Source organism: Heptranchias perlo, chromosome 3 (assembly GCF_035084215.1).
Source record: "Heptranchias perlo isolate sHepPer1 chromosome 3, sHepPer1.hap1, whole genome shotgun sequence".
Taxonomy (NCBI): Eukaryota; Metazoa; Chordata; class Chondrichthyes; order Hexanchiformes; family Hexanchidae; genus Heptranchias; species Heptranchias perlo.
The window spans coordinates 83,624,675-83,744,114 of NC_090327.1; the positions used below are offsets into that span (position 1 = coordinate 83,624,675).

Genomic DNA, 119,440 nt, shown 5'->3' on the forward strand with positions numbered 1-119,440 from the left:
GAACAATGGCCGATTTTAAAGAGGAGATAGTTCGTACAGTCTAGATACATTCCCACAATGGGGAAAGGTAGGGCAACCAAAGCCAGAGCTTCCTGGATGACAAAATAAATAGAGAGTAAGATGAAGCAGAAAAAGGGGGCATATGACAAATATCAGGTTGATAATACAAGTGAGAACTAGGCTGAATATAGAAAGTACAGAGGAGAAGTGAAAAAGGAAGTAAAAGGGGCAAAGTGAGATTAAGAGAACAGACTGGCGGCTAACATAAAAGGGAATCCAAAAGTCTTCTATAGACATATAAATAGTAAACGGGTAGTAAGAGGAGGGGTGGGGCTGATTAGGGAACAAAAAGGAGATCTACGCATGGAGGCAGAGGGCATGGCTGAGATACTAAATGAGTACTTTGCATCTGTCTTTACCAATGAAGAAGATGCTGCTGAAATCACAGTAAAAGAGGAGGTAGTTGAGACCCTGGATAGGCTAAAAATTGATAAAGAGGAGGTACTAGAAAGGCTGGCTGTACTTAAAGTAGATAAGTCACCTGGTCTGGATGGGGTGCATCCTAGGTTGCTGAGGGAAGTAAGAGTCGAAATTGCAGAGGTGCTGGCCATAATCTTCCAATCCTCCTTCGATATGGGGCTGTGCCAAAGGACTGGAGAATTGCAAATGTTACAACCTTGTTCAAAGAAAGGGTGAAAGGATAAACCCAGCAACTTTAGGCCAGTCAGTTTAACCTCAGTGGTGGGGAAGTTTCTAGAAATGATAATCCAGGACAAAATTAATAGTCAATTGGACAATTGTGGATTAATAAAGGAAAGCCAGCACAAATTTGTTAAAGGCAAATCGTGTTTAACTAACTTGATAGAGTTTTTTGATGAGGTAACATAGAGGGTTGATGAGGGTAGTACTGTTGATGTTGTGTATATGGACTTTCAAAAGGTGTTTGTTAAAGTGCCACATAATAGGCTTGTCTGCAAAATTGAAGCCCATGGAATGAAAGGAGCAGTGGCAGCATGGATACAAAATTGGCTAAGTGACAGGAAACAGAGTAGTGTTGAACAGTTGTTTTTCGGACTGGAGGAAGGTATACAGTGGTGATCCCCGGGGGTCAGTACCAGGACCACTGCTTTTTCTGATATACATTAATGAGTTGGACTTGGGTGTACAGGGCACAATTTCAAAATTTGCAGATGACACAAAACTTGGAAGTGTAGTAAACAGTGAGGAGGATAGTAATAGACTTCAAGAGGACATAGACAAGCTGGTGGCATGGGCGGACACATGGTAGATGAAATGTAACGCAGAGTAGTGCAAAGTGATACATTTTGGCAAGAAGAATGAGGAGAGGCAATATAAACAAAATGGTACAATTCTAACGGGGGTGAAGGAACAGAGAGACCTGGAGGTATATAAGCACAAATCTTTGAAGGTGGCAGGACAGGTTGAGAAAGTGGTTAAAAAAGCATATGGGATCCTGGGCTTTATAGAGGCATAGAGTACAAAAGCAAGGACGTTATGTTGAACCTTTATAAAACATTGGTTCGGCCATAAGTGGAGTATTGTGTCCAATTCTAGGCTCCGACTTTAAGAAGGATGTGAAGGTCCTTAGAGAGGATGCAGAAAAGATTTACTAGAATGGTTCCAGAGATGAGGGACTTCAGTTATATGAATAGACTGGAGAAGTTGGGGTTGGTCTCCTTACAGCAGAGAAGGTTAAGAGGAGATTTGATAGAAGTGTTCAAAATCATGAAGGGTTTAGATAAAGTAAATAAAGAGAAACTGTTTCCGTTGGCGGAAGGGTCGAGAACCAGAGGACACAGATTTAAGGTGATTGGCAAAAGAACCAAAGGCAACCTGAGGAAAAACTTTTTTACGCAGCGAATAATTATGACCTGGAATGCGCTGCCTGAAAGGGTGGTGGATACAGATCCAATCATAGCTTTCAAAAAGGAATTGGATAAATACTTGAAGGGAAAAAATTTGCAGGGCTACAGGGAAAGAACTTGGGAATGGGACTAACTGGATTGCTCTTACAAAGAGCCGGCATGGGCTCGATGGGCTGACTGGCCTCCTTTTGTGCTGTAACCATTCTATGATTCTACATCCACCTGCACAGGCAGGCAGCACCTCAGTTTAACGTTTCATTCAAAAGTATGCTCTGGGAGTATTGCATTGTTGGAGGTGTTGTCCTTCAGATGAGAAGTTGAACTGAGGTTCTGTCTGCCTGTTCAAGTGGCTGTGAAAGATCCTACGGCACTTTTTTAAGACGAGCAGGGGAGTCCGTCTGGTATCCTGGTCAATATTTATTCCCTTAGCCATCATCACCAATAATAGATTAACTATCTCGTTGCCATTTGTGGGACCTGGTAGAGTGAAAATTGGCATCTGTATTTGCACAAGCAGCAGGAAACAGCTCAGTTAAATTTTAGCTTGTTAAACTCCAGCGGTCCCTACACCTTGGCACAGCCACCCAGCACCTAAGCTCCCTGGACTTAGTTAAGTGGGATGTGACTTTTGGGGAGAGTGTGTGCACTCCATATTTCTTAGTAGTCCAATTTGGAGATTCTTAAAATGGTGATCATCAGAAGCTTAAAAATTTCAGTATGAAAAGTAAAGTAATTTTTTAATCGCAGTGCATCAGAAACCCAGCTGACCAAAAAACCCCATCAAAACAATATAATTATCTCTACAGCTTGGCTAGACTATACCCAATAAAACATTTAATGGTTACTTTTAAGATACCAAGATATGTCATCTAACAAAGGATTTACATGGGGACGGCACTGAGCAACAAAGTTGTAAAACAATATTGTATGGTTGAAAAGAAAATCTGAGCCCATTTTATTTTGATCCAGTTTTTTGAAATTGTCGAGTTCGCACAAAAGAACGGCCACGCAGAGAGGAAAGGTGTTAATTCGTTAAGCTGTATTTAATAAAGTGAAACATTCCCCAACAATTAACAGTCCAAGAACCCTTTGGTTGATTTTATCCCACACATTCTATTCCTGCTTGAAACCAATCCCTATCCTTCCAACAAAGTGTAACAGATTTCACAAGGCAGATCTCATTAGCAAAAGAGAGCAATCATTTCGATGTGCAAAAACATTACATCACTCTAAATACGTGATTACAAAACTGAAAAAAAGGCAGTGACAATTAATACTGTGATTCTATCACGAACCCGTGGCGACTTTTGCAGATCTGCACCGGTAAAGAGTTTAATTCTGTTCTGTAAGATGAGGGAACCCCACTGTCTGGGAGGAGTGGTTGAATCCCACATGATGTCACGCAGAAAGCCAGTTTGCAGCTGCTCAGCACAGGTTTCGTGTATTACCATAGAGGGGAAAAGCAGCTCGAGATGGAATAGTAGAGCATGGAAGCAGCTGACTTTTAGGTCAACAAAATATCCGGAATGGTTTAATCCATATGTCTATTTAACCTTTTCAAAGAGGGGTAAGTGAGATTGTATTTTTAAACAAACATTTTTTTTTTCTTTCACAAACTGAATGCAAATACTTTAAACGGTAATTAAACTGTGATAATTCAGTGTTTGCCTTACATTTTGTAATTATTTCCTGTTTTGAAAAGGACAACGTTAGACAATGATATTGGAATTTGGGGGAAAATAAAAGGCGTGGTTTTGCAGCAAAACATCTGGTGGGCAGGCTATTGTTTCAGAGCACAAAGAGCGGACTAGGATAATGTATTTTAGCATCCTCTACAGAAAAGGTTTTTTGCCGTGGGGGAGCTGGGGAGCTTGCGTTTCACAAGCTTACAGTCTGTCCCTTCGATGTATCACCTTTTTATTGTAATGCCAGCTTCTATGAGTATAAACTTACCAAAATGGATAGAACACATTTGATGTTGCCATGTTTTTGTCATTCTTGAACAGAAATATTGAGCCACACAAAGCGCAACATTATGCTAAGTGAGCCAGTCAGTAAATCCTAATTGAAAGTGTTACAGGGTTTTATACCATGTATATTATGGCTTGGAGCAATGGTATAACACCAGTGATATAACATCCCTATGTATTGCTTTTAATTGTCAAATTGGTGGGAACTACTCTGCCTTATGTTGCTATGAGGTTTACTGTATTTTAACATTTTCAATTTTTTTTCAATAAGGTGTGAAAGATCCCTACTGGCAGTTTAGAATATTTATATATCAGTAAAATGTGCTTTCTGTTGTAGCAATAATAAATTAGTGCTACTGTACAAGACTCAATAGGATTGTTCTGGAAATAACTTGTGATTTAATTGACTTCCATAACTGGTGAGTGATAAAATCCTTGGTTAGTTATGCTGCAGAGTTAAGCCACCAATAGATGTCACAGATCTTCTACAAATGTTTGAACCAGCGATTAGTTTCCTGCAAGCCTAACTGGTCTCCTTTATCTTTATGGTAAAGTAGATGTACACAACAGTTCTAAATGAAAATGATTATTACTAAACACGGAAGTATCCCTCAGCTGACCACCCAGATAAAATCACTGTTATTTCTAGAACGATCTAATTGAGGGTCATGTACAGTAGTGCTAATTATATTGTTACAAAAGACAGAAGCTGTTTGTCTGTAAGAATAAAGAACTGGCACAGACACAATGGGCTGAATGGCCTCATCTTGTACTGTGCCTATGAACATATGAGAAAGCAGAGCCTCACTTGTTTTAGTTAATATCTTTAGAAGCACTGTGAATATAGGGGCTCTACCTGAGGACGGGAAGATTATTAAATGTTACTCCAGTATTTCAAAAAGAAATGAGATGGGAATTATAGGAACAGGAGTAGGCCATTCAGCCCCTCGAGCCTGCTCCACCATTCAATTAGATCATGGTTGATCTGCACCTCAACTCCATTAACCTGCCTTAGCTCAATGTTCCTTATTCCCTAATCTAACAAAAATCCATCGATCTCAGTCTTGACAGCTTCAATTGACCCAGCATCCACAGCCTTTTGGGACAGAGAATTCCAGATTTCTACTATCCTTTGTGTGAAAAAGTGCTTCCTGATTTTTTTTTCCCCCCCCTAAATAGCCTAGCTCTAATCCCCTCATTCTTGATGCCCCCATCAGAGGAAATGGTTCCTCTAATCTACGCTATTGAATCCTTTTAACATTTTAAATTCCTTGATCAGATCACCCTTCAATCTTCCATACTCAAGGGAATACAAGCCAAGTTTATGCAACCTGTTCTCTTAATTTAACCCTCTAACCCTGGTATCATTATGGACCAGTTTTTCTCATTACTGGGGAAAATGCTTGAGTTTTTATTGGATGTTATTAATATTTATGTTAAGAGCATGGAAGCCATAGAGAATAGTTAATGTAATTTCAGAAGCAAAAGGACAAGCCTCACATTTACTGGAATTCTTTGAGGAGGCAATTAAATTAGTATAGGCAGATGTCTAATAAATTAATTTACTTGCATTTTCAGAACATGTTTGATAATTTAAAGATTAAGCAAAAATCTTGCATTTGTATAATGAATCATAGAATGTTTACAGCACAGAAGGAGGCCATTTGGCCCATCGAGCCCGTGCCAAAGTAGTTTATGTACATTGAATTACGTTTTGAAGTGCAGTTACTCTTATGTAGGTAGATGCAAACTGCAAGATCCTAGCAACCTGATACAAGACCAGTTGATCAGTTTTTGCTGGTAATTGTTGAGGGAGGCATGTTGACCAGAACACAACAAGAAAGCCTCGTTTAAATAGTGACAAGGGATTTTGATGTTTGCCTGAACCATTAGAACAAATAAGCTAGGCCACAGTTTGATATCTCCTCCAAAGGACATTTGAAAGAAGTTTAGGGCTAAAGAAATTAAAGGTAAATTAACTCTTGGATTGAAAACTGGTTTGTCAACGGAAGGTAATGACAAATAAAAAGGCTGTTCTTGGGTGGTGACTAGTAGAGTTTCATAGTGAACTATTCTAGATCCCCAGCTATTAGTGATATGGAGAAGACTGCATTTACTAATGTTATGCTTAGTGTCAGTTTTTTTGAAGATGATTAAGTGAAAGGTATTTCTAGTATAAATGTATTTGCTGATGAGACCAAACTATGTGAGGGAGGTTAATACATTCAAAAATGGGGCCTTGACCAGTTTAAATGAAAATGGTAAATAGATTTCAACATGCATATATTAAAAGTAATCTATGTTTAAACAGGGAATATGAAACTTAGGTACATATTAGCAAAAGTGGAAAAAGAAATTTTGTATTATTTACATGGTATTCAATTAATATGAAGCAGTTGACAACAAGATTGATCAAGTGTTGGTTGATAACATTTGATTATAATTTGATACAGGTTATTTTAACCTTCTGCAACTTATTAGTTAGACCATATTTAGAATAGTGTGTGCAATTTTGGGCACCTTCCTTACCATGTATTGTATAGGGTTCAGACTCAATATTTAATGTTATGCAGTGGTGAGACTTACGGCCTGACTTTTCATTGGAGAAGAGAAGACTGAGAGGAGACATGATCCAGATTTTTGTCTTATTGATAGACATGAATAATTTAGATGCAAGCAAACTGTTTAGCTTGGACTACAGAACTCATAGGATTCGAGTACAAAGTTAACAAGCCTCAAGTGAGACTGGAGGTTAGAAGAAATTCCTCCTAAGCAGGCACACGCACACATGACTACTAATAAAAGGAGTCATTTCTTTGTTTAAATATTGATTTATTTTAAATTAAACAATTAGGTAAGTATCTAGCTAAGAATGGAACAGAAGATTATAGGATAGAATGAAATGTTAAATAGCAGCACAGATATCAATGTTTCTTGTGCTGCTGGGATGATAGATGAGTCATCCATAATATGCAACTGGCCGGAGTTGAATAGCGTGGGCAGGAAGATTGGAATGCAATCTCAGAATTTTGCTTGACTACCTTTGAAGGTCAGGAAGAAATTTTGCAAAACTTTATAACTTTTTAAATGTTGGTCGCCTCCCTCAGGATGTCGAGTAAGTTGAATAAATGTCATGACTGGGCAAATTATACATAGTCTGTGGACAAATGGCTTTTTCTGTTTCAGTACTTTTTGTGTCCTTAACAATATTTAATAATTATACATCAGCTTTTCCTAGTGACCTAGATGACATGGAGTTAGAAATATTACATTTAAAGCACAAACATATTGATGCACTTATTTTTCAGATGTTGTATGTCTATATGTATATGTGTGTATATGTATATATAAAATTTATTTATTTAGTGATTTGGATTGGCAGATGCTAGAAATTCATTTTGCAGCTCCATGAAGTGGTGTTAACTACATAGCAAATACTTTTCCTGAAACCCACCAGTATATGGAACATTATATTAAAAATTATTTTCTTAATCAAATGGCTTGAGAACTGTGTTCCATAAGCATGCCATATCCCTTACAACATGAAATCTGTACCTTTCACTTTCTGCCTTGTAGGGATAATATAATTCAGATCTAACATTTAACTCTGTGATAAATTTATGCTCTGAAATTATGAAGGATTTCCACTACATCTTCAACCTATCAAATATTAGCAAGTTATGTACACTTAACCAGATTCATGCAGGATAAAGCAAGTAATCAAATTTGTTTACAACTTGAATAATATACAAAAACAAAGATATGAAGCCAACACAAAAGTACAGTGCAATATCTTTTAAGTGGACATTCTAAATATTTTATATTTTAAAGAGCCAATTGCCTCAGATGCTTACTTAGTTTCTTGGCATAAAGGCATCTCCCACAATATCCCTCAAGTGAAATATTGAACAACCATCAGGAATCCAAACAGAATTAAGGAACCACAGAAATGTCCTGACTTTCATCCCCTTTAATTCCTTTGAAAAATAAAGCAATTTCATTGATGTAGATACCCAGAGTTGCTATAACAATATTACCATCAATTATGCAATTGAGAAATATTTTTAACAGAATCAGAACCCATCATATGCAACTTTCGCACATAGCAGCTAGCCATTTTAATACATGAAATAAATGGAAATCACATTTCTGTCGCACTTGAAATCATGACACATGAATGAAAATTCCCAAACACATTTAATAGCTAAATGTTGCAGGGTGCATATTTTCATACTGCTGAAATACCATGCTTTCTCACTTAAATCATGCAGTTAGGTCCCTTTTGAAATATAGGTCACAGGCTCAATCTGTCTACTACAGCAATTTAAAAGCTATTGTCCCATTCAAAAAAAATGAAAAGTTGCTATTGTCACTTTCAGAATAGCTATCTCATTTCTTTTAGAAGATCATTTTGAAATGAGAAGGAAATGGTCAACTTTTTAACCTTTGTTTAGACAAAATTACTGCTGGTGTTTTTTAATGTACCTTTAAAATAAAAGGCACAAATTTCACATTTTGAAAATCTGGTGACTTCACATTTGGCAATTATTCCCACATCATTGAATGCATTTATAAACGTCAATCAATTTATTGTACAAAAATAGCAACTTGTTTTGAATTGTAATATGTTCTGTTCTGATGTATGGAAAATAAATCCACATTTAAAGCTGAAAATAGCTAGAAGTTGTGCTTTGAACAAGATTCTGACTCATTTTAAATGAACAATACCTAGGTGATGTTGACTAAAATGGCTAGTGATTTGTATATCTAAAATGTACTTTAAATAATTTTCTTTAGTAACTGATGGCTAGAATTACTGTTAGTGAGATTAGCGATGAATGCTTAAAAAGTTTGTCTGACATTCCTCTGTCCATATTTTAATGGTAGTGTTAAACCATTTATTTTAAAATAGCAGACGGAGAATAACCTACAAACGTATTAAATATTCATCCACCAATATTGCAAAGAGCAATTTTTACTCTTAAAATGAAAACTTGAGGCTGACCTATACCAATGTGAGATTCTTATGTAGGATTAATATGACTAACACTCTATCTTGCTCCCTCAATGGCTTAGTTAGCAGAAGCCACATGCAACTAAAAAGAAAAAAATAAACCAGTAGGGGGTGTTCATTATCCTTAATGGCTATCACAGGATTAGCTAACGCAATCGCTTATCAGGTCAAATTAATTTGACCAAGTGCATTATGAGACAAGAATTCTGAATTCAGAATAAATTTCATTAACCCACCCCGCCACCAGGCTATTCTGAAATGTTACAAGTAGGGGAAAGGCAAAAAGTTTGCAAACTTAATTCTAGGCAGTATTATATTGGAAAGTAATCAGTAGCCTGAAAAATGCTGTAATTAAAGCAAGTTCAAAAGTTGCAAAATTAATTGGCTACACAACTGGAGTATTTGACAACGAAGAGAAGCAGCACAGTCGAAAATCTTCTGCAGAGCTTAATGTGGGAGACATTAGATAAAATAGGAATAGATCTTTTGCAAAAATGCATTTGACTTAATTTAATTTTTTTGTTAGTTATTTGTGATATTTTAAGTTGTCTCAGCATGGGGTGAATTTCCTCAATGTACTCCTGTGTTAAATTAATTAGTCTCCCCTTTTTTGCAAACTCTCAGACGTGCAGTACTGTACCCAATGTATTGATTACAATTAATGTACAACTGAGGAACCAATCAAAATGCACTTGTAATAATGTTGCTGAATCACTTGTTAATCTTCCAAATGAACATGTAACTGGTATAAGCAACATGATTGGCTGATATACAGTGTCAAAATAGAACTGCTTTTGCAGCTTCCAGTACAGCAGGGAGGTTGCTACAGAGCTGTGGCATCTGTTATAAACAGACAACTTCAACCACAGAGATGGCGATGCTGAGACTCCACTGATGTTAACTTTTATGTCTTTGACTTTATCTAGAGAACTATGGGGCACAGCTGCGATGTAAGCTAATATGCAGTTCACAAGTGTATCAAACTGGCCATTGTTGTATTATTCAACAGGGCCAACTCATTCATTACTTCTCCCACTGAACGAGAACAGCAGCATAACAGGACTGCCCAATTTCATTGCATTGCTGGATTTCCCCAAGTGCTGAGCATTCATGGCATCCATGTGGCCATCCAGATCCCTAGACACAATCCGTTTGCTGGATCGTGCAGGTCAATGCCTGTTTCACAGGCAGCAGTTGACAATGTTTTCATTTTCTATGCCACACTTACTTGAAAAAGAAGGCAGTCTGCCAGCATAGCTGTTCAAGGACCACAGCTGCCTTTGCAAGAAATGATTAATGACCCCGTTGCGCTGTTGTATGACCTTATTGACAGAGTGCCAAGATCAGCTATGATCTAGTTGAATGGCGGAACAGGCTTCAGGGGCTGAATGGCCTACTCTTGTTCCTATGTCCCTGTGAGAAGGAGTTATTAGGAAATCTCAACATGGCTTCTGGAAAAGAATCTCCGGTCTTACCAACCTGCTTGAATTGTTTTGAGGAAGTTACGAAGTTGGTGGATGTCAGAACCCTGGTTGATATTGTATATTTTGATTTTCAAAAAAGCCTTTGATCAGCTGCTGCACAAAAGCCAATAAATGAGGTTGGTGGGCAGATTTTGGGTTGGATAAGGAACTGGTTGCATTCTGCAGTGTGTACCATCCACAGGGATGCACTGCAGCAATTCGCCAAGGCTTCTTCGACAGCACCTCCCAAACCAGTGACCTCTACCACCTAGAAGGACAAGGGCAGCAGGCACATGGGAACAACACCACCTGCACGTTGCCCTCCAAGTCACACACAATCCCGACCTGGAAATATATCGCCGTTCCTTCATCGTCACTGGGTCAAAATCCTGGAACTCCCTTCCTAACAACACTGTGGGAGAACCTTCACCACACGGACGGCAGCGGTTCAAGAAGGCGGCTCAACACCACCTTCTCAAGGGCAATTAGGGATGGGCAATAAATGCTAGCCTCGCTAGCGACGCCCACATCCCATGAACGAATAAATTTTAAAAAATTCTTGTGGACAGAAGGTAGCTATTAAAGGTTGATTACCTGTGCCATGAGACTATTATAGGAACATAAGAACAGGAGTAGGCCATTCAGCCCCTCGTGCCTGCTCCGCCATTTGATAAGATCATGGCTGATCTGTGATCTAGCTCCATATACCTGCCTTTGGCCCATATCCCTTAATACCTTTGGTTGCCAAAAAGCTATCTATCTCATTTAAATTTAGCAATTGAGCTAGTATCAATTGCCGTTTGCGGAAGAGAGTTCCAAACATCTACCACCCTTTGTGTGTAGAAATGTTTTCTAATCTCGCTCCTGAAAGGTCTGGCTCTAATTTTTAGACTGTGCCCCCTACTCCTAGAATCCCCAACCAGCGGAAATAGTTTCTCTCTATCCACTCTATCCATTCCCCTTAATATCTTATAAACTTCGATCAGATCACCCCTTAACCTTCTAAACTCTGGAGAATACAACCCCAATTTGTGTAATCTCTCCTCGTAACTTAACCCTCGAAGTCCGGGTATCATTCTAGTAAACCTACGCTGCACTCCCTCCAAGGCCAATATGTCCTTGCGAAGGTGCGGTGCCCAGAACTGCTCACCGTACTCCAGGTGCGGTCTAACCAGGGTTTTGTATAGCTGCAGCATAACTTCTGCCCCCTTGTACTCCAGTCCTCGAGATATAAAGGCCAGCATTCCATTAGCCTTCTTGATTATTTTCTGCACCTGTTCATGACATTTCAATGATTTATGTACCTGAACCCCTAAGTCCCTTTGGACATTCACTGTTTTTAACTTTTTACCATTTAGAAAGTACCCAGTTCTATCCTTTTTTGATCCAAAGTGGATGACCTCACATTTGTCTGCATTGAATTCCATTTGCCACAGTTTTGCCCATTCACCGAATCTATCAATATCGCTTTGTAATTTTATGTTTTCATCTACACTGCTTACAATGCCACCAATCTTGTGTCATCGGCAAACTTTGATATGAGACTTTCTATGCCTTCATCTAAGTCGTTAATAAATATTGTGAATAATTGAGGCCCCTGCAGGACTCCACTAGTCACATCCTGCCAATGTGAATACTTGCCCATTATCCCTACTCTCTGTCGCCTTTCGTTCAGACAATTTCCTAACCAAGTCCGTACTTTTCCCTCGATTCCATGGGCTTCTAACTTAGCTAACAGTCTCTTATGTGGGACCTTATCAAATGCCTTCTGGAAGTCCATATAAATAACATCCAGTGACATTCCCATTTCCACTACTTTAGTCACCTCTTCAAAAAATTCAATCAGGTTTGTCAGGCACGACCTACCTTTCACAAATCCATGCTGGCTCTCCCTGATTAACTGAAAATTCTCAAGGTGTTCAGTCACCCTATCCTTAATTATAGACTCCAGCAATTTCCCCACAACAGATGTTAGGCTAACTGGTCTATAATTCCCTGGTTTCCTCTCTCTCCTTTCTTAAAAAGCAGAGTGATATGTGCAATTTTCCAATCTAGAGGGACAGTTCCTGAATCTAGAGAACTTTGAAAGATTATAGTTAGGGCATCTGCAATGTGCTCACCTACTTCCTTTAAAACCCTGGGATGGAAACAATCTGGTCCTGGGGATTTGTCACTCTTTAGTGCTATTATTTTCTTCATTACTGTTGCTTTACTTATGTTAATTTTATCGAGTCCCTGTCCCCGATTCAATATTAGTTTTCTTGGGATTTCCGGCATGCTATCCTCTTTTTCTACTGTAAATACTGATGCAAAGTAATCATTCAACATGTCTGCCATTTCCCCATTGTCAATGACAGTATCCCCACTTTCAGTTTTTAAGGGGCCAACACTGCTCCTGACCACCCTCTTTTTCCTAATATAACTATAAAAGTTCTTCGTATTGGTTTTGATATCCCTTGCAAGTTTCTTTTCATACTCTCTTTTTGTAGCTCTTACTTTTGTGACCCTTTGTTGATCTTTGTATCTTTCCCATTCACCAGGATCTGTGCTATTTTTTGCCTTTTTGTATGCCCTTTCGTTATGTCTTATACTGTCCCTTACCTCTTTAGTTGTCCATGGCTGTTTTTTTTGGCAAGTAGAGTTCTTGCCCCTCAGGGGTATAAACCAGTTCTGTATCTCGTTAAATGTTTCTTTAAACATTTCCCACTGATCATCAGTCGTTTTACCCATTAACAGATTTGCCCAGTTTACTGTGGACAGTCTCTGTCTCATCCCATTGAAGTTGGACTGACCCAAGTCTAGAATCTTAGCAGCTGATTCACTTTTTTCCCTTTCAAGCACTACATTGAACTCGATCATGTTATGATCGCTATTGGATAGATGTTCACGCACAGTTAAGCTGTTAACTAAATCTGGTTCATTACTCATTACTAAATCTAGTATGGCTTGCCCCCTTGTTGCCTCTAGTACATACTGCTGTAGAAAACTATCCCGGACACACTCAAGAAATTCACTATCTTTCTGACAGTTGCTAGTCTGCTTTCCCCAATCTATGTGAAGGTTAAAGTCCCCCATTAAGACCACTATGCCTTTCTTACACGCTTGTCTAATCTCTGCATTTATGCAATCTAGCACTTCAAAGCTGCTGCCAGGCCTCCTATACACAACTCCCACTATAGTCTTAGATCCTTTCCTATTTCTCAATTCAACCCATAAGGTCTCTGTTGGCTGATTACCCCTCGTTATATCCTCCTTTTATCATTGAAGTGATTTCATCTCTAATCACTCAGGCTACTCCTCCCCCTCTTCCATTTTCCGTATCTCTCCTGTAGACCTTATAACCCGGTATAATTAGTTCCCAATCCTGACCATCCTGCAGCCATGTCTCAGTAATAGCTATCATGTCATTCCCTCCAATTTGAATTTGAACCTGTAGTTCATTTAATTTATTCCTTATACTCCGTGCATTTGTATATAGAACTTTTAGTTGGGCCACACACCCTAGTCTGACCTTCAGCTTTGATGCTGGGATAATCGCCTTACGCCTTCTAGTTTTCACTTGATCTGTAGTGTCTAAAGTACACTTTCTTTCCGCTGCTCTACTCTTTTCCCTTTCACTTGTTGTTGAACAACTGTTTGTACTATTTGCATTGTAAATTTCCCCTGGGCCTTCCCCTCTCTTGCTGCTCTCAACTTTACTCCCTTCTGACTCCCCGCTCAGATTCCCATCCCCCTGCCACTCTAGTTTAAACCTTCCCCAACAGCACTAGCAAACACCCCCGCGAGGACATTGGTCCCGGTCCTGCTCGGGTGTAACCCATCTCTCTTGTACAGGTCCCACCTTCCCCAGAACCGGTCTCAATGCCCCAGGAATCTAAATCCCTCCCTCCTACACCATCCCTGCAGCCACGCATTCATCCTGTCTATTCTCCTGTTCCTATACTCACCAGCACGTGGCACTGGTAGTAATCCTGAGATCACTACCTTTGAGGTCCTGCTTTTTAATTTATCTCCTAACTCCTTGAATTCTCCTTGCAGGAACTCATCCCTTTTTTTACCTATGTCGGTACCGATATGGACCACGACTACTGGCTGTTCACCCTCCCCCTCCAGAATGCCCTGCAGCCGTTCCGTGACATCCTTGACCCTAGCACCAGGGAGGCAACATACCATCCCGCAGAAACGCCTATCTGTTCCCCTTACAATTGAATCCCCTATCACTATAGCCCTGCCACTCTTCTTCCTCCCCTCCTGTGCAGCAGAGCCACCCATGGTGCCACGAACTTGGCTCTTGCTGCTTTCCCCTGATAAGCCATCTCCCCCAACAGTATGCAAAGCAGAATATCTGTTTGAGAGGGAGATGGCCCCGGGGGACTCCTGCTTTACCTGCCTGGTCTTTTTACTCTGCCTGGCGGTCACCCATTTCCTTTCTGCCTGCGTAATCTTTACCTGCGGTGTGACCACCTCACTGAACGTGCTATCCACGATAGTCTCAGCATCGCGGATGCTCCACGGTGAATCCACCCGCAGCTCCAGCTCTGAAATGCGGCTTGCCAGTAGCTGCAGCTGGACACACTTCCTGCACACATGGTCACCAGGGACACTGGTAGTGTCCATGACTTCCCACATAGTGCAGGAGGAGCATATCACAGGTGCGAGCTCTGCTGCCATGACTTGCCTTAGATTTACCCTGCGTTCACCTCTCAGACTCTCCTCCCGCTCTCGGTCTCTCCTTTTATACTGTCCTCACCTCTCGGACTCTCCTGCCTCACCTGCGACGTCGCACAGTAGTTGTCTCTTGTTGCAGGTCTGCTGCTGCTTCTATCCCCACTCTCAGTCTTCTGCTGTTCAGGTCCGCCGCCACTCTGCGGAAAAAGTTAGGAAAAGCAAGGCAAAGCAGCACCTCCTTCCCCCACTTCACCGAACTCCCACACTTACCAAACTCTGAAGTGTTCACTCTGTGTTCCGCTGCACTCTGTGCTCCGTTAGCACTAACAGGCCCCTGTTTTTCTGTACAAAAGTAAATAGTGTTGAGAAGTATTGCCGGGATAATTAAATACAAAATGTGAAATCTCTATATAACACCTTGGTCAGGCATCACCTAAAATACTGTGTTCAGTTTTGCCACCACCTCATATAGAGGCCCTGGAAAGGGTTCAGAATAGGGCCATCAGATTGGTACCTAACTTAAAGCCCAGCATTACCACTGTAGGCTTAGAGAGCTGGGGCTTTTTACTCTTTTTTAAAAAAAAAACTCCTTAATTTGTCCTGCAATAAGTATCATTCTTAGTCTGAGTGTGGGCAGGCAACCAATTGCAAAGCAATTGACAATGCTGCTCTTAAATATAATTTTCTGAGGTGCTCCAGAATGATGTGCATTGGCTTTCCGTCGCATTTTTCTTGCCTCACCCTTTCATTTTGGGATGGCTGAAACTGGCAACTTTCCTCGTGGAGAATCCCCAAAGAACTTGTGTAACACAATCACAAATCTTTCATCACAAAACAATACCACATTGTATTATGCTTCTGTTACAGGTTATTTTTATTCAGACACACTATCATATGCCTTTGTTGTACTGCTAACTGAAGTTTTGTGAGAAAAACATGTTTTTCTTGCTTTTGGTTAAAGATTGTTAAAAGCATCAACAAAACTGTGTCTGTGTAATTGTCAATCTTCAGCTAAAGATTGCTTATGAGATACCATGGGGGTAATTTTAACCCCCAAGAACAGGTGGTTTGGGGGCGGGTGGGCAGTAAAAATAGTTTTTGGAGTGGGACTGCATCCCGGCTCCAACACACCCACTTCCAGGTTTGACCCAGGTGTATTAGGATGCGCGCATGGGCAACAGACATCTGGAAGTCCTGCTGACACTTAAAGCTGGCAGGCCAATACTTAAAGGGGCAATATACCTCATTGTGATAGTTGAGGTACTTAACTTTTTCTGTATTACAAATGTAAAATAAATTTCACCTAACCTGTTCAGGTTTCCCATCGCTTCTGATTCATGTCAGGGTGAAAGCAGGTGGGAAGGGCCAGATCCATGAGGTGAGTGCCTTTATTGCATTGCTTGTGGACCAGGTGGAGCAAGAGTGCTTCATCCAGGCCCAACAAGCTCACCTTTCTGATCGGACCCCGCAATTGATCTCCCCCCTTCTCTTTTTTTTTTCCCCCTCCGATGGTGAAACTCTTCCTCCTCCCCCCTCAATGGTGGACCTCTCTCTTCCACCACCACCCCCCCCCCACCCCGAGACTTCCCCAGTCTTTTCTTCTCATATTTTTCTTTAATTTTGCTGTTTAAACTTTAGTCTTGTTATTTCTAAATGATATACTCTATTTTAACTATTCTGTTTTTCTTTTGAATCATTAAAAAGGATTTACAGCCCATTCACGCATGCTCCTTCCTTCCCTTCCACTCCCCCCTCCCTCCCAACAAGCAGTCAATCTGGCTGCCTGATGTATGGGAAACCTGGAAGCACAAATACTTACCTTCCATTGAGTTGCAATCACAGATTGCGACGCACTCAATTCACTTCTGGGTTTCCCACACGAATATCCATCCACCTGCTCAATTCTCGGCTCCATGCTAAAACCATGCCCATGAGTCCTGAATGATCTTTGCTTTTGAGGTGCCAGGGTAAAGGAAATAATGGAGCAAGTGGAGAAGATTCAGGATATACAGAGTGAGCAGCCTGAAGCTTTAGTTTGGTTTGATTGGGAACTTTGGCATAGGGAATATAGGAAAATAGGAACAAGAGTAGACCATTCAGCCCCTAGAACCTGTTCCACCATTCTATTAGATCATGGCTGATCTGTATTGGGATGGAATTTTAAAAAGAGAACTTTAAGGGTTAGGTGTTAGATGAAAAAGCAAGACAACCAGGATAGTAATTTCAGTATTACTTCCAGTGTCACATGCTGAGCCAGATAAGGAGAAACAGATTAGATACATCAACATGTGGTATCAAAGGGAGGGTTTCAGATTTCTACGGCATTGAGATAAGTTCTGGGGCAGGAGGAAGCTCCATAGAATGGGCTGGGCTTCACCTAATCTCAGAGTGTGTGTGTGTGTGTGTGCGTATAAAAGCATTACAAATAAGTTGAGGGAATTAGAGACACTAATTATAATGGAGGGACATGATGTTGATATATTTTGCTCCCTGTCTTACCACAGTTGAAGTCAAAAATTTTGGCTTTAACCTGGGCAAAACTGAGAACTAAATATTTCCTGCTACAAAATTTTGAGGAGTCATGAAGAAGGAAAGAAAGGAGGGTAGGTGGTTGTGTTAATTAGGTTCAGTTACAGCCATAGAATTGAAAGTTCTTAATGATGGTGATGCTAAAAGTCTACTCAGGTTGACTTAAAAAATATTAAGGAATATGTTACCATATTGGGAGTACAATTGTAGACCACCAAAAAGTAGGGACGAATTTGAGGCTGAGACTTGTAGACATTTGAGAGAGTTTACCCAGTAGTAACAGAGTTGTAATAATGGGGTACTTCTATCCTAGGGTAAGACAAAAGTTAGTGGTCAGAATGAGGAAGGGTTCTTAGAATGTATCCAAGCCTGTTTCCTTAATCAGTATGTTGCATGTCCAACAAGGAAAGATGCAGTGCTAGATCTGGTCTGGGTAACAAAGCAGGACAAGTAACTTGAAGATAGGAGAAGACTTGGAAAATAATAACCATAACCTAATTACATTCACATTGAAAATCAATGAAGAAAAAGAGCATCTTAAGATAAACATGTTGCCCTGGAAATTGGTAAATTTCAGTGAAAGAGCACTTGGCCCTGATTAATTGATTGGAAGAAATGGCAGATCGAACAGCAGGCCAGCATATGTAAATATGGGATGGATAAGGTACAGATCAATTACATTCCCACTGGGAGTAAAAGGGTTCCATCAAAGGCAGGAGTTACATGGATAAATAGAGAAGCTAGAACAAAATTATTTCTTTTTAAAAAAAGGCTTATGATAAATACAGAAAACTGAGAAACATAAAAAATGCAGATGGGAAGGAAAAATGGAGATTGGGAAGGCTAAGAGAGAATATGAAAGAAGGCTGGCAATCAGTATGTAGGAAATTGCAAAGGCTTTTATACGTATGTAAGAAGTAAGTGGATAGTCAAAGAAGCAGGGGGACCACTTCCAGATGACTGAATTTTCTTTTACTTGGCCATGAGGACATGCCAGTGTTACAAATTTTGGGTCTGCCTTAACTATTCTCTTGGGTACAGCGTGTTAGTCACTCCCATAAATGGTATGAGCACCTTATTTTCAGGTGTGCCCATACTGTCCATATCTAAATATATGATAGCATGTCCCAAAACACTTTAAGCCAACAAAGTGTAGTCACTGTTGTCGTGTAGGGAAATGCGGCAGCCAGTTTGCGCACAGCAAGGCCCCGCAAACAGCAATGAGATAATGACCAGATAATCTGATTGTGATGTTGATGCAGGGATAAATTTTGGCCAGAACACCGAGGAGAACTCCCATGCTCATCTTTGAATAGTGTCACGGGATCGTCTACATCCAATGAGAGAATAGATTAACCTCTCATCCGAAAGACGGCACCTCCGATAGTGCAGCTCCCCCTCATGACTACCATGAAATATCAGCCCAGATTTTGTGCTCAAGTCTCTGGGGAGGAACTTGAACCAATAACCTTCTATGAGGCGAGATGCTACCACTGAGCCAATGCTGACACATGTGAAATGAGAGCAGATTCAAATTTTTTTTTTTATTTGTTCATGGGATGTGGGCGTCGCTGGCGAGGCCAGCATTTATTGCCCATCCCTAATTGCCCTTGAGAAGGTGGTGGTGCACCACCTTCTTGAACCGCTGCAGTCCGTGTGGTGAAGGTTCTCCCACAGTGCTGTTAGGAAGGGAGTTCCAGGATTTTGACCCAGCGACGATGAAGGAACGGCGATACATTTCCAAGTCGGGATGGTGTGTGACTTGGAGGGGAACGTGCAGGTGGTGTTGTTCCCCCCCCATGTGCCTGCTACTCTTGTCCTTCTAGGTGGTAGAGGTTGCGGGTTTGGGAGGTGCTGTCGAAGAAGCCTTGGCGAGTTGCTGCAGTGCTTCCTGTGGATGGTACACACTGCAGCCACTGTGCGCCGGTGGTGAAGGGCGTGAATGTTTAGGGTGGTGGATGCGGTGCCAATCAAGCGTCTGTTTGTCCTGGATGGTGTCGAGCTTCTTGAGTGTTGTTGGAGCTGCACTCATCCAGGCAAGTGGAGAGTATTCCATCACACTCCTGACTTGTGCCTTGCAGTTGGTAGAAAGGCTTTGGAGAGTCAAGAGGTGTGTCACTCGCTGCAGAATACCCAGCCTCTGACCTGCTCTTGTAGCCACAGTATTTATATAGCTGGTCCAGTTAAGTTTCTGGTCAATGGTGACCCCAGGATTGACCCCAGGATGTAGACTCTCTGTTGTTGGAGATGGTCATTGCCCGGCACTTGTCTGGCACAAATGTTACTTGCCACTTATGAGCCCAAGCCTGGATGTTGTCCAGGTCTTGCTGCATGCGGGCTCGGACTGCTTCATTATTTGAGGGGTTGCGAATGGAACTGAACACTGTGCAATCTTCAGCAAACGTCCCCATTTCTGACCTTATGATGGAGGGAAGGTCATTGATGAAGCAGCTGAAGATGGTTGGGCCTAGGACACTGCCCTGAGGAACTCCTGCAGCAATGTCCTGGGGTTGAGATGATTGACCTCCAACAACCACTACCATCTTCCTTTGTGCTAGGTATGACTCCAGCCTGATTCCCATTGACTTCAATTTTACTAGGGCTCCTTGGTGCCACACTCTGTCAAATGCTGCCTTGATGTCAAGGCCAGTCACTCTCACCTCACCTCTGGAATTCAGCTCTTTTGTCCATGTTTGGACCAAGGCTGTACTGAGGTCTGGAGCCGAGTGGTCCTGGCGGAACCCAAACTGAGCATCGGTGAGCAGGTTATTGGTGAGTAAGTGCTGCTTGATAGCACTGTCGACGACCCCTTCCATCGCTTTGCTGATGATTGAGAGTAGACTGATGGGGCGGTAATTGGCCGGATTGGATTTGTCCTGCTTTTTGTGGACAGGACGTACCTGGGCAATTGTAAACTGCTTTATTTTACAGACACAAAATTCATGTACAGAGTATCAGATGTAATCAAATTTTACATTGATTCAGCTAACTATTGAATCCTCATTTGAGAAGAAGAAAAATAATAAAAATATGCCACACTATCCCTATTAGCAAGCTTGCTTATCATTTTCTGGTCAGCCTTCTCTTTCTGACTGGTTCTGGGCTTGAAATGAATGAGTCTCCCCTCCCTAGGTCAGGTTTCCTCCCCAGACCTTGCTGGCTGACTGACCATGTGTCCCTTTTGTCCCTTTCGCACTCTGTCCCAGACAGTGTGAGGGCAGTTTCTCTGACTTCTATTCAGTGGTTTGCCAGTAGGCCATCAATAAAACCAGCTCCCTCTTCCCCCTGCTCCTTGAGGTACAGGTTCAAAGAAAATATCTGCTATTCTCAAAATGAACAGGGATCATCCTAGTTTAATGGGCCTGTATGAGATAGTTGACCCTCATTGTGTCAGTTTGAAGTAGACAATAAGCCATAACATTCCACAAACTGGCCTACCCAGCTTTGATGCACAATTTCAATGCTTGTAGCTTCTTTTTAAACCTATGTGAATTCACTTTGTTTTAAAACACAACAGTTAAACATAACTCATTCGTATATCCTTATTGTGAAGAGAAAAATAATCAAAAATCCTGAAAAGTAACAGCTAAACAAATAAGTTTGTGCTTCATCTTTTTACAGAGGAAGGTGAAAGTAGCACTGTAGAAGTACCTGAGGAGAATGTGGAAAAAGACTACTAGACTTAAACTTTCGAAACAGCAGTGCATTTAAAAAGTCAAAGGGGCTAAAGTAGAAAAGGGTCAGCTGGTATGCCTCCCAGAATACTTGAGTTTGGGGAGGGCATAATATAGGCACTAACCATAAATGTCCTGTCATCTTTGGAAATGGACTGGAGGGTGTCAAATGCTACACCTCTCTTCAAAAAAAGGATAAACTAGGAAATTATAGAATAATTCATTACTATTCCCTTTTATTGTGTAAAAAAACCTTGTACCTATAATAAATTGAATTAATAAACACATAAGCTAATCAAGAGCAGAACATGGATTTGGAAAGGGCAGGTCATGCTGGACTAATTTAGAAATGTATTTTTGAAGAAACATTGAAGTACACTGTGTATAGATAGACCGAATGTGATGTATGACTTTTCAGAAGGCACATAGCATTAAAGTGAATGTAGATGCATTGGTATAATATTGTAGTCCTTGTGACACTGGAATAGCAAGCAAGGTGCCATGAAATCCAACTGTGGCAAGTTGTGAAATTGAATTCAATAAATCTGGTAATTTGTCGACTAGCACCAGAAAATGACTAGGAAAGCTGCTGCCTTTTAAAAAGCAAACTGGTTCACTGTTGTCCTTCAGGGAAGGGAATCTGCCACCGTACCTGGTCTGGCCTACATGTGACTCCATTCCCACACTATGTGGTTGATTCTTAATGCCCTTGGGGATGGCAATAAATGTTGCTTTGCCAGTGCCATCTACATCCCAAGATCAAATTTTTAAAAATGGATGGAGATTAGGTTAGAGGAAAGAAAACAAAGAACAGGTTAATGTGTTTTGATTGGCAGGTGTGGCTAATGGTGTGGTCTTTTGTTTTCAGTTTATATAAATGATTTGGACAGTGGCACAAGAGGAATGATATATCAAAGTATGCTGATAATACCAAATTAGGGTGTGCTGGCAATCTGTGGGGAAGAATGCAGGAAAGTGCAGCAGGACATGGACAGTTTAACAGAATAGGCAGATAGTGCAGTTCACAGCAGAGAAATATGAAGCAGTATGTTTTGGCAAAAAGAATAGTGAATGGAATATATCCTAACTGTTAGAATTCAGAACAGAATGGATGAGCAGAGAGATATAGGAGTGTAGATACATGGATCTTTTAAGATGGGAATGCAGCTAGAAAAGATGACTATAAAAGGTAAATGGGTTCTGGGTTTTATATATAGGGCATTGAACATAAATGCAAGAAAGTGATGTTGAATTTGTACAAGACATTGGTTAGACCACAGTTGGAGTTTTGCACGCAGTTCTGATCAATCCATTGTGGGATGGATATTTGAGTATGATAAAGAGTCTTCGGAATCATACCAAGAATGAAAGATTATTGTTAGGAAGAAGGGCTAGAAAAATTGAACATTTTTTCCATTGGAACAGAAAAGGCTATGGGGGCATCTAATAGAGGTTGCAAAGCTATGAAATTTAATAGTGAAGGATTTTCACTGGTTGATGAATCAGTGAATAGGGGACATAGACTGAGGGTTTCCATTAGAAGAATGAAGGAGGAAGTTGGAAGAATTTTTTTCAGTTGTTGGAATATGGAATACTTTATCATAAGGCAGGGATTATGGGCATGATTTTAACATTGAACAATGGGTGGGTCACACCTATTTCAGACCCGCCCCCAACCTGCCCATTTCCGGTTGTCACCAGGGCGGGATGTGGGGTGGGCAACCAGCCCGCTCCCAGGAGGCTGCGGGCCTCCATTTCTTTTTACAGATTTTGCAATTTTAACCTCTGGGGGCTGGGATTCCTAAGCATTCTCCTTTTCTGGCACAGTTTGTGTGCAGAGGAGCAGGAGTGCTGCCCCCAGTCCCATCAGGCTTACCTGCAGTGACCCACCCCACCGTGATTGTGGACCCGCGATGACCCCCAATCCCAATTACCAACCCCCCCCCCCGTGACTGACCCCAATCCCTCCCCCCATGACTGACTCCACCCCCTCATGCCCAACGGTGCCCCCATGCCCCCAGTGCTTCTTCCCCCCCCCCCCATCCCCATCCATACAATCAAAGACTTACCTGAAGTCTTACCTTTTCACCTCCTCTCCCTGGCTGCTGTCCCGTCTGACTGAGGCCAGCCTGTCAATCAAGCTGGCCAGTCGGAGGGCAAATTGACAAAAAAAAATAAAAGACGTCCTTAAATCAAAATCGTAAGGACGTCGGTCCTCAACTTGACCGCCCTGCCCCCTTCCCAGCTTGGGGTCAAAATCATGCCCTGTAACATCATTTGGAAGGGTTTTGAATAAGTATTTGGAAAGGAAGAATATAAATGGGTAAGGGGAAAGGGCAAGAAAATGTAATTAAAGGAGATAGGTTCATTTTAAAAACTAGAACTGGCATAGGTGTGGTGGGTCAAACGGCTTCGTTCTGTGCTGCTATTCCTATGATTCCATGAAGAATAGCCATTTGGGTGAGGCTGTGAAACCATATCCCACCGTGTTTGTGTTTTCAAAAGAGGAGGAGAAAAAGGTATAATTTTTTCTTGTAAATGTATCACCAATTTATTACAGCTTTACAGCACTTAGCATCATTAGTATTTTGTTTACCAGCCTAGGCTTTTATATTAGTGCCAGCTGAGTTCAGACTTTTCAATTAGTAAAAAGGATCCTTCCAGGGCCTAATCAATATATATTTCGGTGTTACCTAATACTTGTGTGAAGATTGTTTCATTTAGGTGTTTTCCTTTTTTCTGACTGCTGTAATGTGAAGGAGTTAGTTCATTGGTCTATCTATTTATCTATAAAGATGGTAACATATATGATCCCAGAATCCATACATAACTCTCAAAGAGAACTTGTGCCTTATTAAATTAATGAAGCGCATCCTGATATTGAAAAATTAGACAATCAAATTGAGTTCTGGAGGCATTAATGACTTTTTCCTGCAGTCTTCAGTTTGGATGTTCTTACATTCTATTTCAGATTACTCTAGCTTTTCTGGCACACTAAGCAAAATAAGAAAGCAAAATGTTAGTGTACTGCAAGTGAATTGTGGTGCATTGTATTTTATGATGGTGAAATTTTGAGGTTAGCGTTGGGCAACAAAACCGTCAAGTTAATAATTGTCATTATCAGAATTATTTACTTCTAGTTTTAATTTATAATTATTTAAGAACAAGGGGGGAAAGTTGAAAGACCTTTTTTCATGTAGAGGGTTATGAGAACATGGAATGTCTTATGACAAGTGGCTGTTGTGGCAGAGACAATAACATGATTTAAAAGATAATTAGATAAGTATTTGAAAAGGAAGAATATAAGAGTATTCGAGAAAGGGCAGGGAAATGGAATTAGATGGCTCCAGTTGAACAGGCACGATGAACGGAATGACCATCCTTCCTGCTGTAATTTCTGTGATTTTTAATTTCAACAGAAATAGTACCAAGGAATCCCACAATTTTTGATAAATTACTCAAACCTAATTATTCAAAATGTAAATACATGTATTGTCCAAATTCTTAGTTATTTTACTTTACATCACTGATTTGTGAAGTAATGGTACCACGCATTGACTGGGGCTATTTTTGAAAGATCCTGGCATGAGGCACGTACAGCTACAGTGTGTGATAAATGAGTCATCAAATGCACCCACCACTTTAGCTCATCTCAATCCTATTGCACCAAAGTTTCAACAATTACTAAAGCTGCAACTAAAAAAAAATTACACAGGGAAAGTAAACCAAAGTAAAATCTTACATTTAAGCACTTAGGCGACACATGCTCATCAATGCCAGATAGAAAGTCTAAAACACTAGATTCCATCCATGGTGGATAAAACTCCACAAGCTTCAAAACCAGTATATTAAGATTTTTTTTTGAAAACAAAATGAATACATGGTTGACTCCTGAGTATAGTGTCAAGCATTTGAGATTGTCATCTGCATAATTAATTTATCAATTTGTTGGTTTTGTGATATTTGCTACTGATTTAAAATTTGTAAATTGTGGAGTGTGCTGTAGATCTTGAGGTAAATTTTAACCCCCAAGAATTGGTGGGTTGGGGTGAGTGGGCAGTGAAGATACTCAGTTTTTGGAGCTTAAAGCATTTAAGCTGGCGGGTTGATGTTTAAAGGGCCAATTTAGGCATTTGAACCACTGAAGACGATTAACGTTTTGTTTATTGAGTTACACAAACCATTTTAACTTCTCCTGAAAGTGTCTCGTGTGGCCTCTGAAAAGCGCCATGGAAATGGAGGCGAGTTGCAGCCGACCCTCATTTGGACCTTTTAAGCTAGTGATTGACACGTGAATAAAAGGTGAGTTTTTGCTGCAGGGCACTCAGTTCTGTCAGACAAACCTTTGGCTGGGAGTTCTTTTGTGTTTAGACTGAGATTTCTTTGTTCACACTCAGAATTCTTGTGCTCAGACATATTTATCTACATTTTGGAGCCCCTCAAACTGACAACATCAGGATAGGGGACGCAATGGATCTATTCAACATTGCATCTGAGGAGGAGGCGCCACATCACCATCCGCAGCAGTTATGGCATGTAGATCTGGGAGTTGCAGGTGCAGAAGAGCAGAGAGTGGACCAAGGGAGGGGCCAACATCGCTGGAGACACTACCCACATGAGAGGGTATACAGGCAGAGGCTAAGCTTCCTAGACCTCTCTCTGAGGAACGGTGCCTATGCAGGCTCAAATTGAGTTGCCAGGTGGTCGCAGACATCTGCAGGCTTCTTCATGCCGAGTCCAACATCCCAGCCCTCTTCCACGCACAAGACAGACTTAAGGGCTGGCTCCTTGGAGACAAGGGATATCTCCTGCAGACGTGGCTCATGACACTTGTTAGAAACCCCACCAATGAGGCAGAGCAGTACAACTACAGTCCCATCACCACCAGGTCTGTTATTGAACAAGCCATAGGAATGCTGAAGATGCGCTTCAGGTGCCTGGATCAATCTGGGGAGCCCTTCAGTACTCACCAGTGAGGGTGTGCAGAATAATAGTTATGTGTTGCGTCCTGCATGACATCACTCAGCAGAGAGGGTTACAGGTGGAGGAGCTCAAATGCGCTCATGAAGCATCCTCATCTGGCAGTAACATTGAAGAAGATGAGAAGGAAAATGAAGATGGGGAACCCATCGCCAGAAAAGCGGTGCACATTGCTGCCCTTGATGCTGGGGATTCCCTCATCTCTAACAGAAAAGGGCTGAAATGGAGCTCCTACTGAAGAATCTCCTTCTTCCATGTCACATGCATCCTCATCAATCCTTGAAGGCCCTGGAAGAGAACATAAAGCAATATTAAGAATCATCGCAGAAGTTTCGAATGAGCATATTGAGGTGTGCAACAGTTCAATCATTGATAACATCATTTTATGATGTGTGTGAAGGATGTTAAAGTTTTGTCACCAGCCGTTTGCAGGTTGCCGGTCTCTCATCTCCAATGACTAGGCCGCCTCCTCTGCATCTATCAGGGGCGCTATTTGTGGTGGCCCCCCTCCAGACCTACTCTCCTGCATTTTGCGCTCTCTTCTCCTACAAGGGGAGAAAGAACAGACATGTGAGGGTGACGGGTCACCTGATGGATGCATTGCTTTGGGTGAGGTTGCCAATGAAGCAGATGCATCAGACAGTGAGTATGAAATGGATTCATCACATTGCATCAGGATTGGGGTGAGTGGGAGTGGTAGGTTCACAAATGGGGGGGCGGGGGGTGTGATGAAGTGCATAGAAAGTGAAGGTAAGTTGATAATGAGACTTAGGTGGGTGTGAAGAGTGATGTGATGGAGTAGGCTTGCCAAGACACAGTGGGGGATGGGAGGGCAGGCAATGTACACCACAGGATGTATGTGAATCAGTAACTACTCACTTTTTCTGACCTGGTTATGTCATTAAAGTGCTTCCTGCACTATACCCACGAATTTGCCACTGTGCTCCTGCTGCTCCTCTCCTCTACCACCTCCAGTCACGCCTTATTAGTTACAGAGGGAGGGCCCTTCCTCCGATCAGCCAGGTACAGTATCTCCCTCCTTCTCATACCAGCCAGTAGCAACACGAGAAGAGTTGTTAAAGCAGGTGCTGCCGTACTCAAATGCCGCATGTTCCCCTCTCAAAATCCATAGTTGTAATGGCCCTTTAAATACTCCAGTTCACGCTACATCATTCGGGTGCGCAATATGCCCGCTGTGCAGCTTGGAGACGCAAAACCCAGAATTTTTTTAAGGGTCTTCAATTTAGCCGCGATTGCTTGAGCCGACACACAGAAATTTTTTCTGGGTTTCCCACATGACTATTCACCCCTCTTTTCCACCCCCCCCCCCCACCCTACTGAGTTCCTGCCACCATGTTAAAATTAGGCCCCTTCTGTTCACTCTGCCTTTACATTTTGTTGCCATGGTACATTGGAGCTTTTAATATTGTTAAGACAACTACCTAAGCTTATAAATATATAATTTATAAAGACTTAACAATATTACACACATGACTTAAAATGAATATGCCAGATATTATCAGAATCAGAGGATGATATATGAAACTTGATCAACAACGGCAATAGATTCATATTTGACACTTTCTGAATTAAAAAATGTACTTGATATCTACTGAATCTCATTTGTTGAATTTTCTATTCCACACAGGTTGCATGATTTAAGTTTGTGAGGTAAATTGGATGTGTGACCTTTTCCAGTCTCTGAGGGGGTAATTTTAACCCCCAAGAGCAGGTGGGTTGGGGGTGGATGGGAGGTTAAAGTACCAGTTTTTTGGAGAGGGACCGCATCCCGGCTCCAACGCACCCACTTCCGGGTTTAACCCAGGCGCGTTAAGATGTGTGCGCACAACTGAAACCCAAAAGTCCCCACTTAAAGCCAGTCAGCCGATATTTAAAGGGCCAATTCAGGTAGTTGACACACTAGCTATTTATCTTTTTTGTGGATTCTGCAACAGAAATGGATTTAACTGCTCTTGAAGCTGCCTCCCGTGGCATCTGAAAGATGCCATTGAAATGGAGGCGAGTTGCAGCTGAAGCTCATTTGGCCCTTTAAACCAGTGATTGGCACATGATGAAGCACGTGAAAGGGCAAATTCACAAAAGGGACTCAATAATGGCCAAGACATGGCAGTGGCGGTGATAACTATTAAATTTAATGTGCCATAACAAAAATAAATAAATTAACAATGTGGCAACTCGTCAAACACCCATGGTGAAATACAATTGCTTAGCCTTTCTCTTCCTACCGCTTCTACATGGTGCATCCCCTGTGGCTTCATCAGAGATTGTGGCAGTTTGGTCAAATTCCTGCCGTGACTATTGAGATGCTCTTGGCCTCGATCTCTGGGTTTTGGAGCCTGTGAGGGCCTGCTAAAGACTGATTCACCTGCACCTCTGCAGGGGCAGACTGTACCATTGGGAGAGGAGGTAGCGTTGAGGGTGCTGGTTGAGGGGGGAGGGCAACAGGTGAGACGTGGGAGCACTTTGAGTGGAGTCCCCACTTCCATGTCACCTTTTGCCATCATCCTTCTCCTGGGCCAGGGCCACATCACTCCTACCACTCTGCTGGCCAGCAGCTTGGAGCAGATCTGTGAAGTGTTGTTAGGCCACGGCTAAAGTATCTGTCTGCCTGTTTAAGGCGGCAGACATGTTGGCATTAAGAGTCCGCACGGCCATTGTCATGGCCTGAATGGACTCATTGAGAGCCGTGCTTGAAGCTCAATGGAGGCTGCCATTCTTTCCATCGCAGACATTCCTGCAATCATCTGCGCCACCAATCCACTAGCAGTGGAGTTGGACTCCACCATCCTCTCTGCTATTGTGGAGTGATTGCATGGCACTTTTTCCATTACCTCACAAAGTTGCTGCTGCACTTCTATCATTCTCGTTCTCAATGATGTCCAGCTGAGCAGAGCTTGGAGAGGAGTGCGCACTTGCTGACGCAGACTCCACAGCTGTCCCTGCCACCAGTGTCTGCTCGTGTACATTGCGGCACATTCCTCTTGAAGGCGTGAAGGTACTAGAAGACAACAGAAGTCGATATTAATTATTCATCGGAAAATTGACAATCTTTCCACTGACCGTACTGAGGTTCGGTACTGTTCAATCATTGATAAAATCAATTCATCATGTGTGTGAAAGATGTTGCACAATGTCAGATTCCACATGTACGCTGACGACACCCAGCTCTACCTCACAACCACCTTCCTCGACCCACTGTGTCTCATTTGTCACGTTGCTTGTCCAAACAAAAATTTCCTCTAACTAAATATTGGGAAGACCAAAGCCATTACCTTTGGTCCCCGCCGCAAACTCTGTTCCCTAGCCACTGACTCTATCCCTCTCCCCGGCCATTGTCTGAGGCTGAACCAGACCATTCGCAAACTTGGCATCCTATTTGACCCTGAGATGAGCTTCTGATCACATATCCATCCATCACCTAGACCATCTACTTCCACCTAAGAACATAACAATTAGGAGCAGGAGTAGGCCATACGACCCCTTGAGCCTCCGTAACATTGCCCGTCTCCACCGCTGCCTCAGCTCATCTGCTGCTGAAACAGTCATCCATGCCTTTATTACCTCCAGACTGGACTATTCCAATACTCTCCCGGCTGGCCTCCCATCTTCCACCCTCCATAAACCTGAGCTCATCCAAAACTCTGCTGCCCGTATCCTAACTCGCACCAAGTACCACTGTCCCATCAGCCCTGTGCTCGGTGACCTACATTGGCTCTCGGTCCGGGAACACCTCGACTTTAAAATTCTCAACCTTGTTTTCAAATCCCTCCATGACCTCTCCCCTTCCTATCTCTGTAACCTCCTCTAGCCCTACAATCCTCCGAGGTCTCTGAGCTCCTCCAATTCTTGCCTCTTGCGCAGCCCCGATTTTCATCGCTCCACCGTGGGCGGCCGTGCCTTCAGCTGCCTAGGCCCTAAGCTCTGGAATTCCCTCTTAAACCTCTGTTTCTGTACCTCTCTCGCCACTTTTTAAGACGCTCCTTAAAACCTAACTCTTTGACCGAACTATTGGTCACCTGTCCTAATACCTCCTTATGTGGCACGGTGTCAAATTTTGTTTGATAACGCTCCTGTGAAGCACCTTGGGACATTTTACTATGTTAAAAGTGCTATATAAATGTAGGTGGTTGTTAAAGTTCTGTCACCAGCTGTCTGCAGGTTGCCAGTTTCTGCATCTCCAGATAGACATGCAACGATGTGACCGATGTCAGTTGCCTCCTCCTTTGCATCTGTCAGCTGGACTATATGTGGTGGACCAGTTCTGGTTCGCTCCCTTGCATTTTGTGCTCTCTCCAAGGGTAGAAAGAACAGACCTGTGAGTGACTTATTCACCCGATGGATGCATTGGTTTGGGTGAGGCTGACAATGAAACAGATGCATCAGAGGGTGACTATCAGACAGATGCATCACATTGCATCAAGATTGGGATGAGTGGCAGTGGTGGGTTCATAAATGGGGAGGTGAGGAAGTGCATAGAAAGTGAAGGTTAGTTGATGCTGAAACTTAAGTGGGTGTGAGGAGAGATGTGATGGAGTAGGCTGGCCAATACAGAGCGAGAGGGGTGGTGTTGCATTTCACAGGATATGGGTGAATCAGCAAATGAACTCCCTTTTCCTGACCTGGTCAGGTCATTAAACTGCTTCCTGCACTAAACCCAAGATCTGGGCACCATGGTCCTGCTGCTCAGCTCTTCTGCCACTTCCAGCCACGCCTTCTTGGTGACCGAACCAGGCTTCTTGCTCCCATCGTTGGGATAAATTACCTCCCTCCTGGCTTCTCACTGCAGCCAATAGTACATCTAGGGATGCATCAGTAAATCTAGGCGCTGCCTTTGCTCTCCTGGACTCCATTTGTGCTTTCTCCTTCAAAATCCATTCTCGGACTGGCCCCTTAAATAGTGGGCTTTAAATCGCCTCATTCCGGTGCGCAGTAGGCCCATTGCGCAGCTTGGAGACATGAAACACAGAAGCAAAGATAATTGCCTGCATTCGAGTTGCGACTGCATATTTAAACGTACGTACTTGACTTCTGGGTTCCCCATCCGCTGAATTCCTTGCTCCAAGTTATAATCATAACGTGAGTGTTGATCGTAGGTCAATGATGCTTGGGCTTAGAAAAGAAGAGGGCAAGTTGACATTGGGGTGAATTGACCACAATGCTAATCCAACAGCCAAGGGCCAATTTTAACCCTCCATTCCCAGTAAGAACAGGGTGTCTGATGTCATTAAGACCCTGACGAGATTTTAATGCACAGTTGTACATTCAGCACCTGGTACCAGCCTCGCTAGGGAAACCTGGTGCCATGCAGGAGCAGGCCCAGAAAAGGGCTGAGAAGGTAAGTTAATTTAATCTTTTCAGGTTTCCATGCTGGGCCAGGAGGAGCAGGAGTGCTCCTCCAGGGCTCACAAGGAAACCCTGACCCTCTCATGCCCTTAGGCCCCACTTAAGGGTCTCTGGTGGATCATGGAAACAGGTGGGTAATCAAGATCCCCCCCCCCCCCCCGCCACAGCAACCGCAATTACATCCGACGACTTCTGACTGTACTTACCTGACTGATGGGGACTGATCCTGCGGGTCCCCAGCAGTGGCCTCATGGCGTGCTTGCCCCTTCCCTGCCCGCTGGCCTCCATGTCATTCCCGCCAGATGCGGGCAGAAGTTGAAGTGTGACAAAGAGGCCCTGGACTTTAAATAGCCCAGGTCTCTCACTAGTGAGTTGGAGCAAACCTGCCACTCGCGCTGTGCTTGCATCTTGCCCCAGGTTAATTTTGGTGCTCCAATTTTCCAGTTTTTTTTTTATGGCAATGCTACCAACAGTTGGATACATTCAGCAGAACCTGCTCTGGCCTTACTCAAGGTGGCAAGGTATAAATTTAGTTCCCAGCACTACCAGAAGCTTGAATATGGTATCCAATCTTTTCTTGAGCTGGACAACTAATTACTGTGAGTGGTCCAATCAACATGGACATTAGAATTTTTTTTATTCATTCATGGGATATAGGCGTCGCTGGCAAGGCCAGCATGTATTGCCCATCCCTAATTGCCCTCGAGAAGGTGGTGGTGAGCCGCCTTCTTGAACCGCTGCAGTCCGTGTGGTGAAGGTTCTCCCACAGTGCTGTTAGGTAGGGAGTTCCAGGATTTTGACCCAGCGACGATGAATATGAAGAGTTTGAAATACTCCTTCAAGGTAAAAAAATTCAAGATTTGGATAGTAACAAATGTTCAGCTAGTAACAGCAATTGGGGAGATTATCTTAAATGAAAACTGTGTGTGGGAGTGCCAAACACAGCCAAGGTGCTTTCTAGAAAGAAAGTGGGGAAATTAGTGCACCAGTTATTTCACACACCTCTTACTGGCTAGCATTAGAGGTTAACTGCTTGCTTGTTTCATTGAGTTACAGTGCATAGCAGTGGAGTAACCTTAAGGTGCAAGAAAACAACTTTCAAGATGGATAGGAGGAGATAAAGTTTAGAAAAGTTACATTTATGGTGCATCTAGTGATGCATGGTAAAGTTGGTCTATTGAATATTGTTAACCCAACGTATAATGTGGCATTTGGAGCAGTAGTTTGATTGCCCTGAGGCACTGCAGGAAGTACCTGTGAAAGCTGTCAGGAGCTTAGCTTGTTCCTGACTGCTGGAAACATTCACCGCAGGAGACAAGGACATTGAATCCCTGCCCTTCACACACTTCATAATTTAATCTGTTTGTTCAACGCTTTCTATTAACTTGCTATTTATTGTCTTGAATTGATAAAAGCAGCACTTCATTCAAAATTGCACAATAGTATCATATACAAGTGCAAATTCTTTTAACACTACTGTATATAGATTATAGGTTTCAAACTGGAGTTCCTGAACCCTCTGGGGGATTCTCAGTGGTTGATCAACTTAGCACTTTTTTTTTGTTATTGTTCACTAATGCAAAACACTTTTTGAAGACCCTGGGAGTGAGTCAGTATTTGCAGGGGGTTCCCTATGCAAACTTCAAAAACCTCTGGTGTAGCAATTCAATGGTTCCATATTAAAAATGCTTTATGGTGGACCCACTTGAGGGTCCCTGGTGGATCATGAAAATAGATGGGTAATCAAGAGTCCCCAAATTTTGTTTTACAATTTGGTACCGGAATGATGATGATTACAATACAGGAATAATGATTACAAAACAAACAGTAAAAGAAAATGAGGTAATTTTAACTTCTCGCACAAGACTTTATCCTGTGAAAACTTTGGCGGATAATTAAGATAGATAATTAGAGTATGGATAATGGAAGTTCTACTGTAGTCACTTTAATGTATTACAGCAAATCTTTCCAAGATATGTGAATAACTTGTCTCACTGAAAAGAATAATCTTGTAATTTGCCTCGTACTTGTGTAGACGAGTCACTTAGCCATAAACTTGAATGTATTTGTAGAATCGCAGAATGTTAAGAGCACAGAAACGGTCTATTTAGCTGGTGTTTTTCTCCACATATAATGTCTCGTCTAACCCCGCTCTCTTACCCATTCCTCCTACCCATTTCTCTTTTAATATTCCTGTTTTTCAATGATTTAATACTGTTTTAAAAGTAATTATGGACTCTGCTTCTATAAAGGATGTGGCAAAAAATTCCACATTCTAATCATTCTCTGCGTAAAGACATTGGAACAAATTTTTTGCCTTCACTGTCTGGCAGTAATCTGGCGGAGTGGATTGCCTGCCCATTATAGAACCCATCCAATTTGCATTCCATTGATTTCTGCCCCTGCTCAATGCTGTATTGCCAGAAAGCCTGTGGTAAAATACAGGAAATTGGTGCCTTCACTGGCCTCACATGAAGAATGGAACCATATTCAAGCAGGAGAAGAAAGCAGAAAAGAAACTGCAGAGGGGAAAAAAAAATCTGAAAATACATTTCAGAGGGATAGTGCCTCTTTATAACAAAGGTGGGTGAGCTGTAGATTACGAGAAACAGACACAACTGTTTTGCTGAAATAGACAAAACAAAAAACAAATTGAAAATCATTTCGGAAATGTCAGTATTATGCAGTGAAAGCATAAATTTACATCTACCATAGATTAGTCATATTGATATCACAATATTAAGAATAGGAAAAAAGAGTGTTGTCACCATGATTGAAAAGTCTTTCACAACATTTTACCACATTAGTATAAAGAGGATTGTGTATGATACTGGAGGTGGTGCAACAGTGTCCTAAATTATTCCTTTCAGGATATATTATTTGAGAACTACATTGATCAAGTTTGTGTTGCAACTGAGTAAATATCGTGCAGTATGAATGTGCCAGATAATTCATTAGAGTTTTTTGAGAAGCTGCTCTAGATCGAATAGAAACTGCCAAACCAGTGGTACTACCTGTTTAGAGTTCCATTCAGTATAATCTCACTGAAACTGACCATCAAAAATGTTTCCACCTAGAATATTTGTGTACTAAATATAAATTATAAAACCTTTGGATAATCACAAGGCAGAAAGAAAGGGAACCTAGGCTAGGATTGCCAATGGAATGGAAGAAAAGCATTTTTGATTATTTGTTAATTAATTATAAGTTTGTGCATTGTTAGTTCATTGGCTTAATTCCTGATTCATAGTAATGTCAAATAGTTGTCAGTCTTTATAGATAATTGCAGATACCCAACAGTGGATATGTGTTTTTTTTTAATAGAGACACGTGTATCTGCATTTCTTCTTTGAAGGCTACAGATGTTCTTTAGCTCGACTGTCCACTCTCCGAAGCATTAAGTATGTGGATTGACATAACTCTTTACCACCTGTGTGCTGTGGTGCAATACTCCAGTGTTTTTTGAAAACCCATTATTTAAGAGCGAGCCTTAACCGAAAAACTACATAATGTAAATTATCAATATGTATCCTAATATAAATTTCAAAGTCATTATCATCATTAATCAGATATGTCAACAAGAATCGGTTTACAAAGACATCTAGAGTCCATATAGACACACATTAGCAATTCTATTAATGGATATAGATTACATGGGCTCATTAAAAGTAGGCCTATTGTTGGACCTTATAATTGGGCTCCTTGCCAGGGATGATAGAGACTACAAGTAAATGAGAGAGTCTGTAATGACCGCGCCTTCACATGTGAATCAGATAGTGAGTAGATGTCACAACACCGGGACACCAAAGCAGTAATTTTTATCTGCCTACTGCCCTGTTCATGCTGAAAAGGGGGCCTTATAAAAATATTTTAAATCGGGCACACATGCCGGTTGTCGGACCCCAATACAATTTTCAGGAAAGAATGGGCAAAGTGTGCCTTAAAGGGACCACTGCAGGATGTTCCAAAAATGCTTCCAAAAGACCTTTAGCACCGATTTTTTTTTTTGGGATGCAGAGGAGCAAATAACCTTCTGTACCTCCATTACTCCATTATCATTTTGCCAGCTGCCTTTGAGGCATAATGTTGTGCCCTGGTTTTGACACAAACATCAGCACTGTGGTTTCAACAAACCATATCTGCTCTGAGCCATCCTGCCTCTTGCATGTGCTTCATTGTTTTCTGGGAGCAGTTTAATCATCTATTCAATCTGTTGTCATAGTGGAATATATCTGGTATCTTTTATTCCCAAGATAAGGACATTCATGAAAATAATGTGTTGACCTGTAGAATTCTTTGGTAGTCCCACACCATTTGGGCATTTGTAGAGTGACATTCTTTTCTGCTGATGAACACTGGATGTTGTATAGTTTTTCAGTGGCCACATTGTGCACATTGTTCAAAAATCCCTGTGTGCCCCTTCTGCTCCTGCGATATCTCCTATTTAATGTGGTCACCAGCATGTCAAAAAGGACACCTGTGACCTATTAAGCCATTGCCTACAGAGTGGCCACAGCAAAAAAATTTGAATGCTATTGTCATGTTTACCACCACTAGCAGTACTTTGCTGATGTTGCTTCTTGGTTGCAGGTCTGGCTCCAATTTATATTTCATCTATTGCTTCCTTGTGAGACCAAACCTTCTCCAGCAGTAGTCCTTAGTGAGGTTGAGCTTTCATCTGCAGTAAAGACACTGACTGTTTAGTAGCAAGACCTGGTGGTTCTCCTATGGCCTTGGATCTTTCTGGCCCTGCCGGCTGCTGCTTTCCTCTCCTAACATATGTAGTATTGGTAATTCATCCGTGCCACTGTGTGCACTGAAGCAGTTGAGTTTCTTCTTTTAATGTAACATGCTGTGCTCTGTGTTGGACCTCTGCCAACACTCTCCACTGCTTTAACACCACCATTTTATAAAGGCCATCAGTAATGTGATGTGAGCTAGAAGGCAAGCATGAGCACATATCCGCATTTGCCTTTTAATTAGTATTTAACAAGCCAATACCATTAACACTGGGTCTGTGTATTAACCTGGATTACTCTCTGGAGAAATGTTAGGAACATAGACAAAAATTAGCAAATGGTGTTTTACTGCTAATACACAAAATTACTACATATGAGTGCAGCCTTACCATATGTATTTCCCTTGGAAAGTTGGAGACTGATCTCTTAACAATAACCTGAAAAGGGCTAGATTTTAGAAATGAAGAAGCTTACAGGGATAGTTATTTGGACAGATGTGTTTGTACAGTTGTAGTGGAAGCTCCAACTTTGACTAGGAGTGATTTTAATTGATCGAATTGCCGCAGCAAAGCTTTAATCTTGAGAAGCTAATGTACTTAAAGTGAAAGTTTTACCTTAGTTGTCAGAAGGAAGCAGTTAAGTTTTGTAAATAGGAGCAATCTTAAGAGCTCTGTAGATAGTATTTAGAGTGTTAAACTCTTTTGAAGCTCAATTCAGAGAGAACAGTTATGACCTGCATGTAACAGTGTAATCCAACAGTTAATTTAATAATAAGTTAAGAGAAACTTAAGTATAGTTCAGTAGTAAAAGTACATGTGTTAGCTGAAAGTTAAGAATAGAAGGCTGCCAATGAACTGAGAAAGAAGATTATAGGTAACTTACTGAAGATGCACTCCACACATTAGAACTGGCTCCCTGTAAAGGAAGCTAAAATTGTTCTAATATAATAGTTAAACTGCTGGTTGATCAGAAGCTTTTTATATTTATGTCATCCAAGATATATAGTACTAATGCTGCTTATTTAGCTATCTATTACTTTGCTAAATAAACTGCAGAGGACTAACTTTGCTAAGCATGTTCTGCAATCTTCAAAATTGAATGTTATTGCGATGCCGAATTAAATTGAACATAGTTGCAACAGCACAGCCTTGACTCTAACAGACTATTGTTGTGTTTGTGATTGATTTAAGTGACAATTGTAGTTTTGGAAAAGGTTCAGAGGAGAGCTACAAGAATGATTCATGTGGCTATTTTCGCTTGTCTGTTAATTGAAGAGCCAAATTAAGTAGCACACATAAAAACCTTAGACACATACCTGAATCCCGATCCATTAATCCTACATATAGGAGTCAAAATTCCTTCACTGGGTGAAGGTGAAAAAGCCAATATCTGCCCAGGCAAGCCAGAAATTTGGGCCCGAGCCTGCTTCTGCTGGGGTTCTATCTCCAACAGAGTGCCTACCTAAGTTCCAGTGGTTGGGGGGGGGGGAGGAAAGAGGGCAAATTTACTGCCTGCATCCCCCCCCCCACCCCCCGCCTCATCAAAGAGGTATGTCTGAGGGAGTTCCAGACTACTCCGGGAACTCTGTACAGCACGACCTGGGCAGACTTCAACGGAACTCTCACCAGCTGAGAGCTGGTGTGAGTCACATTAAGGGTCCAAACCTTCAGGAACCAAAGGGGATTGATTACCTTCAAATAAAGCCCCACTGGAGCCATTGGGAGCTGAAGATTGTAAAAACATCCTAGGCCTCCTTTCCTCCATAGGCTGGCATGGCGCCACTCTGACTTTGCTACTGGTTGAACAAGGTGGGCGCTGCTGATGCATTCCTACACACCAGGCCGCCTATCCTGAGTATATGGATGATCACATCCCTGAGATTTGGGACAGAGTCTGTGTATGAGTGGCTGGGAGTCCTGCTCCACTACACTTCTGCTGGTGGAGCAGGACTCCCAGAATTTCAGGACCATAGTATTTATTACATAAGTAAGATTTGTCATCAGATGAAATACCAGCTTCGCAAGTGTAAAAAACCCCACCATCATGTCAGTTCATATTACATATTCTGATTATATTTTTAAATAATTACTAGCAAATTGACCATGGCGTTGCTTACAGTGAATCGAAGGTGTGTTATACTATGTAATACACAATCTCTTGTGGCATTGTTCAAGGGCAAAAATAATCTTTCTTTCTGTAACTGAGCGTCTCTCTGCTTCTTTACCACTGAAATTCTTTTTGTGTTGCTTTATATCTTTGTGTTCTTCCCTCTCCCTCCTTTTCTTTCTCTGTCTCTCCTCATTACAGCACAGAAACAGGCTATTTGTCCCATTAGGTCTGTGCCAATGTTTTTGTTCACCTGAGCCACTTAGCCTGATCCCACTCTCCTGTTCTATCTTTTAATAGTTGTCTTTTTCAAGTAACTATCAAATTCTCTAGAATTTTTAGACTCTGCTTTAACAGCAGTTTGTGATGGTGAATGCTACATTCTAACCAACACCTGTGTAAAGGGGAAAAATAAGATAAAATACTGTAGATGCTGGAAATCTGAAATAAAAACATAAAAACACTCAGCAGGACAGGCAGCATCTGTGGAGAGAGGAAGGTAGGGTTAACCTTTTATGTCAGTGCCCTTTGTATAAAGATATGTTTTTTTTCCAGCCTCCCCATTAATTCTTTTATGTCATTATCTTAACTTTGTGCCCTTTTGTTAATGACTACCTATAAGCTAAAACAATCCATCCCCATTTACCTTATACCCTTTTGTAATCTTGAAGACCTCTATTGGCTCACCAAGGTCTCTTTTTGTTATTCTACTCCATTTAAAGTCTTGCAGTTTAAGGTCTATTTTCTTTTCTTACTTCCAAAATGTATTACTTAGTGCAGAGTTGGAGGAAAATATCTCAAGGAAAGGCAGCAACCTGGTATAGTAATAGAATGCTGCTGCTTAAGGGAACAGCACTGAGGTAAGCAGGCAACAAGTGAACAGCAAACTTCACAGGGTCAGTTGTGCATGTCCTTGTAATGGAGATATGGAGCAGGAGGGATGGTTCATTTGGGGTCAGATGCTGCAGAGGGAAGTAGCTGTGACAGTGAGTGTCACCTCTTTGAATCCCAGGAGTTCTTCTGTGACATCATTGAGGGAAGAGCGTGGGATTTAGATTCTGCTGAAAGGGTACCTCCTAGTTCGTGGTCTTATGTTTTAGTGTAGCTTTATCCTGAGCCTCTGTCATTTCCTCTTCCTCCTGCTGTGTACTGCCTCCTTTTATAAGGGCTCTATGATAGATGGGTGCACTGCAAAAAATTCCCCTCATGAAACCCCTGAAAGGCAGCTTGCAGAATCCTTTCTTGGTCGCACAACTGAGAAAAGATTTTTCTGATTGCTTCAGTCAAAGATGATGTTTCAAAGTGTGTGGATATTAAAGCCTGTGAACTCAATCATAGGAACAGGAATAGACCATTCATCCCCTCGAGCCTGTTCCACCATTCAATTAGATCATGGCTGACCTGTACCTCAACTCCATTTATCCGCCTTTAATCCATATGCCTTGATACCCTCACCTAATAAAAGTTTGTCAATATCAGTCTTGAAAATTTTAATTGACTTAGCATCCACAGCCTTTTGGGGGAGAGAATTCCACATTTCCACTACCCTTTGTGTGAAAAAGTGCATCCTAATTTCACTCCTGAATGGTCTAGCTCTAATTTTAAGATTGTGCCCCCTTGTTCTGGATTCCCTCACCAGAGGAAATAGTTTCTATCTGTCTACTCCTATTGAATCCATTTATCATTTTAAACACCTCGATTAGCTCACACCTCAACCATCTAAACTCAAGGGAATAGATTCGAAGTTTATGCAACCTGTCCTCATAATTTAACACTTTAAGCCATCAACTTGGCCCCATCTAACTTCCGACTTGGAAATATATCGCCGTTCTTTCATCGTTGCTGGGTCAAAATCCTGGAACTCCCTACCTAACAGCACTGTGGGAGAACATTCACCACACAGACTGCAGCGGTTCAAGAAGGCGGCTCACCGCCACCTTTTCAAGGGCAATTAGGGATGGGCAATAAATGCTGGCCTTGCCAGCGATGCCCACATCCCATGAACGAATTTTTAAAAAAATCTAATATGGGTTCACAAGTAAGGGGCGCATGAAGGTTCCATCTCTTGAACATATGGGTCTCTGCCATTTTCCAGTACTTTCTGCTGGTCTCCTGCCAGAATTATAATGGAAGACCGGCAAAACCCTGAGGAATTTTTGCCCCATGATGTTTTAGGCATAAAATACCATCTGTACATTCATAGAATTGAAGCCTTTCCTCCTAAGTAAACATGTGTTCTAGACAGGCATGTAGTTAGTTAGTTCCCAAGCATTGAGCTAGATGCAATAATGAAAGATGTCTGGCTCACTCCCACTACTGCAGAGACATTAAAATGGTGATGTGTACATCTAAAGTAAAGCAGTGACTTGAGAAATTACATGTCATTGAGTGACTGATACCCACGGATACTCCGATGGGTGCCAGTGAGTACAGTGACCACCCTCACTGGGCCTGGTGGGGCATAATTGATGCTGGTACTCAGACCACATGGCGTTTACTCGTTAAGTGTAAATCCCTGTGAGCACTGTATGTCAGACTAATCAGTAAAACTAATGTGATGTCTGTAAAACCTTCGGTGACATTTCCTTCCCAAATTCCCGTACTACTGATAGCAAACATCCATTCTAAAAACAGGAGAAATTAACATTGGTAACCATTTTACATCGAAACTGCAGCACACAAACAGGCCATTCGGCCCAATGTCGGCGTTTATGCTCCACGTGAGCCTACTTCATCTAACCCTATCAGGATATCCTTCTATTCCTTTCTCCCTCATGTACTTATCTAGCTTTCCCTTAAATGCATCTATGCTATTTGCCTCAACTACCCCTTGTGGTAGTGCGTTCCACATTCTTACCACTCTTTGGGTAAAGAAGTTTCTCCTGAATTCCCTATTGGATTATTAATGACCATTTTATATTTGTGACCTCTAGTTTTGGACTCAAGTGGAAACATTTTCTCCATGTCGACCCTATCATTCTCTTAAAGACCTTATTTTACACACTGTCTCATCACTTATTCCACTGCAGAGTACAGACTTGCATGCAAAGCAGAGGTTTCTTCAGCTTCAAAAAGAGATGTCTTAGAGGGTACCTTTTATGGAGGTTAATGGGCTAGAGAAAGTAACCTAAAACAATACTTGATACGTCAGGAGAAGAGGATATAGGTTCAGGTTTATAAAGGGCAAATTTAGGGCACACATCAAGAGTATTTCTTCACACAAAGAGTGATCAACAGCTGGAACATGTTGACAGCAAAATTGGTTGAAGCTAGGATGCAGGACTCATTTAGGCAACAGCTAGATGGGAAGACAGTAGAGTTTTTAATCTGGAAGGATGAGGTCAGATGGGATAAAAGGCGTTGTTCATCTCAACGTATCTTTTGATCTTGCAGGCGAATTTTCTCAGGGCTTCTACCGCACCACCGGTGTAACATTGGAGGAAACTGTTTATGCACGTAAACAGAGGTTCTGCTGATGTTACAGAGGTGGAGCGGGATAAGCTCCGAGGAGATTCACCCCAATGTATCTTTGAAGCATTTTTTTTGATATTGGTATTGAAATCTGTGTCAAACTGCATTGATGCATAACGCAAAATATTTCACAATATGTTGCACAAAGTCAATTGGAGTTGATTTTGGCATTTGGGCAGCAAACTGGCTAGCCGCCCATTTGGCGGCGAAGAATCTGCTTCGATTTTCAGGCCTCTGCCTCATTTGAATTTGGTAGGCAAGCTGTGGATGGCAAACAGACAACCTGATGCAGCTCACCGCTCTTCGGCCTCAGGAATGTTAGCAGGCTGGCAGAGGCCCGCAGGTGGATGCTCAGAGGGGAGGGATGCAATGGCGAGGCCAGTTTTCAGCGGCCTGTAGTATTTTTGTGGAACCAGGAGGAGCTCTCCTACTCCTTCTGGCTCCACAAAAATAAAACGATTTTTCATATTTTTCTGCCGTTTCTTGATCAGAATGCCAGTACACATGGGCGGAGTGTTTGTGTTGCAAGCTCCTCCCATGTGTCCCTTAAAATTACAATTAGGGTCCTAACTACGTCATAGGCCCCAATTTGCATGGGAATGAGGCCTATCGCTTGTTTCAGGCCGGCACTTCAACCGCCCAGCAGTATGTCTCTGTGAAAGTTAAAGCGGGCCAATCGTCGAGGTTAATGAGGCGGTAAGGCTACCAACCCCGTTTTTAGGCCCTTACCATCCCATCAACACTGATTTTCCCAAGTGAAAATCAGCTGCATCAGGGAATCTTGGTATAGAACATGGACCAAGATTTTCAATTAACCTCAGATTTTCAAATGTTGAATTCATTGTTGGCTCAGAACTCTAGCATTTAGCCTTTGATTCTAGGAGGTCATTACTTCAAGTTCCATTTATCCATTTGTCGCAGCACGGTACAGTTTGTCAGTTCTCAGCTGGGCAACTGGAAGAATAGCCATGTGATAGCTTTCTGTCTCAAGGGAAGGGGAAAATCATGCATAATCTGGCTCGTCCTATTTGAATTCTGCCTGCAGCTGTTGGATAATATAGATGATGTGGAGATGCCGATGATGGACTGGGGTTGACAATTGTAAACAATTTTACAACACCAAGTTATAGTCCAACAATTTTATTTGAAATTCACAAGCTTTCGGAGGCTTCCTCCTTCCTCAAGTGAATGTTGTTTCCACAACATTCACCTGAGGAAGGAGGAAGCCTCCGAAAGCTTGTGAATTTCAAATAAAATTGTTGGACTATAACTTGGGATAATATAGAGACATTGACAGTTACAGAGAAGGTAGCAGCCAAAGCACTTAACAGGAGGGAAGGATGTGAAAGTGATCTTTTGCAAAGGTAGAGCAATTATTTTTTTTTAAATCCTGTATTAACTTATCATTTATGCCACTAAACAATGTTAATTTCTTGATGTATTTTACACTTTATTATTTGTATTCTAAATTTACAATTTAAGTTGAATTTTTATGCTCACAAACGCTCCCAATCATGTACAGTACAGCAAATGCTGGGTAATTAATTTATATCTTTTTCTTCACACCATTTTATACAAAGGTAAGCTTATGCAGTGCTGGTCTTCAACCAGCTGTTCACGAGAGCAGTCTGTGACTCATCAAACTTTCCCTTTCTTCCTGTGGGAAGCACCTCATGTAGCCATCCGGCTGACATCAGGAACTCATCCAGTTAGGAAAATGTGGACACAAACCCATGTTCTACCCCGTATGGTGCAACACATCAGGACACTGGAATACGAGCACAGTGTGTTCTACTGATCCATGTCTAGAACATATTCAATTTGTGCCTTCAGTCCCTTGTGAATCTCCCTTTTTTTTATTTTCTCTTGACCACTTTGGGCCCTCCTCTTCTGTCTCCTCCCCTTCCCATCATCCAGTCACGCCACCATTCATTTCTCCTCTCTTGGGCATTTGCCCCTCCAATCTCTATCCCAAACCTCCACTATTCCTTTGTTTTTGTACTTTCCAGTCACCGTCTCAGGCTTTAATCACCCTTGGATGAGCCCACAACTACCTTCTGTGCCCCTCTTGGCATTCTCTGAAGGGCCCTTGGAGTCACCCATCGTTGTCTCCTTATGAGCAGCAAACCAAACTGCCCCATGCTCCTCTTGGTTGTTCCCCCTGGTATGAACCCTATGTTGCCTCAAGCCCAAGTTGTGCAGACTTGAATGTATCTTGCACGCAACTGGCCTAGCCATTCATCGCAAGATTTGACTGGACCACATCAAGCACTGTCGAGCAGTCCTCTATCAAAACCACTCGCTACTCCAGGATCATTCTGGAATGCAAAGATAACCCCCGGCTTCTTTGCTCCACTACAAACAGTCTTCTTAAATCCCTGCGCCCTCCACCCTCGTCTCCATCAAGAAGTTCAAGGAGCCTTAGGACTTCTTTGTCACTTGTCACAAGATTGAGACCATCCATTCAGCTGCCTCTGCTGCTTCACCCCGTGCCCTTGTCCACCAAGCCAAACTCCCCTCAAGGTTCCCACACACCCTAGCCCTGAATCTGTCTTTCTCCAACTTATCACCTACCTTCCCTCATGCCCTCTCCGAGCTCATCTTGTCTGAGACCCAACTCCTCTCTCAAACCCATTCCCACCAACCTGCTGACCACGCAACTTCCCTTCCTGGCCTCCATGCTAGCCGACGTTATAAATGTTCTGTTCTGACAAAAGGTTAACTCTTTCTTTCTCCACAGGTGCTATCTGACTTGCTGAGTATTTCCAGCATTTTCTGTTTTTATTTCAGATTTCCAGCATCTGCAGTATTTTGCTTTTGATTTATAATTGTTTCCCTTTCCTCTGGAACTGTCCCCCTCCCTTTTCAAAACCACCATCATCACCACACCTTCTTTTAAAAAAAACCTTCATCCCTCTGTCCTTGCAAACTACCGCCCAATCTCCCTTTCCCCTCAAGTCCTTCAGTGTGTTGTCACCTCTGAAATTCATGCTATCTTTCCTGCAACTCAGTGGAAAATCTCTCCAATCAGGTTTCCACCCCTGCCACAATATCTCTTCCTGCCCCTGCACTGTTACCTTGAGTCGCCCAAGGAACTATCCTTGGGGCTCCTCCTTTTCCTTATCTGCATGCTGGCCCTCAGCAACGTCATCCGATGGCATCCAGCTCTACTTCTCCACCAATTCTCTCGACCCCCTCCACTGCCTCTGTGTTGTAAGCCTGCTTGTTCGACATCCAGTCCTGGATGAGCCACTATTTCCTCCCGTTAAACTTTGGGAAGACAGAAGCCATCGTCTTTGCTCCCCAGCCACAAACTCTGTGTTCTCGCCGTTGATTACAGCCCCCTCCTCAGGTATTGTCTCTAATTGAACGAGACTGTTCACAACCTTGGCATCTTATTTGATCCTGAGCTGAGCTATTGGGCTCGATATTGCCAGGGCTGCGGGTTCGCGGCGGGGGAGGCTATTGCGCGCGTGGGTAACGCGCCCGGCAAAATCAGTGCCCTGCGCGCGATCGCAGCCTAATTGGATCCACTTACCTGTTCTTCCGGGTTCCCCACGGCTGATCTGCGCGTCGGGCGGACTGCGCATCCACAGTAAGGTCTGTTAGCTGGAGGAGCTCTATTTAAAGGGGCAGTTCTCCACTGACTGACGCTGCAACAAATAGGAAAAAATACAGCATGGAGCAGCCCAGGGGGAAGGCTGCTCCCAGGTTTAATGATGCCTCACTCCAGGTATCATTAGATGGGGTGAGGAGGAGGGGGAGGACAGAGATCTTCCCCCCGGCGGGCGGGAGGAAGCGGCCTGCCTCTGCCACCAGGCAGGCCTGGCTCGAGGTGGCAGAGGAGGTCACCTGCACCACCAACATATCGCCCACCTGCATACAGAGCAGGAGGCGCTACAATGACCTAAGTAGGTCAGCCAAAGTGAGTACACTTACTCATTCCCCTACACTCCGTCTGCCACATCACCGCCCCCAACCCACATCTCCTTCTGCACTGCCAACACTACTCTATCACATCACCCCTCACACCCACTCAAACCTCATCCTCATCTTATCTGCACTTACTCACCTCGCCAGTACTCATCCCGCCACTACCACTCAACCCAATCCTCATACAATCTCATGGCTCTATCTCATACTCACCCTCTCCTGCATCTCTTCCACAGTCAGTCTCACTCAACCTGCCACTACCTGTGCTGCAGCCACAGGGCATGCATCACATATGTGCAGTAGGAAGTGTAAGGCAAACGTGTTGTGAGCATGAAGGGGATGCACAGGGTGTTTGAGAGTTTGTCATGGATTTTACTTACGTGATGTGAGTTGATCAGAAATTAAATATATTATTGGCACCACTACGGCCACGTCTTTGCGAATCTTGTCTGGTTTGTGTAATAATGCCCTTTCCTGAGGATCACAATGAAGACCCACACCTGATGCCACCCATTGTGTCACTGCAGAGTTGGTGTAGGTGTATTTGCAGGGCTCTTTTGTGCAGACGACTGAGAGACGTTGGCGATGTCCCCGGTGGCACCCTGGAAGGATGCGGAGGAGAAGTTGTTGAGGGCAGTGGTGACTTTGACAGCGACAGGTAAGAAGATGGTGCTCGGGCCAGCCGGGAGCAGCTCGGCATGAAGGAGGCTGCAGATGTCCATGACTACATGTCGAGTGACTCTGAGTCTCCGTGTGCACTGCTGCTCAGAGAGGTCCAGGAAGCTGAGCCTCGGTCTGTGGACCCTGCGACTCATCTCTCTCTGCGGTTGCCCTCCTTCCTGCTGTGCAGGTGGATGTGTCACAGCACTGTGTTGTGGAGCTCCACATGTGGCTGACGAGGCTGGTGATGCTGTTCGCCCTCCGAGGAGGTCGTGACTGCAGCTACGGCGGCCCCCATCCGGAAGGTGTACATCTGAGGGGGTGTGCAAGGTAGGTAAATGTCTCTGGACCCTAGGGTAAGTGTGCAATTTGGTGAATTTTCTTGTCAGGAGGAGGGTGGTGGAGGCCAAACTTTGTCCCAAGTGACAGAGTGGCCTCCTGCAATGAGTGAGGGTCTCCCCCCCCACCTGTCAAATGGACCTTTGCAGCTGTCACAGGCTGACAGCTGCAACACATCCATTTCAACTGAGACTGTTTCCCCCGGAATGGGAAACAGTCCCAGTTGTTTCTAAAATCCCACCCCTCCTGACATATTCCCTTAATCAGGTCTGTTAATGACCTGAAATACCAAGGTAAATAGTCTCAAGTGGCACCCCGCTGGCTTTAATTGCCTGCGGGATTCCCACATGCGGGGGCTGTGCGCGCACGTCGGCGCGTCTGTGGGGAACCCGGAAGTGGGCGGGTTGGAGCCGGGCTCCCGACCCGCTCCAGGATTCCCCGATTTTCGGAGCCCCCGCCCCCCCCCCCCCCCGCCAGGAACGCACCTGATAGCGGGTGCTAAAACAGAGCCCCTTGACTTCATATCCTCCATCACAAAGACTTCCTACTTCCACCTCCATAACATCGCCCACCTCTGCCTCCACCTCTACATCAGCTCATCTGCTGCTGAAACCCTAATCCATGCCTTTGTAACCTCCAGTCTCAACTATTCCAATTCTCTCTTGGCTGGTCTCCCATCCTCCACACTCCATAAACTTCAAATCCAAAATTCTGCTGCCCATACCCTAACCCCCCTCCACTAAGTCCTGTTCACTTATCCCCCCCCTGTCCTGACCTACATTAGCTTCTGGTCCCCCAGTACCTCCAATTTAAAATTCTCATCCTCATTCAAATCCCTTCATGGCCTCACTGCTCCCTTTCTCTGTAACCTCCTCCAGCCCTACAACCCTGCATTCCTCCAACTCTGACCTATGCATTCCTCACTCCCTTTTTCCCACTGGTGGCCGTGCCTTTAACTTTCTAGTTCTTAAGCACTGGAATTCCCTCTCTGCCTCTCCAACTCTCTCTCTTCCTTTACAACCCTGCTTAAAACCCACCACTTTGACTAAGCCTTTAGCCACCCCTTCTAATATCTCCTTCTTTGGCTCAGTGTCAATTTTTATCTGATTACACTTCTGCAAAGGGCCTTGGGATGTTGTTCTATGTTAAAGATGCTATTTAAGCGAAAGTTGTTGTTGTGGAAGTTAAACAAAAATATTCTGGCAGTTCAGCAGACTGAATGTTACAGGTGTATCCTGGGAAATTGGGTATCTTCACACATTCACACTGCATAATCTGTATTCAGATAAAAGAATCACAAGTATTTGTTTGTTTATTTGTTCTGTGAATATGGATGATGCTGGCAAGGATGTATTTATTACCCATCCCTAGTTGCCCCGGCTAAGTGGCTTGCTAGGTCACTTCTGAAGAGTCAACTATATAGTGTCGGCCTGTAGTCACGTTGGCAGGTTACCTTTCCTGATGGACATTAGTGAACCAGTGGGTTTTTATGACAATTGTAAACAATTTTACAACACCAAGTTATAGTCCAACAAATTTATTTTAAATTTCACAAGCTTTCGGAGGCTTCCTCCTTCCTCAGGTGAATGTTGTGGAAATGAAATCTTCGAATCCTACGCATTTATAAATCACAGAACAATGCCTGGTGATTACTGCCCGTTGCCAAAGCAATCACAGTGAGCAGACAGAGGTGTCACCTACAAGGCCACCGAATATACAAACCCCCCCAAAAAAAGAGAGAGATAGGCAGAGACATAGAGACATCCGGAAGGAAGACAGCATTTTTATGACAATGCAGTAGTTTTCATGGTTATTGTTCTCTGGTGCTAGTCTACAATTATCAGAATTATATTAGAATTCCTATAGGAAATGTTTACATAACAACTGTCAATGGAGCACATGACTCGTGTAAGAATTTTAAAATGTTATAGACCGTTATGCATATAACCTTAATGAAACTATATCTGGAATTACTATATAGTATATTTTTCTAATCACTGCAAAAAATGCTCATGATTCCATACCTTACTTTGTCATATGATTAATGATGCTTTATAATCCTGAAGTTGTATTTTAAAAGCCAAGCAATATTTGTGGTTATAAGTTTCAGGCTGCTTTTAATAAAGGTTTTTTAAAAACAATGTTACAGTGGTCTAATGAACAAATCCATAGATACTGTACATGTGATTTTTGAATATTCCAATGCGCAGAAGATTAGTTTGATCCAGGAATCTGTACAGTATATAACTGAGACCAATAACAGATGGTAAAGTCAATTAGTGACTCTGCACTGGATTTTCCTTGCGTGAAAACCTTTGGGTAGTCTAATGATACCTTACATAGTGTAAACTGATCTAAGATTGGTTGCTGAAACAACATGGGTCAGAATATTTTTTCACAAGTGCTAGCTTGTATTTTACGCAGTGATATTATATAGCAGGCCAAAAGTGTCTGCAGCTGAAATTGTATATTATTGAATTGCTATGATATCAAATAAAGCAGCAGCAAGTCAAATACTTGTCCTTGGTAGCTCAAGAAAGGTCAAGAAACTTACAGGAGCAGACGAAAATGTCTTTATTGCTGTTTAGTTAATTATCTTTATCTTTATTAAAGAGAAGTATAATTTTGCTAAGGAACACATCAGCTTACTTCCTTGTTTCATCAAGCAACAGAGCTAGATAAAGAACAATTATTGGAGATAGCTGGACCCTTTGAAACAAAAGCAAAATACTGCAGATGCTGGATTTCTGTCTTTATTCCTTGCTTACATTGCTTTTTTTGGGGGGAAGGCAGGAGTGGAAGGAGGAGCTTTATTAAATTTGATCTGTCAGATATTGCTAATAATTTAATACACAATTCCTGCTAGTCCCTAACCTCTTGCCTCAAGAGTTGGGCAGGTTCTTGATGTGATCATTGCCTTACATTACATCTGTTTGAGCTTTTTTAATTGGCTGGGAAAAGGTAGACTGAGAATGAAATACTGAACATGAATGTAATTATTTTCTATGACCAGAGACACAAACCTCACCAGGATTCTAGCCCAGAGTTTATTTAACTATTTTCCAGTATTAAGTGTAACCAATATTAAACCTCAAAATAACTGTCACACAAACAGAGAAGCTTTAGTAAGTCAGATGCTGGATGGGAAGAAAATTCAGTGGAGAATTGAAAGGGACTGTGTTTCTTAAGCTCTAAAGAAGTAGGAGCAGGAGTAGGCAAAGCAGCCCCTCGAGCCTGCTCTGTCATTCAGTCAGATCATGGCTGATCTTCGACCTCAACTCCACTTTCCTGCCCGATCCACATATACCTTGATTCCACTGGAGTCCAAAAATCTATCTATCTCAGCTTTGAATATATTCAATGATTCAGCATCCACAGCCGTCTGGGATAGAGAATTCCAAAGAATCACAACCCTTTGAGTGAAGAAATGCCTCCTCATCTCAGTCTTAAATGGCTGACCCCATATCCCACAACTATGCCCCCTAGTTCTAGATTCTCCAGCCATGGGAAACAGCCTCTCAGCATTTACCCTGTCAAGCCCCCTCAGAATTTTATATGTTTCAATGAAATCACCTCTCATTCTTCTTCTAAACTCCAGAGAATAAAGGCCCATTCTACTCGATCTCTCCTCATAGGACAACCCTCTTATCCCAGGAATTAATCAAGTGAACCTTCGTTGCACAGCCTCTAAGGCAAGTATATCCTTCCTTTAGATAAGGAGACTAATTTCCAAAGTTATTTTGCATCTTTTCATCCAGAAATCCTATATATTATCAGATTACAGGTTTAATTCCTGCTAAACATTTCATTTTTGTATGAACAGTGAGATGTATGGTGCCATGCAAAAAAACAAATTTCCACACCATGCCATTATAGAGTGGCCAGGTAATACTAACCTGCTTTGCACACAGAGCCAAAACATAGCATTATGGGTTTATTGTTGTATGCACAGACCTGGTTAATTTTTGCCACTCCAGTGTTCTACCACCCACTCAGTTGCTTGTACAAGGTGTTCCCTCCAGTGGTTGGAGCAGGCAAGATGACGGCCTGCTGAATCTCAGTCAGGGCTCCTCTGATGAATGTGGCCAGTGGCCTCTGAGCAGGGGCCTGAGAAGATCTAGTCACAGGCTGCTCCAACTCATTGGTTGCTAGAAGTGTTGTCCTCCTGAGACATTACAAAATCTTCAGTGCCCATTGAAATGACTGTTCCTGCTATTGGGCTCTGACTCAACCCTCCTAAGAGACCCGATTACCATCATCAAATAACAATGCATCTTCCTGAAGGGAGTGGGGGGAGGGTGGAACCATTCTCGGGCAGGGGAGGGACCCAGAATAGCAGCAGCTCTGGTTGTTTTTTGTCAAGCCCGAAGGAGCAGTAAAACTTCGGCCTCGTTTTTGGTAATATTGGGCAGGGCATTCACGTTGCACGTTCCGCCCACTAGTGTCCTAAGATGGCAATCGGGATCCTATGTATGTCATAGAACCCCGATATTTGCATATTAAAAGGGTCTGGCGCCTGACTCGGGTGGGTGCTCTGGCTGTCCAGTAGTAGGTCCTGGGGAAAGTGGAGAAGGCTACATGGGGCAGTAAATCATTCCCCAGTTTTTTTGGGACACTACTGCTGCATTTTAGCCAGGCAGAAGGCCTCAAAGTCAGCTACAATTATCTATAGCTCAGTAGTTTAAATGTTAAAACTTCATTCATTGCTTATCGCTTGCACTGCAAGAACTTGACTAGGCTGTTGTACTTTTATCACTATTCATTGTCCTTTTCATCTCATTTCTATACATGACTGATCTGTAATTTGAGGCTTAGAAACTTAATATTTCATTTGCACCAATTTATTTTAGCAACTTTCTAACTTTTCTCCATTTTTAAAGGTTGTGCCATGAATAGGACATGATACTTGAGTGCATGGAGGAAGCTTCTGCTCACTCTTTACAGTGATGCAGAGTGTGGAGTAACGCAATGCATAGCGTTGGGCCAAGCAAAATGAGACATTGGGGTCGGTTTTAACCCCAAGTGGGTTTTGGGAGGGCGGAGCGAGTGCAAAATGCACTCGCAGGCCTAAGGTTGAGGTGCGGGATATTTTAACTCCTGGGCCTTGTCTGCTTTTCAAGATGCAGTGTCCCACGCCCGATCTGTGCCTTCATTACGAGTGACGCCATATTGGTAAAGGCGGCTTGGCAGGCATCCTAGGCAGTGACCTAAAACAGATGTTAGGCCCCCTACATATGTAATTGAGGGGTCTAATATCTATTATGTCCCCTCGCTGAATTTGGTTGATCAGCGGATATGGTGCAGGGCTTTGGGATTCTTCAGCGGCCCCTGCAGCTGCCAATGAAAGGTAAGTGATTTTTTTTTGCTGTAGAACTAGGAGGAGCAGGAGTGCTTCCCTGACTGCACAGCACTCGTGATCAGTTGCTCCACACTCACTCCCTTCCCTCCGCCCCCCCCCCCCCCCAAATTGGCCCGGGACTTAGCCTTGGGCTGCTGCCAGTGAGGCAAGTGGTCTGACATTCATCTTTGTCGAAGCAGCGAATTGCCTGTGGAGGCATGACAGATGCCGGCAGCTCACCCAAATGAAGTTAATGATGCTCGAGGACCAATTTCAGGGTGGCGTCGGGCTTCCCGGTTGGGTGCGTGCTGTCAGCGCACCGTTGGCTATTGACCCGAAAGCGGGCTGGCACCAATTTCCAGCCCATTGACTTGTCAGTGTAAAATGCATGTATGTTTCATACTAAAAGTGGTGACTGGTTTGTGAAACCAGTGGCCCCATCCATCATGATCAGAAATAGTGGAATACCCAGTGGATACACCATTGCACTGCTTTCACAAGAACATAGGAATTGCTAGACGAAAAAGGACCAGGGTCCATGTAGTTCGCCTTCTACCATCCTGGTAGTCTCATGATACAATGATAATGGAGTTGTTGACTAATTACAATCAATCTCTATCAATTAGTCTGCAACAGACCCAGACATGACACAAGGTAAACCCCAATGATGGAGAGCTTTAGGAACTATATGTCAAAAGTCACCTTTTTCCTCCCGAGCATCCTACACTCACCACGTCATGACTGAAATTACTCATATACTGTATTCCAAAATGTTGTTTTCTGAAAGAAATCTATCTCATTTGCACTTGCGTGTCGAAACTGATTTGCATCCAGAAATTTATTGCCTTCCGACACAAACAAGCGTGTAGGTGGAAGGAAAATACTGCCAAGACAGATAAGAAGTTTTAAAAACCTCACTGAACAATTCACTACCTGCTGGAGTGAGACTCCCAGTTTTATTGTTCTCTTTCTGGGCCTCTACTGTTAAATGTCATGTCAGGGCCATAAATCATGTCATTAACAGGGTCCTTTACGACGTTCATTACCAGCCCTAAATGGCTGCGACGGGAATAATTCCTAATAATGTTGTAAATCCAGCCATTTCATGATTGGCATCAACTTCAATGGGGAGCCTCGGTGAGGAAGGTGCTTTTATCGGCTTTGGTGAAGCTAACGGCAGAGGCGCAAATTGTCCAACAATTTGCGGAGAATCGGAACTCGTGGCGTATCTCTTGTATGCTGCAAATTGCGAGATTTTTAACGAATTAATAATGGTCATTATCTTCCCAGCAATTTCTGCTCCATTATCTCTGACGATGCAGCACTCCCTCAGTATTGCACTAGCGTTTCAGCCAAGAACGACTCAAGCTCTAGGAAAGGGACTACAGTCCTCTTCCTCACACCCACCAGAATCTGGATTGATATTGTCCTTGCTCACTTGATTCAGATCACCTAGTGTAATCTAGGAGAGTGGAGATGTATTGTTTCAGCCTAGGCTGGCTTTGACCTGGATCCCAGAGGTGAAAGAACAGTAGTTTAATTCACCCACTCACTACTTGATCATCTGGAAACCTCTTTCTGTAGCACTGACTTGCAAGAATGAAGATTGTGGAAAAATCCAGCTGTGCTTTTAAAAAATATTATGCAGTATTATGAATTTAAACTGGCAAGTAATGTTGACTACTGACTGAGACATATTGTTGCTCTTTCAATAGATGCGATGAGCAGTCAACAGACCGCTAGCAGCAGCAGTCTCTGAGCCTGAGTTTAGTTACCCAGCACTGTTCTAAGTTTTTTGTGGTTTTGTGTATTGATACAGATAACATGTTTATCATCTGTGGCTGTCACAATAGATGTGTGACCTTTTGGGAATAAATAGAACTGCAGGACTGTAACCTAATAAATTTGACCTTGTAGCTTTATAGAATCATAGTGATACAGCACAAAAGGGGGCCATTCGGCCCATCATGCCTATGTCGGCTCTTTGAAAGAGCTATTCAATTAGTCCCACTTCCCTGCTCTTTTCCCCATAGCCCTGCAACTTTTTCCCCTTCAGGTATTTATCCAATTCCCTTTTGAAAGTTATTATTGAATCTGCTTCTATCACCCTTTTATGCAGTGCATTTCCTCCTGTCGCCTCTGGTTATTTTGCCAATTAACTGAAATCCGTATCCTCTGGTTACCGACCCCTCTACCACTGGAAGCAGTTTCCCCTTATTTACTCTGTCAAAACCTTTCATGATTTTGAATACTTCTATCAAATCTCCTCTTAACCTTCTCTGCTCGAAGGAGAACAACCCCAGATTCTCCAGTCTTTCCACATAACGGAAATCCCGCATCCCTGGTACCATTCTAGTAAATCTCTTCTGCACGCTCTCCAAAGCCTTGACATCCTTCCTAAAGTGTGGTGCCCAGAATTGACCACAGTACTCCAGCTGGGGCCTAACCAGTGTTTTATAAAGATTTAGCATAACTTCCTTGCTTTTGTACTCTATGCCTCAATTTATAAAGCCAAGAATCCCGTATGCCTTATTAACAGCCATCTCAACTTGTCCTGCCACCTTCAAAGATTTGTATATGCACACCCCAGGTCTCTCAGTTGCTGCACTCCCTTTAAAATTGTATCCTTTAGTTTATATTACCTCTCCCTACCAAAATGAATCATTTCACACTTCTCTGTGTTAAATTTCATCTGCCATGTGTCTGCCCACTTCACCAGTCTTTCTATATGTCCCCCTGAAGTCTGTTTCCATCCTCCTCAATGCTGAGAAACTATTAAATGTTGATGTTCAGAGAGATTTGGATGTCCTTGTACATGAAACACAGAAAGTTAACATGCAGGTACAGCAAACAATTAGGAAGGCAAATGGTATGTTGGTCTTTATTGCAAGGGGGTTCAAGTACAAGAGTAAGGAAGTCTTGCTGCAATTGTACAGGGCTTTGGTGAGAACGCACCTGGAGCACTGTGTACAGTTTTGATCTCCTTACCTAAGGAAGGACATACTTGCCTTAGAGGCAGTGCAACAAAGGTTCACTAGATTGATTCCTTGGATGAAAGGGTTGTCCTATGAGGAGAAATTGAGTAGAATGGACCTATACTGTGGAGTTTAGAAGAATGAGAGATGATCTCATTGTGGTATATATTATTGATTTAAACTTGAATGTAGGGGGCATGATTGGTAAATTTGCAGATGACACAAAAATTGGCCGTGTAGTTGATAGTGAAGAGGATAGCTGTAGACTCCAAGAAGATATCAATGGGTTGGTGGAGTGGGTGGAAAAGTGGCAAATGGAGTTCAACCCAGAGAAGTGTGAGGTAATGCACTTAGGGAGGGCAAACAGTAACAGGGAATATGCAGTAAACGGGAATATATTGAGAGCGGTAGAGGAAGTGAAAGACCTTGGAGTGCATGTGCACAGGTCCCTGAAGGTGGCAGTACAGGTAGATAAGGTTGTGAAGAAGGCATACGGAATGCTCTCCATTATTAGCCGAGGTATAAAATACAAAAACAGGGATGTAATGATGGAACTGTATAAAACGCTGGTAAGGCCACAGCTGGAGTATTGTGCGCATTTCTGGTCACCACATTACAGGAAGAACGTAATTGCTCTGGAGAGAGTGCAAAGAATATTTACAAGAATGTTGCCAGGGCTTGAAAATTGCAGCTATGAGGAGAGAATGGATAGGCTGGGATTGTTTTCCTTGGAGCAGAGGAGACTGAGGGGAGACTTGATTGAGGTGTACAAAATTATGAGGGGCCCAGATAGAGTAGACAGGGAGTACCTGTTTCCCCAAGCGGAGAGTTCAAGAACTAGAGGACATAGATTTAAGCTGATTGGAGGAAGGATTAGAGGGGACATGAGGAAAAACTTTTTTACCCAGAGGGTGGTGGGTGTATGGAATGTACTGCCCGAATTGGTAGTAGAGGCAGGAACCCTCAACTCTTTTTTTAAAAAAGTACCTGGACCTGCACCTAAAGTGCTGTAAGCTGCAGGGCTATGGACCAGGTGCTGGAAGGTGGGATTAGAATGGGCACTGGTTGTTCTTCGAGCCAGCGTGGACACAATGGGCCGAATGGCCCCCTTCTGTGCTGTATCTTTTCTATGGTTCTATCTCATTGAAACATATAAGATTCTGAGGGGGCTAGACAGAGTAGATACTGAGAGGTTGTTTCCCCTGGCTGGAGAGTCTAGAAGGGGGCATAGTCTCAGGATAAGGGGTCAGCCATTTAGGACTGAGATGAGGAGGAATTTCATTAATATATATCAAGAAAGAGCATGATCCTAATACCGACCCCACGTGGACACCACTATGTACTTCCCTCCAGTCTGAGAAACAACCTATAACCACTACTCTGCTTTCTGTCCCATAGCCAATTTTGTATCCATGCAGACCTGGCCCGGCCCCTTTAATCCCATGAGCTCGAGTTTTGCTAACAAGTTTATGATGACATTTGGGAATGCTTTATCTGAGGTGCTGGGATTCTTCAAACTATCATTCTTTGAATTCTATCCAGAGCTAGGTTACATAAACAATAGACTTCAAAAGTAGTTTCCATTCCATGGATGAAAAATATTTGCAATGTAAATGCTACATTCAACCAAGTATTCAAATGAATAAGCAGTGTTATACAAGAGTGTTTACTGTCACGGGAAATTGAGAGCTGGCTGGGTGATTGAGGAGTAAACCCCGAGTTGAGTCCTTCATTCAACTGGTATGCCTTCAGTTTACTGCTACAGTGCAATCGCAGGTATGATGTAGTTACTATTTAATCATTGATGATATTTATATATAAGTTTTCAGTGCATCTATCATATTCTAGATGTCTTAGTTTATACAAAACATCAACAAATCTCAAGTACTTTAAAAGGAAAAAAAACCTAGTTATTTCCTGCTGAATGTTTGAAGGGATAAATTATCAACCTTACAAACAGTAACATCCTCTTGTATGGTACTAAGCGATGCTTCACACCTGACTTGAGAGACTTTAACTGGTGTTGTTAAGTAAAATGTTTTTACTGCTTCCATTAACATGGGGCATAATCACTTGCTGCAAATGTGATGAAATAATGTAACCCATCCAGGACAAAGTAATCCGTTTGATCAGCACCCATCCACCAGCTGAAGCATCCATTCTCTCCACTACCGACGTACCGTGGCTATAGTATGTACTATCTACAGGATGCATGCAGCAAGTCACCAAGGCTTCCTTGGCAGCACCTCCCAAACCTTCCAAGGCCACATGTTAAGTTTGAGAGTGGTGTAGTTAAGTCCGAAACTAGGATCTTAAATTTAAACAAAGCCAATTACGTAGATATGAGGGGCGAGTTGGCTAAGGTGGATTGGGAAATTAGATTAAAAGATATGACTGCAGATAAACAATGGCGAACATTTAAAGGAATAATTCATAATTCTCAACAAATATACATTCCCTTGAGGAATAAAAACTCCACAGGAAAATTGATCCAACCGTGGCTAACCAGAGAAGTTAAGGATAGTATTAGATTAAAAGAAGATGCTTACAGTGTTGCCAAAAAGAGTAGTAAGGCTGAGGATTGGGAGGGTTTTAGAAATCAGCAAAGGATAACCAAAAAATTGAGAGGGAGAAAATTGAATATAAGAGTAAACTAGCAAGAAATATTAAAACAGATTGTAAGAGCTTCTACAAGAATGTAAAAAGGAAGAGATTAGCTAAAGTAAACGTGGGTGCCTGAGAGACAGTAGAAATTAAAATGGGCAATAAGGAAATGGCAGAAACGTTAAACAAATATTTTGCATCTGTCTTCACAGTAGAAGACACAAAAAACATACCAGAAATAGTGGGGAACCAAGGATCTAATGAGTGAGGAACTTAAAGTAATTAAGATTAGTAATATAAAAGTACTAAAGAATTAATGGGACTAAAGACGACAAATCCCCTGGACCTGATGGGCTGCATCCGAGGGTTCTAAAAAAAAGTGGCTGCAGAGATAATGGATGCATTGGTTTGGATCGTCCAAAATTCCCTAGATTCTAGAACTAGGATTGGATTGGAAGGTAGCAAATGTAACCCCACTCTACAAGAAGGAGAGAGTGAGAAAAAAGGCCAGTTAGCCTGACATCAACAGTAGGGAAAATTCTAGAATCTATTATTAAGGATGTAGTAACAGGGCACTTAGAAAATCATAATATGGTTAGGTAGGGTTAACACGGTTTTTTGAAAAGGGAAATTGTGTTTGACAAATCTTAGAGTTTTTTGAGAGTGTTACTAGCAGGGTAGACGAGGGTACCAGTGGATGTAGTATATTTGGATTTTCAAAAGGCATTCGATAAGGTGCCACACAAGAAGTTGGTATGCAAGATTAGGGCTCATGGGATTGGGGGAATATATTAACATGGATTGGTTAACGGACAGAAAGCAGAGATTAGGAATAAATGGGTCATTTTCAGGTTGGAAGGTTGTAACTAGTGGGGTGCCGCAAGGATCAGTGCTTGGGCCTCAGCTATTTACAATCTGTATTAATGACTTAGATGAGGGGACCGAGTGTAATGTATCCAAGTTTGCTGATGATACAAAGCTAGGTGGACACAGAGGCTGCAAAGAGATATAGACAGGTTAAGTGAGCAGGCGAGAAGGTGGCAGATGGAGTATAACATGGGGAAATGTGAAATTATGCACTTTGGTAGGAAGAATAGAAAAGCAGAATATTTTTTTTAAAGGTGAGAAATAGTATTCAGAGGGATTTGGGTGCCTTGGCACACGAATCACAGGAAGTTAACATGCAGGTAGTGCAAGCAATTAGGAAGGCAAATGATATGTTGGCCTTTATTGCAAGGAGGTTGGCATATAACAGTAAGGAGGTCTAGCTGCAATTTTATACAGGGCTCTGGTGAGGCCACATCTGGAGTACTGTGTACAATTTTGGTCTCCTTACCTAAGGAGTTTAGAGGGGGTCTAACAAAGGTTCGCTAGATTGATTCCTGGGGTGAGAGAGTTGTCCTATGAGAAGAGATTAAGTAGAATGGGCCTATATTCTCTGGAGTTCATAAGAATGAGAGGTGATTTCATTGAAATGTATAAAATTCTTAGAGAGCTTGACAGGGTAGATACTTAGAGGCTGTTTCCCCTGGCTGGAGAGTCTAGAACTAGGGGTCATAGTCTCAAGATAAGAGGTCAGCCATTTAGGACCGAGATGAGGAAAAATTTCTTCAGAGTATTTGAATCTTTAGAATTCTCTGCCCCAGAGGGCTGTGGGTGCTCATTTAGTATATTCAAGATTTTTGGACACTAAGGGAATCAAGGGATATGGGGATAGGGCAGGAAAGTGGAGTTGAGGTAGAAGATCAGCCATGATCTTATTGAATGGTAGAACAGGCTCGAGAGCCATGTGGTCTACTCCTGCTCCTATTTCTTATGTTCTCATGTGACTTCCAGCACCTAGAAGGACAAGGGCAAGGACACAATCACCTCCAAGTCACACACCATCCTGTCTTGGGAATATATCGCTGTTCCTTCATCATCACTGGGTCAAAATTCTGGAACTCCCTACCCAACAGTACTGTGGGAGTACCATCACCACATGGACTGCAGTGGTTCAAGAAGGCTCACTGCCACCTTCTCAAGGGCTTCCTTGTTTTTCAGTTTCTGATTTGCTTTCCATTTATTGCCATCTTCTGATATAAGGGGTGATGCCACATATTGAAATTATAGAGGTGATTTCACAATCAAGCAATCCCAGTGGAGAGCAGTACTTGCACAGAGCACATCTCAGGAAATAACAGAATCAACCCTATAGTTTCAATGTATATAACATCCATGGTATCAGAGGTGGCAATAGATGGAAAGCAAATCAGAAAGTGAAAAACAAGCACGATACTAGAATAAAACTAATAAGGAGATCTGATTTGAATTGATCGTTGCAATCAAAGAAGTAAACATAAACTTAATACAAATGGATTTTGACAAACTGTGTCACTGGGACAGTCGAGTAGCACTGATCAGCACTCACTAGCACTTTAAATAGTTGCTCAGCCTCACCTCTTCATGGTGCTACTCAGAAAGTTAGTCCTATAAAAAGAATGTTAGTACTTTTATTCTATTTCTTTCATGGTTCTCAGCCCAAAACTGGCACTTTAATGCTGATGAGTGTTAAGCAGGACCCTATCTAACAGTGCTAGTCTATGAGCAATGAATGCAACAAAATAAAAGCACTAATATTCCTTCTATAGCATTGATATTGCAGAGGAGAGGCTGAGCAAATGTTCAAAGTAAGCTGTTTTGCTGGTCAGCTGTTTCAAGTAACATTGCTCAGCAGTAAAGTACTTAGCACATCGGAGCTTGCACAATAGCTACTTTCTGCCAAGTCCATCAACAGTAGAAGCAACAACAACTTGCATTTATGTAGAACATTTAATGTAGGAAAATGTCCCAAGGTGCTTCAACGAGGCATAAGAAAGCAGATGCAGAGCCAAAGAAGGAAAGATTATCGGGGGTAATAAAAGCTTGGTCAAAGAGATGGGATTTAATGAGGGTATTAAAGGAGGGGAGGGAGATGGAAGGGTTTAGGGATGGATTTCCAGCGAGTGGAGTTTAGGTAGCTGAAGAGCCGGTTGCCAATGGTGGGCCGAAGAGTGAAGGGGATGCTCAAGAGGCTGGAGTCGGAGGGAGGAGAGCTTGATGAGCTTACAAAGGTTGAGGTGGGTGAAGCCATGAAGGGATTTAAACACACGGATGAGAATTTTAAATTTGATATGTGGAGAGACCGGGGACCAATATAGGTGTGCTGGGTGAATTGGATTTGGTGCAGGATAGAAAACAGGCAGCAGAGTTTTGGATAAGCTGAAGTTTACAGTGGGTGGAGGATAGGCGGCCAGCCAGGATAACATTGGAATAATCAAGTCTCGAGGTAAAGGCATGAATGAGAATTTCAGCAGCAGATGGGCTGAGGTAGGGGCAGGAGTGGACAATGTTATGGAGGTGAAAGTAGGCAGCGTTTGTGATGGAGAGGATATGAGATCAGAAACTCTGCTTGGGATTAAAGAGGGCACTGAGCTTGAGAACAGTCTGCAGTCCTCCAGGCGAGGGACCGGGATGGAGTCAGTGGCAAAGATTTGGAATTTACAGCGGGGACCAAAGATGATGGTTTTGACTTTCTCAGTGTTTTGCTGGAAGAATTTACAGCTCATCCAAGACTGGATGTTAAACAGAGGCAGAGGAGGTGATGGAGAGGTACAGCCGAGCGTCATTGCTATACATGTGAAAGATGACTCCATGGCTTTGTATGCCAAGGAGTGGCATGTAGATAAGAGGAGGGGGCCGAGGATGGATCCTTGGGGGACTCGAGGTAATGGTAAAGGATTGTGGGGGTGGAACGAGAAGCCATTGTTAGAAATGCTTTGGCTACGATTGAATAGAACCAAGCGAAGGCAGTCCCACAAATTTGGACAACACAGGAGAGGGATTGGAGAAGGATCATGTGAACGACTGCTTCAAAGGCTGCAGAGAGCTCAAGGAGGAGTAGTGGGGATAATACATCATGGTCACAGTCATAGAGAATATCATTCATAACTTTGGTTAGGGCCATTTTTGTGTTGTGGAAAGAGTAGAAACTTGATTGAAGGAATTCAGAGTTGTGGGAAAGGTGGGCAGGATTTGAGGGCCGACAACATATTAAGGAACCTTGGAGAGGAAAGGCATATAGGAGATGGAATGATCATGAAGACAGAAGGGGTCGAAGGTGGATTTTTTTTTGGATGGGGTTGATGATGGTAGATTTGAAAGGTAGGGCGACAGTGCCTGAGGAGAGGAAACCATTTACAATATTGGCTAAAATGGGGGCCAGGAAGGGAAGTTGGGTGATTGGGAATTTAATGGGAATGGGGTTGAGAGAGCAGAATGCTGATATTGGTACATGGATAAGAATATTTATCAAGGCACCAATCAAATTCTTAATCCCCTCACCTTAACTACTCACCAAAGGAGTGAAAAATGTCGAAATTTGGCTTACCAAATTGTCTTACAGCAACCAGTTTGGATTATAATAGCGTTTATATTACTAACCTCCAATTAGGATGTTCAAAAGCTAGTGAGTAAATGAATTAACCCTTTCCTGCCAAATTATTAAAGAAGTCAGACAACAAATTCATGAATTAACAATTGTTAACCTCAGAATCATAGTTATCAGCACTTAAATTTAGGCATTGAATACACAACTATTTAGTAGATAGGGTTGAATGATGACATGAATGTGAAGTTACAAAGACAGCTCAGTATGTCACTATTTCAGCAGTAACTGCTTGCTGATTATAAATTTACAGTTCAGATCAGTGTCTGAGATTGATATAAATTGATGCAATTAATTTTGGATTAGACGTCTTAGATAGCTGACAGGTTAACAGCCTTAGAAAGCCACTTTATTGAATAGATTAAATCATAGTTAGCGATGTTCCAGAATTTATACAACCTCAACAACAACTTGCATTTATATAGCACCTTTAACATAGTAAAACATTTTAATGAGCTGGCTTAGTTGAACTGGTTGCCTCACTTTCCTCTGTGACATCAGTGATGAACTCGCACCTGTTGAAGTGCTATCCGTTTATCTTGGATTCTCTGCTCCACACTGGTAGGTTTCATGGATGAGTTGAGATTGGAGGGGGTTGTGTAGAGTCGGGGGAGAAACGAGTTTAGGCATGGGACTGGGGGGAGCTTTAGCTTAGTGGGCAGGGGGAAGGAGTGTAGGCCGCAGAGGCAGCTGAATGGATGGTCTCTATCTTGGGAATGGAGAAATCCATGAACTTCTCACACTTGAGCGGTGAATTGGGCTAGGGATCACAAATTGTATTTGTGTAATTTTAGGAAAAGAATGGATGGAAAGCACATTCCTTTCATTGTAGGCTGAAAAATATTTATTTCTGCAAATTAGAACAATGTTCCAACATCAGAAGTTTTCAAAAGTTTCCTGTTATAAACACATCTTCAGCTTCTAGACACTGAACTGACTGCAGCATTATTGTGAGAGAGTTTTGCTACGTAACATTGCAGCTAAGTTGGAGAAAGAATTTTTGTGCAAACCTTGTTGAGCAAAAGGCCCCAAAATCTATGGTCCATGATCCTGGCAGCTTCACTAGGATTGCACCCATCGTCATTCCTCCTGGCCCCACAAAAATCTTCTCACCCATTGCTGGCCGCTCAATGACCCCCACCCGCCCAAGATGTAGAACAGGCTACCGATTCACTATCTCACAAAGTCAAAATTACCCCCAGCATTTCTTCACTTGCTTTGGAGGAGAAACAACATAAATACATGAAAGCCTGAAGTGTTGATGGCACTATTTATTCTTGGATTGGGTGCTGTGAGCCTGCCCCTCTCTTTCCCACCCCACCCCCACCCCACCCCCCCTCCCCAACAGAAAATTCAATTTTTTATATACTTGGTGCATTTTCCAATATTTTGTCATGTACAATGAACATAGGCATTGCATTATTTTCATCTACAGATTGACACTTGCTTAACCTTATTGAAAACCACTCTTTGTGCCATTTGAATTATTTTTCGTTCTATTTTAAAACTACCCCCCACCACCTTTCCTCCAGTAGCAGCAGATAATCTATTACTGGGAGAAAAAAAACTTTAATTAATTTTCATTAAATCAAAATAGCAAGTAGGGGAATCAATTATGTCTTATTGAAGCATGGGATCATTTCAGAGGGGGCTGTAGATAGCAGCATAATTGTAACAGTCCTCACCAATGCTGCCTCCCCCTGTGCCAACTGGTAATGCATGTCTTGCTGCTCAGGAAAGTTTAGAATTTCTACATTAAAAATGGTGCAGATGCATTCTAGTTTATTTTAAACACTTTCATATGTGAAAATTGATAAGATTTTTGGGAAAAACAAAGTGGCATTTAGGTTTTCAACAGACCAAGCAAACCATCATTTACCCAAAAGGTACCTCAACGTTCCTCATCTCAATTCGCAAAGGCACTCTACTTCTCCCCTCCCCAGACCCTGTTCAGATACATTGTACACTCATCCAACTCCCCACCCTGTTCAGAGATATTCTTCTCTTCCAACCCTCCCACTTCATGTTAGTGCTCTTCACTCTCCTCTCCCCCCCCCCCCCCACCCCACCCCTGCCCAATTCAAACAGGCACTCTTCTCTCTTCCAACTCAGTTTAAACTGGGATCTATTCCCCCCCCCCACCCTTTCTCTGTTAATGCTAGCATTCTCCTTCTCCACCCTAAAATGCCACTCCTGGGTTTTCCCCTTTCTTCTCCTAGTTAGTACTCCCAGTTTTTCCTTCGATCCCCATCTCTCCTAAGCACCCCTCTGTAAGAGATTCAGAGGTGACACCAAATTGGGTACAACAGTCCTTTATTTCAAGTACAAACAAGTCGTAATACATTTCAGTATTTAAGCAGTAAAACTCTTTCCTCCTCTGGGTCGAGTTCGTAGTCCAGCTGGCCCCTTCTCAGTTGGCGTCTCGACCTCTACAACTCTACCCAGTGCTATGCCCTTCCTTTTATATAGTTCTAGTCACATACAACCTTTCAAACAAGGTATTGCTTTTCGCAAACCTCCAGGTGGTTATCGAGCAAAGTCAATGGTTTTCCTTTAACTGTCTCGCCACTGTTCCTAACGTCAGTGTTTTTTCCTATTTCGGAACCATTGTTCTGCTATCTTTCCGGAGTCGTCAGGCAGCTTGTAACTGTATTGTGGTTTGAGTGATCGAAGTTTAGTGATTGTGTTAAGCCAATAATCTTCCACTTTAAGAAAAATCAAGAATGATTCGCAATGCAGGATGGTTAATATGGCCAAACAAAAGATTTTTTTGTTTCAAAAATATACTTTATTCATAAAATTTGTAACAATACATACAGTATAGTCGCCATATCACATTTCAAACGTAGACAATACAGATTATACAATTTGCAAGATACATAAAGTACAGTTCAAATATGATTCGAACAATGCAGTTACACATCGTACATGATGATAATTACAGTTCATGACACTCTCTAGGGTGCCTCATTGCATTACAATCAATACAGCTTATTGATTACAGATGTATTACAGGTACATTATATTTCATTACATTCATTTGTATTTTACATTCTGCCCAAGGGGGATTTTCGATGATTCCAGCCCCTCAGTATACAATGGCGGGAGGGCTCTAAACGGTGGCCTTTCCCCACAGAGCCTTTGCGGCGGCCCCTCCCAGCTTCAGTGCGTCCCACAGCACGTAGTCCTGGACCTTGGAATGTGCCAGTCTGCAACACTTGGTCGAGGACAACTTCTTGCACTGGAAGACCAGCAAGTTTTGGGCAGACCAAAGGGCATCTTTTGCCGAGTTGATGGTCTTCCAGCAGCAGTTGATGTCTGTCTCTGTGTGCGCCCCCGGGAACAGCCCGTAGAGCACAGAGTCCTGTGATATGGAGCTGCTGGGGACAACCCTGGACAGATACCACTGCATCTCTCTCCAGACCTTCTTTGCAAAGGCACATTCCAGAAGGAGATGGGTGACGGTCTCGTCTCCACCGCAGCCTCCTCGGGGACAGCGCGTGGTGGCACTGAGATGCCGGGTGTGCATGAAGGATCTGACTGGAAGGGCCCTTCTCACCACCAGCCAAGCTACGCCTTGGTGCTTGTTTGAAAGCTCTGGCGATGAGGCGTTCTGCCAAATGACTTTTGACAGTCTGCCCGGGAAACCAGCCGACAGGATCCACCATCTACTTTTCCCACAGGGTCTTGAGGACATTACGTGCAGACCACTTCCTGATCGACTTGTGGTCAAAGGTGTTTTTCTGCACAAACTTTTCTACAAAGGACAGGTGGGGCGGAACGTTCCAACTGGATGGAGCATTCCATGACAGCGTGGCCAGGCCCACCCTTTGCAACACTGGGGACAAAGAGAACTTCAGCACGTAGTAACACTTTGTGTTTGCATACCAAGAATCTATGCACAGCTTGATGCAGCCGCACACAAAAGTGGCCTTCAGGATGAGGGCGACGTTGGGTACATTTAGCCACCCTTTCTCTGGAGATTTATACATCGTGTCCCTGCGGACATGGTCCATTTTTGATCTCCAGATAAAGTGGAAAATGGCTCGGGTGACTGTCACGGCACAGGAGCGAGGTATGAGCCAGACCTGCGCCACGTATAGCAACACCAAGAGCACCTCGCACCTGATGTCCAGGTTCTTACCCACCATCGAGAGGGATCGTTGATCCCACCATCCCAATTTCTGCTTCACTTTGGCAATACACTCCTCCCAGTTCTTGGTGCATGCCCTGGCCCCTCCGAAGCAGATCCCCAGCACTTCAGGTAATCTGACCTGACGATGAAGGAGACAAAGGATCAGTCAGTCCAGTTCCCAAAGAACATGGCCTCGCTCCTGCTGCGATTTACACAGGCCCCCGAGGCCAGTTTGAACTGGTCGCAGATGCTTATCAATCTGTGGTGGACCAATGTCCATGTACAGGGAGGCCAAATAAGAGATGTCCATATTACTCCTATCCCCAATATTCTTACACCTCCCAGCCTCTTCCCATGTCATTGTTCCTCCTTTCCACTCCCTTCACCGTCACTTCTACCTGAGTCCTGTTGCTAATTAAAGTGATTTTAGCCACTGCTTACTCTGGATGGAAATTCCTGTTCTCTGAAGTATTCCTGCCCACAGTATATGCAGTGGTTGAAATCACTTCCAGTAGCAGCAGGACTCCAGTAGGAATGACATTAAAGGGGGAGTGCCTGGTATGTTCTTATTTTTGTCTGTGATCATGGACTATGCTCCCAAAATTTCAAACGTGGATAGTTGTCTTGTATATCTACTGCACCAATGTAACCATTCCGTTTCTTGTACTAGCCATCTTTGTGGCCTGTGTAAGTGAGCTTGTTGATTTACTACCAGTTGCACAGTATTGTGAACGGACTAGGAATTGGTTGGAGACTTTGGGTTGGGTTTGAATCCAGGTCCCAGGTGAGAAAGAACCCACTGTAAATTTAAATTGGCTGGCTTAAATTCTAAGTTTATTTACTGAGCAGCACCATTTAAGCAAGTGGCGGAACATCAGTCTAAACTGTTATCAAGCAATTCTTCATAACAGTAACTGAAAATATTGATTTAATCTCCAACTAAATCAGCAATTAATACTAATACATAATTTCCCAAAATAGATTTGGCTTATATTTCTATACCGTAAATGAAGTGTGTGAAAAGCATTTGTTCTTTTTAGATAGTAAATTAATAAATGTAGGGTGGGGTAAGTGCTATACAGAAAAGCCAAGATCAGGTGATTGTATTGTTTTAGGCCTTTCACCATTCTTGAATATTTTTGCATGCATTAACGGCTGCTGCAACTTGTCCTTAAACGCCATTTCATTTCTGTGAAGCTAGCTATCTGGATAAAACTGCAGCAAAGGGCTTTTCTACATCGAAGGCAGCATTATGAAATAAAAATCCTCCAGTGATGCTGCTATTTTAGATGTCTGCTGGCACACTGGTGGAGACAGCTGCAACCGATTTTGAGGGAAGGTGATGAGATCTTAATAAACCAAAATAGAACAGAAGCTTGGGATGCTGGGAACTACTTGCCTGAATACAAAAATATTTACAGTTGTCTAAAGCAACCTGCAGAATTTCTGAAAAACAGATCTAGTAACAGTGGCCACATTTGAATTCCTCTAGGCACTTGCTTATGATTTTTAGATGGGCAGCTGTACTTGTGCTCTGAGCGATGGCCTATTGTTTTTAAAATACGTAATCTATATGGTTATGGTATAAACCTTTTTTCCTTTATTTAATTGCCAAATATTTGAAAATCTATTCTGAGATTCATAAATTATTTCAAAGTGCAGGTACATAGAAAATACTTCTTGAGACAGTGATCTGGACTTTCCTCCCTTTGGCAGGTTTGTGGCAACCCTAATACCTTCTGCTAAGTCGCCGCTAGTTCCTTCCAGAACCCTCATTAGCCTGCAGGGTAGTTTACAGGCCAGAAAGCAGCCCTTCATTGGCTTACTGCCATTGGGAGGGTGGTAATACCGTTCTGGTACAGCCTTTAAAAGCAGCAGCCTCATGGTGTCAGCAGCTGGAAGAACCCCAAATTCTCAAATATATCATTTGAGGTGCTGCTGATGGAATTGAGGGCCAAGAGAGACCATCTGTCTGATGGGCACTGAGGACAGGAGGCCCCATTGGAAAGTGGTGCAGGCTGCTGGGAGGGAGGTTGGAGAGGCAGTCGGTGCAATCTCCATCACCTCGAGAACTGCCACACAGTGCAGAAAGAGATTCAACAACCTCAAAAGGATGGCCAAGGTAAGTCTAGGCTCTGATGCCAATACACATCCTGTACCACCATATAGATTCACTCACCTGTTTAACTATCATACACTTTCACTTAGCACCTGGATGTTGGAGAAACTCACTTCTGCTAAGGGCAACCTCTCACCACTCAAGCACTTTCTTCACTCAAAACCACTCTCTTAACTCACTTTGCCTACCAAAAGGGTGTCTCCTAGTCTTTTAAAGACACTTCTTTTACAAGGACAAGATACCTACACCACCTCATCATGGCATGCACAACCTCATATGGTGTGAATCTCTGACACTCATAGGCCAGATTTTCCCACAATGATAGGATTGGAGATGTACATCGTAAACCTCACCGTCTAGCCAGGGAGGGAGGAGCAAGGACTACCATCACTGAAAATCCTCAGTGCGCAGGAAGAGGAAGCATTAGATGTTTGCTGTTCTTTGCAGTGCGCCATGGGATCTTGTACGCCTGCCTGAGAGGGCAGACAGGGCCTCAGTTTAATGTCTCATACAAAAGACAGCACCTGCAACAGTGCAGCATTCCCCTGTTTTGTTTTACTAATACCACATACCACAATGGTTGCTGCTCCCTTATATAAATGCAAGTTCTTTCTTTCATCATATTCATGAGCTCGGCTCATCATTCAACTGTATCTACTCCTTTGCTGATGATTCCACTCTATGTTCATCAAGATCCTTTTTAGAGCCTCAGTGAACACAGCTTGCAGTCCTCTCATAGTGCAATATCTGTATCACTGCATCTTGATGTCCTCCATGCCCTTAAGCACCTAAGCTAGGTTGATAACACTGCATTACTGAGGGAGTATTGACTAGTCAGGGGTGCCCTCCTTCAGATGAAACGCTAAACCATGGCACTATCTCTCTATTCAGGTGGATGTTAAAAATCAAACGAAACTATTTTGAAGAACAGTAGGAAGTTCTCTCAGTGCCCTAGCCAACTTTCCTCCTTTTAAACAACATTATCACTAAACAAATTAACTGGTCATGCATCTCATTGATGTTTGCATGATCTTAATGGGTGCAAAATCACTGCCACGTTTGCCTACGTAACAACGGTGATTGTACTTTAGAACAATTTATTATATATGAAGTTGTTTGGGATATTTAAGAGAAACATAATAAGGCACTATATAAATGCAAGTGTTTTAATAAAAATCTTGGTTTTTAACTCTTCAAAGACTCCATTTATTCATCTCTCACAAATCTATCCAATGGCTATAATTTCTTACTTTTGGTTAACACTGCTCTTTGACCTTTGTCTATAGACACTATTCCCTCTGACCTCAAATGGAACTTTGATATATCCTCCATTTATAAAATGTCTCCGAGAAGCTTGGTTTCCTTTTTCATGCCAAACACTTATCTTCCCCCTCCACACATCTTAACATTCTATAGATCCAAGCCCATCCAAGGATTAAACACTGCTCCCATGTGGGGGGAGGCTCTTCCAACATCTCCGTAAAACACTCTCATGGTATATAAGAACAAGCTACATGTCTGATTGAAAATCCCTTTCTCACTTCTAGCCTACACCCATCTTTCTCCATCACAACGTTCTTGTCTTTTTTTTGTTTTACTAATATCACAATGGTCTTTGCTCTGTTGAACTTCCCTCTCGTTTCTTCTAAGCTACAAAAAAGTCAGCTTACATGCTGTTCCTCCTTTTTGCATCCACAGTGTTGAAATTGAGTCTCACTGTACAAACTCTTACTCTGACTCGTGCTGTCCCAGGATCTCCAAACTATGGGACTCCTTAGTGCTCTCGTTATTTTTATCCTCCTACAATCTTCAGGCGTTAAAAACCCAAACTTGTTATCATCTAATCAATACTTTCTAATTTGCCTCTTTTGTACACTTTTCAACAATGGTGGTGTTTTTACCTTGTTTTCTTAATAAAAAAATCTATGGTCTTGTCATATGGCTTTCATCCTCTTCAGTGATGTCACTAGGATTTCAGTTAAAGCATAAGTGTGAACATGTGAAATGTAGGCTGCTCAACACTAGTAGCGACAATGCTGAGGTGCTGTATTATTTGAGATGAAGGTGCTATACTATGAGGTACTGTACTGAATAAGGGACTGCAATGAGGCAGAGGTACTGTACTGAGGGGTTCCATGGAGGAGGAGGTTCTGTACTAGGTGAGGTGGGGGTGGGGGATGCATTTTAACCGGGGCCTGATCGGGGAAGCTGCTGCAGCATTCCTGCAGGACTGAAGCAGGTCGGCAGCAGGTGGGAAGGTGGGATGGACAAAGATGTCTTTTAGGTAAGTCAAAAAATGTCCTTTGTTGGACCAGGAGTGTTCCTCCAGGCCCCACAAGGAAAGTCGTGGTCTGCCCCCTCTCGCACAGGACCCTCTCCGCCACTTACCTGGAAGCCGGTGGACGGTCAATGGTTGCCCGATCTTCACCAGCCTGCAGCTTCTCTGCACCCTCTTTCCATCTGAAATGGGTGGGAAGTGGACTGACAGCATTTTAATTGAGGCTTGGGAATTAAAATACCTCACACCTGAATCTTAGGCTACTGAATGGGTTTCACCCCCACTGCCCACCTGAAACCCAATCGGGGTGAAAATCAACCCCACGTGGTGCGTGTAGCTTTTGGTAAAAATACCCATGTTTTTCAGAAAAAGCTACGTGGGCAGGTTTCCACATGATATGATTAGGAAGAACAATTCTAGAATACAGAAATTGGCCAGTTTCTAAACCAAGGACTGAGTGCAAGTTGGGATATGGCAGGGATGTGGCTGGTTGTTTCCTTCTGTGACATCTGACAAACTTGCAGATTTTTTATTTTTTTTTTGATTCCCACGTGGTTTACACCTCGAGGTTATCTGGAAGTGAAACTGCAGTTGCTGTCTTGAAGCTCACTGATACCGAAACCAAAGCACAGAGATGATTTCTGTAACCTTTCGTCCTCAGCACTTTTATTGAGTGGTGTTGCTCTTTTTTTCTGGTGCTCAGTTAAGAATGTCACCCAAATAGCCACATCACAAAGGAGGTGTTGAGGGTTTTGAACAATACTGAACACAGCCTCTGTCCCTAAGTGTAAATTACTAACATCTCTCTGCAACAAATGCAGAAACAGCACAACCATTTTTATTTAACAAACAAAAATAAAGACCTTTCTTGGTAATACCATCCTGCTCCTTAGGCAGGTAGCTCTTAAACAGCAGCTCTGGAATCAATAGTGCCAGGTTTTTCTGGGAGCACTTTGTCCCTGAACTGTACCTGGTGCTATTAGAGGAAGTTTAAGTGCGGAGCTCTCTGACATTCATTTTCATGACATTTACATGCTGTGCCCTCCAGACACCAGAAAAGCCTCGGAGGAAGTTCAAGTGCGGGTGGTACATTTACCCAGGAAGTCATTGGGAGTCATCGGTTTTCAAAATTTTAATTGCTCTTTTTTCTTTCCTTCTTTCATCATACAGCCTCTTGCAGCTGTTGCCTCAACAGTTGGTCTGTTGTAAATCATCTTTGTTATGAATATTCCAGGGCAGTATTTATTTTGTTCCTATATTTAGTACAGGTATCTAGAGTTGCATTACTGGTAGAATTTGCCAGTGTTAGATTTGTGGTCCCATTTTTTGAGTCCTGTTAATCAAGTGAAATTGGGGAACCATGGCAGGGTGAATTTCCGGGGGGTTCTCCTGCTTGTCCACTGTAACTTTGATAGAAAAGCCACAAAATCCCCAGAAAGTGCTGTGAGCACAGTTGATGCCATTTTTCCGGGGTTCCAATGGCTCTTTGCCAAAGTTACAGCAGACGAGTGGGAGAACCCCCTGGAAATTCATCCCCATAGTGTAGATTCTAGTTGACTTGGATTGTACTACCAGACCTCCTCCAGAGTAACGTATATCGGCTAGATTTTGGTCTGAGCCCGTTTTCAAACCCAGACTCAACGCTGTGTGACCAGCCTGCATCTGAACCAAGAAGCACGAAGATCAATGGAAATTGTTCCTCGGACCTCATCAGTATACTTGGTGCGAGCTGACCATGCAGGTACCTCCACAGGCAGCTCGCCCAAGTGAATTGCAGAGCAATTAAACAAATACTTTGGTTCTGTCTTCATGGAAGAGGACACAAATAACTTTCCAGAAATGCTAGGGAACCAAGGGACTAGTGAGAAGGAGGAATTAAAGGAAATTAGTATTGGAAAAAAAACATGCTGGAGAAATTAATGGGACTGAAAGCCAATAAATCCCCAGGACCTGATGATCTGCATCCCAGAGTACTAAAAGAGGTAGCCATGGAAATAGTGGATGCATTAGTTGTCATCTTCCAAAATTCTATAGATTATGGAACAGTTCCTGCAGATTGGAGGGTGGCAAATGTAACCCCACTATTTTTTAAAAAAGGAGGGAGAGAGAAAACAGGGAACTCCAGACCGGTTAGTCTAACATCAGTAGTAGGGAAAATGCTAGACTCTATTATAAAGGATATGATCACAGGACACTTAAAAAATATATCAATGGGATTAGACAAAGTCAACATGGATTTATGAAAGGGAAATCATGTTTGACAAACCTACTGGAGTTTTTTGAGGATGTAACTGGTAGACTAGATAAGGGAGAACCAGTGGATATGGTGTATTTGGATTTTCAGAAGGCCTTTGATAAAGTCCCACATAAGAGGTTAGTGTGCAAAATTAAAGCACATGGGATTGGGGGGAATATACTGGCATGGATTGAAAATTGGTTAACAGACAGGAAAGAGAGTAGGAATAAATGGGTCTTTTTCCAGGTGGCAGGCAGTGACGAGTGGGGTACCGCAGGGATCAGTGCTTGGGCCCCAGCTATTCACAATATATATCTTCGATTTGGATGAGGGAACCAAATGTAATATTTCCATGTTTGCTGACGACACAAAACTAGGTGGGATCGTGAGTTGTGAGGAGGATGCAAAGAGGCTTCAAGGCAATTTAGACAAGTTGAGTGAATGGGCAAATACATGGCAGATGCAGTATAATGTGGGTAAATGTGAAGTTATCCACTTCGGAAGGAAAAACAGAAAGGCAGAGTATTATTTAAATGGTGATAGATTGAGGAATGTTGATGTTCAAAGGGACCTGGGTGTCCTTATACACCAGCCACTGAAAGCAAACATGCAGATGCAGCAAGCAGTTAGGAAGGCAAATGGTATGTTGGCCTTGATTGCAAGAGGATTTGAGTACAGGAGCAAGGATGTCTTACTGCAGTTATGCAGGGCCTTGGTGAGACCACTCCTGGAATATTGTGTGCAGTTTTGGTCGCCATACCTAAGAAGGGATATACTTGCCATAGAGGGAGTGCAGCGAAGGTTCACCAGACTGATTCCTGGGATGGCAGGACTGTGGTATGAGGAGAGATTGGGTCGATTCGGCCTGTATTCACTTGAGTTTAGAAGAATGAGAGGGGATCTGATTGAAACATATAAAATTCTGACAGGGCTAGACAGATTGGAGGCAGGGAGGATGTTGGGGGGGTTCCAGAACGAGGGATCACAGTCTCAGGATACAGGGTAGGATATTTATGACTGAGATGAGGAGAAATTTCTTCACTCAGAGGGTGGTGAACCTGTGGAATTCTCTACCACAGAAGGCTGTGGAGGCCAAGTCACTGAATATATTTAAGAAGGAGCGAGATAGATTTCTAGATACAAAAGGCATCAAGGGGTATGGGGAGAGAGCGGGAATATGGTATTGAGATAGAGGATCAGCCATGATCATATTGAATGGTGGAGCAGGTTCGAAGGGCCGAATGGCCTACCCCTGCTCCTATTTTCTATGTTTCTAAGACATCAACGTCAGGCCACCTGCCTCGCCGGCAGCAGCCCTCAGGTAAGTCCTGGGACAGAGGATGATCACAACTCCTATAGAGTCGGGGACCACTCCTGCTCCACAGGAACAATTTTTAAAAAAAATTTCCATCTACCTGTCGTTACCGACCATGAAAGATCCTGAGCCTGTTCCGCTCATTGGCAACAAATTTCAAAAATTTATTTTTAGGCCTGGGATGCCTTTTTAAAAAAAAGGGACCCACGAATTTAGCACTGGGACCAATGCCTGCGCAGATTGGGCACAGATTGAATGCAGGCCGTCCCACTTCTAAATTGGTATGCTTTGCACCATTTTACATCTGACAAACAGCCATAAGGCATACCAATTTCTGCCCCTTTGTCTCAGTATGGCGTCTACTGCTGTTCCAGTCAATATAAAGTAACACTCCATCTTTGTGCTTGTGCAGATGCAACTGTAAGTTGCTATGGTGTTGCCTAGCAACAATGACAAAGCACTAATAACAAACTTGCCCAATATCTGATCTGGCTTTAGTGTGCAATTGAGAAACTGAGTTACAGTAATTATAGAAATTACCCCATGCACACACACACTCCTCTGAGAATTCTGAGGCTGATGTTATTTAGGTACCACTTTATTTTCTCTTTGTCCATCACTTTTTTTCTGTCTGCTTTCTCTCCTTTTTCCGCCAGCTTTCTGCCCTCTCCTCTCCTGAAGGTGTTGACGCTTGCTGGGATCTAGTTCAATGAACACCAGTCATCCATTGTACCGAAGTGGTCAATTAACAGTGACTCTTGGCATTCTACCCAAACTGAGAGGCACTGGATAACTATCAAGAGCAGGGAGCCCTGACCAATTTTCCCCTTCTAACCCAAGATCACCTCCCCAGCCGAATACTTCTTGGGTGAATTTCCACAAGGGTTCTCCTGATCGTCCACCGTAACTTCAGCAGAATAGCCTTGGAAAACCTCAAAAAAACTATCTCTTTTTTTCCCCCAGACTTACCACATTCTTCCACCAAAGTTACAGCGGACAATCAGGAGAGCCCCTGTGAAAATTCACCCCCGTAATCTATTGAACGTACGATTTTCCAAATAAAATATTTGAAGCAACAGAATGAAGAATAGTAGAACATTAGCAGTGGAGCAATACCTCCTGAGGTAATTAATACAGTTGTTGTCAGCTCCCTGGCAGTTGCAGTGTTGAGCAGCAGATCCCATCCTGATTCCAGCCTTGACTATGGTTTACCGTCAGGCTTTTCGCTGGACAGTTTGTCCATCTCACTGGGACGCTTTTGGAAAGGAAAGGAGGGGAACGTTGTCAGGGAAGGCCATTTCCTGCATCATTCCCACATGTCTGAATTATTGTTCTCTGAAGAAATCTGCATGCTGAACTATTCCACCTTCCCTAACAAGGAAGTGTATGCAAGTATGGAGTTAAATTTCAAGGAGGTAGAGAGGCACATGAGAATTTGAATCCTTGCACCGTACAGTAACCAGGCAAGAATCAATGTGTGCACCACAGATCCCCGTGACAAGACATTAGTCAGTCACAAGTACTGCACCATTCTTATCGTACAGCAGTTCTCATTGTCCAAGGAGAATATTGGCAGAATCAGATTGTAAAGCTGACGCACTACTCGGACTGGATCTATATGCAGCCAAGAGAAAAAACATTTTTTTTCATCTTTTGATTTAACTGGAAGTACTTTTTGTATCCTGAAGTATGATAGTAATATATGGCTCCTAAATGAAAGCCTGACATTTGGAAATTTCTGGAAATGCTTTTTCCAACAATGTTGTAATGCTTCTTACCTTACCTCACACCTTTAAAAGCGTAGGTGGTGCAATAAAGGAAGTCCTAACAATTGATATGGTGACTCAGCTCGGAGGATGCGGGTTTGCAGCCATGATCCTCCACAATGACTGCAGATTATGGGGGTCGATTTTAACTCCCAGTGAGAAACCGCAGGAGTCAGTTTGGTTCTTACCTGTGTGGCAGCAACATGAGGTCACCGTAGACCTACCTCCCGCCCGAAGCTCCTGTTCCTCCTGGCCGCACAAAGGTAAGTACTTACTTTTTCAAGGCCTCCTCACATCCCGATCCTCTTCTGACTTGCTTCAGCCTGGCAGGAAAGCCACTGTGGCTTCCCGCTCAGTCCTGAGTTAAAGTCGCAGTCAGGACCCAATCACGTCATCGATCGGCACACTGCCACCTGCCGGCTTCAGGTGGGTGCCTTTGCTGCCTGTTCAGAAGAACAGGTTAAAATCAGGATCGTCGGGATCCAGGTGGGAAATCGGTGGATAAGTCACCCAGGGCATTTTAACTGCCCATCCGCCCGTTTTCCACTGGGTGTGTAGGGTTAAAATCCTCCTCCCCCCCCCCCCCCACCCCCCCCCACCCCCCGGGTGGACTGGCGCATGCAGTGTCTCCAATGAAATGGATAAACTCTTAGGATTTAAAATTTGTATCAGAGAAAATAATTATTGGAAGATTTAATAAAAATGGGGTGCAATAGTGAACTCAAGGTTATGGGTACCCAGCTATACACATGCATGAGGTGAGGATAAGTACTTTTTCATCCCTTCTTTGACTTTGAATTCTATTATTTTGAAGCTTTCACGTAGTTATTGACCGTATGTAAAATATGTTTGTTGGAAGTACTAATCCAGGTCTTTACAGTGTCAAAACTTTTAATCTATACAAAGGAATACTGGGGGTGAAAACCGACTTTGGTAGTAACGCAAAATGGGCGCTGGCAAATCGGCAGCCTGTTTTACACCCCGCCCGATTTTCTTTTATGTTGACTTAAGGGAATTGGACGGGAGTAAAACAGGCGGCCGATTCACTATTGCCCATTTTGCGTTACCACCAAAGTGAATTTCACCCCCGCTGCGTTATTGACACTGGAGCTCCTCAATAACCAATGAAGATCTCCCTCTACTGGTAAAAAGCTGCTATAGCACTTTGCTATTTTCAGCCAGTCCTCCCCACAGAAGAGTTGCATTTTTTGTAATTACCTAATATTGTTTGCTGCAAGTTTCATCCATACAGTCTCTCTGTTCAAATGCCAGAAAGAAACTGCGCTGTAAAGAAATGTACTTAATAGATGTTGGCATGAAAAATTGTTTCCATATATTCTACATATAACTAAGAGCTTGTGTTGTAATCAATAGAAATAGTAATAGCTGATCTTCAGTACAGCACTCAAGTAGATACTCTTCATGTGTGAAGAGTATGTGAGGGTAGACAGTGAATGTCAGCAGGCTATTCAACAATCGTGGCACCACAACATAGCCCAGTTCAGTCCTTCATGTGTACTTTCCAATGAAGTCACAAGATAGCGATTGGCAGCAGAAGCCTTGACTGATTTTCTTCCAACCCTCCATAGTCCATTATCACTGAAGCCAATACATTGCCCAGCTGTCCTGTCCAAGATCAACTAACTCATCACAGACAAGGAATTCAACCTGGGATCTACCTGGGCTGTGCTGCCTTTGCTTCACCAGGTGTGCCGTTACCCAGTATGCCATTGAAGTTCTCTGTGTTTAAAATTGTTCAACTTGCACTTATTTTTCAAGAGCTCTATCTTCATCTTGGTTTTCCTAGTCCTCTCGTCTCTGAATTCACAGCCCTCCTGCCTTCTCTAAACCCTTCTTTCCACATAAATGCTCCTACCCATATTCATATTCATACCCATTCCCTCAATCTCACTATTTCCCACAGTCTTTCTATTCCTGTGGTCTTGGTCACCAACAAGGCCATCTAGAACCATTTCCTTGTATCCCTCTTTCCTCCTTCAACCCCACCTCGTTCAGCATCTGATGGTGGAAAAAAATTCCTCAACTCCTTCATTCACATTTCTAACTCCTGTCTGCCTAACCTTTGCCCCTCTGTCCACCTCAGCTACTATCAATTTGCTCAGCTATTACCTCACCTCCACGTTCACAGCCACTGTCCCAGGAAAACTCTTAACTGTCTTCTGTCCCTCTTTGTATGGCCCCCATCTCAACTCCCTCACATCACAGGGGCATAAACTTAAGTAAACCTTATGCACAATTGGCTTAGCCATTCACCACCAGCTATCTCTTGACCACGTCAAACACTACCAGGCCCCTCCCTCCCCTGCCAAAACCAGCCACTATTCTAGAATTATTCTGAAGGGCAAAGATAACCGCAGGCTCCTTTTCCCTGATACTGACTGCCTCCTTAAACCCCTTTCTCTTGGCTTCTTCCCCCTCACTTCTAATGCCCAAGTACGAAGATTTCACCAAGATCAAGACTAACCATTCCACTTGCTGCCTCCTTACCTTTCCCTTAGCTAATTCCCCTACGATCCTCCACCTATCCTAACCCTGAACCCACATCTCTCTCTCTCTCCCAGCCCCTTCCCTCCAAGATCATTTTTTCCATGAGACTTAACTCATGCTCCCTTGACCCCATTCCCACTAAACTCCATTTCACGCATCTCCCCTTCCTGGTCCACATGTTCTCTGGCATTGTGAATGGTTCCCTTTCATCTGCCATTGTTCTCCTTTCAAATCCGTCGCCATTACTGCTCTCCTCAAAATAGCCACCCTTAACCTCTCGGCTGTTGCTAATTATCAACCCATTTCCAACCTTCATTTTCTACCCAGGGTTCTTGAATGAGCTGTCATCTCTTATCTCCTTGCCTATTTCTCCCTCAACTCCTTGTTTGAATCACTCCAATTCAGTTTCCATCCCTGCTGCAGCACTGAAATGGCCCATACAAATCATAAATGACGTTCTCCGTGACTGTGACCATGGTGCATTATTCTCCTGATCTTCCTCGACTCCCCTGCAGCCTTTGACGAGGTTGACTATACCATCCTCTTCCAATACGTCTCCTCCATTGTCCATCTTGGTGGAACTGACCTTGCTTGTCTATGTTCTTATCTATCTGGCTTCTCTTTCCATCTTTGCACTGTCACATCTGGGATCCCCCTAGGATCAATCCTTGACCCTATCCTTTTCCTCATCTATATGCTGTTCCTTGGTAACATCTTTCAGACACTTCTATGCTGATGTCATCCAGCTCTATGTCCATCACATCCTTCAATCCCTCCATTGCCGCTGTTCTATCAGACTGATTGACATCCAGTCTTGATTGAGCCTTAACTTCCTCCAGTTGACTATTGGGAAGACTGAAGCTATAGGCCCAAATCTTGCTGGAAAGATGATGGCGAGTTCACGATGCACACCATTATTAATGCACAAATCGTCAGCAAGTTCAGGTGAAGAAGAGTTATTGTGTGTGAGTCGCTATAACTTGGTCGATTTACGCTGCTCCGCCGTTTGCCTCGCCCAAATGGCAGCTTGCCCTCAACCGCCCCGTTTTTTTTTAAGAACTTGCTGGATTTGCACATTAACCTCGAATTAAACTCGCTGCAGAAAGTTAGAGCTGGTACCTAACAATGTGATAATTGTTAATGCAATGCCCATCATCCTCTCCGGCCCAGAAAGGGAACTATTTGAAGTGTTGAGTCTCATTCCTGCAAGTTGTAAATTCTAATTAGAAATTTTAAATTTTTAAAATCTTTTTTCCTTTCTGCCTCTTTCTCTCTCTCTCTTAATCCAATCTTTCTTTTCCTCTCTTTATTTCTCTCTCTCTACCTGATTTGACTCTAATTCACCCTCCTTCTCCGTTGCTGCTCTGTTTCTCAATCCTTAAATCTCATTGGTTAAGGAGATAGACTGTTGGTCCCGTTGTTCACTAAGGTCCCAAATGCCCCGTTGCCTCTTATCAGCTCGCACTTTCAGCAACTTACAGAGCAAAAGAGTTTTGAGCTGAAGAGTGGAGGAAAAAAGCTAACTAACGGCGCACGCTACGAGATGCCCCGCTGTACCAAAATCTGGGCCATTGTCTTCAGCTCCCACTGCGGTTATGGATTATTTGGAAGTTGTGAAGGAGGACAGGCCAATGAAGAGGCCATTTGGGAAATTGATCCTTTTATATTAGAAGAATCAGGGTTTTTCACTGGAAAAAATGATGTAAGGGTAGACCCCAGCAGAAAATCCAGGCTAGTGTCCCCAGATTCAGAAAAGGAAAAAATTAGCCAAGGTTCGTGCTTCTGATTGCTATTTGGAAACCTCTGTTGGAAAGTGAGCGTTTGTGGTTACCGGGTGAGGATATGACCAAACTTGGTTGTGATATTGCAGAATTGGTCATGACATTCCGACAGGAGTAGAGAGAGTACAGTATTTTGTTTTTCTGTACCTCTATCTCATCCAGCTTAGCACAACGCCACACTGAATAGCTGGTAAATATACACCACAAAGCCACAGGCCACGTGATTCTTTCTGAGAGCTGCCAATCTGAACAGCAGGAGACTGATACTGTGAGAGCAGTATCAACAGTGTAAGTTAGTATATAAACTCAAAAAAAAAGCATCAAATTGTCTTTCTTTTATATGACAAGATAAATGTGTTACTTCTGACTATTTGGATTTTTTTCTAAAAAGGATTCTTCTGATACGTCACTTGTTTTCACTTTTCTATCACAATTTGATTCTGTCTCTAATGTTCGTAGGAGGTACTAATCTTCATTTAAAAGATGCATTCTTGAGGCTCCCTCCCACATGCATGCCTTATACAATAGTCCTATGTTGTGAGTGGGAGTCTTGAGAACTCACTCTCAAAACAGGCCTACTGTGCATACTCCGTTTGAATGTTTATAACCAGTTTTTTTTAATCAGACAATATTAATAATCACATTTTTTGTTAGTCCTTGAAAGTTCATGCTTGGGTGCATTCTTCCAATTGCCAAAAGAAAGTATAGTGTCCAATTGCTTTAAAGCATGAGTAGCCAGTCTTTTGCCTTTGTGGGTAACTTGGGTGCATATAAGGGGTAACTTTCTGACTGAGCTCTCAGCAGGCTGCCAGGGTCACCTTAACGCATGAGTCTACAGAGCCTATGCCCAGGGGCTAGATTTAAATATGGGACCCCTGCCAGGGGCAACAAGCCATGTCCAATAGGCAGGCTCTCTGTTACATCCCGAGGAGCTCAGCCCCTCCGTCTCCAATCCCACTGGAACAAGATGCCGCCCGTCAACAACTGCAAATCCCAGCGCAAGAGAGCAGCAGCCCAGCCTTCTCCGTTGGGGTAGATTTTCATGGATCAGGTGATAGGGGAGGTTGTGTGAGGATGCAGAGGAGTCCTGAATGTTCTTGGTGCCCATGGCCCTTGGAATTCTTAATCCGGCTCTGAGTGAACCTCACCCATCATGAACACATGTCTGGGTGCACACCGTGCGTGATTTTCCAAACATTTAAAATAATGGCTAGAAAATTTTGCTCAGTGTGTATCCAGGTTTCTGTAGGCATTCTTGGCAGGTGAGACATCCTGTCAGAAGCACAAAATTGGAAGATTACCCTAAAAAAGTTTAAATGAATTTTCCTACTAATTTATACATATATAAAATCTGCTAATGCTGGCAGACCTTGGTGTTCAGATGAGCTGATAGAGCTCAAAATTTGCTTTTTTTTTTGTTTATTGGATCATTTAGTGTATCGCAGGAGAAACCAGTGAAAGAAGACATTTAAGTGTGAATAAAAACTCAGTTGTCAGTGCTTTGTGGGCTAGACAGCCGGGGCACAGTTTTAGTGATTTAGCATGCTTCCTTCTGCAAGTTGGGGTTAATTGTTTCCAGTTGATGGGAAGTCTTATAATTAAAGAAAGGAGAAAGAAATAAGAAATAATTGCTTTATTCTGCCACCATCAGTATTGTTTTCCTTGTAACATTACACAGTGATGAAAATAAAATGAGTGTTACACAGGAAAAAGTATCCACCACAAAGTTCTAAAGATGTCTCGAGAACAATTAACCAGTAGCAGAGCAAATCCTTATGCTTTGGAGTTGGAAGATAGTAATGACTTTCTGAATGTGTACTTTTTTTCATTTTTAAAATTAGTTATTTTCCTTTTAAAATAAAATTTACTGTATAAAATATTGGGCTGGTTCAGTGCTTTTAATATGTCTGTTAATCTTTTCAGGGCAAAAAAATTTAATTTATTTGAGATTATGGGTTTTCACACTCAGGAGATGCCCCTTGTAATGCACCACTACCAATATGATATGCTATATATAAACAACATTGGAACAAGTCTCTGGATCACTAAGTTTATAATCATGGCTCCCATGAACATGTGATTTATAATTTTGCAGATCTTTTTCAGGAATGTTGGCCTAATGCTGCTTCTTTCTATGTATAATCTCTGATGGCTTATTTGTTTTTCCACTTGACTGCAGATATTGCTATGTGGAAACCTGTCAGCAATGACTGATGTTGAAACCTCGTATGCAGACTTCATTGCTTCAGGACGGACAGGCCGGAGAAATGCACTACATGACATCCTGGGTTCTCCATCAGGTGTAAACACAAGCGACTTAAACCTTAAATTAGCAGAGCTAAGCATTGACAAAAAAGGTGAGGGTCATTCATACTATCAGTTCTTTTAACTGGTTATGGTCTTAGAATATCAGGCTTGAGGCCATTGTAATCCAGTCATGAGAGAAGGACAATCTCTTCTGTTATACATCATTTATATGATCGAAGGTGCTAGATTGCAGTCAGTGGTTAACATAGCAGTAAATTAGTTGAGGAATTCAGATGACGTTCTAGCCCTGTTTATTAATCCCACATTTGGGTTACTGCCCATTATTTACTGACTAACATTCAGTATCATTGACAATACATGGAAGTGGGTATATTCTAGGGAGATTGGTGGAGTTTTATATGATGTCATTTTTTTAACCAGGTATAGCTATGATGTCGTGGGGTTTAATGTATTAGGCCTGTATCCTTAGCCTTCGTAGGATATGGGCTAGTTTTGTTATAAATTTCAGAACTCTTCAAAGAACATAGTAGATTACACCACAGAATTATAACATTATAATCACCACCAACAGATTGTATATATTAGGATTTAGAGTATTTTGAAGTTAAAGATTTTTGGTAACTCCATAAACAATTAAAGGAAAAATATATTTGGAACTTCCAGCAATCCAATTTATTTTTTTGGTGCTTATCAAGGTTAAGGTGATCAGTGCTGGAGAATGGAACACTTGTTCCTTTTAGCACTTACAATTAGAATGAAGCACTCCCTGTGTGAAGTATAGCTCAGTCAGATTTAGAGAAAGCTCTCACCTCAACCTCCAAACTCAGGAGAACACTCACCACTGCTCCAGTGTTAGTTTTCTCATTTCCCCCACCAGCCATCTTTGAGTGAAACTGCAGAATCTTGGTCCATTTTATAATGTGAACGAGTGTGTAAAGGAACTGACTCAAGACTACCCAAATTCATTTGGTATAGGCCCCTTAGAGCCAATAGAGAGGAGACTTTCAGACCATTGTTCTCGGTTGAATTTGAATTCAAGTATGAGAAGAAATTGTGCTGATGCACTTTGTTACCCAACTCCTTATTTTTTTCTTAAATATTGTTGTCATACAAATTGTCTTTCCTTTTTATTAGAAGGGGATGCTGAAAAGGAAACACAGACTTCCACAAACCAACCTTCTGGATCTCAGGAGCCAGAAGAAAAGAGAGAAAGTTAATCTGTCAGGAACCTCTTGAACTTGCTGTTACTGATCAACAGTTCTTGTGTTTCCCAGAGTCATCAGAGATCATACACAGAGGAAAGTTAAGAAATTGAAAAATGAGTACCTTAGAAGATTGGTACTCAGTAAATGGACTCTTTATGTTGTGGACTGAATATATCACAACACACAAAATAGACTCTACCTCCCTCTTTCTCAATGGTTGAAGAGTTGCTGAACTGAACTATTAAAGAAAATGTGATTTATGGGTCAGTTACATCCACAATTAGCTTTAGGAGGATGATAGAACAGATCAAGTATCTGCTCTAGTTGTCAATCTTTACAGTGTGTCAATATGTGTCAATATCCAAGACAGAGGATCCTATCACATTTAAGAAAAAAGATTCAGTGATCCATAGAGGACTATAGGTGCCCTGACCAAAGCCTTATAGTCAGGAATCCTGAAATGGTTTTCATTTGATTTTTGGAAGTGACCAGAAACAGTGCTCTACTGATGCCTGTATGCACTCAACACTGTTTACCTGAATGCGTGTCAACTAGAGAGTGTCTTTGGTCAAATGTAGTGGAAAGGGTAGAACTTTTGTAACATAACTGACCTGCTTGGTGCTTGCAGTAGTTGTATGTAAGGATTTGCTTTAAAATAGTTGGTGTTGTAAAGGATTTTCATTTGATTACTGAAACATCAAATTCACCAAGTATTTGCATTGAGTTTCATGAAGAGCCAGCCTCTAGGCACTCACATCCCTGTAGTTTATTGTATTTCTAATTTGGTTTCAGTGTAGCTGTCACTGTTAAAAGCTCAGCATTCCCAGAGGCACAGATAACCTGGTGCGGTTTACTCAACTCAAGTATAATTGTTTACTTTATTAATCTGTAAAATATTCATTCTTCTTTATCAGCAGCAGAGATTGTGGAGAGACGGAAGTTGTATTGAAGGAGCTGACCATTGTCCATGATTTTTAGTCATAACTGGTTCATATATTAAAAATGTGATGATCTTGTAATCCGAAACATTGCATGTGTATTTACAATTACTTTAATTTCACAGGATTAACCCTTTTTATTGGCATAAATCTATGTGCTTTGAACGGAATGCCTCACAACAATATAATCTGACATTTGAATTGTGCTATTTTCACCTTTGTCCTATCAATATAAATTGTCATCCTAGTCACACCCTGTCAATGAGTGAATAAATCTATTGAACAGAGCATTTTAACCAAATTCCTTATTTCTATTCATAATCTTGCTGCAAAATTGTGAGCTTTTCAATCACCCAATAGTCAGTGAAGGGTTAAGTAAATATGTTGCTCTTCCAGCAAAGTTACAATGAAAAAGTACATCATTTTTCCAGACTTAAATGATGATGACCTTTTTCCATGATATAAGCAAACATTATGTACTTTTAGAACTTTGTAAACCTTTGATACACTTCTTGTATTTCTTTTATATCAGTCAACCATTCGAGATTCTGAAACATAGTTTTACTACAGTATTGGTAAAGATTAACCACATTTACTGTTTCCAAATTAAGTGTGTCATTTAATCTTGCACTGACAGTTTATTGTGAAATGAGTATGATGCACAGTATTAATTGTTCTAATGACATTTCTAATTTTCAATCATTTTCAAAATCCAGTAGTCAAATATGCTAATATCCGTGGAATAAATCAAGCTATGCACTGTCATCTAAATAACTATTGTTAAACTATTAGGAGGAAGTTTTATGCTGATCCTTTCTTAATACATGCTTGTGGTTAATTTGTAATGAATGAAAGGATACAACTTGCAGGAAAAATGCACTCCTGGATTAGTTGAGAACCAGTTGAAGTCCCGAAATGTAATCTTTATCGTGAAGTGCATTATGATTTTTCTCATGTAATACCTAAATGTGTCAGTATTATTGCTCTGTTCAATTTTGAACAAGTTGAATGTCCAATATCCTGCTTACTTTTGTATGTATTTTTAGTGTCTGTTCATATTTTTAAATTTTCATCTTTTTGTTTTAAACAATTTTTTAAAAAACCCTTAAGTAATTGTGCCCTAGACAACATGGAAAATATTTTTGGAAGTCTCTCACATAGTTGTACATTTTTATTCAAGTCCCTTTTTAACAGGATCAGGATTAGTCAGTGGGGGTAATTTTGACTTTGGATCAGCTGCCCATTATACACCCCTCCCAATATTCATTTCCATTAAAGTCAGTGGGCCGCTGAATCGATATCACCTGTTTTACACTATCCCCCAAAGTCAAAATTACCCTCTGTGTATCTTGCATAATTTGATCAATTCAATTCACATGAGATGAGAAAAAGGAGCAGTGGAGAAGGTAGTGATGACTAGAAATTGTGATTTCAAATAGCAGTGATCTGCTGTGGTGAGTATGTGTTTGGTATTCTGTATGTATTTTCAAGAAATAAATTTGCACCTTGTGCTTGTAAATGTGAAAGAATTTGCACCTTCTTGTGGCTGACCTAAATCTTGGCCTCTGCGCAATATATGTGCACAACAGCAGACTTAAATCCCTCTGATATATCTGAGATTATTCCTAATCTGATGTCACAGACCTATTTATTTTTCAGCAAAAGTTGTTTGGACAAGTGATGAAAATACTAAGAATAAAAAAAATACAATTTATCTCTACAACATGCTAGGGCTTCCTGTACAGTGCAATTCATTTTACATTGTGGTAGATTCCACAGCACCAGCACAATTGTTTAAAAATCACAATTGTGCCTTTCATTTTCTCGCTGTGGACATTTCACGTTTGTTAGGGAAGGCCAGTACAGACCAGCAATATGAAAACTGTGCCACTGACCTGTATGGACAGGCTGAGCACTCAATAGGCAGAGAGGCAGAAAAAGGGCAGCCAGTGCCAACACCTGATGCCGATTGCATTGCTGCCTCTGGAGGAATCCTGGAAAACATCACCTAAAGTGATTCTATATGCCTCTTTTGACACAGGCGATGCCTTATTTATATAAAAGTGTTGACAACTTCAGCAGGGTCATTTCAGTAATATAAAGGGGATGTCGCAGCTCTGGTCTACTGGGGGAAGAACTACAGTGGTGTAGCACACTGGAACACGCAGAGCAATAGGATGTAGTTTGTGTCCTGATTCTTCACACAGTGAGTTACCTATCTTGGCTGTGCTGCCGTGGGAAGTCACAAATTGGAGATGATAAGCTTCTCCACAAGGAGGGAAAGCGACCCTCAGATACACTCGCATACCGTCTCAAACAGTTTCAGAGCAACACTGACACAAGCTCTTAGCCAGGGATGTGGGCAATTTTTTAAAAAAAGGATCTTTCTCTCAAAAAGCAAATACACAACTCTGCTCTACTGTGGGAGGTAATTTTCTACAGTTCCTGATCTGTGGCAGTTGCAGCCAAATTGCATTCAAAATAACAGCTAAAATGACATGGGTGAAATACACAGTGACAGCCAAACTACACACATGAAGAAACTTGTCGACATTTTGTGACCTGAATTCTTTTCGTCAGATCATTGCACACCACTTCAAGCGACCCTCTATTATTAACACTGTCTCTGAGCCCTGTTATCAGCAGTAGGCAGAGGAAGTATAACAGCAAATACTTCCAATTTCATCACTGCCTGCTCAGCAGTCAGAAGACGGAGATGGTAGGGGAAATTGCCAAACTCTTTCAAAATTCGAGGAACAGTGAAATTTACAGAGGATAGTGGACACGGGGGACTGATTACAAGAGAGTAATCTCATCAAGGCGTTTCAAGGATGCTTTAAGCATAAGTACAAAGCTTGAGCAGTTTGTTATCTGAACCCTGAGATGATGTGTTCTTCGTAAGCTCTGCCAATGATAACAATTAAGTCTGATGTTTTATGTTGCTATTTGTAGAAGGTGTTCTGTGCAGTTACAGCATGAAGACTTTCTCATTGAAAGGTTAAATATATAATACAATGGATGCAGGGTAATTGGCATTTAACCTACACTGGATTATAGGGAAGTCTAACAACTTACATTTATATAGGACCATTAATCTAGAAAAACCAGAAGTGTTTTACAGAGGCGAAGCAAACAATGGATGCTGAGTCAAAGAAGGAAAGATTAAAAGCTGTGGCCAAAACCTTGTTCCAAGGAGTGGGTTTTAAGGAGTCTTAAAGGAGAAGAGGGAGATAGAGAGTTGTGCGGTTTGAGCGAGGGAATTCCAGAGCATTGGGCCTAGGTGCCTGAAGGCACAACTGCCAATGGTGGGATGAAGAGAGGGGAGAATGTTACACAAGATAAGGGCTCATGGGGTTGGGGGTAACATATTAGCATAGATAGAGGATTGGTTACCGGACAGAAAACAGAGAGTAGGGATAAACGGGTCATTTTCAGGTTAGCAGGCTGTAACTAATGGAGTACCGCAAAGATCAGTGCTGGGGCCTCAGCTATTTACAATCTATATTAATGACTTGGATGAAGGGACTGAGTGTAATGTATCAAAGTTTGCTGATGATACAAAGCTGGGTGGGAAAGTAAGCTGTGAGGAAGACAAAAAAAGCCTGCAAAGGGATATAGACAGGTTAAGTGGAGTGGGCAAGAAGGTGGCAGATGGAGTATAATGTGGGGAAATGTAAGGTTTTTTAAATGGTGAGAAACTATTAAATGTGGTGTCCAGAGAGACTTGGGTGTCCTGGTACCAGAAACATAAAAAGTTAACATGCAGGTACAGCAAGCAATTAGGAAGGCAAATGGCATGTTGGCCTTTATTGCAAGAGGGTTGGAATCTTACTACAATTGTACAGGGCTTTGGTGAGACCTCACCTGGAGTGTTGTGTACAGTTTTGGTTTCCTTATCTAAGGATATATTTGCCTTAGAGACGGTGCAACGAAGGTTCACTAGATTAATTCCTGGGATGAGAGGGTTGTCCTGAGGAGAGGTTGAGTAGAATGGGCTTATACTCTATGGAGTTTAGAAGAATGAGAGGGGATCTCATTGAAACATATGATTCTGAGGGGGCTTGACAGGGTGAGAGGTTGTTTCCCCTGGCTGGAGAGTCTAGAACTAGAGGGCATAGTCACTGGATAAGGGGCCGGCCATTTAAGACTGAGATGAGGAGGAGTTTCTTCACTCCGAGGGTTGTGAATCTTTGAAATTCTCTACCCCAGAGGGCTGTGGATGCTGAGTTGTTAAATATATTCAAGGCTGAGCTAGATAGATTTTTGGACTCTAGGGGAATCAAGGGATATGGGGATCAGGTGGGAAAGTGGAGTTGAGTTGAGATTGAAGATCAGCTATTATCTGATTGAATGGTGGAGCAGGCTTGAGGGGTCATATGGTCTACTCCTACTCTGCTTATGTAATGCATAAGAAGCCAGAGTTAGGTGAACAGAGAGTTCAGTCTTGGGGTTGTAGGGCAGGAGGAGGATACAGAGATTGAGGGAGCAAGGCCATGAAAGGATTTAAACAAAAGATGATCATTTTTAATTTGAGGTGTTGGACTGGGAGTCAGTGGAGGTTGGTTAGGTTTGGGTTATAAGGATTTGGTACAGGATGGGATACATTTTGGATGATCTGAAGTTTAGAGGCTGGAAGATGGGAAGCCGGCCAGGAGAGCTCTGGAAAGTCGAGTTTGGAGGTGACAAAGGCATGGATGAGGGTTTCAGTGGCAGATGAACTGAGTAGGGGCGGAGGCGGGTAATATGTGAATGTAGGCGATCTTTGTGATGTAGAGGATATCATGTCAGCAGCTCAGTTGGGATTGAATAGGACACTGAGGTTACCAACAGTCTAGTTCAGCACGAGACAGTGGGAAGGAGGTTGAATTGTTGACAAGTGCATGGAATTTGTGTCAGGAGCCAAGACGATAGTTTTGATCTTCCCAATGCTTGACAGGAGGAGTTTGCAGCTCATCCAAGATTGGATGTCGAACCAGCATTCTGACAACGCAGAGGCAATAGAGGGGTTGGGAAAGGTAGACCTGGATGTTGTCAACATACCTGTGGAAACTGACCACGTATCTGCAGATGATGGGGGTAAAATTCAACTTCAACTGCCTGTTATACACCCTACCTTATCTTCCTTTCGATTGAAGCCAAAGTTGAATTTTATCCCCAATATCACCAAAGGGCAGCATGTAGGTGAGGAAGAGGAGGGGGCCAAGGATAGATACCTCTGGAGTCCCTCAAGGAACAGTGTGGGGAAGTTGAAGCATTGTTGGAGAAGCTTTGGCTACAATGTAATAGGTAAGAGTGGAACCAAGCTAGGGCAGTCTCACTGAGCACTCTACAATGGAAGAGACATTGATGGTATGGTCGACCATGTCAAAGGCTGCAGAAAGGTCGAAGAGGACAAGGAAGGATAATGCACCACAGTCACTGAGAATGTCACTTGCAAATTTGGTTAAGGTTGTTTCACTTCTGTGACAGGGCTGGAAACCTGATTGAAGATGATTTAAAAAGCAGTTGGAGGAGAGATTTGGGAGACGACAACACATTCAAGGACTTTGGAGAGGTAAGGGATTTTAGATGGGACATAAATTTGCAAGGATAGAAGGGTCGAGGATAATTTTTGTGAGGAAGGGGTAATGATGATAGTTTTGAAAGGGATGGGGACAGTACATGAGGAGAGGGAATCATTTACAATATCAGCTAGCATGATGACCAAGAATGGAAGTTGAATGATGAGCAACTTAGTGGGAAGGAGATCATGGGTGCAGGAGGTGAATCTCATAGAATCTTACAGCACAGAAGGAGGCCACTCGGCTCTTTGAAAGCGCTGTCCAATTTAGTCCCATACCCCAGCTATTTCCCCATAACCCTGCAAATTAGTCCTCTTCAAGTACATGTCCGATTTGTCTTTTGAAAATTCCTATGGGCTTTGCTTCCACCACCCTTTCAGGTAGCGCATTCCAGATCTTAACAACCCTCTAAGAAAAAAATTCTTCTCATTTCCCCTCTAGTTCTTTTGCCAATTATTTTAAATCTATGACCTCTGGTTACTGACCCACTTGCCAGAGGAAACATTTTTTCCCTATTTGTTCTATCAAAACCCATTATTTTGAATTCCCCTATTAGGTCTCCCCTTAACCTTCTCTGCTCCAAGGAGAATAATTCCAGCTTCTCCAATCTCTCCACATAACTGAAGTCTCTCATCTCTGGTATCATCATGGTAAACCTCCTCTGAACCCCCTCCAAAGCCTTGACATCCTGCCTAAAGTGTGGTGTCCAGAATTGTACACAATACTCCAGCTGAGGCCCAACCAGTGATTTGTAAAGGTTTAGCATAACTTTCTTATTTTTGTACTCCATGCCCCTATTTACAGAGCCAAGTATCCCATATGCTTTCTTAACTGCCTTATAGAACCATAGAAAAAGATACAGCACAGAAGGGGGCCATTCAGCCCATCGTGTGCGTGCCAGCTCAAAGAACGACCAGATGCCCATTCTAATCCCACCTCCAGCACCTGGTCCGTAGCCCTGCAGCTTACAGCACTTTAGGTGCAGGTCCAGGTACTTTTTAAAAGAGTAGAGTGTCCCTGCCTCTACCACCAATTCGAGCAGCGAATTCCTTATACCCACCACCCTCTGGGTAAAAAAGTTTTTCCTCATGTCCCCTCTAATCCTTGCTCCAATCAGCTTAAATCTATGTCCTCTAGTTCTTGAACGCTCCGCTAGGGGAAACAGGTACTTCCTGTCTACTCTATCTGGGCCCCTCATAATTTTGTACACCTCAATCAAGTCTCCCCTCAGCCTCCTCTGCTCCAAGGAAAACAACCCCAGCCTATCCAATCTCTCCTCGTAGCTGCAATTTGCAAGCCCTGGCAACATTCTTGTAAATCTTCTCTGAACTCTCTCTCCAGAGCAATTACATCCTTCCTGTAATGTGGTGACCAGAACTCCACACAATACTCCAGCTGTGGCCTTACCAGCATTCTCTACAGTTCCATCATTACATCCCTGCTTTTGTATTCTATATCTCGGCTAATAACAGACAGCATTCCGTATGCCTTCTTCACAACCTTATCTACCTGTACTGCCACCTTCAGGGACCTGTGCACATGCACTCCAAGGTCTCTTACTTCCTCTACCCCTCTCAATATATTCCCGTTTACTGCATATTCCCTTTTACCGTTTGCCCTCCCTAAGTGCATTACCTCACACTTCTCTGGGTTGAACTCCATTTGCCACTTTTCCGCCCACTCCACCAACCCATTGATATCTTCTTGGAGTCTACAGCTATCCTCTTCACTATCAACTACACGGCCAATTTTTGTGTCGTCTGCAAATTTGCCAATCATGCCCCCTACATTCAAGTCTAAATCATTAATATATACCACAAACAGCAAGGGACCCAACACTGAGCCCTGTGGCGCACCACTGGAAATTGATTTCCATTCACAAAGACATCCATCCACTTTTACCCTTTGTTTCCTGTTACTGAGCCAATTTTGGATCCAATTCGCCACATTTCCCTTAATCCCATGGGCTTTTACCTTTCTGACCAGTCTGCCATGTGGGACCTTGTCAAATGCCTTATAAAATCCATGTAGACAACATCCACGGCACTACCCTCATCAATTCTCCTTGTCACTTCCTCAAAGAATTCAATCAGATTTGTAAGGCATGACCTTCCCTGAACAAATCCATGCTGACTATCCCTGATTAAACCATGCCTTTCCAAGTGACAGTTTATCCTATCTCAGTATTGATTCTAATAGTTTGCCCACCACCAAGGTAAGTCTGACCGGCCTATAATTGTTCAGCCTTTCCCTCGTACCCTTGTTAAACAATGGTACTACGTTTGCAGTCTTCCAGTCCTCCGGTACCGCCCCTGTATCTAGTGAAGATTGGAAAATGATCCTCAGAGCATCTGCTATTTCCTCCCTGGCTTCCTTCAATAACCTAGGAAACAATCCATCCGGCCCTGGTGACTTATCAACTTTCAAGGATTCCAGTCCCTCTAGTACTTCCTCTCTCGTTATGTTTACCATATCCAATATTTCACACCTCTCCTCTTTAACTATGTTTTACTATGTCCGGATCATCCCTTTCCTTTGTGAATATGGAGACAAAATATTCATTTAAAACCCTACCCACATCCTCTGCTTCTACACATAAGTTACCCTTATCATCCCTGATAGGTCCCACCTTTTACTTAGCTATCCTTTTGTTTTTTTTTATTCGCTCATGGGATGTGGGCATCGCTGGCAAGGCTGGCATTTATTGCCCATCCCTAATTGCCCTTGAGAAGGTGGTGGTGAGCCGCCTTCTCGAACCGCTGCAGTCCGTGTGGTGAAGGTTCTCCCACAGTGCTGTTAGGAAGGGAGTTCCAGGATTTTGACCCAGCGACGATGAAGGAACGACGATATATTTCCAAGTCGGGATGGTGTGTGACTTGGAGGGGAACCTGCAGGTGGTAGAGGTCGCGGGTTTGGGAGGTGCTGTCGAAGAAGCCTTGGCAAGTTGCTGCAGTGCATCCTGTGGATGGTACACACCGCAGCTACTGTGCGCCGATGGTGAAGGGAGTGAATGTTTAGGGTGGTGGATGGGGTGCCAATCAAGCGGGCTGCTTTGTCCTGGATGGTGTCGAGCTTCTTGAGTGTTGTTGGAGCTGCACTCATCCAGGCAAGTGGAGAGTATTCCATCACACTCCTGACTTGTGCCTTGTAGATGGTGGCAAGGCTTTGGGGGGGGGGGGGGTCAGGAGGTGAGTCACTCACTGCAGAATACCCAGCTTCTGACCTGCTCTCGTAGCCACAGTATTTATATGGCGGGTCCAGTTAAGTTTCTGGTCAATGGTGACCCCCAGGATGTACTGATAAAACATCTTTGGGTTTTCTTTAGTCTTACTAGCTAATATTTTTTCATACCCTCTCTTTGCTTTCCTTATTTCCTTTTTTTACGTCATCCCTGTACTATCTATACTCCTCTAGGCTTTCTGCAGTATTTAGTTTTCTGTGACAGTCATAAGCTTTCTTTTTCTGCTTTATCTTGCCCCGTATACTTCGAGACAACCAGGGGGCTCTAAATTTGGCAGTGCCACCCTTTTTCTTTGAGGTGACGTGTCTGCATTGTACCCGTAGAATTTCACTTTTTAGTGCCTCTCACTGGCTTGCCACTGATTTCTCCTCAAGTAGTTGTGTCCAGTCCACTTCTGCCAAATCACCTCTTAGTTCTGTAAAATTTGCCTTTCCCCCAATTTAAAACGTTTACTCCTGATTTAACTCTGTCCTTTTCCATAATAATGCTAAAACTAACTGAATTGTGGTCACTATCCCCAGTATGGTCACCCACTGTCACTTCACCCACTTGCCCATCCTCATTTCCCAGGACTAAAGCTAGAATTGCATCCCCTCTTGTTGGGCTTGTCACGTACTGGCTAAAAAAGTACTCCTGGACAACGATCAAGAATTTTGCGTCCTCTGTGCCCCTCACACTGTTTGAATCCCAGTTATCAACTTGCCCTGCAAGCTTCAACAATTTGTGAATATGTACTCCCAGGTCCATCTGCTCTTCCACCCCTCTCAAAATAGTATTGGATTATACTGTCTCTTCATGTGGTTCCTCCTGAAGTGCATCAGTTCACATTTATCCACATTAAATTGCATCTGCCCATTTCACCAGTCTGTCTTTGTCCTCCTGAGGTCTGTTACTATCCTCACTATTTACTATGTTGCCAAGTTTTGTATTATCCGCAAACTTCGAAATTGTACTCCCCATACCCAATTCCAGGTCATTTATGCATAACAAGAAAAGCAATGGTCCTAACACCGATCCCTGGGGGACCCCACTGCATACTTCTCTCCAGTCAGAAAAATATCCGTTCACCCCTACTCTCTGCCTTCTACCCATTAGCCAACTACGTATCCAAGTTACCACCGTCCCTTTAATCCCCTGTGCTTCTATTTTCCAAATAAGTCTGTTATGTGGTACTTTATCAAATGCCTTTTGAAAGTCCATATATACAACAGCTACTACACTACCTTTACCAACCCTCTCTGATGTTTCATCAAAGAACTCAATCAGGTTAGTCAGACACAATTTCCCTTTAACAAATCCGTGCTTGCTGTCCCTTATTAACCCATGCTTCTCCGAGTGAGAATTAATTTTGTCCTTGATAATGGTCTCGAGTAGTTTTCCTACCACTGACATTAGACTGACTGGCCTGTAGTTACTAGGTTTATCCATCTTCCCTTTTTCGAATAGGTCTGTAACATTTCCAATCCTCCAGTCCTCTGACACCACTCCCACATCCAAGGAGGATTGAAAGATTGTGGTCAGAACTTCTGCTATCTCCACCCTTGCTTCCCTCAGCAACCAAGGATGCATCCCATCTGGACCAGGTAACTTGTTAACTTTGAGTGATGCCAACCTATTTAGCACCTCCTTACTATCTATTTTTATCATGGGTGAGATGAGCTCAGAGAGGGCATGGGGGAGTTAAGAGAAGAGAGACACATGGGTTCAGGGCTAGGGCCTAGGGGAAGGTTTGGTTTGCTGGGCAAGGGGGAAGCAGCAATGGCAGCTGGATGGATGCTATCAATCTTAGCAACAATCTTGCACTTGTTGGAGGTGAGGGTGGAGAGAGCAGAGGAAAGGGGTTTAAGGAGATGGTTGGTACTGAAGAAAATAATCCGGAGTTATCCTTGCTCCAGGATGATCCTGGAGTAATGGGCAGTTTTGGCAAAGGAGAGTGAGGCCCAATAGCACTGGATGTGGTGCAGCCAGATTTGGTAACGGATGGCTATGCCAGATATGCTTAACTCTGTGGCCCTTGGATGACGGAGCAAAGACAGGGGACAAACCAGAGGGAATCATCAGGATGGGAAAGAGTAAAGGTTTTGTTGGGAACAAGAGCATCATAAAATGTGTGGGTTTGTCCAGTCAGTGCATCATTACAGAATTGCCCCTTAAATCCATGGAGGAGCAGTATGCTAGAAATGCAGCAAAAACATGGGAATATCATAAATCTTAAAAATGTTCTTCTCCATTTACACTTGTAATGCACTAAGACATTGAAAAGCTACTCTGACCCTTTAGTTACTTTAATGGGCTTGATGGGTGATTAATTTCTGGCTTTTTGCACTAGATAGTCTCTCACTGCAGTTCAGCAGTTCCTGTAAGCAGAGCACGCACCCCCACAAACTGCCGCGCACCTTTTACTACCCAATATCTAATTACAAAATAGCGTGATCTGAGGATTGTAAAATAGAACCCTTATTCTACACACTGGCTAATGAACTGCCACGTGCGGCCACGTAAATTATCCTCTCTTTACAGAGGCTCGACTGAAAGCACCCTATCTAAACTTGTACAGCTTCAAACAACGTAGTGGTTTATTTTACATGAAATGCATGAACGGACACTATACAGCTTTCACAGTGTGAATGTCAATTTCTTATACTCAATCAAAATAATAAAAACACCACCCTATCTCTCTAGGAGATAGCTCGATTTTCTAGCCACTATTTCTGAGAGAGAAAGATATAATGCCCCTCCACCTTTAGTCTGTGTAATAGCTTTGGCGTACCAAGCTATAAGTCAAACTCATCACCCCAATCGAAATGCCTCCTATTTGATGTTAAGAGTACAAGACTCTCAAATTTCTGATCCAGACAAGTCTCGAGCTATGTGCGTGAAAGGAAGCAATGCCTGGTCACTCAGGTACCACACGGGAGTCCACAATGGTAGGAAATGCTTGAGATTATACATAACAACCCTACCTTTGTTTACCAATTGTCATTCTAAAACCCTATAGTAACCAACCTGGCTCCAAACTGATGGATTATTGTTGAGAACAAATGCTGAATTTAATATATTTAAATATTGGGATAGATTTTTAAATCCGGCAGTGGTGGAAAACGGGCATTAGCAGATTGGCTACCCATTATACAATTCGACCAATTTTCCTTTCTATTGAGATCCAGTGAGAATCTACTCCATTATGTTCAAATCCAGTTCAGACAATATGGGTAAAATCTAAATTGTATGTAAATCTAAAATGATTATCATATTTTGAAAATAGCAAATGGCATGTTGGCCTTTATTGCAAGGGGGTTGCAGTATAAGAGTAAGGAAGTCTTGCTGCAATTGTACAAGGCTTTGGTGAGACCACACCCAGAGTACTGTGTACAGTTTTGGTTTCCTTACCTAAGGAAGGATATACTTGCCTTGGAGGCAGTGCAACAAAGGTTCACTAGATTGATTCCTGGGATGAGAGAGTTGTCCTATGAGGAGAGATTGAGTAGAATGGGTCTATACTCTCTGGAGTTTAGAAGAATGAGAGGTGATCTCATTGAAACGTATAAAATTCTTAAGAGGGCTTGACAGGGCAGATGCTGAGAGACTGTTTTCCCCTAGCTGGAGAGTTTAGAACTAGGGGTCATAGTCTCAAGATGAGAGATGAGGAAAAATTTCTTCACTCAGAGGGTTGTGAATCTTTGAAATTCTCTACCCCAGAGGGCTGTGGATGCTTAGTCGTTGAGTATATTCAAGACTGGGATCGATAGATTTTTGGCCTCTAAAGGAATCACGGGATATGGGAATAGGGTGGGAAAGTGGAGTTGAGGTAGAAGATCAGCCATGATCTTACTGAATGGCGGAGCAGGCTCGAGGGGCTCTATGGCCTACTCCTGCTCCTATTTCTTATGTTCTTACATAGAATTACTATTTACAATTACATATTTCCTGCAGTAAGACTTTAAAAAATATTTCAGCAAGATAAAAATTGCAGCTCAGGAGCAATTTTGTACATCTACTAACTACATTAGACATGAAATTTGCAAATGTTTAGAAAATGTTCCTTTAAAGGCCAATTTATAAACCATCACAAGATAAATACAGATAGAAGGCCATTCATCCATCTTGGCTAATCCATCCAGAAAGACCCTAGAGTTCCTCTCCCTCCCCCCCCGCCCCCCCAACCCATTAACAACTTCCAATTGTTTCTTAAATCAATCCAGGGTTCTTGAATCCATCAATATACCCAAAAATGTGCTGTTCATTCTATGTAACAAAGAGCCTCCTAACATCGGTCCTAAATTTGCATTTTACTAATTTGAGCCTTGTAGTTTTGTTCCAGATCAAATCGGCCATGGAGTCCAAACTCATTGGGGGTCATTTTAACCTAACCCACCCGGTGGGAAACTGACGTGATTAGATCAGGTCTGAAGAAGTTATTTAAATACACGTGACTAAGTAATCATCCTGCACAAGAAAAGTCAGTCAGTCAGTCAGTCAGTCGGTCTTTCCTACCTCCTCCCCCACCACCCCCCGCACCCCCCCACCCCACCGCATTGAAGGTTGTAATTCTGTAATGACAACATGCACATTGTTTTGACAAATGGAATTCTTTCCCTGAAGTTGTTCAGCTATTTCTCAGTCTGTACCTCTATTTCCTTTGAATTCTGAAGAGACCAGCAGTAGCTTCTACATTGGATATTGCACATCTGCTGGCATAGGTGAATGCTTATCTTGTGGTCATGGTATTAGTGCACACTCTCCTGTGCTGGTACTGGTGCAGCCTAATGGTCCAACTATTTGTAGGGAGAAAACTAAAGCATTAACAGCTTTCTAATATTTTTGACACACACAATGTTGAACAGTGCTTGATAATTTATATGCTAATATGTTATACTATATTGCTAAATGTATTTTTATATTAGGTTGGAGGAAATATCTTTGGGCAAACCAGACTGTCAGAGTGAGATAAGCAGAAGTAAATGCAGCTGGGACAGTTTATGCTTAGCCTGCTTGGAACTTCCCCACAGCAGCACAGTTGAAATAGAATGAGCATAAAACATGCCATTCATTCTGTGGTTTAATGAATTGGTGTTCCAAAACAATCTAAAAGATTAGACTGAGACTTTAATAAAGTAAGAATTAACACAATTAACAGGAGGTAAACTAGTTTAGGGATAATGGAAAAGTACTGAGAAAGAAATGAGCAGTTGAACAATGTAAGGAATAGAATGTAACAGCCTTGAGGATAGGTAAGAGTGGGGCCCAAGTAACTCACTGGCATGATTGGAAGTATGTCAGGAGTTGTTTACTCATGGGTATAAATAGGACAAACTCCATTGTGCTCTGGCACTTCAGGAGTATGGCTTGTTCCATCTCGATTGCCTGACCCAACTGAGGTGTCCCGGATCATGAGTATGATTTTATGTCCTTATGTCTTTATGATCTGTTACCAGTATATTGAATATCTTTAAAATCTAACAACATCCACAGTACTTTCCTGTGGCTTATGTGGACTTTGGACTTAATAGCTTCATGTACAGCTTTATTATGTGTTGCGATTCCTTGAACATACCGGATGAACACACGCAACCAGGCCAACACATACAAAAGATAAACATTTAGTGTGCATTTATTTTTAACTATTTGTTACCTTTTCTCTTTCCATCTGTTTTTCCCACTTTCTGGTCTTACCTTCTGCAACCAAGAGCTCCGAGTTTTCCTCCCTTCCTGCTTGGAACTTCCCCACAGCAGCACAGTTGAAATAGAATGAGCATAAAACATGCCATTCATTCTGTGGTTTAATGAATTGGTGTTCCAAAACACTGTGGTACCAGACTGCTTCAGAGTCATATGATAAACATGCTTTTGTGTGCTAAGGATTGAGTAACATACTTTCTAAATATCTTTTAACATACAATTTATAAACAAATTACCAGACTCAGTGGTGATCCCAATTATTTCATAGATCCCAACTCTACAAGTAATCCAGAGCAAAGCAGGTAAACACTTTATTCTGCTGATGTCAGTTTTCCTGGATTGGGTCCTCCTCTGGTGGCTGTGTGAGCCTTACAATTGAATACGATCTTCTCCTTGGCTCTAATTTTCTTTAATTCAATCATTTCCTGAGAGGTTCTTCTGATTCCAGAGATTCAACTAATCAATAGACTCATCCCATGTCCCATGATGTGCCCTGATGTTGAGATAATTGATACCCATGCTAAGAGTGACTGACCTCCTCTTCAGTCCCTCATTCACAATAAGATTCAGGTCCAGTTCTGTGAAACTAGGCTTCTTCAACCTTTGTATTAATCAGTCATTTCTGATGGTCAAGGGCCTAATTTCTATATAATTCCAAATAACTGTATCCTGATTTGTCATTTAATTATCTTTGGCAGGAATTGCCATTGGCGGTCGATGCTATTCTAACTGCTCAGCAGTAAATATGTAAGATGTTCTGAGGAATACTATCCAATTTTTGGCCAGTAAGTGCACAGGGTTCCAATACGTGAGCCTCTGCCCATTGTTTGCATCCATCTAATTTTATCATTTCTTGCAGATGAGGCAGTGATGAAATGATGACATAATGGAGTGGACTTTTAACTTGCCACCCAAGCATGAAACAGGCATTGCGGATCGCCTGTCCCTTATAGGAGCTGCCTGATTTTCATTTCCATTTCTACAGATGGGATGGGCTGAATGACCTGCTTCTGTGCTGTAAATTTCTGATTCTATAAACCTCTGGGTGGCTCCTAGGAGATCAAGGCTACCTTCTCCAGCCATGGCTGATGAGGCTGGTGCACTTTATCAGGACACCAGCTGAGCATTGTACAAGAAGATCCATTCCTCCCCAGAGCTCAACTGATGTTTCAAAGATGAAGTTCAGCTGCCTCGATTCGGTCTAAAATTCTCTGCATTATAATCCAGCTAGGATCTCGAGGATTGTGGTGGCATGCTGTCTGCTGCATAGCTTTGCTTTAAAGAAAGGCCTCCACGTAGATTTGCCAGGGGAGCAAGGTCACCAGTGGGATCAGCGAAATAAGCAGCAGCAGCCTGAATGGAAAGGGGAGGACAATCTGCTGCCAGCTGCAAGACACATATTTGCCAATCTGCAGACCTTCACTTGGACACCACATCTGCCCATTCCATGAATAATTCTGACTATTTCCTATGGGTATGGTTCTTAATGTTTGCGTCTGTCTTCACAAAAGAGGGGGACAATGCAGAGATTGTAGTTGAGCAGGAGTGTGAAATATTGGATGGGAAAAATAATGTGAGAGAGGAAGTATTAAGGTGTTTAGCATCTTTGAAAGTAGATAAATCGGCAGGTCCGGATAAAATGTATCCCAGGCTGTTAAGAAGCAAGGGAGGAAATAACGGAGGCTCTGACCATCATTTTCCAATCCTCCCTGGCTACAGGCGTGGTGCCAGAGGATTGGAAGACTGCTAATGTTGTACCGTTGTTTAAAAAGGGAGAGAGAGATAGATTGAATAATTATAGGCCAGTCAGTCTAACCTCGGTGGTGGGCAAGTTATTGGAATCGATTCTGAGGGACAGCATAAATCGTCATTTAAAAAGGCACGGGTTAATCAATATCAGTCAGCATGGATTTGTTAAGGGAAGGTCATGTCTGACTAACTTGATTGAATTTTTTGAGCAGGTAAAAAGGAGGGTCGATGAGGGTAACGCATTTGTGTAGTGTACATGAATTTTAGCAAGGCTTTTGACAAGGTCCCACATGCAGACTGGTCAAAAAAGTAAAAGCCGTTGGATCCAAAATTGGCTCCGTGGCAGGAAGCAAAGGGTAATGGTTGACGGGTGTTTTTGCGACTGGAAGGCAGTTTCCAGTGGAGTTCCTCAAGGCTCAGTATTAGGTCCCTTGATTTTTGTGGTATATATTAACGATTTGGATTTGAATGTGTGGAGCTTGATCAAGAAGTTTGCAGATAATACAAAAATTGGCTGTGTGGCTGATAGTGAGGAGGAAAGCTGTAGCCTGCAGGAAGATATCAATTGGCTGGTCAGGTGGGCAGAAAAGTGGCAAATGAAATTTATCCAGAGAAATGTGAGATAATGCGTTTGGGGAGGGCAAACAAGGCAAGGGAGTACACAATAAATGGGAGGATACTGAGAGGTGCAGAGGAACAAAGGGACCTTGGAGTGCATGTCCACAGATCCTTGAAGGTAGCAGGACAGGTACATAAGGTGGTTAAAAAGGCATATGGAATGCTTTCCTTTATTAGCCTAGGCATAGAATATAAGAGCAGGGAGGTTATGATAGAACTGTATAAAACATTGGTTAGGCCACAGCTTGAGTACAGCGTACAGTTCTGGTCACCACATTACAGGAAAGATGTGATTGCCCTAGAGAGGGTATAGAGGAGGTTTATGAGGATGTTGGCAGGGGTAGAGAATCTTAGCTATGAGAAAAGATTGGATAGACTGGGGTTGTTTTCTTTGGGACAAAGGAGGCTGAGGGGAGATTTAATTGAGGTATATAAAATTATGACAGGACTAGATAGAGTGCATAGGGAGAACCTATTTCCCTTAGCAGAGGGGTCAGTGACCAGGGGGCATAGATTTAAAGTGATTGGTAGAAGGATTAGAGGGGAGCTGAGGAGAAATTTTTTCACAGAGGGTGGTGGGGGTCTGGAACTCACTGCCTGTAAAGGTGGTAGATCCAGAAACCCTCAACTCATTTAAAAAGTACTTGGAGTGTGGTAACCTACAGGGCTACGGACCAAGTGCTGGAAAGTGGGATAGCTCTTTTTCGGCTGGCACAAACACGATGGGACGAATGGCCTCCTTCTGTGACGTAACTTTCTATGTTTCTATGATTCCTCCCACTGCCCAGCACATGTTGCTATTCTGAAACACAGCAACATGTTAATTTCTTTGGGGAAGGGACAATCTAAGTGGACTGTGGAAAACCCTACAAGTGGTATCACATTTAAAAAATTTTTTTTTATTCGTTCACGGGATGTGGGCGTCGCTGGCAAGGCCGGCATTTATTGCCCATCCCTAATTGCCCTCGAGAAGGTGGTGGTGAGCCGCCTTCTTGAACCGCTGCAGTCCGTGTGGTGACGGTTCTCCCACAGTGCTGTTAGGAAGGGACTTCCAGGATTTTGACCCAGCGACAATGAAGGAACGGCGATATATTTCCAGTACATCATAGTATGTACAGGACAGAAGGAGGCCATTCAGCCCATCATGCCTGTGCCAGCTCGTTTCCCATAGCCCTGTAAATTTTTTCCCTTCAAATATTTATCCAATTCCCTTTTGAAAGTTACTATTGAATCTGCTTCCACCACCCTTTCAGGCAGTGCATTCCAGATCATTACAACTTGCTGTGTAAAAAAAAATGTTTCCTCATGTCGCCTCTGGATCTTTTGTCGATCATCTTAAATCTGTGCCCTCTGGTTACCGACCCTTCTGCCACTGGAAGCAGTTTTTCCTTAGTTACTCTGTCAAAACCGTTCATGATTTTGAACATCTCTATCAAATCTCCTCTTAACCTTTTCTGCTCTAAGGAGAAAAACCCCAGCATCTTCAGTCTCTCCATATAATTGAAGTCCCCTCAAAATGTTCTGCACCCTCTCAGTGATGTCCTTTACCCTGGCACCAGGTAGGTAACGCATCATGCTAGACTCACAGTGGTTGCAGAAGCACCTGACTATCGAATCCCCTATAACAACTGCATTTCTTTTGCCCCCCACTGTGCAGCTGAGTCTCCCACGGTGCCGTGGATTTGCTGACTGCATCCCCCTGAGATGTTAACACCCTCACTGGTATTCAACACTGAATACTGGTTTGTGGGTGCCACACTCCCAGGGACTTCTGCACTGCCTGCCTGTTCCTCCTAGTCTGCCTGGTTGTTATCCACTCCCTCTCCGCCTGAACTCTGTCGCTGCGGGGTGACCACCTCCTAAAACGTGCTATCCACGAAACTCTCAGCATCACATATGCACTGTAGTGATGCCAGCTGCCCCTCAAGCTCAGAAACTCTGAGCTCGAGCTCGAGCAGTTGGCGGCACTTCCTGCACAAGTGGTTTTCCAGGACACGCAAAGTGTTCTGGAGTTGCCACATAGCACAGGATGTGCATGCGACAGGCCCCAGCTGTCCTGCCATGCTAGCTAACAGTTATTTAAACTGTCTGTTCAGCTTTAAGGCACTTTAATGTTTATCTGACATTAAAACACTAACCACTAGAAAACACTAACCAATGAACTAAATACTTACTGACTTACCCTCGGCGCTCGTCCTTGCCTTGATTTGATTCCTCGTGCGGCTCCTTTTATGCTTCGCTCAATCTTAGTCTATTGTTCTTTGGTTTAAAATCGCTTAGCACCTAATTCCCGAACTCGCCAAATTCCCAGTTGAATGTCCTCATTCTGTTAGTGCTTCACTCCATTAGAGGTTCACTCCTTATCAACCTCTGTGCTCAAACTCTCTAGTGTACCTAGACTTCCAAAAGGCATATGATAAAGTTCCATATGAAAGGTTATTAGTTAAGTTTAAAACTTTGGTGACCAGGGTAAGTCTTGGGAATGATAAAAAATTGACTGAAGGATAGAAAACAATGGATACTTGCTAGAGGTGTTCTGTCAGAGTGCGGGTGGGGTGCGTCAGGTGTTTGGACCTTTACTATTTCCAATTTACATCAACGGCTTTGATTCAGAAATCCAATGCAGGCTGGTCAAATTTTCAGATGATACCAAACTAGGAGGGGTAGTGGAATCAGAAGAGGCAGCTCAGAAATCACAAAATGTAAGTGGGCAGAGTAATGACAAATGATATTTAATACAGACAGAAGTAAAGTACTGTACAAAGGAAAGAAAAATGGGCAACACACGTACTCCATGAACGGTATCAAAATAGCTACAGGTGAAGTTGAGACCTAGGAGTTTTGGCAGCCTTGGAGTTCAATATTTCCGAACGCTGCACAAATAGAATTTTGAACTAGCCAAAATAGTCAGAGGAAGTCATAATTAAACTATATAGTGCCATAATCAGACTACAGCTTGAGTATTGTTCAGACCGCTCCAGTTCTGGTGACTGAGACACAAGGGAGATATTCAAGTGTTGGAGGCAGTGCAGAGAAGAGCCACGAGGCCTGATCTCTAGTGTCAAAGGTCTGATTTATGAGGAAAGACTGAAATGAGGGCACCTGCGAAGTGATCTTGTAGGGGTATATAAAATATTAAGGGGATGGATAAGGCAAATCTGGAATATTACTTTAAATTAACTTGCAAGCGCAAAAGGGATATGGTACTGTAGTGGTTATGGTACTGGACTAACAATCCAGAGGTCAGAATCATATCTTATCTTTCAGCCAACGTCCCAGACTCTTCCATCATCATCCCTGGGTATGTCCTGTCCCATCGGCAGGACAGACCCACCAGAGGTGGCGGTACAGTTATATACAGTCAGGAGGGAGTGGCCCTGGGAGTCCTCAACATTGACTCTGGACCCCATGAAATCTCATGGCATCAGGTCAAACATGGGCAAGGAAACCTCCTGCTGATTACCACCTACCGTCCTCCCTCAGCTGATGAATCAGTCCTCCTCCATGTTGAGCACCACTTGGAGGAAGCACTGAGGGTAGCAAGGGCACAAAATGTACTCTGGGTGGGGGACTTCAATGTCCATCACCAAGAGTGGCTCGGTAGCACCACTACTGACCGAGCTGGCCGAGTCCTGAAGGACCTAGCTGCTAGACTGGGCCTGCGGCAGGTGGTGAGCGAACCAACACGAGGGAAAAACTTACTTGACCTCGTCCTCACCAATCTACCTGTCGCAAATGCATCTGTCCATGACAGTATTGGTAGGAGTGACCACCGCACAGTCCTCGTGGAGATGAAATCCCGTCTTCGCACTGAGGACACCATCCAACGTGTTGTGTGGCACTACCACCGTGCTAAATGGGATAGATTCAGAACAGATCTAGCAGCTCAAAACTGGGCATCCATGAGGCGCTGTGGGCCATCAGCAGCAGCAGAATTGTATTCCAGCACAATCTGTAACCTCATGGCCCGGCATATTCCTCACTCTACCATTACCAACAAGCCAGGGGATCAACCCTGGTTCAATGAGGAGTGTAGAAGAGCATGCCAGGAGCAGCACCAGGCGTACCTAAAAATGAGGTGCCAACCTGGTGAAGCTACAACTCAGGACTACATGCATGCTAAACAGTGGAAGCAACATGCTATAGACAGAGCGAAGCGATTCCACAACCAACGGATCAGATCAAAGCTCTGCAGTCCTGCCACATCCAGTCGTGAATGGTGGTGGACAATTAAACAACTAACGGGAGGAGGAGGCTCTGCAAACATCCCCATTCTCAATGATGGCGGAGTCCAGCACGTGAGTGCAAAAGACAAGGCTGAAGCGTTTGCAACCATCTTCAGCCAGAAGTGCCGATTGGATAATCCATCTCAGCCTCCTCCCGATATCCCCACCATCACGGAAGCCAGTCTTCGGCCAATTCGATTCACTCCACGTGATATCAAGAAACGGCTGAGTGCACTGGATACAGCAAAGGCTATGGGCCCCGACAACATCCCAGCTGTAGTGCTGAAGACTTGTGCTCCAGAACTAGCTGCGCCTCTAGCCAAGCTGTTCCATTACAGCTACAACACTGGCATCCACCCGACAATGTGGAAAATTGCCCAGGTATGTCCTGTCCACAAAAAGCAGGACAAATCCAATCCGGCCAATTACCGCCCCATCAGTCTACTCTCAATCATCAGCAAAGTGATGGAAGGTGTCGTCGACAGTGCTATCAAGCGGCACTTACTCACCAATAACCTGCTCACCGATGCTCAGTTTGGGTTCCGCCAGGACCACTCGGCTCCAGACCTCATTACAGCATTGGTCCAAACATGGACAAAAGAGCTGAATTCCAGAGGTGAGGTGAGAGTGACTGCCCTTGACATCAAGGCAGCATTTGACCGAGTGTGGCACCAAGGAGCCCTAGTAAAATTGAAGTCAATGGGAATCAGTGGGAAAACTCTCCAGTGGCTGGAGTCATACCTAGCACAAAGGAAGATGGTAGTGGTTGTTGGAGGCCAAGCATCTCAGCCCCAGGGCATTGCTGCAGGAGTTCCTCAGGGCGGTGTCCTAGGCCCAACCATCTTCAGCTGCTTCATCAATGACCTTCCCTCCGTCATAAGGTCAGAAATGGGGATGTTCGCTGATGACTGCACAGTGTTCAGTTCCATTCGCAACCCCTCAGATAATGAAGCAGTCCGAGCCCGCATGCAGCAAGACCTGGACAACATCCAGGCTTGGGCTGATAAGTGGCAAGTAACATTCGCGCCAGATAAGTGCCAGGCAATGACCATCTCCAACAAGAGAGAGTCTAACCACCTCCCCTTGACATTCAACGGCATTACCATCGCCGAATCCCCCACCATCAACATCCTGGGGGTCACCATTGACCAGAAACCTAACTGGACCAGCCATATAAATACTGTGGCTACGAGAGCAGGTCAGAGGCTGGGTATTCTGCGGCGAGTGACTCACCTCCTGACTCCCCAAAGCCTTTCCACCATCTACAAGGCACAAGTCAGGAGTGTGATGGAATACTCTCCACTTGCCTGGATGAGTGCAGCTCCAACAACACTCAAGAAGCTCGACACCATCCAAGATAAAGCAGCCCGCTTGATTGGCACCCCATCCACCACCCTAAACATTCACTCCCTTCACCACCGGCGCACTGTGGCTGCAGTCTGCACCATCCACAGGATGCACTGCAGCAACTCCCAAACCCGCGACCTCTACCACCAAGAAGGACAAGGGCAGCAGGAGCATGGGAACAACACCACCTGCACGTTCCCCTCCAAGTCACACACCATCCCGACTTGGAAATATATCGCCGTTCCTTCATTGTCGCTGGGTCAAAATCCTGGAACTCCCTTCCTAACAGCACTGTGGGAGAACCGTCACCACACGGACTGCAGCGGTTCAAGAAGGCGGCTCACCACCACCTTCTCAAGGGCAATTAGGGATGGGCAATAAATGCCGGCCTTGCCAGCGACGCCCAGATCCCGTGAACGAATAAAAAAAAATTTTTAAAAATTTATGGTTAAATTGTGAAACTGAATTCAATAAAACTGGTATTGTTGCCTGGCAGAATAAATGCTTGATTGCTTTAAAAACCCAACTGATTCACTAATGTTCTTCAGGAAAGGGAACCTGTCACACTACATGGTCTGGTCTTCACATGACTCTAGTCCCATACTTTTTTTAATATTCGTTCATGGGATGTCAGCGTCGCTGGCAAGGCCAGCATTTATTGCCCATACTACATGTTTGACTCTTGTTGCCCTCTGAAGTTGGCCTAGCCAATGAAAACAATTGCAAATAAACCTTGTTCTCAGGGCAACACTGGGTAATAAATGCAGTTTTGCAAGCATCGTCCACATCCTGAGAACAAATTTTAAAAAGTAGAGTGAGGGGACACAGATTCCAACTAGCAAAAGGCAAATATAGAAGTGCTATCAGCAAGTTCTTCTTTGCAAAGAGTAATCAGTACATGAAATAGACTCCCAGATACAGTAGTGGAGACAAAATCCTGAATTGGATGCCTCAATAGGAGAATCGTAGGGTTTTTATGGATGGATGAATTAAGATGAGCCGAATGGCAATTAGCTTGTGAATGCATTCCTGCTATGCCACTAGTAATAGACATTACTTCCACATGGCTATGCTCAGTGGAAATGCAGCAAGAGTGATTCCAAGGAGATCAGCAAAGCCCTGAGAGATACCTGTCTGTATATCAGGCCACAGCTTGAGGGCCAGAAGAGTCAGCCCTCTCTAATCTGGCATTCTAGCCTCTTTAGCAGCACATTCAACATCCATGAATGAAGCACAGACTGCCCCTAAGGCCTCTCTCATGGAGACCTCTACTCCACTTGCTCCGTTGCAGACTGCAGTGGCCATCCACCAGGGTACCAGAGATGCAAGTACTGGATTCCTCCAATTGATCCGCTATGTGCTGTCGTGTCAAAAACTCTCCCCAATGTCTGCGCATACATTTGATGTTCTGCAAGCATCCATCTTTTAAAGGGCTCTCGATTCTCCTGCAGATCTCCCTGACATTCTTGGGGATGTATAGTTCAATTAATGCTGCCAGAACAATTTTTGCGGTGCTGGCTCCTTTAAGCTGCAGCACGCCTTTAAATTCTTCAGCACGCAGGGGCAGTTCCTGGCCCCAAAACTCACTGTAATATTAAAATTAGGCAGATCCCCAAAAATATACTTCACTTCTGACAGAAGTTTCTCAGCAGAAGATTTTGGTTGTATTTTACATGTGCTTACTGCCAGAATTACCTCAGCCAAGCAGATTCCTTCACCTGTTGTTTCCTAAGTATTTTCAAATGAACACATGGGGGCAGCATTGTCATAAATTAGATTTTAGAAATGTGCACATCATTTAGAGTGCATGATAAATAAGTTACAGACTATTGCGGTAGAACTATTGAACGATAAATCACTATAATTGGTATTTTAAGGCATTCAGCATGTAAAATAAGTAAAGGTTGTTTCTGAGCTGAACTCATTCAGTGAATGTTGATAGTGAGGATTATCTTGTCATTTGCTAATGTAACTGAAAAGCAATGAGATCTACACATCAGTGTGTGGACAAAATAACTTCTTTAAAATGCTGGAGTTTTGTGCCACTGAGACTATTGACACTGGACTTGATTTGTAGAAGGTACTTGCCACCATACATATCCATAAATCTATCTATGATATATTAAAAATCTTATGTCTGTTCCTCCCCTCTATTAAGTCTTTCCATTTTAGGCATACTTCCTTTCACTTTTTTCCCCCCCAAGATGCATTATTTCACAATTCTCTACTTTAAATTGCATTTTTTTTTAATTCATTCATGAGATGTGGGCGTCGCTGGCGAGGCCAGCATTTATTGCCCATCCCTAATTGCCCTTGAGAAGGTGGTGATGAGCCGCCTTCTTGAACCGCTGCAGTCCGTGTGGTGAAGGTTCTCCCACAGTGCTGTTAGGAAGGGAGTTCTAGGATTTTGACCCAGCGACGATGAAGGAACGGCGATATATTTCCAAGTCAGGATGGTGTCCAACTTGGAGGGGAACGTGTAGGTGGTGTTGTTCCCATGTGCCTGCTGCCCTTGTCCTTCTAGGTGGTAGAGGTCGCGGGTTTGGGAGGTGCTGTCAAAGAAGCCTTGACGAGTTGCTGCAGTGCATCCTGTGGATGGTACATGCTGCAGCCACAGTGTGCCAGTGGTGAAGGGAGTGAATGTTTAGGGTGGTGGATGGGGTACCAATCAAGCGGGCTGCTTTGTCCTGGATGGTGTCGAGCTTCTTGTGTTGGAGCTGCACTCATCCAGACAAACGGAGAGTATTCCATCACACTCCTGATTTGTACCTTGTAGATGGTGGAAAGGCTTTGGGGAGTCAGGAGGTGAGTCACTCGCCGCAGTATTTATGTGGCTGGTCTAGTTAAGTTTCTGGTCAATGGTGAACCCCCGGCTGATGATGGTGGGGGATTCGGCGATGGTAATGCCATTGAATGTCATGGGGAGGTGGTCAGAGTCTCTCTTGTTGGACATGGTCATTGCCTGGCACTTATCTGCTACCTATCTACCCACTCTACTAACCTGCCTATATCTTCCTGTAATGTTAGTCACAGTTTAACCATGCCAAATGGCATGCCTCCCACCCAATAACCTCTTATTGCCTGTGTGAAGGAGTTGAGGGGTTATGCCTGCTGTGACCCTCTTCCTGTATGCATCAGCACGTTTTCTTATACCCCACCTTAAAAGAAATATATGCATTTAATGTGTGAGATTTGAGCGCCTTTTTGCACTATGGAATTGGACATTAACTTATAAACAACAGACAGCTTTGAAAGATACAGCATCAGCTAAAAAAGACAGAATGAACTGCTGTTGCTATGGTCCCTGTATGCAGCTAGACTTATCTGATTAATTTAAAACTGCAGTTCATATGGGAAAGCTTCTCGAAGTTGTAAACAAGTCAACATACCACAGAATTGATACCACTGAGGAACTGTTGGACAATTAGAACTACAGATATATAAAACCAAATGAGCACAGATAAGGGGGGCCTTTACATTCCAAAGTGCATGGAAAACCAAATGAGCACAGATGAGGGGGGCCTTTGCATTCCAAAGGGCTGAGTTATTGGAATGAAATGTACTGGAATTACAAAATAATCAGAGTGAGGTATTATTAGAAAGGGATTTACTGAAGAATAGTTTTAGACAAACAAGGGGCTCACAACATTGAAGTTTTAAATGTCGAGCCTGTTACAGTTTCTGACTCCACGCTCAGTCAGCACGACATTCAGTTAGATAAAGAGTTAAAGGAAAAGAAAATAAGCAGAAACAGTTAGAAATAGAAGCACAGGAAAAGGAAATCCAGTGGTTTAAAACTGAGATTGTTGACCAACAAGCAGCAGTAGCTTGTTCAGAAGCATTTACTATTTCTGTGGAAAGGGACCGTCTCAAAACAGTGAAGAGGGAAAATGTGAGAGTTGTAAAGATGGTCGGCTCAAGCCTGATAAAAGGTCTTTCCCACGAGATTTTAAATCGTTGGAGATTGAAAATGGAGTTCAGAGATAAAGGATAAATGATTTAAAAACAGGAAAAAGGGGAAGATTCCATTTCTCTTCTGTTGCAAGCTGGAGAATGTGATCTTTAGTTTGTGTTTTTAGTCTCAAGTCTTTCTGACTGTACGTGTGCGCGTGAGAGTGAGAGAGGTTTGAAAGTTTGCTGTTGGCTAGTCTGCTCCCCTGTTTTAGTGTTAAAACTTTTGTAAGTCTTATTGTAAAAGTTAACTACCTTCCTAGTTAAATACAAGGCATTAATGAGGTCATTTTACTGATAGGAAAAGTTACAATTGTGGTAAAAATGGAACATTTTGCCAGAAACTGTAAAACACCTTCACAAGGGAAGCAGGACCCGAGGGAGGGAAGAACTAGACAAGCTCTTTCCCAGTTTGACAGAGATGAAAATCTGTATCAAGGATAAATTAGTCTAATGGAATAGAAAAGGAGAAAGGGGAAGATCCTGTCCCTTTTCTAGAGTGTTATAAACTACAGAATGTGTTCTTTTGTTTTCAGGCTTGCATGGCTTTTACTGTCTCTTTAAAAAGCTTATGTAAATGTTTGAGGCCATTGGCTGTGGCTCCCCTCTCTTTCTTTATCAAGACAAAGAAATGTTACAAAGATTTTGTTTAAATATGAAAGCTAATTTTTCCATTAGTGATAGTTTCTTGAAGAAATGAAAGATAATGTAATTTATTGGGTTTTAGTAAGCACATGCTACATTGATCATTTTATCTGTTCTGTCCTGTATTTGATTTTGATATTGCTGAATTAAAATTGGAGTTAGAGGTTTCCATCCCAGGGTTTTAAAGGAAGTAGGTAAGCACATTGCAGATGCCCTAACTATAATCTTTCAAAGTTCTCTAGATTCAGGAACTGTCCCTCTAGATTGGAAAATTGCACATATCACTCCGCTTATTAAGAACGGAAAGGAGAGAGGGAAACCGGGGAATTATAGACCAGTTAGCCTAACATCTGTTGTGGGGAAAATGCTGGAGACTATAATTAAGGATAGGGTGACTGAACACCGAGAATTTTCAGTATATCCGAGAGAGCCAGCATGGATTTGTGAAAGGTAGGCCGTGCCTGACAAACCTGATTGAATTTTTTGAAGAGGTGTCTAAAGTAGTGGACAGGGGAATGTCAATGGATGTTATTTATATGGACTTCCAGAAGGCATTTGATAAGGTCCCACATAAGAGACTGTTAGCTAAGATAGAAGCCCATGGAATAGAGGGAAAAGTACGGACTTGGTTAGGAAGTTGGCTGAGTGAAAGGCGACAGAGAGTAGGGATAATGGGTAAGTATTCACATTGGCAGGATGTGACTAGTGGAGTCCCGCAGTGGGGCCTCAATTATTCACAATATTTATTAACGACTTAGATGAAGGCATAGAAAGTCTCATATCTAAGTTTGCCGATGACACAAAGATTGGTGATGTGGAAATGCCGGTGATGGACTGGGGTGGACAAATGTAAGGAGTCTTACAACACCAGGTTATAGTCCAACAGCTTTATTTGAAATCACAAGCTTTCGGAGCTTTCCTCCTTCGTCAGGTGAATCCTGACTAAGGAGGAAAGCTCCGAAAGCTTGTGATTTCAAATAAAGCTGTTGGACTATAACCTGGTGTTGTAAGACTCCTTACAAAGATTGGTGGCATTGTAAGCAGTGTAGATGAAAACATAAAATTACAAAGCGATATTGATAGATTAGGTGAATGGGCAAAACTGTGGCAAATGGAATTCAATGCAGACAAATGTGAGGTCATCCACTTTGGATCAAAAAAGGATAGAACAGGGTACTTTCTAAATGGTAAAAAGTTCAAAACAGTAGATGTCCAAAGGGACTTAGGGGTTCAGGTACATAAATCATTGAAATGTCATGAACAGGTGCAGAAAATAATCAAGGCGGCAAATGGAATGCTGGCCTTTGTATCTAGAGGACTGGAGTACAAGGGAGCAGAAGTTATGCTGCAGCTGTACAAAACCCTGGTTAGACCACACTTGGAATACTGTGAGCAGTTCTGGGCAAACCGCACCTTTGGAAGGACATATTGGCCTTGGAGGGAATGCAGCGTAGGTTTACTAGAATTTTACCCGGACTTCAAGGGTTAAGTTACGAGGAGAGATTACACAAATTGGGGTTGTATTCTCGAGAGTTTCGAAGGTTAAGGGGTGATCTGATCAAAGTTTAAGATATTAAGGGGAACAGATAGGGTGGATAGAGAGAAACTATTTCCGCTGGTTGTGGATTCTAGAAGTAGGGGGCACAGTCTAAAAATTAGAGCCAGACCTTTCAGGAGTGAGATTAGAAAACATTTCTACACACAAAGGGTGGTAGAAGTTTGGAACTCTCTTCCGCAAACGGCAATTGATACTAGCTCAATTGCGAAATGTGAGATAGATAGCTTTTTGGCAACCAAAGGTATTAAGGGATATGGGCCAAAGACAGGTATATGGAGTTAGTTCACAGATCAGCCATGATCTTATCAAATGGCAGAGTAGGCACGAGGGGCTGAATGGTCTACTCCTGTTCCTAACTAATCTATTAAATTGTGAAAAACAAAATGTTTATTGTTGCCACAGTAAAATTCAGGTCATTTTAAATGTGAGTCTCAAATTCCAGACATGAGATCATCACATGAAAACTGGTATTTTGAATTTCTTAAATGCTTAATGTATTGAGTATTGGTGAGTGTGAATTGATGTGTTAAAATATCATGACATTTTGAAGTAACTATTTGTTTAATCATGTTTTAAGGTATACTGACATGTGATAGCTGTTAGCAAACTGACCCTTCGATCTTGTGACTGATTTTGGACAATCTAAAGTGACAGGAGGAAACAAAAATTGATTAAAGAATCTCTATGATAACGATCTAGAGGCATCCTGTAGTTGGATTATGTTACAGAATTGTTTAATTTAATGTTTAAAGTTAATAGAAGGAAATACTATTGATTTCTGCTGTTAACAGATTTTCAATTAGTAAGCATGGAAAAAAATGGATAAATCTTTTGTGCCTTCACAGCTAATGATTTGAAAATTGGAAGTCAGAGAAATTTATTATTCAGAGTTTAATTGTATTAGGATCTTTGTGCAAATTATCACTGTTATAAAAGCACAAAGACCTTTTGGAAAAAGATCAATTTGAACTTCTTTAAAGCACTTTTGTTTAAATGACGTTACAGCTAAAAAAAACTGCTACTGTGATTGACTCCTCCCCTACCCCGAGCTTCCAGCATGTTAATCTGCTGACTCTCATGGTTTTGTTGTCTCTTAGTGTGTGTGAGAGAGAGAGAGACACACACACACCATGTTCTTCCGGCACAAAAGATTTTTAAGTTTCTTAATTTAAGTAGATATTTCCCCATGTAATAGTAGCAAATATTGAGTGTTATTTTGTGCTCCCTTTGCTGACGCTTCCTCCTGGAGTGAGGTAATTAGATTCATTCACAGAAACGTACGTGGAGTCCTCTCTGGTTCCAGGATAAAAGGGTGACAGAAGAAAAATAACGAATTGGTACTTTCAACCCCTTGGGCTCTCAAGAGCCACAATGGATTTCCTATTTTTCTTTTCTTTTACACAGGGAACTATGGTTTTCAGGTCTACAAAGGTGTTGGTGCAGGAAGCGATCCTGTGGCATTAAGAATTTAAGACCTTATCTGCAGACATTGGTAGATATCAAGGGACACAGCATGGTGACAATTGGACAAAGACGTTGACTCTTAAAGGCTTGATTTTAACCAATTCAGGGTTATTTGTTATTTTCGGAGACAGTGATTCGGGGGGGGGGGGGGGGCGCAGAGGGAGGAGAGATAGAGATACATCCAAAAGTAATTACAAGTACTTTTGTCTCTACTGTAAAACCACTAAGCCTGGTTATAATTTATGAAATTGAAACTGCTACGTGTTGCTGTTAAAGCACTTGGGATGATCAAATTTACTTGAAACAAAAAAGGAATCCAGTCTAAGTGGTTCTTGTTCAGTGCTGTGTATCAGAGGGAGTATTTTGGGAAAATAAAAATTGTACATTGACAAGTCCTGTCAGTTCAACAATACTGCTCTCTAGAATTGGGATAATTTTGAAATGATAAAATTGATAAGATATTTGGGAAATAAGTGGTCCAAGAAGAGTTTAGAAAAAAACAAAAATGTTTTAAGTATAACTTAGACTAGATGTTCCCAACCTGGTCTATGTTTTAAGGGTTAATGTAAATATTGTATTGGATAGTAAAGTTCCTCTAGATATCTCATGAATGAGATGAAGTGGTTAATTGATGGCTTTCTCAGGAGATGTTTGTGTCCTTGCCTATAACGAAATTGAGAAAACTGCATTTGATAGACAGATCACTACCCAAGACCATGCAGGGATAATGTGGCTAAGGAGAGGGAGAAAACCTGTTAAGTTAGGCACTGACACATGCTGCATAGAGAAACCAATTAATTCATGAAACAATCAGGTTAGAGTTAAACACACTAATTTCAATCCCTTTGATAGATACCAAAGAGGAACATAGAAATTTGGATTTCCAAATTCAGGTTTAGGTTCCTTTGAATTAACAATGAAATTGGGACAAGTGAGGGCTAGGGAGAATTAATACTTAGCAAAAATATCCACAAGATGGATATTAGAAAAATTCTTCAGCTCTCCTCTTAAGTCCATGATTTCTTGATAATATGGTACACTGTAGTTTTCTGTACTGTGTATTATGATTTTATTTGTATATATCATGGTGTAATATTAACCAAATGAAACTTAGAAGCAATATGTATAAACAAAAGATTTGTTTGTGTAACAGCATAAGACAAACATTATGTAAGAAACAGAGGTGGAGAGTGGTCAAATTGATGTGAAAGTACATTGATCGAAAAATTCATCAATGCACTTGAGGGACTGAGATTTGAGCACCTTTTCGTACTATGGAATTGGACACTAACTTGGAAACAATGGACAACTTTGAAAAATACAGCATCAGCTAAAAAGAATGAACTACTGTTGCCATGATTCCTATGTGCAGCTGGACTTCTGATTAATTTTAAACTTCTGTTCATAGGGGAAAGCTTCTAGAAATTGTAAACAAGTCAACATACCATAGAACTGATACCATTGAGGAATTGAGAGACAGTTAGAATCATGGACACATAAAATCAGATGAGCACAGATAAGGGGGGATCTTTATATTTCAAAGGGCTGAGCTAATTGTACCTGGTTTTGAACCAACTGTCAATCATAGAGGCCTAATCACAGGAGGTGATTGGACAGAATGACACTTCCTTTACTTACGTCCCAAAGTGCATAAACAACATAAAAAGACATTGCAATGCAACTGGCACTGCAGTCAGAGGTCAGAGCAACAGGAGCTCACCTTAAGGAGGAGGATAACACCAAGACAAAACAAGAGACTGATCACCCGGAAAACTCAACGACTGCTCTCTACTTCGGAAAGGTTGTATGATCTTGTGCCAATAAAGTTGTTTAACCTTAAAGCAATTTGTTCATGTATTACTTTTCTAAAAGTTACCGTCCAGAGTTCACCAAACCTTGGACATCAGTAAGGACTGGTGTTTGGATTATGTAGACAAACCCTACAAATGGTGATATTTTGTGTTGTGCATTTCAGGCTGCAACACAACGGTTTGCCTTACACATACTTAAAAGAATACTTGAGGGCTGACTGATTGCACTGAAATTATCCATTTTAGTTGTGAGGATAGTCAGTCCTCATTTTTTCCCCCCCCAGATGCATCTTTCTATGTGATCCTTTTTTGGCCAGAGATATTAGTTTTCAACATCCTTCTTATTTCCTTTTGTACAGAAATTGCAGGTTACTGGATATATTTGAGTTAAGTGCAGTAAACTTCTTTGATATCTGTTCCAGCTCCTCCTGGCCCACAAGGAAACTAAAAAAAACAAAATTTAAGCTCATCTTCAGGCCCTCGATCCAGGTCCCAGCAGGTTTGGCCTGGGGTGGAAGTAACCACTGCTCCCTCACTTAGGCCTCCAGTTAAAATAGCAGATTTGCTAAAGAGGACCCCACCAGTGGTCAGATTGGGGCAGCAAAGGAATGGGTAAGTCCCCAACTCCATTTTAATTGTCCCCTTCTCCCCCTCCCAGCACATTAGGGTCATAATGTTCCAGACAATTGCTCGACAATAAGAGCATCATACCTCGATGCCAATTCCTACTTAATATGCCTCCACAAGGCAAAAATCTCATAATAAGAAACTCAGCCTTTCCCAAAGGATACCATCTATGAAAACAGTTGGAAAAACCCCAACCCATACCCACTGAGAGCATGAAAGGTCTCACAGGCCCTGCTGGTCATAGCCTTTGCCTGCTGAGCTTACCCCTGAAAGAGAAAATCCCTCCTGCAATTGTAAACAATGCTTCCTCCCACTGTGGCAGAGCACTATTCTTCCCACAACATCCAAGTCCTGTCCCAGGCACAAGGATTAATTATAGGCATTCCTCCTAGCATTCCGGAAATACCAAACAGTCCGGAACCCATTCCTGGAAGCCCACATAATGCATGCTCCCCCTACACGGACTCATACCGTCCCTCAATAAATTCAAAGAACTACAAACGAGTAATCTCTGCTCCACAAAGGATAAGGCCTACCAGCAAACTTTCAAGGCCCTTAATGCCCACTAATACAAGCAAACCTCATGGTGTGTTATTAAATCGTCAAGACAACCACTCCCCACCCCACAGCACACTTTGGTTTTTAAAATTCTGACAACTGTTAATAGTATTTAAATGCATTTAAATACTATTATTAAGAAAAAGTATGCTTCAACAGTATATCCATGAAAGGTGTCAAGGCAGTGGCTTATATAAAAATAGCTAGCTCAAGGTATCAATTTGGCTTCCTTATTCTACATGAAAGTGGCCATGATGTGGAGATGCCGGTGATGGACTGGGGTGGATAAATGTAAGGAGTCGCACAACACCAGGTTATAGTCCAACAGCTTTATTTGAAATCACAAGCTTGCGTCAGGTGAAGGAGCAAAGCTCCAAAAGCTTGTGATTTCAAATAAAGCTGTTGGACTATAACCTGGTGTTGTGCGGCTCCTTACATACATGAAAGTTGTTCTGGTTTCAAGAGAATCTAGACCTTACAGTAGCTGACCAGTCCTGTTGAGCAGGGCACAGAATAATTAAAGAAAAACTCAAGTACATTGATCAAAATATGTAAAGAAATGATAATAGAAGACCAATGTTAATATTTTAAACACTTTTTAAAATGTCTGCTGCATACTTAAAGGACCACTTTAATTTGGGAGGATAGATACCTAATTTATACACTTAGATCATTAGAAACACTCATAATAGGAAAGTGTACAGGTAAATCCATCCTCTCAAATCTGAACTTTTTTTTTGAGATAAATCGTGACAAGCATCTCAATCTTTTTTCGAGACAGCTAAGGCAACATAGGATTGAGGATGGATTTAGATTTCATTACATTGCACCATTATTAGTAAATGACTGAAAAGGTTATCCTATAGAGCAAGGCTTCAACTAAGCCAACTGAAAATCCTTAATGAAAATGTCTAACTGACAGCAGATTAATGCACTTGAAATTGCAATGACTTTTGATGGTTGAGTGTGCAGTGCAGGAAGAGCGCAGCTAGGTTTCAATTTCTTGTGGAAACTCCATTTTGGAAAAAAAAGGTTGAATTATAATGCATCTAGTGGTTTTGTACCAGTATAATTTGACAGCGTGAATCAGCAGCACTGAATAATAATGCTCAGTCATGCCACACTCAAATCATGGCAAAGCAGAGCTCCATACAAGTGTACTTAAGCATGTGCAGAGCTCGGTTCACTACCAGTGAAACTTTTAATGTCAGTTGGTTAGAGTTGGTCATCTCCTTTCTAACTGTACAAATTTAAAAGCAATCTAGTGATCACTTCAGCTCTTTTGGACAATCTTGTTATGGTTTGCCAGTTGCATTATACAATCAGAATCTTTAGGGTGTACTTGTAAAATAAAAATACACATTATGTTTTTGAGATAAAATATTCCAAATTGTTACATTTGAATTTACTGTTAAGAGTTATGGAAACAAAGGATAAAGCAAACAGATACTGAATGGCACTGTTGAGAAGGTTCAGCTCAAGGGAGCTGAGGGATCACATGCCTACTGGGCTCAAAGCTTTTTTTAAGGATCATTTCTAATTTTTGAGCAACTTACTGCAGTCTCCTTGTAGATAGCATTTGTATAGCATTGACAAATGGAGGTCATCAAAATGATGCATCTGTCTGAAAAAGATGCATCAGCTACTTTCAAAATTATACTCTTGAATATACAGTTCC

General features: G+C 42.5%; 1 protein-coding gene across 1 annotated transcript; it reads left to right on the forward strand.

Annotated features, from left to right (window-relative positions):
* The first annotated feature begins 3,330 nt into the window (after positions 1-3,330).
* On the forward strand, positions 3,331-86,256 carry pkia (cAMP-dependent protein kinase inhibitor alpha). The gene is made up of 3 exons (XM_067980621.1): positions 3,331-3,453; positions 82,496-82,673; positions 83,719-86,256. Exons 2-3 carry the CDS (start codon positions 82,523-82,525, stop codon positions 83,799-83,801), a joined length of 234 nt encoding a protein of 77 aa, XP_067836722.1. The 5' UTR covers positions 3,331-3,453; positions 82,496-82,522; the 3' UTR covers positions 83,802-86,256.
* Positions 86,257-119,440: the final 33,184 nt, after the last annotated feature.

What these genes read in the sequence shown, in the direction of transcription:
- pkia (XM_067980621.1), top strand. Translation starts at nt 82,523, where the DNA reads ATGACTGATGTTGAAACCTCGTATGCAGACTTCATTGCTTCAGGACGG. An exon ending in GCTAAGCATTGACAAAAAAG is followed by an intron (nt 82,674 to 83,718) that starts GTGAGGGTCATT and finishes CCTTTTTATTAG; the next exon opens with AAGGGGATGCTGAAAAGGAA.